Source organism: Drosophila ficusphila, unplaced genomic scaffold (assembly GCF_018152265.1).
Source record: "Drosophila ficusphila isolate 14025-0441.05 unplaced genomic scaffold, ASM1815226v1 contig_106, whole genome shotgun sequence".
In the NCBI taxonomy this organism is placed as follows: domain Eukaryota; kingdom Metazoa; phylum Arthropoda; class Insecta; order Diptera; family Drosophilidae; genus Drosophila; species Drosophila ficusphila.
The window spans coordinates 6057809-6195585 of record NW_025063993.1 but is presented as its reverse complement, the minus strand read 5'-3'; the positions used below and the strand labels follow the sequence as shown (position 1 = coordinate 6195585).

At 38.8% G+C, this 137777-nt stretch overlaps 21 protein-coding genes and 1 long non-coding RNA gene across 34 annotated transcripts; 7 read left to right on the top strand and 15 right to left on the bottom strand.

Annotated features, from left to right (window-relative positions):
- Window positions 1-3051: 3051 nt before the first annotated feature.
- On the bottom strand, window positions 3052-11181 carry LOC108099781 (fatty acyl-CoA reductase wat). The gene is made up of 11 exons (XM_017203410.2): window positions 11101-11181; window positions 10446-10789; window positions 10158-10286; window positions 8450-8569; window positions 7769-7867; window positions 7224-7380; window positions 5843-6032; window positions 5235-5378; window positions 4681-4800; window positions 3394-3657; window positions 3052-3230 (listed from the first exon to the last, which is right to left on the bottom strand). The coding sequence occupies exons 1-11, from the start codon at window positions 11123-11125 to the stop codon at window positions 3119-3121; spliced, it is 1704 nt and encodes a 567-aa protein (XP_017058899.1). The 5' UTR covers window positions 11126-11181; the 3' UTR covers window positions 3052-3118.
- Window positions 11182-12863: 1682 nt separating this feature from the next.
- Window positions 12864-24107, bottom strand: LOC108099977 (RYamide receptor). Its single transcript, XM_043209027.1, is given in 8 exon segments — window positions 12864-14352; window positions 16041-16232; window positions 16312-16541; window positions 16605-16726; window positions 16798-16946; window positions 18417-18619; window positions 19402-19604; window positions 24020-24107. Coding segments are annotated over 7 exon segments (1638 nt in total). The 5' UTR covers window positions 19475-19604; window positions 24020-24107; the 3' UTR covers window positions 12864-13683.
- An 11072-nt stretch (window positions 24108-35179) lies between these two features.
- LOC108099753 (prisilkin-39) lies at window positions 35180-37123 on the bottom strand. Of its 2 annotated transcripts, XM_017203382.2 has the most exons (4): window positions 37004-37123; window positions 36845-36947; window positions 36343-36612; window positions 35180-35768 (listed from the first exon to the last, which is right to left on the bottom strand). In XM_017203382.2, exons 1-4 carry the CDS (start codon window positions 37028-37030, stop codon window positions 35743-35745), a joined length of 426 nt encoding a protein of 141 aa, XP_017058871.1. In that variant the 5' UTR covers window positions 37031-37123; the 3' UTR covers window positions 35180-35742. The 2 variants fall into 2 exon arrangements, with proteins under 2 accessions (XP_017058871.1, XP_017058870.1); XM_017203381.1 differs by lacking the exon at window positions 35180-35768 and having other exon boundaries at window positions 35806-36612.
- A 3154-nt stretch (window positions 37124-40277) lies between these two features.
- Window positions 40278-40646, bottom strand: LOC108099701. The gene is made up of 2 exons (XM_017203323.1): window positions 40593-40646; window positions 40278-40531 (listed from the first exon to the last, which is right to left on the bottom strand). Exons 1-2 carry the CDS (start codon window positions 40624-40626, stop codon window positions 40278-40280), a joined length of 288 nt encoding a protein of 95 aa, XP_017058812.1. The 5' UTR covers window positions 40627-40646.
- A 954-nt stretch (window positions 40647-41600) lies between these two features.
- Window positions 41601-54501, bottom strand: LOC108099941 (collagen alpha-1(I) chain). 6 transcript variants are annotated; one of them, XM_017203617.2, is made up of 14 exons: window positions 54405-54450; window positions 54104-54225; window positions 48280-48409; window positions 46891-47219; window positions 46455-46683; window positions 45670-46389; window positions 44528-44566; window positions 44272-44460; window positions 44144-44206; window positions 44028-44087; window positions 43792-43964; window positions 43660-43728; window positions 43336-43408; window positions 42776-43031 (listed from the first exon to the last, which is right to left on the bottom strand). In XM_017203617.2, exons 2-14 carry the CDS (start codon window positions 54125-54127, stop codon window positions 42877-42879), a joined length of 2253 nt encoding a protein of 750 aa, XP_017059106.2. In that variant the 5' UTR covers window positions 54128-54225; window positions 54405-54450; the 3' UTR covers window positions 42776-42876. The 6 variants fall into 6 exon arrangements, with proteins under 6 accessions (XP_043064373.1, XP_043064368.1, XP_043064378.1 ...); XM_043208438.1 differs by having other exon boundaries at window positions 41601-43408; window positions 54433-54501; XM_043208433.1 differs by having other exon boundaries at window positions 41601-43408.
- An 8375-nt stretch (window positions 54502-62876) lies between these two features.
- On the bottom strand, window positions 62877-65065 carry LOC108099954. The gene is made up of 2 exons (XM_017203633.1): window positions 64223-65065; window positions 62877-64158 (listed from the first exon to the last, which is right to left on the bottom strand). The coding sequence occupies exon 1, from the start codon at window positions 64970-64972 to the stop codon at window positions 64229-64231; it is 744 nt and encodes a 247-aa protein (XP_017059122.1). The 5' UTR covers window positions 64973-65065; the 3' UTR covers window positions 62877-64158; window positions 64223-64228.
- A 422-nt stretch (window positions 65066-65487) lies between these two features.
- Window positions 65488-67440, bottom strand: LOC108099944 (succinate--CoA ligase [GDP-forming] subunit beta, mitochondrial). The gene is made up of 4 exons (XM_017203619.1): window positions 67237-67440; window positions 67021-67150; window positions 66848-66947; window positions 65488-66576 (listed from the first exon to the last, which is right to left on the bottom strand). The coding sequence occupies exons 1-4, from the start codon at window positions 67285-67287 to the stop codon at window positions 65607-65609; spliced, it is 1251 nt and encodes a 416-aa protein (XP_017059108.1). The 5' UTR covers window positions 67288-67440; the 3' UTR covers window positions 65488-65606.
- Window positions 67441-67801: 361 nt separating this feature from the next.
- LOC108099945 (CAAX prenyl protease 2) lies at window positions 67802-69044 on the top strand. The gene is made up of 2 exons (XM_017203621.1): window positions 67802-68291; window positions 68366-69044. The coding sequence occupies exons 1-2, from the start codon at window positions 67886-67888 to the stop codon at window positions 68869-68871; spliced, it is 912 nt and encodes a 303-aa protein (XP_017059110.1). The 5' UTR covers window positions 67802-67885; the 3' UTR covers window positions 68872-69044.
- A 177-nt stretch (window positions 69045-69221) lies between these two features.
- On the top strand, window positions 69222-70685 carry LOC108099873 (bladder cancer-associated protein). The gene is given in 3 exon segments (XM_017203522.2): window positions 69222-69352; window positions 69507-69781; window positions 69784-70685. Coding segments are annotated over 2 exon segments (237 nt in total). The 5' UTR covers window positions 69222-69352; window positions 69507-69588; the 3' UTR covers window positions 69828-70685.
- Window positions 70686-71024: 339 nt separating this feature from the next.
- On the bottom strand, window positions 71025-82027 carry LOC108099872 (putative uncharacterized protein DDB_G0271606). Of its 2 annotated transcripts, XM_017203520.2 has the most exons (7): window positions 81830-82027; window positions 81539-81642; window positions 79502-79528; window positions 78236-78433; window positions 73555-73802; window positions 72071-73344; window positions 71025-71676 (listed from the first exon to the last, which is right to left on the bottom strand). In XM_017203520.2, exons 2-7 carry the CDS (start codon window positions 81632-81634, stop codon window positions 71654-71656), a joined length of 1866 nt encoding a protein of 621 aa, XP_017059009.1. In that variant the 5' UTR covers window positions 81635-81642; window positions 81830-82027; the 3' UTR covers window positions 71025-71653. The 2 variants fall into 2 exon arrangements, with proteins under 2 accessions (XP_017059009.1, XP_017059010.1); XM_017203521.2 differs by lacking the exon at window positions 79502-79528.
- A 3480-nt stretch (window positions 82028-85507) lies between these two features.
- Window positions 85508-85911, bottom strand: LOC108099800. Its single transcript, XR_001771948.1, has 2 exons — window positions 85719-85911; window positions 85508-85645 (listed from the first exon to the last, which is right to left on the bottom strand). It is a non-coding gene; the product is annotated as an uncharacterized LOC108099800 (long non-coding RNA).
- Window positions 85912-88863: 2952 nt separating this feature from the next.
- LOC108099898 (biogenesis of lysosome-related organelles complex 1 subunit 4) lies at window positions 88864-89753 on the top strand. The gene is made up of 2 exons (XM_017203556.2): window positions 88864-89102; window positions 89166-89753. Exons 1-2 carry the CDS (start codon window positions 88959-88961, stop codon window positions 89559-89561), a joined length of 540 nt encoding a protein of 179 aa, XP_017059045.1. The 5' UTR covers window positions 88864-88958; the 3' UTR covers window positions 89562-89753.
- Window positions 89754-90381: 628 nt separating this feature from the next.
- Window positions 90382-91407, bottom strand: LOC108099897. The gene is made up of 2 exons (XM_017203555.1): window positions 91274-91407; window positions 90382-91115 (listed from the first exon to the last, which is right to left on the bottom strand). Exons 1-2 carry the CDS (start codon window positions 91340-91342, stop codon window positions 90480-90482), a joined length of 705 nt encoding a protein of 234 aa, XP_017059044.1. The 5' UTR covers window positions 91343-91407; the 3' UTR covers window positions 90382-90479.
- A 723-nt stretch (window positions 91408-92130) lies between these two features.
- Window positions 92131-92854, top strand: LOC108099899 (MIP18 family protein galla-2). The gene is made up of 2 exons (XM_017203557.2): window positions 92131-92353; window positions 92407-92854. The coding sequence occupies exons 1-2, from the start codon at window positions 92233-92235 to the stop codon at window positions 92754-92756; spliced, it is 471 nt and encodes a 156-aa protein (XP_017059046.1). The 5' UTR covers window positions 92131-92232; the 3' UTR covers window positions 92757-92854.
- A 356-nt stretch (window positions 92855-93210) lies between these two features.
- Window positions 93211-95276, bottom strand: LOC108099896 (mitochondrial inner membrane protein OXA1L). Its single transcript, XM_017203554.1, has 4 exons — window positions 95172-95276; window positions 94782-95064; window positions 93615-94671; window positions 93211-93556 (listed from the first exon to the last, which is right to left on the bottom strand). Exons 2-4 carry the CDS (start codon window positions 94863-94865, stop codon window positions 93375-93377), a joined length of 1323 nt encoding a protein of 440 aa, XP_017059043.1. The 5' UTR covers window positions 94866-95064; window positions 95172-95276; the 3' UTR covers window positions 93211-93374.
- A 3167-nt stretch (window positions 95277-98443) lies between these two features.
- On the top strand, window positions 98444-99167 carry LOC108099776 (pupal cuticle protein Edg-78E-like). The gene is made up of 2 exons (XM_017203405.2): window positions 98444-98502; window positions 98674-99167. Exons 1-2 carry the CDS (start codon window positions 98491-98493, stop codon window positions 99061-99063), a joined length of 402 nt encoding a protein of 133 aa, XP_017058894.1. The 5' UTR covers window positions 98444-98490; the 3' UTR covers window positions 99064-99167.
- An 872-nt stretch (window positions 99168-100039) lies between these two features.
- On the bottom strand, window positions 100040-100811 carry LOC108099792 (C-type lectin 37Db-like). The gene has a single exon (XM_017203421.1). The coding sequence runs from the start codon at window positions 100789-100791 to the stop codon at window positions 100144-100146; it is 648 nt and encodes a 215-aa protein (XP_017058910.1). The 5' UTR covers window positions 100792-100811; the 3' UTR covers window positions 100040-100143.
- A 1353-nt stretch (window positions 100812-102164) lies between these two features.
- LOC108099783 (pupal cuticle protein Edg-78E-like) lies at window positions 102165-103072 on the top strand. Its single transcript, XM_017203412.2, has 2 exons — window positions 102165-102229; window positions 102596-103072. The coding sequence occupies exons 1-2, from the start codon at window positions 102218-102220 to the stop codon at window positions 102983-102985; spliced, it is 402 nt and encodes a 133-aa protein (XP_017058901.1). The 5' UTR covers window positions 102165-102217; the 3' UTR covers window positions 102986-103072.
- A 1601-nt stretch (window positions 103073-104673) lies between these two features.
- Window positions 104674-105439, top strand: LOC108099782 (larval cuticle protein LCP-17). The gene is made up of 2 exons (XM_017203411.2): window positions 104674-104725; window positions 104790-105439. The coding sequence occupies exons 1-2, from the start codon at window positions 104714-104716 to the stop codon at window positions 105144-105146; spliced, it is 369 nt and encodes a 122-aa protein (XP_017058900.1). The 5' UTR covers window positions 104674-104713; the 3' UTR covers window positions 105147-105439.
- A 103-nt stretch (window positions 105440-105542) lies between these two features.
- LOC108099925 (diphosphoinositol polyphosphate phosphohydrolase 1) lies at window positions 105543-109600 on the bottom strand. The gene is given in 5 exon segments (XM_017203594.2): window positions 105543-107272; window positions 107274-107348; window positions 107406-107561; window positions 107625-107723; window positions 108525-109600. Coding segments are annotated over 4 exon segments (534 nt in total). The 5' UTR covers window positions 108525-109600; the 3' UTR covers window positions 105543-107068.
- Window positions 109601-127965: 18365 nt separating this feature from the next.
- LOC108099749 (glutamate transporter polyphemus-like) lies at window positions 127966-130586 on the bottom strand. Of its 5 annotated transcripts, XM_017203375.1 has the most exons (8): window positions 130528-130586; window positions 130431-130478; window positions 130228-130378; window positions 129697-130176; window positions 129453-129628; window positions 128832-129377; window positions 128701-128777; window positions 127967-128579 (listed from the first exon to the last, which is right to left on the bottom strand). In XM_017203375.1, exons 1-6 carry the CDS (start codon window positions 130539-130541, stop codon window positions 128882-128884), a joined length of 1365 nt encoding a protein of 454 aa, XP_017058864.1. In that variant the 5' UTR covers window positions 130542-130586; the 3' UTR covers window positions 127967-128579; window positions 128701-128777; window positions 128832-128881. The 5 variants fall into 5 exon arrangements, with proteins under 5 accessions (XP_017058865.1, XP_017058864.1, XP_017058863.1 ...); XM_017203376.1 differs by lacking the exon at window positions 128701-128777 and having other exon boundaries at window positions 127966-128579; XM_017203374.1 differs by lacking the exon at window positions 127967-128579 and having other exon boundaries at window positions 128624-128777.
- A 3052-nt stretch (window positions 130587-133638) lies between these two features.
- LOC108099778 (glutamate transporter polyphemus-like) lies at window positions 133639-136112 on the bottom strand. 2 transcript variants are annotated; one of them, XM_017203407.1, is made up of 7 exons: window positions 136052-136112; window positions 135957-136001; window positions 135754-135904; window positions 135224-135703; window positions 134987-135162; window positions 134046-134905; window positions 133639-133957 (listed from the first exon to the last, which is right to left on the bottom strand). In XM_017203407.1, the coding sequence occupies exons 1-6, from the start codon at window positions 136063-136065 to the stop codon at window positions 134248-134250; spliced, it is 1524 nt and encodes a 507-aa protein (XP_017058896.1). In that variant the 5' UTR covers window positions 136066-136112; the 3' UTR covers window positions 133639-133957; window positions 134046-134247. The 2 variants fall into 2 exon arrangements, with proteins under 2 accessions (XP_017058896.1, XP_043064049.1); XM_043208114.1 differs by lacking the exon at window positions 133639-133957 and having other exon boundaries at window positions 134611-134933.
- Between the last annotated feature and the right edge of the window lie 1665 nt (window positions 136113-137777).

The following is a 137777-nucleotide window of genomic DNA, read 5'->3' as shown; positions in this document are numbered from 1 at the left end:
AATATTTGTGAGATTGGGGCTTAAAAATATGAAAACATAGTTTAAATTAATACTATTTTGCCTAAATAAAGTGCCTATTCTGCCGACACTTAACGATTTAATAAAGCAAATTTAAACAACTTTTAATTGTTAAAAGAATTATATCTTTTGATTGTTTGATAATCGAATTTCGATCATTGTTTTGCCCGACCTTTTCATCTCCTGTGTTACAAGTTTAGAGACTTTCTCCTTGCCCTTTCTCTTTCACAATCCATTTCTGCCTTAGTTCCATATGCAGAAGCCCAATAAAGGCTGTTCTGTACCTGACCATTGGCCCAACGTGAGTGACTGCAACCAGCAGCCATTCTGTGGTCATTAGCCCAAACCAAACTTGACTTCTACTTTGTCCCTAGATTTTCTGCAGAATTTGCAAAAAAGATTGCACAAGGAGTGGGTGACGAGAGGAGAAAGTGAAGGGGGTAAGAATGTATCCACAAAATGCGACGGCGACACAAATCTTCTTTATTGCTTGCTACGTTTTGCATGCACAGCCAGTCCTGTCACACTAAAAGAAAAGTTTGGATATACTTATGTATTTAAATGTTTCATATTTCGAGCCCCATTTATTCTTTCTCTAAATTTTTTAAATAAAAAGCTTTTTATAAGTCGGATTTTATGATTTAAAAACAATAATGTTCTTTTATTAAAGCCATTCTGAATGTCATACAATTTGGATAAAAAGTATTCTTAGTGCCTTTATGTTACCATGTTAGTGTTTGTCCTCTACCGCTGTCTGAGTGTGGACTTTGACAAGAGGACATTAGGCCGGGCCCTGGACAAACAACTAATGGCCAGTCGAGGGCATTTTCCCTGGTCACAGGTGCTCGGGCTTACCTTCGGCCAGGTTGTTTTAAATTAAAAATCTGTATGAACACAGACACAGCGAGCGCACAACATGCTAAATATTCTTTACATGCTTGTGCTGAATTTTTGTGATTTATGCTTGGGTTCCATTCAATAATTTTATTGGTTTCGTACGAGTTTTGGAGCTGATGCTGCTGCTGTTGCTGCTGCTGCTGGAATATTGCTCATACGCCGCATTGCCCGCCCAGCGCAACTCAATGTCCACATGAGCGGATATTCTCTAATGTTGACTTGATTATCAACAGTCGTTGCACATCTTGCATGTTCGCTACTGATGCTGCATGTTGCAGCTGGCATTTGACAGCTGATGAGGTTGCACATTTCCCACTGGTCGACGAGTTTTCATCTAAACTCTGTCCAACTCGTCGGTTGCCATGAACAGACCAATTATGCAAAACTGACGGGAAAGCCCTGAAGCTAAAAGCAACTGATATTGTTGTTTTTTGTTACAGTATTCATTCAGGTTGAGAAAGAAACCAATATATTTATAAAACAACAGCTCAAGACTATTACATGTCACGCATTCTTTGTGCAATTTTTGAAATATAAAGCTTTAGATCTTACAAAAGTGGTTCAAATATTTGACATACATAGGAGCATGGCAACCTAAATACGAAATAATCGCAAATCAATATATAATATTATTTTATACTCTCTTTTGTTGTCAACCAACAATTCCTTTTCCTACTATATTTCCTCACACGTATTCTGGGGTTCCTGTGAAGCACTTATGATAATTTTTAAGTATTTTTCGGAGCCTCTCCTGCAGCACTTACCTTATCAGGAGGCACAGACTGCGAGCTGGAAGGTGGAAGCTGCACTATCAGGTAGCTGGGGCAACTCGGTGCAGCCAAGTGGTAAAAAGTATTCACATTAATTCAAGCAAAAATAAATTATAAAGGCAAAGGGTCTGCCAGCCCCCTCGTCGTTGTCGGCGACTTTTCGCTGCGTTGTGCATTTTATGACGTTTAATGTGTTTCTGCTGTCAGCAGCAGAAGTTGCAGTCGCTGCCGGCGTCGACGTAGATGCAACTTTTAACTTCTTTTTTTGTGCCGCCGCGTTGAGTGCATTTTGTTGATTTATAATAAAATAATGTAAAAATATTACACAATAATGAATGCGCCGCGCATCCTTCTCGCTCGCTCCCACTTACTTCTCGCATTCTTGTCTGTCTCTTTCTTTGGCCCTCTTTTTTGGGATGAAATATGAAACAAGGAAGTGCTCGAGGTGGAAAAAAGTTTCAGCCAAGAATATGAAATATGCGAGAAATAAAACTTTTAACTAAAATTATATATGTATATGGCCCCTGCATATATCCACTTACATATGTTGCCGATGGTAGGTGTGTGTTTGTATTTGTCATGTTGTTTACGTTCACTTCTTGGCCATATTTCTTTCGCGCGAAACTACACGAAATAATATTGCGGTTTGTTGAATTACAAATACCCTTTCAAAAAGAAAACGTTAAACTTGTTGATATATATCATGATAGTATTGACTTCATCAATTATAAGAGTTGTATAAAGAGGAACAAACAAAACCATTGCCATCGAATTATCAATAATTATTAATTTCTGAATAGTTTAATCTATGTAGGAAATTAATTTCATTATTTCATTCATTAAAAAAAAAGCAGTTTAAGAACAATATTTTAAAATATTATTTTTAATTCATACATATCCTTCCTGTTAGTTAGTACATTTCCCCTTCTTCACATAGTTCAGTTGCTTCATTGACAACTTATTTTTGGGTAAGGGCATCTGGGAACTTTACCCACAAGGACCTCGAACTTTCCCACACTCAAAGTCAACACATTCAGCTCACATTTTGATGCGCTTCGAGATCGTGGCGTCCTTGCAACTTTATCGCGCCAGAAATTGCATCATATTTCACGGACCACAGCGTGACAACAAAATACATATAGTATATATAAGTAATACTCGTACATACTTCATATTGCGGTGGAAAAACGCTCGCGCAAAGTTCGGGAATGGTAACTTTATTCACCTGGCACCGTGAGGGGCCAACTAAGATGTCTGTCAGCGCGAATAGAAGCGAGCGAGCTGGGTAAAAAAGTTGTCAAAAGTTTCACGCCACACGGCGTATGAGTAATGCCAGACAAAAGTCAAAGATACTTTAAGAATTGCACAATTTATTAAGAATACGCAAGAAGCGGCATCATCGTCGTTTCATTCAAATTTGTAATGACGCCCATTCAGAGCGCAATCTTTGGCATAATTTTGAAAATCCTGAGATAAACTTTGAGCATGCACATAATTAATGAAAGACCAAATGTCGTCTTCAGCAGCGTGTGCACAAGGAGCATCCTGAGCGAGTCCAGTTACAGATGCATCGCAGGAGCAGCAGGAGCACAAGGAGCCAGCATGCAAAAGGGAGTAAACAAAGTGTAATTAAAAACTACTTAGCGAAGGACCAGGACCAGGACCTCCTCTTCCTTCTTTCCCAGCCCACCTGGAGAGTCAGACCCACCTGCGATAAATAGTTTTGCGCTGCTGTAATTTATTATCGTTAGCGCTATCCTTGAAGAAGTATCGCCTGATGCCGCTGAGGTACGAGCAGAAATATTCGCTCCAATTAATCGTCGCAATGTTGAACTGCAGCACCGAACGCTCCTCGCGCGGCAGCAGCTCGTTCAATTCGTCAATGTTGCGATGGGCGAACTTCCACTCCTTCAATCCGAACCAAGCCATCATGTCGATTATGCGAGATATCTTCCTGTACGCTTTCACATAGCTACACAGAGAATAAAAACATATGGTGTTATGACAGGTTAGGAGAGAGAAAATATTCCTAAAACATATACTTTTATGTCTTAATAATATAAAGAGTTTAATACGAAAAACTAAAATGAATCAAAAATAAATATATTATATATAAATATATATATACATATATATATTGTAATTAACCTATTATTTTATTTAATCATATTAATTATTACTTTCTGTTAAGAGTTAATGTTTTATATTCAATTGCCTACTTATTTTTAAAAGAAAATGCTTGACTAAGATACACTTTTAGTGACACTTTCTTTACGTGCACAAATGCAAAAAGGGGAATATTTCGTATTTCGAGAATGCAGAGATACTTGTCAATATGTTTGCTAATTGGGAGAAGCTGGTGGAGTGTGATGCGGTCTGGTTGGGGTCCACCTACATAAATAAATGGCGAAATTTTGAGGCTAATGCGCTCTAATTGCAATTAGTTAAATATTACGTATACGCTCAGAACTTATAAGCTTGCCAAGAGGCTCCATGCAATAAAAAAACGAAGTGTGTTCACTCTTTTTTAATTGTTGCCGTTAAATTCATTTTTTTCTAATCCCAAAAAAACAAGCTCAAACTTTTTAATGTTTTTCCAGTAAAAAGATTTAAATTGCGCCAAATGCGTAATATTTCTATTGTTGTATTATTGAACAATAGACAAATGTTTATCTGTTTTATTTATAAAACAAACTGGTTTTTATTATCTATACAAAATGTTTTGCCTGATAATCTCTTTTGATCACCCCTTTATCTCAAACAAAGACGGTTAAAAAAAAAACGCCCCGATGAATACCCTGAACAGGTCATTCAATTGCCTTTCCATGTACCATTTAAAATCCATTCAATGTAGCCTTCTCCTCACAAACCCCACACTCCAACACTTTGCCACCTTGGCAAACATATTCTCAATGGGGGCAAGAGGGGGCGTGGCAGGACAACGAAGGTGTGTGTTTGTGGGAGAGCAGCTGAATCGATGTGTGAGTGTACTTACATGCGCTTTTGTCCGGTGACCATGGCAATTAAATCTAAAATATAAGCTGGGATATTGTGCAAGAAAAATGCAATTGCACAATGCAGAGGCTTCGATGGTATTATAACGTACGAGAAGCACCTGTGACAATAATGCGGTCGATCGAAGGATATATACATTCGTTGGTGCGGAGGGGGTCGTGGATATAGCGATTCCAGCGATTTCGTGTGGCATTTCGGTTCGATTTGGTTTAGTTGGCAATCCCCAGTTCGTTTTGTGTTTTCAGTTTGTATGCATTGGATTCGTTTTAACGTTGTTTGAGCCCAGTTTTTTTGTTGTTTTTTGTCCAGCATTTCGTTCAGGTTTCGTTGTTTTAGGGTATTAACAGAGCATAGATAAATTTTCCAATCGCAAAGGTTCGGCAATATTTAAGCATCGGATTAGACATGTATACAATATGGCAGCAGTTCGTGTTGATTTTTTTGCCGGCGAAAAAATTCAATAAAGAATATTTATTTTTATACCACATTGAAATGATTGCTCAATGTGGTTGTGTGTGCGTGGGTTAAACTCACCAAAGCGCCTTGTCGAAAGGTTCGTGAAATCCCTTGCGCGACAGATGCATATATTGGCCCCAGGTTATATTGTTCACGTCGGACACGTAGTTGTATACGGGCAGCTCCGATTTACCATCCGTTTTATTTTCCCGCAGCTTAAATCTGCAGGAAAAAAGTTGTGGATGTAGTGAATTTTTTTTTTTAGGTAAAAATGGTAAACAGTAAGACATCCTTCAAAGTAGTAGAAATAATATACTAAATAAAGAAAATTACATATGTGTTTTAAGAAGCCAAACTTAATAAAACCTCCAAATAGATAAAATAAATGAGGCAAATACCGAATAAAACAAAAATGAAACCCCCAAATTTTATCTTGAAACCCATGAATATTTTACACTTCTATTTAAATCCCTGGATGTAATCACCTGCGACCTTTGCATGTCTTAATTTCTTTTCTGCAGATATTTACAAATTTGCACCTTCTTCCTGCCGTTTGCAAACAACCGAATGCTATCAGCTTGTGGTGCAACTCTTTACAACTTTTACACATCCTCTGGCGCCGCTTCAGCTGGGTGTTTGTGTTGGTGTTTGTGTTGGTGTTAGTGTTCGTGAGTGTTTGGACTAACCTTCGAGCTATATCCCAAGCGGTTGCTATCATGGCATTCACCACATAATCGGCGGGCACCATATTCGCCTTGCAGCTGGCCGTGCCGTAAATGCAACGGACGAGTCCCCGGGCAGACCAAGTGCATAAGCCTGATGGCCCGTACAAATTATCAGTCCAGCCGGGAAATGGATCCTTGTACGTTGACATTACTGCGAATAAATAAGAATTAATGGCTGCCTTGTTCGCTCGACCAGCGAATCGCAGACGAAGGTGGTGGACTTTTACTGCGGCTACCGGGAGTTTCCTTGCTGATTTTAGCCAACGTCAAAGCGATAATGGTAGTAATGGCGACTGGTTCGCTAGTTCAACTTCCACCTCCGCCGACTCATTGCGAGCTTCCCCTCTCCATTTGCCATTTGGCTAACTGATATGCCTGACTCCCAATTGCAAGTTTTCGACTTGATTTTTTTCCAATATACTCTTAGGCAATGAAGTTAGTAAGTAAAGTTAGTAAGATGTTAACAAAATTTAAAAATGTCCAAAAATATCAATTACTCAAATTGTGAATAATTTGATTAGAAATTTAAATGTTCGCTTTATCGTTAAACATAAACAAGTATACAATTTATGTTGCGAGTTAATTTATTAGAATTTATTCTTAGACCAATACTTGAAGATAATCTTGTTTTTTAATCTTAAAAGATTAAATTTTTTTAGGGTATTTTATTATCCACCAGATTAGCAAAAAATTGTCTTTTGCCATTGCCATTCTCGTTTGCAGAGGCAGCTTAGGATGCAGCTGCATGAGGACGATACTTTGGCATTTTTGTGTTAAAATAAATGAAAATTTGTTTGTGCTTTGTTCCTCGAGAGCTCGGAAGCCAGAATCCCGTCGACCGTCGCGCGCCCACTGCCACGCCCCCGTCCCTTGGGCACTGAGACGATGGGAAAACCAAGTCAGGCATCCTCTGACTTTTTGTTACGTATCGTTCGTTACGTTACGCTGCGTTTTGTTGCACCAGCGGCACAGACAGAGAAGAGGCAAACAAAATTACAAAAAAGCAGGACCCCAAATATATAAAACTTTTTCCACATGCATTTATCTGGTAAACCCAAAGTCCTTCCTTCTTCCTGTTATCTCCTGCTACCGAATGTAGACAACTCTGTTGGCCATTTTTCACAAAATTTTAAATATTTCCTTTTTCCCAGTTTCTCCTTGGCCGAACAGATCCTCCGGGGGATCTCTCCATGGCTGAAAAGGATATGTTTCTTGTGTGTGTTTTTTGTTTTTGTTTACACAATGCCTGCCCCTGGGTATTTGTGCTAATTATCTGACAATTAGTTCGTTAAGTCAAGTCTGCAGCCGCAATAAATATTCCGCACACCACCCGTCCACTCACCTATGGGCGGTCGAAAGATACCCGCCGGCATGTGGAATGCCCGGTGATTCACCAGATTCTCGGCGCACTTCTTGGTCATCGTGTAGGTGTTGGGCATCTGGCCAATTAGACAGTGCCGCATCTTCTCCAGCGTTTCGTCGTCGAATGTGCGGTAGATCTGTAATGACAATACATATCTAAACGTGAAAACAATTTCCAATTCAAATAAACTGTCATGTCGCATATCAAATAACATATTCAGGATTTTTTTTAAATTATTTTGCACAGTATACGTTTTGATAAACAATGTGATGATTCAATCAAGAATATCAGTATCATATGAACCCTTTCATTTTTTTAAATACAAGTTCTGTTTCAATAACAATATTTAAGTTTTTTAAATGAAGAAATAATTCAATTTTACTGAATTCCACACAGTATAAAATATTACACTATACATAAGTAGCAGTTTAAACATCCCGTTTTTATACAGCATATTTTTGGTTGAACAAAGTTTTTCTGAAATCTCCTGTGATGCTTTATTTTTCATATGGGCATTTACCAACCTGCATGATTTTTTCGTAGCCAATTTCGTTCTCGTACACTTGTTCCTTGATGAATTTGCGATTGCAGTTGCAGTAGAGTGTTGAAATGTGCACGAAGGACTGTGTCCACGGGGAGGTTAAAATTGGGTGGAACACCGATATCGGAAGGAAAGCATCACGCATGTCGAATGTTGATTGAATTGTGTTGGAAATTGTTTGCCCACCAACGCCGTAAAATATGCAACAGCCAAATAAGTTGGGGAAATTCAGAGAAAAAGAGAAAACATTTCGTAAATATTACAATTCATACTCAAATATTTTTGCATGTACCCATGACACGGGAATTATGTATTTCGGTTACTTAAAAGCGCGATATGCGAATATTGTACTTTTATTTTACCGCTGTTTATTTTCACTAATGGAAAAGTGGCCGTGCAGTCGTAATACCTGGATAAAATATACTGTCTCTGTACATATTTAATCGGCTTTCAATTTATTTGCATGTTATCAGCATTTAAAACCATTGTATTGATAGGTTCATATATCCCTTATGTTATGTTTAGAAAGTGTTTTGTTTAGTTTTCTAAACCAAACAAAACAGAGAAATCGTTTGACCAATATTTTAAGGGTTCAATTTTTATTAGTATTTCCTTTAATTAACTGGGAATCAGTAAATTGGTTTACTTATCCTTTTTAACTCACCTTTAACTGCTTCATTTCCATAGCCAAGTCGAGTATCTTCTTCGTGCCCAGAACATTAATATCAATGGCATCGCTCAGTTTCTCATTGAATTTCACCGAGGCCACAACATTGAAGACAATCTACAGACGAAGAAAATAAACCAGACCCACGAATTGTAATGCATATTAAAAATGAAAAGAACAAAAAGACGAGTTCCATGCAGAAAAGAAGAGCTCATGCAAAATGCACAAGAGATGTGCATACAAATCAGGAACGGTCAGTGATGGAAAGTCGACAGATTTTTAAAGTAGGTACTTCTTTTAATTTCAGTTTAAAAAAGTGTAAGGAGTTGCATTTTAAATGAGCTCGTTAGAAATTCATAGTAAAAGAAATAAAAAATCATAAATAAGATATGAATTATATTCAAAACTTTAGAATCAGTTACAAGCCTTAGATCTGTATCAATTATCTTGTACCTTGCCTACTTAAAATTGAAGAGTACCTTGTCCACCACTGGCAACCGCCAAAACGATCTGCTGGGGAATGTTTCGCTGGCGTTCTATGCTAACCTCAAAGTCAGCACACAATATGCTGAAAAAGAAGCTTCGACAGATGCAGCAGGTCCTGAAACAGGACACTGGAGCGGGAATGGGATTGGGAATGGGAATCCTGCAGTGCGACGCGTGCATTGAACATCGACAACAAAGCAATTTCAGCTTAAAACAGTGCAAGCGGACTCTAAGCAGAGAGCCACCAGGCCTGAGTGACTTGTATGCAAAATGTTTTCGCAAACACGGCACGGGAAACTGAGGAAAAATAAAAAGCGACCAACGGATGCGAATGCGGATGCGGATGCGGATGCGGATGCGCCCGGATGGCAGGACAATGGCTCGCGCATGCCGAGCACTTGAAGCATGCACAGGAATTTTCATTTATTTATATATTGTGTTTTATAACCAACAGCAGGAAGAGCAAAAGCAACAACAACAACAGCACCAACAGCCACTGCAACTGCAACAGGAGCAAAGCTGAAGCAGACGCCCTGCCAGGATGCTCTACACATTTTCACAGTTTTACGTGGCGGCGGCGGGTTTTTCAATTTTTGTTGAAAAGTAGAATACACATATATATATATATATATATATATATATATGCATGCATATCGTGTGCCTCTTGTGATCAGCAAAACAAAGCAAAGCAAACGAAAAAAAAAAAACGCTGGCGAGAAACGAAAGAAATAAACTGACTGGCTGGCTGGTGTTGTCGTAAACATTTCGCCTGCCTTTGGCATGCAACGCTTTACGTATACGTAATGCACAAACCAGTGAAGCCGAGGGGAAGGTTACGATAACTGAAGATGCACTTATAAAAATAAACAATAAATTTATAACAATTTTTAATGTTATAATAAAGTACACCTATTTTATAAAACCGGTTTCCTCATGCTAATTGTATAAAAGTCAGAGAAACCATTCTATTATTGAAAAGGAAAAACAGATTTTAACTCAACACAAAACACAATTTCAGTGTAAAAAGATACGAAACAGACAGGAATTGAGGGAGCCATCCAGATAGGCAAACACAACAAAAGCCCATGAAAAGTTTCTCACACAAAAAGTCCATTGATTGAATTGCCAACAGAGGAGTGGTAAACAGATGAAGTGAAGGGCAAGGGGAAAGGGAAGGGCAAGGGGAAGAGTGGGAAAGGCATCCACAAAACTTACTCACCTGGACCTCAGACGAGAGCATTGCTCGGTCGGCGGAATCAATGTCCAGGTCGATGGCACTGTAATCAGCGCGTATCGGATGCACCTTCTCCAACAATTGCGGTGACTCCTCGCGCATCCTATTGAATATCTGTTGGAGGCAGTGGCTGTAGATTGGGTGTTGCATGGCTTGGGTTGAGTAAGGGGCTGGGTTTTTATCCGACATTGTCCTTGCCTGCAGAACTGGCAAGGGGGGAGGGGAGTGGGGTGCCGTTTGACAGGCTCCCGCATCCTGGGCTCTGACACTTACCGATTCATTGAAAAAGCCCTGCAAGCGCTCCTGCACGCTCATATTGTCCTTGCTGCGTATCAACATGTAAATTTTACGCAATCCAAACGAGCGAAGCAATTTCTCTGTTAACACTTTGCCCACGAAGCCCGTTCCGCCCGTAATGAGTACGGTGGCATCGCCATAGAAATCCGTAACCGGTGTCGCACTGACAGCCGTGCAGAGTGGGCTGTTCGCCCGCGGGCTGGAGGCCGCCTCCTGGAAGACCTGCTCCTCCTCGTCCTCCTCCGGCTCCTGGCCACTGCCACCGGTTACATTGCTACTGCGCCGCGAGGAACTGGTGGACGAAAAGGCCTTGCGATTGCCTAAAGAGGTTTAAAAGGACATTAAATATTATAAATTAATAAATATTCAAATACATCAATAAAGCTTAATTGTATGTGTATGCTTAGATCCTTTAAACCTTTAAAGAAATTGCTATTTAAAAATCAAAAACCAAAAATCTTAAAACTTGGCTTGAAAACAGTAAAAGAATATTGATTGAAATAAATATGGATCGCTAAATTTTCCACTTGTGCTTCAATTTTGAATTACAGATTGATTTTTGTCTTTAACTAAAGCGAAATATTTAATAGATAGTGTATTCTAGCTAATTAAGAACTCAGACTTCACTCACTTTTATCGGGATTATTCTCATGCATTTTTTTAAACCGTTTTTTGTTCTTCAAAAATCGAACCGTTCACTTCAAGGGTAAAAAGCAAATTGACAAGTTTTCAATTTCAATGCGACTGAAAACGAGGATTTTAATCAATAAACGGCAGACATATATCGAAAAGATTTTCCCACCGCAGGTCAATTATATTAATATGGAGTACACACGATATGTATATATCCGTTCTAACCCAATTATACTATATCTATTTGTGTGCACGACAACCCCTTGCACTTTTTACTGCACGTATGTGTGGATTGTTTGAAATGCGGACTGCCGGGCATGGCTGACATTGTGGTTGCATTTGACCTGATGACCTGGCCGCAGGATGTCTGGCGGAAGGGAGACGCAGGATCAACCTGCCCGTTCACCCTCATTCCAGCCGCTTGTTGAGCCATTTTAAACAATGTTAATTATTCAATTATCAACAGCCAATGCGGCTGCCATGTGACCATGTGTCCTTCTAACTTCTTTTCACCGTGTGCGTGTGTGTTTTCAGAGTGTGGGTAAAGGTGTGCGTGTGCAGCCATATCCTCCGTCACAGTTGGTCCTTGTCCATCGCGTGAGAGAGTGCACGGCATATGTTGTTTGATTGCCAGCGAAAAATGAGGCGCAAGTACAACATACAGAGGAACACTGCAAAAAAGTTGAACAGCAGTTTAAAGTCACATTTATTATTTTTAAAGGGATAAAGCGGAACAATTGACAGCCAAGAAATATATTTAAAATATAACAGAAATATATATTTTCATTTGGTGCTTAACTTATAAATAAAATTCCTCTTTTTTTCCAGTGCACACACACATGGTGGCATACATCATTGCGTGACATAGTTGTGGTCATCGTTGCAGCCGTCATATATTTGTTGGCTATTGTCATTGTCCATACAGTCTGGTATTGTTTGCATTGGCATTAGGGGAAAACGGTTGGTAATCGGTGGAGGGTTGATTATGGCACAGACATTTAAAAAGCTTAAAGTTAAATTATTAATGACCGTTTAAACAGTGGCTGTTAAAAACATGACAACATTGCTTAAACATTTTGGAAACATTTTTTTTAGTTGTGGCTAACTTTTTATATGCGAATTCCTAAATAAATGTTGAACTCGGGGAAGATGGAACTTAAAGTTGTAATGAGTCAGATCAGCGCCAATTATATGTTTTTTTTACGAAACTTTAATATTATAAGATGGTAATTTGAAGATATTTCACCTTAAAAATATAAAAGCTAAGTTTAAGATCGGGAGGTTTAACCAAAGACACCTTTCATCGGGTAAAGAAAGCTTGACTTAACGTAAAGAAAGTTATATTTCCATTTTACATCAAATATAGAACTCTCACCCAAATCGACACCACCTAAGGGTTAAAGCTTTCTCTATGTCTTCACTGTGCCCACAAGAAACTTTAAAGCTTTTCGACCATCTTGGGCTTTTGATTGGCCATTTCCGGTTGGAGTCCCTACTAGATGGAAATCTTTTATGTAAAAAACGCTTTTCTCAAGTCAAAACACTTTTGTAACAAAAATAATTATTTTCAATTTTAAAGTTTTATAGCAGAGGGATGTAATTGAAAGATGAGAAGCTTCCCCTGGCCGCTCATTTAAATCCAGCCCAATGGAGCGAAAATGGCAATCCTTTTTATTTATACAATTAATGGGCATTGTATAAACAATAATAACTGTCCTGCATTGTAATTAAGAAAAAAACTCGTATATTTTGTTGGTTTGCTTAATGACTCGAAATGTTTATTCGTTTTCGTTTGGTAATTTAATACAATAATAATTACATTAATTAGCCTTTTTTTTTTTTAATGACAAGTATTGTACATTTCATTTGCATGCATCCAGCTGTGTGCTTGTGTAGGTTTAAATACATAATCGGATTTTTTGTTAAATAACTATTCAAATAATTTAGTTAAATCTACTTAATTGATTTCAGGTGCTTATTTCAATTAGTTTTTCTTGCCTTACATTAAATAGATTTGGTGAATTACGGTTTCAAATAACTTTAAAGAATAGATTTTAAACAATGCTTGGACAAAGTTCTTTGTTTCGATTTACATATTTTGTGCTTTAAGGAACGCATTTTAAGTTTACAAATTGTATAATACTGTACAGGACTCACGACCAGCACTCACACTCAATCAATACACATCCTTCTGCTAACCAATTATCAGCAATGGGATTTGTAATCACAATTCATTAAGACGAAATCACAGAGGTTAATAGTTATGCTCCAATGACACATTTTGTCCATAAACTTTTAATATATACAATGGATGTTTTAGGAGGTTCTTTTCATACACACTCTTTCCTATCTCTACTTAAAATATCCTTAGCTTTTAAGGTTTTTTTCTTATACTTTATGGATATGAATGCAATGGATTGCTTCAGTGAATTTATTTATTATCCACTCAAACATTCCATCCATGGTCAACTGTTTTATTCCATGAACATAAATACTCAACGTAATATTCTTAGATGAACGCCTTGCAAGTTGCAACTGTGTCACTGGAGCACGGCTATAACTTAAATCACTCTAGCTTAAATTAAAGTGGCTGCCACAGGGACTTTCCCGGCTCTTTTTCCTTCGCCTGAGCGGTGGGCAGGTGGACTCTGGACACCTCGCTCAGGATGCAGGTGCCGTCGCACTCCGTCTGGCTGCCGAACTCCTGTTCGCAAATGCAGCTGGAGTTCTCGCGGCAGAGCAGGGCCAACTGAACGGCGGGGGTTCCGGGTGCCAGTTCCTCGCTCGGCGGCGTCGTCGATGGCAATTCCATGAGTGCCACGTCGTCCTCGCATTCGATTACGTTCGGATGCAGGGGCTTGAAATTGTTGCGACGCCACGGCGGCATTGAGACACCTGCACCGGAACCGGAAACACCTGGACCGGCGGCAAAGGTGACCACGCTTTGATGTGGATGATGGTGGCCGTGGCCGTTGTTGTTCTGCCCACTGCCTCCGTGGAAAATGCCGCTGTTGGCACCGCTCCCGTGCACCCGAGGCATATGCAAGCCCGGCTTGCCGTTGTTTACACCACTATTGCGTGCCGGACCAAACAGATTGCTGCGTATTCGCATCGAGGAGTTGGCGTACGTCGACCGTATGGAACTGGCGCGGGTGTGCATCGAGAAGGTCCTTTCGTGGGCGTCCAGGCTTGTTTGGAACTTGCAGAAGCAAGCCGCAAAGCGTTTATTAAATTCCCTCTTGAACTTCTCCTGCATAAAAAAAAGGAAAAATGCGTGGTCTAGATTTAGAATTTTATCTTAAATTTTCATAAAAATTAAACTGTTTGGCAAGCAGCAAAGTGTATAATTCAAATACATACTATTCTTCAAAGTCATCTATCCAATAAAACTTTAATTCCATTTACACATCATAAAGTTGGAAATAGTTTTATTCACTTTACTCCTGTTTACAACTTTAAATTTTATGTTATTTTTTTAAGCTGTATGGTAAACTAATCCATTAAAAATATTTTTATTTTTCACTGGAAAATACCCCAAGGGGCAATACATAATTCACAGTATGCCAAAAACACATTTGCGGCTTTTCCAACAAACTAATAAATGTCTCTCAAATAAAATTTATTTTTGTATCAACTGTCAAACATATTTTTTCGCTGCACAAGCAAAATCAAACTTTAAGTCTTCTTTCCAGCTAATTAAAATGTGGAGTGGCAGGAATAAAATTGTCCGAGAAAATCGAAAGTTGCCGACAGCTGCTAAGGCATCTTTGTGCCTAATGAACGTGGTCTTGAAAAATCTCCACCTCCGTTCGGCTGCCATTCGTCTTCGGTGACAGTAAAATAGAATATTTGTTGACAAACTTTTCACGCACAGCCAGCAGAAGAAAAAGTTTACGAGCATTTGCAGATCTCGCTCTCAATCTATCTTTTACAGACAATTTAAGTGTCAAAGCAAACAGCCGTGGGGTTTTTTCTCGCTTTTCTCGCTTTTCTCGGCTTGCCACTTTGCCATTCCGACGATTTTTGTGGATTCGGCTGCAAATTGCGGGTTCAAAATTCTTGTGGCTCAGACTGTAGGTGTTTGCTTATTGGCTCAGTGGAGAGCTACTTTAATTAACTTCGACAAAGTATTTTTTTTGTTTCAGCTATTTTTGGACTTTTGCCAAAAGAGATTGGAAATTGTTTCAAAGTAGGCGGCATTTTTTTTTTTCTTTTTTTTTGAAGACATCGTTGAGGTTAATAAATCAGTAAAAAGCAATACGGAAAGAAATCAAAGCAAAGTCATCGATTTGCTTGCAATGAAATTTATGTTCTTGGAACTGCGAGTCCTTGAAACTTAAACAAAAGTTGTGTTACTTTGATTTGATGAGATAATAGAAAATAAAAAGTAAGTAGTTTAGGCCAAGAACATAATTTACTACTGGAAATTAGAAATAACTTTTAGATTTATGTGGTCAGTGCCATAAAATTAAAGACACACTTTACTCGCTTCAAAGGCTTTTCTTCAAAGGTTTACCTATTTAAGCAGAAATATGCTTAGCATAGCCTTTAACCTGTTATTTACGGACTGGAATGCTCACAGTATTTTATTGCTTTTATATTGAGGAGGGAAAAGCATCCAAAGTGGGTCATACTTTGAGGGGCTTTGCACGTGTGAAAAGCAGTCCCTGCCAAATCCGTATGTCAATATTGGACTTCCCCCAAAAACTAACCGAAAATGGCCTTAAGTCCCTCGTCAATCCCTGACTATTCCCAGGCAAATTTAGTTTCCTTTTATAGACTTATATTCGTGTTCGTTTAGTACGTCCACAATAAACATGTCCCTGTGGAAGCACTTGGAACTAAAGGACGGCAATCAAAGCCCAGACAGGCAAATGCAAATTCAACGCTCTGCAAACAAATCGGGACAAGCAATCATCACCATTGAGGCGCACTCACGTTGTAGATGCCATAAATAAAGGGATTGTAGCAGCTATTGCTCATGGCCAGCCAATCGCAGCAGAACCAGACGATGCTAATGAAATGGTAGTCGTTGATTTCCGGGATCGTGACGTACAGAATATTATAGAGCTGCAGCGGCAGCCAGCACAATCCGAAGATAATGACGACGATAATCAGCATTTTTATGACCTGCAAGTGGCGGCAGCGGTGAAAAGGAAATTAAATCCCGGTCGGAATCGCAAACCCCTCGTGCCGCCTTTTTGCTCGCTCACCTTTTTTTGTTCTTCAACAGGGTGATGTCCCGAGAATCCTGTGCGTTGCCCGGGGCACGAGTGCCCCACAATCGCACCGCCATCTGGATGTAGACAAAGCTGATGACACAGAAGGGAACCAGATACTGCACAAAGACCAGCGAGTAGCGAAAGGACTGCAGTTGATCATCCGATAGGTTCTTGTTCATGCAAAACGGTCTCGTCACATTGAAGGTCTCATTGTTCTCTGCACCATCGGGGATAATAATTGAAATTGGCATTAAGTCCCAGGTAAATGGCGTGGACTTACCTCGAAACCTTTCGGTCAACTCCTCCACACGAAAGGCAATGGCGAAGGGCACCGCAAACAGCAAGGCCAGCATCCAAATTCCACCAATTATGAACTTGGATATGAACTTTGTGGGACGTGCCCTGCATGTGTAAGGCGATTTTTAATGATTGACTCCATGCCGAAACGAAAGTGGGCTCTGCCTCCAACTCACCTAAGTGGATTAATGATGGCTCGATGCCGATCGATTGCGATGGCGGTCAGTGTGAACACCGAGACATTGACGCTCAAAGCCTGAACGAAGGGACAGAAGCTGCACATGAACCACGGCAGGTTCCAACTCTGCAGCAGTGCAGCCTGGAACTAAAAGAGGAAACAGTAATTTAATTAACAGATATCAATTTCTTAATTTAAATTTAAACCTTAAATGCTCATAACATATTTAAGGGGTTTAAAACAATTGTTGTTCTCATACAAGTAAATGACTTTTTTATGGAAAGGAATAATTTCAAAACTGCATTTAAAATCAAAGAACAAATTTGCTCACATATATATTAAATATCTTTTTAATATTTTATAAACATGCTATTTTTTTTTATCCACATACTTTAAAGTTCGCCAAGCAGTTTCTCAGTGTACATATAAGAGCCAGGCACATGTTACTGTGCGTGCGATGCGATTAAATCAACGATACCTAAATTGCGCCACCATTCAAGTCACATGGCAAACATCATTAATGGACAGTGGACCGCAAACAACACGAGTCTGCGGGGGTGTTTCGTGTTGGCCGCTCTCCAACAATCCATGGGCAAATAAATGGCCGAAATCTGTGTCCAGTTGTTTTGCCCTGATTTACGTGGAGGGGCGTGCGAACGTGTGCGGTTGCTGCGGATATTTGAGGAACGCGCTTTCTCCACCCAAAGGACGCCGCAAATTGCAATTTTCTCGCCAGCTTATTGATGACACTCGCTGTCCGCTATGACAGCAGCGAATATATATGTTTGAATGCAGCATTAATATAAATTAACTGCGGAAAGTGAAGGCTGTCGGTGGCTCCAGCTCAAAGTGCCAGCGAATTCTTTAAATCACCTTAATTGGAAGTATTTGCTTTCATTTATTTTTAAAAACTTTTTAAGCGTGTGTGATTGTTTTTCAACTTCTTTATTAAATTTGATTTGCTAATTGTTCCCTGGCCATTCTAAACAAAGCTGCCTTTTCAAAGCGAAATTTGTTTGCCTTGAGCCCTCAATAGCTGAACCAAATCAATTGAATATAATGGCCATACAATTTCCCAGTATCGTGAAAAAAAACATTTTAATTCGCATTGACTTGATGCCGCCAGCAAAGAAGAGCAAACTGTAGAGATGGGGCGAGAAAATTGTTCACTTGGCTTTTAGCACTTTATTTTTCAGTGGCTTGTATGTAATACTAATCCCATTAACACGTAAACCGAAAATCGCATTAAAATTTAAAGTAGGTAATATTCCATCACCACAGATCTGCTGTTTGGCAGAGATGGAAGGACGGCTCTCGCCGGCCGGAAATTAAATTGACGCTGGATTATGCCAAAATGGATGTCTCTGTTTCATGTGCGGCTCTAAATCTGTGCGTGGGCCCATTAAGGACTACCTATCAATGGCGAAATTAAGTGAAAACTAATGCTAATGTTGGCTTATGTGATTTATGCATACAAAGTGACACCCCAGCCGCACGCGAAAACCATTTAAGTAGAAATCCATTTAGCAGCTCAACACTGCGTATACGCAATGTATTGTGCATGTAAAATAGGCCTAATTATGTGAAATGCAATTATGAATGGCTAGGGCGACTTACCTGAAATGGTATGCAAAAGAGGCCAATGATCACGTCGGCAAAGGCCAAATTAGCGATGTACATGTTGGTAACAGTTCGCATCTGCCTCGTGGTGGCCACAACCCAGATAACCAGGGTATTTCCGATGACAGCCACAATGCTGATGCCCCCATAGAAGATGGACAGCAGGGCCACAATCTCAGCGGGGGCCGCGTACAAGCGCTCTGCGAATGGATTGGAAATAGTTATTCCACCGAGCTATCTCCACTCCAAAAAAATGGACAAAGTGAACCTTTAACAAGTTTATTAAAGTTATTCTTATTTTTTGGTTATTTGTCTAGAAGTTTCCGTTTTATTAAATTTAACAAATTTATCAAAGCTTTCAAAGTAACTTAAAATTGTTAAATTCCTTAACTGTATTTTTAATATAAACTCCTTTTTAAACAAGTCTCTGCAGCTATATTTACAATTTAAAAATACTCATTAAAAAAATCCAAACCTCTATTACTAAACTGGTTTGTTTAAAATAAAATATTTTTTTTGCACTGCATCCTTAGCCATGCGTTTTAAACTTGTGAAAAATCCCGCCTTTCTGACAGTTGCAGATTAATTCGTAGTGTCAGTTGTCAGTCAGTTGGAGACAGGACAGGCGACATTGACATTCCTGCTGAGTGGTAAACGTCAAGGAAATTGAATCGGATTTATAATGGCAGACAGTAAAGTATACAGTCAATTTAGAGAAGCCAAATACTGATATTGATAGTTCAACTTCTAAGAGGGTTTTTATTAGCATTTCAAAGTCTAACAAATTCATTAAATTTAGGTGACCGAATATCTTCTTTGCAATACAACCGAAAAATCTCATGAATGTTTTAACATCAAAGAACTAACGTTCAAAACAAAAACAAACTTGTCAAAGTTTTGATTGATGATACGTCGAGTCAATTTAATCCCGTTGTATAAATCGAGTCCTCAAGTTGATCAAAGGGATTAGGAAAATGCTCACCAAATTCCGCTTCCTCTTCGGCTCCGGGCAAAAATTCCAATCGGGATTCCTGCTCGATTAAGTCCATAGCCATGACACTATGTTTTTGTTTTGGTTATCTATCCTAATGAGAATATAATATTCCCTTAAGCTTGTACTAAATTTCCCTTTATACTCTTATGTCGAGCTATACATTTTCAGCGGCTTCTTGGCATCTTTGCAATCTAAAATAGAAAGATATAAATTGCCGCATTAATAAAAGCTTGGAATAAATTGGTAAAAAAGTTATCAGCAACCATTCAGGTGGTCGGAGTAAATCACAAGTGCAGACAGCAAGAAAAACAAATGACCCAAAATAACATTGAAAAGCCAAACAAGCAATTTTACTTTCGCCTCAAGGAACTAACAAAATTTTGTGGGTGGACATGAGTAATGGCTCAGGTGGAATCATCTGTCAGCTTTCTCATGTGGAAAGTTTGCTTTGTATAATTAAAAGTGCACCACATTTGACCGAGTACAACTTTTTGACCGTGGGCAATGCAACAGATTTTTGCTTGGATTTCGTTCCTAAGGTAAACAATTTCACCTTCCCAATAGAATTTTCATGTTTTTATTGAGGAGTTACGCCAACGCTCGTATGTTGAACCACTCGAATTAAGGTGGTTCCTAAATAACAAACAAAAAACTGACAGAGTTTGTTGAATGATTGTGAATTAGATTCTCAGTGCGGTTGATTGGCCATTTATCGGATTGTTAACATTGGGCGACTTGTTAATTTATCTTCTATAGTGTAAACACTGTCAAGACTTGTTAATTTATTGGGCAGCTAAATATTTTATTTACTGCCGGACGGAAGCTTTATTAAAATATGTTAGATCAAATGCGGCTTTTTATTTTCTTATTTTAAGTTCACTTGTATATATGCAATTAGATATTAAAACTTCCAATAAATACAAAGCTATGATCCAGAAAAAACTTTACCTTAATTCGTTGGTACACTTTCTACTTACACACATAAAAAAAATGTTATAACATATTCGTAAAGCGAGATTTTTTTAAAGGAAGCCCTTTGCGCCACAATTTGAGCCTTTTGTTATTTGGCCACAAAGACCAGGTGGAACCACCCTATAGCATGGTCACAAAATTTCTAACACAACCACTCGTAAATTTTGTGCTTTTGTAGTTGCACCTAACATATGCGAACATATTTTGGACCACTTTATGGGCAGTACTCGATGAAAATACGAGCTTGAAGCTGCCTTTTACTTGATATTGTCATTTGCTCTCTAATCCTCTTTGACTGCCAGCCCAAAATCCGAAAAATGGACCCATTTTCCAAAGCTTAAACCGGGCTCCAGAAAATGCGTCAGCTTAGGTTCTTATACGATTTTTCAAGTGAAAGTCTGGAAGGGGACGTTTTTATTGAATGTGGATATGTGTGGAAAACCATCGCCACCGCCAACTCATTTAGTTAGCGCTTTATCAGCTCAAAAGGTTCAAAGCCATCAAGGCCAAGCCAGAAAGTGGTTTTTCTGCGGTTCTTATGCAAAGATTCGCTGCAAGCTGTTTGAGAAATTATATACAATTTTTCAAAAGCAAAAAGGGCGAAGGAGGGAAAAATGGGAGAGCTGTGTTATCCTGTTTATGTTGTGCAATTAGTTTGGCCATGCGAGACACCAAGATTTTCTAATTAACGTCAAAGAAAAGTCTCTCTTTGTTCGTGTCACTCTAGTTTTGCTTTGAATTTTGATGGTCAACTAATTGAGAACCAAAGATTTTCGGGCCATTAAGCTGACGTATAGGTTGGTGCGGGTTTTCTATTTACTTTGTTCACTGTAATTAATAAAAGGTTCTAAGCAAAACCAAAAGCATTGAAAGCATTAAAGTCACTTTTACTTTCAAATATAATTGCAAGTTTTTCAAACTATTTTTTTTTTTTTAATTTTGTATAACCCTTTCATTCTTAAGTATAAAGAGTTTTTGGAGGAACTGTTATCAATGAAGATAGTTCAATATTTGATTGGAATATAGAGGACTTAAATTAATTACAATATTTCTCCCGGTGTTCGATATCCCAGTCGGCTTGAAAAGTGCTGCTGGAGATTTCCCATGAAACTCACTTGAGCACACACTCAAGAACAAAGCAACTGGGATTCATGTCACCCGGGATCTAGCCATTAATTTGTGAAATTTACAGACTTTTGACTTCACACAAACAAGAAACACGGATGGCACGTGCGTCCGGGCGAATACCTTTCGGGATGAGTTCGGTAAATTAAATACAACATTTTTGGATCGAAATTGTTGTTCAAGCAGCGAATATTATTAAAAAAGTATCCCATTAAACCGTCATGGGAACATCAAAGAGGAAATTCATATTGGATGTCAACGTGTAACGCAGCATCGAAATTTGGGACCATCAGCGAGCCAGTTGGCAACAATATTGTATGATATTAAAGCACCCACGTCCTGCTCCTTTAAATAGCATCGAGCATTGCGCATACGACACATAAGCCGAGGAACAACAGTCGCATTATGGCCGGGCTTATACCATCGCAAAGCAAAGGCTAAGACCTAATGAAAAAAGAAAGGAAAGGGCAACATGTCCAATAAAAGGGCAACTCCAGGCCGTTCCACCATTATACCCTTTCGGGGTATGGTAATATTTCAATGAGTGTTTACCACGCAAAAAAAAAATTTATTTCACATGATGTATGGTGGTAATAAAGTGTGAATGCTGACACAAACTTTTGTACAAAATTATTATCATACATTTTTTGCTCTTGAATTTTAAAGCAAGACTTATTGCTCATACGAAACATTTGACAAATAATGATAATTTTCTACTAGAAATCACATTCCCTTCACATAAGTATGAAATTCTCACTAAGCTATGTATTCATATTGCAATTATATTCAAATTAAATTAGAAACATTTTATAATATCCATAAATTAGTTACTAACCCTCTATTAAAACTTTTTGGGATACTTGTGTCCTATTTATTTTAATGCAGGGATTTAAATTCAAGGGCATTGAGAAATTCGGTCCAGATACCTAATCCCTATTTTTTGGCTTTTATTCTATTCTATTTGTGTGAGGTGAGGAAAAGGGACCAGGCCAAAGCTTAAACATTGAGCGTGAAATTCTGGGGAGCTCGTGTGTGTCTCTTTGTTTACAATGCCAACGGACTTTCGACTTAAGCCTGAACTTAGACGGCGTGTGTTTACGGTTTCTGGTTTGATTGGTCTTTTGGGATAAATGTTTTCGGCTGTCTAGGCTTATTTTAATAAATAATCACTCGGTTGAGCGCAGATTGTAATTAAGATTGCTGCTATTTCAGCTAATGTGTCAAAGAGATGTTGATAAACCATGACCGCCACAGGAAATGCCACAAAAAGTCCAAATAACTGGCTAGAATTCAAATCCTTTGAGCTGGCCTTATCCTATTTGATTGTTTTGGAGGAAAAGTTTCCTTATCCTTTTCGTGCTTTATTACTTATCATTTTGGGACTTTTAATGTTGTTTTCATGGCGTTGACATTTTCGATTTGAGGAGGACCGGAAATTAGCTGACCCTCTTCTAAGCAAATGGCAAATGGCCACTTGAGACTCTGCTCAAAGGCGGCTCAATTAAAAATTCATTTAACTTGAGGCCCCAGGGGGGCAGGTAAATGATTCCAGGCGGCTAACTAATTGGCGTAAAGCAAGATAAAATGTTTTCTCACAATTGCTGACCAAAAAGGCTTAGGCAACATCAACAATTCCGTTCAAAGCTCCAGATAAAATGCTCTTAACTGCCGGGCGACAGAAACTTTCCCACAGTTCATTTAACTGGCTCCTGTTACAATTTTCTGGCTCCTCGGTTCAGCTATCTCACGCCGGGAATGTCCATCAAAGGACCTTGTTAAATGCCCCCATTATGGTCGCCGCTTCTTTGACGTTGTTTGCGTAATATCCTGTCAATTTTATGGCCCCCTTTGCTGCTGTTCTGCCACTTAAGAATGCCAAATGCTAAAATTAGTAGGCCCCAAATTCTTTTAAAATTAATAACAAAATTATGTGGAGCGCCGATCGCCTTTTCTGGCATGCCATTCAATTGCGAATTACAGCCATGGATGCTATAAAAGAAAATGCCCCAGGTGTCCGGCCCTTCGGACACGTGGCCCGTAAAATTCCAGAGATGGTAGCCAATTATTGAACAGGTCACGAGCCTTCCATTTAAATGAATGAAATTTTTTTAATAGGTAGCTTAGAAATATCAAGGTATTTATAAAACCATGGATACCCGTATTGTGTAAGATTCTTCTTAATGTACAAAGCTTGAATAATTATTTCCTTCTCACGGCAGATTGGCAAACAATAATATTGTTGCCTTGTAAGCCTCTAGCACACAAAACGAGCCAAACTTATTCCTTTCCAGAAAACAATATTATTACAATAGTAATTAGAAGCTTTCGTTATACGTTTTGCAAGATTTTGATTACCCTTTCGCACGTCACGCGATCGGAATATAAAACAAATAATAAAGAAATAAAAAGACCCCTTATCAAAACGTAACCAAGAAAATATAACCCCGAAAAAGGTGAGAACAGAAGGGGGGAAGGGGGGGAAACTAATTGTTATAAATGTGAGTGTTACCCGCAGGTGCTGTGGATCTGGTAATAACGAAACTTTCTTCCGACACTCACGCCCGAAATGCGTTTTCACCTTAATTGTTATTAATATAGTTTCACTTTATTTCACTGCGCCGCGGGCCACAATTAACTTTTCCATGTGAAAATTTAATTAAAAGTAAGAGTCCGTTTAAGAAGTTTTCATATTCGGCTTTCGTGGCTTTTCTTTTTCACTTTCGCTTAGTAATTCGGTTTTCGGTCTTTTCAGAGGAGGCAGCTAAGCATCCTGGCCGCACGAGTTCTCGTTATCAACTGTTGGCAGCAGGCGCATCTTCGGGTTGAACAACTGTTGAACTGTTGGCAACACGCTCACGAAGCCAAACTACGAACTTCAGCCGATGTTGGATTTTCCAAAGGACAAGAAAACGAGCCAGTCTAAGAGGAAATTCAAGTCGGGGATTTTGGCACTCAAAACACAACAAGTTGTACTTCAAACCTGTTGGCCATCAAACACGTTCCGCCGACCCTTAAAGTTAGCAATAAGTAGCAACAAAAGAAGAGTATTTCGCCCACTGAATATATATATAATATATATATAAAAGCATTAATTTATGTTGCTCATTTTCATTCCACTAGGAAGTTTATGCTGATGAAGCTAAGTGAAAAATTAGCAAGAGAAGTAATAAGCAATTAAAGAGTGTTCTCCGCTCTAACGGAAAAACGGGTCGAACAAATTTGGTAATAGCAGGATTCTTGGTATTTTTCTTTTTTTTTGCACTTATCACAGATTTCCATGTCATCAGCTTTAACGCTTCCCGACACCTTGACACCGAACACTAAACCCCAGCGGCTGAGCACATTCTGATTTGCATACAGACCAAGTATGGTATGTATATTACCTCTTGTGGCATGCTCGCGTTTTTTGAATGGGAATTAAATTACATATAATTCTGAGTAAGCGGAAGGAAAATGCCGAGATATTTACCATTCTTATGCTTTTTTGTGCACCGAGCACATGCAAATTTTAACGGAAAATGTGGCGGAAATTGAAAAGAGATAATCCCAAAGTGCTCTTTCCCACACAACAAAATAACGCCAATTGATTGATGTCAATTTGAAGGGCAGAAAGCCTGGCCAATAATTCGCGGAAATCTTTAGAAACATTTGATTGCAATTAATATTTCTTAGAACCGGAAATTCATTTCCCTAACGAGTTTTTTTTTTGTATTGTACATCTCCCAGAAGGTTTGAGCTTAAATATTTAATAGTTTGTGAAGCATGTGTGACTGTTGCGAACATGAGGCATCCCTTTTGGTCGAGATTGTGGAAAATATTTATTAGGCAAAGCACGTTCGCTCGCAACTCATTAAAATGTGAAAACCCTTTAAAAAAAGAGCACGTCCCTTTGATTAAATTGGAACAAGTTCGAGATTAAAGGCAGGGTTAACAAAATTAAAAAAGTTGGCCACATGTGCGCATCTCTACTTTAATCAAAAGAAATAAAAAACCATTTGATGAAGGCCTTCAAAATTGTGTCAGGTTTTCTTTTAAGGACACTTAAAAGATAACCGTAAACAGGTGAAAGGCAGACTACAATTACAGTCCTGGAACTGATTGTGACACGAATCCGCAATCAAATGTCGACCAGAAATGTTCGAGTACGGGAAAATCGTTTTCTACGGGTGGTGGCTGGCCTGTCATATTAAAATTCATCTGATTTTGTTGGGAGAGGTAAATGAAATTGTCGAACGACAGGTGCAAATAGGCCATAACAGTTGTCGCTGATGTATGCTTGTTAGACTGAAACATTTGCGTGTCGATAGAAATTGATTTCATTTCACGTTTCACGCCCACTCAGCATGAGATTTTCCTACTCCAGACTTTTCCCTTCATCCCGTTTCAAGTCGCATTCCGCACATTGCGATCAAAACAAATACCTTTCATGGCAAAATAATTTTAAAATTACAAATATGCAAATCAACCAGCCTTGCGGAATTTAATTAAAGTGTCGACATCCGAAGAACGAATTATCAAACTTACACACATGTTCATAACAGTTGCTCAATCAATTTAATGCTTACTTCATTGGTAGGGAAAATTGAAATGTTTGGTTTGGAAATGTTGACTCAAATCAAATTTACATATCGGGCACATTTTGCTTGCATCACTTGGCAGTCGACGAAGCAATTGAAGTGCATCTAATTTTGCCCGCTCACAGTTCACAGGACCTCGAGGGAGCAGTCGCCCAGACAAGGGATTGCAATGGCAATGACATACCTAAATCAAGTTAATCAACACATTTAAATACACATAAACGGCAGAGAGACGACAAGAGCCCATTTTGCACGTTTCTGCCCTGCCAAAAAAGCCAAAGAAATGCCCGGACAAAATCCCACATCTAATCGGACATCTCGAGTGGCAAAAAGAAACCCCAAACTTAATCCCACTAGGAATATACTTGTTTAGTGAAAGCCAGACAGGCAGAAAACAAATTTCACAGTCCATTGTCTGTTTCTTACTGCTGCAGGTACACCGACACACAAAATAAATATTTAATGCAACTAATTACTGCCCGAATGATATAAATATTAATAGAACTTGTGAGTGGAACGTCTAGACCTGATGTATGCTTTTTCCCCTGCAAATCAAGTCGTTAATGACAATGGTTGAAGATATCATCAATTGAATACGTGTGTCCTTGGGTCGAGAAAGTGACAAACGTGCCTCACCATTAATATTTAATCACGACAAGATAATCACTCAATGGAAATAATGGGGTTGATATATTTGGGGTTTGTTCTCTAAATAGCTGAAAATGTTGCAGCACTAAAGGAATGCTAATGGAATTTAATTGCATATTTAAAATGGATTTTCTTTATTTGATTTTATGAGCATACCTAACGCGGGTTAGGAATTTTACAGCGTGTGCTAATTATGGCTTCCTTTTTTCCCTCTTACCCTCCTCAACTAAATGAACCTTGCCTTTTAAGGTTATTTATATAGGCTTTATTATGCTGTCCATCAATGACATGGCAACTGACGTATTTATTGTCATTAATATTTAATATTATTCATCGAATATGATTGGCGTTAGTCAATTTGTCTTTCAACTATATTCGGGTGGAATAAACGTAATTGCTTTACTTGTTTTTATTTATTGAAAAGATTTTCCGCACAGGTCAACAAGCACAAAAGTCGTCACTTGAAGGTTTCGAGGCCAAGTTTATAAAAAGATACAGAAAATCATCTTCCCTAAACGATTTCCATTCGTCTAAAAATAGTTAAAATTTATTCACAAGTGACATTGAACTGCTGACAGTAAAAAAATGTAATTCCCGGAGAAAAATGTCAAAGATTTGCAAATAATTGCTATATTACAATCTGCAGACATTTTAAGTAGAGACTATGCCAACGGAGGGTGGAAAATTTGCATTGGCTAAGAGCTCCACTCAACAGAACATTGTTGCTTGGCAAAAGGGAGAACCCCTTTCTTTTCAAACGCGTTAAAGTAACACGAAAAACAAGCAAAAAATTACATGTTTTCAATAAAAGTCAACAAGCGAAGAAAAAAAGAAGAAATATTTAAGTGGCTGAGTGCGTGTCGGTATGAGCATACAGGACCTTGACAGATGGTAAACAGAAGCCTGTTGATAGACACAAACTCTTGAGAGAAAAATAAATTTCCCAGAGGATTGAAAATTTAATATAATTGGTTGGCAGTTGTATAAAACTCTACGCTTTCACCAATCGTGGCAAAATTTTAAGCATGTGCAGACTTGGGCAATAAAATAAAAAGATAAAAAAAGATAAAATTCTTGAAAATCATATGCTTTTCAATAATATTTAACTACCGCAAACTAAACATTCAATTCTTACCAAATCGTTGAATTGTCAATTTTCAAATTCAAGATATTAATAGATTGTACTTGAAGTTTAACAAATTAATTGAAAGACTTTTCACAGTTCTCAAGTTTAATTCAAGAATCTTCATATTGCAACCACTTAGAGTTCTCTGCACTTCTGATCAAACCCACACTTGAAAGTTCTTTAAACTTTCGATGGGGCGTCCTTCACAAATCCCAGAAAAACTCTTTAATTATCAAAAGCATCTGCTGTGCGTTCAGTGAACCTTGCAACAACCTTGAGTTGAGCTCGATTCAATTGAGTTTCCCTTGCACAAGTTCAGCTAATTTTTGAGCAAGCATTCGCATTCGCAGCTAATACAATTTGCCATTGCAAATTCCAACTGTTCCTTGACCTTTCTGCCAAACAATGGCACCCGAGAAGCGCTTCCACAGAAAAAGGTGAAACAACAAAGCCGGCCAAGAAGAGCCGAGTCCCAGTCCAATGATCCAATTAAACGATGCAAACCTGACAAAGCATCGCAAAAGCATTATCAAGCTATGAGCGGATATGTTGGGGTATTTTTAAGTGACAGAATGTCCTGGCGGAAAATATTGGTAATATTGGAACAAAAGCAAAAGGAATGAATAAAAAGGAGCATGTAATTCGGAGAAAAGCCCATCAGAGACAGGACCTAACAAATACGTTTTAAAAGTGTTTTCGTGTTACGCAAAATAAGATATTTTTGGAATTAATATCTGCGGTTTAAGGAGCCTTTGTAAACGAAGAAACCATTTTGCTGCTCTCGTAAGTATACTATGAAATTGCCTTTAAATTTATGGAAATTGGCAGCCTCAACCGCATGTAAAAAGCACGTTCTTTCACAACTTTGGCGGCTCAATCTGCAGCATAATAAATAAAATAAATACATTAATGAACCCAGTTAATTATGAAAAAGAAGTTGAAATTATTTATCCATTGTTACCGCAGAACTTTCAGACCTTTAAGCTCAAAGGATGATGTAATTAATTGTGTTATGCGATACCCAGACGAACTGCGTGGGCAACGATGACTGAAACCAACCTGAGATAAATACATTTAATCAAACACTTTGCCCAAAACATCATTACCCGCCTTTATAATCAACATCGTTAGTAATTAGTGGCTTAGCAATAAGAGGCAAAATTCCAGAGAGATAGAAACCAAAACAAGGGATGGGCTTTTGGTTAGGAAAGAAGAGTAAGCGCGTTGGCTATATGTCTTTATTTCATTAACTTTTACAAGACAAATGTAAACAGAACAGGAAAAGGCCATTTGTTCACTGTGTTTGCTATTTATAAAATTTCTTGTTTGTTGCGTTGCTCAAAATGTACGGTAAGTTCACCCTTTGAAAGACAAACGAAATGGCTTTAAAATTAAAGCGACCTCCGTTAAGAAGCATTCCACACTTTTGGTTATTGTTTTCTGTTTTTCCTCATTTTAACGGTCTAGGAAGCAGAGAAAGCGAGGCAGTCCTTCGGGAAAATTGTTTTTCTGTTTATTAGCCTTTTTTCCTTTGTCTTCTGCAAATGCCCCTTGCCTTGGTTGTAACACCTGTAATAACCTCCGTCACCTCTAATTGAAATTCTTTGGTCCTGGCAACAACGTACAATAAGTAATATGTTCTCAGAATAAAAGGGGTTGAAAAATGTATGGCAACGGATTATTACGCAAAAGCCTTCACATCTGCCGGACAATTGAAGGAAAATAACAGACAGCTCACCGGAGCTGACTACACATTTTATTATCTGACATTCGAAGCAAAAGCATTACGAGCAGAAAAAGGATTGAGTCTGCATTACCAATTGAAATATTTTATTTATTACCTCTTATTGCATATTGTGTATTCACAAAAATTGTCTTTTCTGTCTCTGGTTTATAAATATTTGAAGACACTGAACAATTGGTATTTAACAGTCATTTAATTTCTTTCTTTTGAATTTTTCCAGGTGAGCTAACCAGAACCAAAAATTTCCAGCCAAAATGTTTGACTATCGCGGGTAAACAAAACACTTTATATTCTACGCTCTTTTATTGTCCCACGTGATGCCAGTCTATTGGATGCTAAAATTTCATTGATAAATTTCGCAGACAACGAAAAAATTTACTAGGCGACTGCGAGAACGTTTAAATTGCTCAATTGCCAAACAAATCGACGAAGTGTATGCGCTTTTAATAGATTTTTTATTTGTTTATTGATGCGAGAACTTAGATCGAATGAGTTGATGTGTTGCACGACTATTTAATATGCCTCCAATGTGTGCATATAACGCTCTTAATTTTAATGATAATGAATTTTCAACCATTTTTGTATAAAGGAAGCCTTTTTGATGTGCGTGTCATTTGCAACTTACCCCACAAAAATTAATTACCTTTCCGAAGAATTGAAATGCGTTTTTTATTGAAATTCAATGATTAATTCTCATTTGCTGGATCCGACTGTATTCCACTGTTCAATGCAATTAGTTTTCTGGTTATTTTCCAATTGACTCCGCATTCATTTGTTTTATGGCCATAATCAGAAGGCAAACAAACAGAGAACTGTATCTATGTTTAAATATACTATTAGATAAACACACTTTCCAACGCGATTAAATTATGGTGTAAATGTTTAACCAAAATTTCTGCGTAAAATATGACTTGGTGATAGAATTTAGGAGCATATGGCTAACGAATTTTGCGCGAATTTTTGATTCGTGTATTTTTTTTTTTTTTTGATACAGTTTCGATCGCGAGCCACAACCGCACGATAAAAGCTCACAAAGTCAACTGATGGCTATGGAAACTCGGCAGCCTGTTAATTTTTTTCTTTGCGTGCCGGCTTCTATTGATTCTCACACAGATACAAAGAGGGGCAGGCGCACTCGAACATACACACACACAACACACAGCACACAGAGCACAGTTATTTCTTTTATCTCGAAGAATTACGCATACGTCAGAGTGGGCGGGACGGAGGTGCAGATGACACGGCCAAAAAATCCAGGTGCAGCCCCACAAGAAATCTTAATCAATTTACCTTGTTTTCGTGGTGTTGTTAATATAAATCAATAAAAAAATCCAACACCAATTCAACTGGGAGTCTGGGCGTGTCTCGCCTGTTTCGCATATTTGTTTACTGATTATAGCTGCCACCCACCCAAAAAAAAAAAAACAGAACAACAAATTTTATTGCCTCCCCCTCAGCAAAATTGATACAGATAAGTGAAAGTTTCAATGTCTGCGTTTTGTTGAATTAGTAATTACCAGTTAATACCTTATTAAGTGGTTTCTAGTTGAGATTTCCGCGCCCACAGATTTTACCAAATCCAGACAGGCACTCCTGGTTGCAAAAGTTAAACCAACTACTTGGCATTAAATGTTTAATATGTTTCGAGGTCGAGGGCAGACAAAGTTTATTACCCCTGCCGAAAAGTTCTTCATTAGAATTGGCACCCTGAGAAGCCTTGTTTTAGTAAATCGTAAATTTAACTTAGCGTTCATAAGTGCTTTGCCAAAAAATCTTCATTAATTTTTAACTGGCACCTAATTTGCAGGGATTTCTATGACGTCCCTAGAAATTCACGTAACACTCTGTACAGTTTTGGCTTCCATTGTCGGGTAGCTAAATTCCCTTAAAGCTAAACAAATTGAATTTGCGAACAAAAACTCATCATGGCAGACACATGCAAGACAATGTCCATTATTGACCCACCTTTTAGGGTCCCAAACGAGCAGTGATTGTCTCTTAGAAAGACTGAAAGGCCCGAAGCCAGTAAGTCTTGCATACAGAAAAGAGTGCTGGACAAAAACCCAAAAACCAAGGAGTGCCAGAGGTTAAAGGTTAATAGGATTTAAAGTCAAACGAATAAAGAAGACAACTCACATACATTGGAAGCTTATTTTAAGATGAACTTTAATAAAACATGAGATTTTAATTGAACACAATAAACTGTGCAATTGCTTTAAATTGAAATAAAGACATTTTGCACAGGAAGAACATAAATATAAATTTCAATTTCGCTTCTCGCTCAGTTGTAATCCATTTAATTGCCATTCAATTACTTAAAATGAATTTGCAATTCGACTCGAGTTTGGTCAAACAATGTATCAACCAATTTGTTTGCAAAAAGTTTCCTCGCCAATTAAATGGCTTACAGTTTGTAGTTCAGTGGAAGTGCTTACACCAAATTCGTATCGAGTTCCACACATACTTAAGATTGTTATTTCAACAGATTTCAAGACGCTGGCATCATGGCGTCCATTAGAGCTCGTGTGCGAATTAATTTAAATACAAACTAATTTACCTAAATTCGCGTTATCATCGAGACCAGAAAAGTTTGCCTCAACTCGCAACTGAGTTGATCCAACAGGTCTGGCTCAGCCTGAACTCTGTAAATTTATTGAATTAATTCAATTATTACCTTACTTTATTGAAGCTTACTTTACCGAATGGAGCCTTCGCGAAATGCCCACCGACGAAGTTTAAATGCTTTGGGCCTAAAGCAGTTTTCATTTGCCCACGTCAAGTATCATTGAAATCCAATATAAATAGGTATATATCGCATTTTTTTCCCTTTTTATGTATATACAACAAGTTGATTGATTTACCTGTCTGGCTTTGGCTGGCTCTTTGATTATTTGACTTGTGAAGTGTGCTTTTTATGGCCTCCTCTTCCTGAAATCGAGCGAATGAAAATGCCCAAATTGAGGTTTATCCATTTCGGATTCCCATTAAATTGCCGCTCAATCCAACAATCATTGACTTTTTGTTTGCCGCACGTTTTTTACGCATATAATTAAATGCATTTATGCATCAATTCTGCTTCGCTGCAAAACGGCAAATGTTAACAAGCGATTTGTTCTGATTTATGTGTAATAAATTACATGGCTTAATGCCAGCAGCGCTTTCGCTGCTCGCTCACACCGCACTTATCGATCTGACTCTTTCTATTCCTCTTGTTTTCTGTTAATGGGAAACTCAAACAAAACAAAGCGCGATATGATAATGATTTTGAATCATTTATAGTCTGGTTTCCTTCCGATGGCACGTGCTAAAGTCATCACTGGGTGGCGTTTGTGTTTGTCTGCTCTGCAGATACAATTTACGGCTGGGTATCGGAGTAATCAGTCAGCTAAATCAGGTTTTCCCATTTCACCCAAGTAGTATTTTATGATCTTTGGACTTGGGCAAGCCGTCTTACCCATTTTTCGGTAAAATATCTGAAGCACGTGGCGCCCGCTCAGGTGCTAATTGGTTAAGCATGCCAAATGAACTGGCTTTAAGAAAAAAAAAACTCACAAAAGGCACGGTCTATACAAAATTAGCCAAAGTCCACCAACCTAACAATATACAACGAAAGCGAGTTTTGAAATATACTATGTATTATTTGGCACAAAAGCTTTGAAACGCCCAGAAAAAAAGGATCTAATTGTTTTTTTGCACGAGTTTGTATAGTATAGAAAAGTGTCCATTTTGTTAGTGCACTTTTTCGCAAAGCTTTAAGAAGAAAGTAACAACAAGTTCGCTTTCAGTTGTTGACATTGAAATTCTGTTAATTTTCAAGGGCTTAAGGTCTTTGCTTTCTATTCTTACACCCTATAAAAATGTTAAACAATTTAGTTACACAAATTGATTCCAACCCTTTTCACAATGCAGATGTGAAACAAACCCTGACATACATAATAAATTTAATTCTGAACCTTTGACCCTTTTTCCTTGGAAAAGTTCGTTTAAAAGGGTAGATTTTCTTTGGCCCAAGCTACATCAATTTTTTTAGCAACTTAATTTCGAATATGCCTGTATATTTTATAGGAATGGGAAATGAAAGTCCAAAAAATCGCCCTAAGCTGATATGTATTTCCTGTTAAAGGCAATGAAAATCTTAAGAAAACTAATTTTTCCCCCTCCAAAGAAAAATTCTTCGAAAAGAGTGTAACTTTTATCCTTTAGCAACTATTTCTATTTCTCTGATTTTTTGTCACCTTCACACGCTATTTAAGCTACTGGGAAAGTTTGTCCAACCAATTACCACACTTGGTCTTTTAGTTTCGGTTTGAAGCAGCAGCTGTGGCAAATTATGAACTGCCATATAAAAGTTGCTTCATTTTCCGCAAAATACCCGAAGAGAAGACTGACTTTTCCGAACTGATAGGAACGAGGCGAAAACCAGCTCTTCGTGAAGGCTATTTGCTGCAGAACTCTGTCTTTAAATTGTACAACAATTTCTGAAAGTGGTTTTCAACTGAAGCCCTTTTCATTCCACTTGAAAGTTTCCTTTGGCTTCCTTTTGTGGCTGGCACCCTTTAATATCGAGCCACGTCAATAGTATACAGAAATTGCAATTTTGTTTTCGGTTTTATTGAATTTTATTGTTTTTCTTCTGTTTTCTTTTTTTTTTTTGCGCCGGAGGACAGGCCAACGAATTGTATATGTGCCAGGCAAATATTGACGCTAAACAAACTGACGCAGTGCTCATTTATCCAATATCCAGCAATTATGTGCAATAATTTTTGCATTATTTGTTGGCGTTGTTATTGTCTTTCCGAGCTGCTGGTTCTTTAATTAAAATGTTGTTAACATTAGATTTGAACGGCTGATGCGGCGTTTAATCCGCTAGGCAAATAAATATTTTCATTTCCCCCTCGGGTCAGATATTTTTATCGGGTTTCTTTATTTCCATTTATTGTAGTTTGCGCCGCTTAATTATTTCTATTTGCTTTTAATGTAGCCCAGCAATAATAAACAGTGCCAAGTAAATGAAGACGAACACAATAAACGTATTCTCCCCATTTCATTTAATCATAACTTCTGTTTTTTTATGACCTGAGAATTCTGTTTTGATGCCTGTACCTATTCTAAACAATTTAGCAAATAAATTTCAGAAAAATTCCATATGAAATGTTTGTACTCCTCATATTTACATACATCTCAAGTTATGTATCTCTGGTTCTTCGCTGCCGTTATTGTTTTTATTTTTATGACTGCACGGAAGCAAGCGGCGCATTCAATGGAACCAGCCAAAAGCGACAAATGAATGAACAAACAGATTAAAAATCACAGATTGCTTCGGTGGAAAATTCTGTATGCGGAATGTTTTTCCGATTTTTTGTCATTTGTATTTGCTTGTGTTTAAAAGAACAACAAAAATCAAGATCAACATTTTAATTGTTTTTTGTTGCCTATTAAAGACAGGAATTCCATTTGATCAGCCTTTTTACGATTGCAAAAATGTTCTTCTTTGAAAAAGAAATTTGTTGATTTTAATGGAATTCAGCAATATTTTTATTGAGTTGCATTCCCTAAATAATTACCTGAAAGGTAAAATCGTACAAACAACATTTAAATTTTAAAAATTTTCAGTGTTTTGTATTTCAACTTAGCTTCTTCGGTTTAATTAATTTTCTTATTACCTCAAATAAATTGTTGAAAAATATAGCTTTCTTTAACAAGGGAAATCTATTAGCTTATCAAAAATTGCTCTCAGCTCATGCTTTACTGCCAAAGGAAGAACTGGGGGCGTTTTTCCAGGGAAAATTCAAGCGAAAAGTTTGCTTCACTGCATTTACGAGCTTGCAGATGCCAAGGGGGAAATCATAAACATGACTTTACTTTACTTTACTTAAAATTTAAGACAAAGTAGTCAAGATGCAGAGACTTTGTTTGGCCGCAAAAACTTGAAGAGATTTGGTCTGCGTCGTTGCAGTTAAAGTGGCTCTCCAAATATTCCGGCTCTGAGGTTATTTCGTCTTTGGAGATATGTCTTCGCTAATAAATGGTTACATATAAGTTTTACGATCTTTTTGTGTTGGTTGTGTGTTGATTTTGATGCGTGCCGGAGCGTTACATTTGGTTAAGTTCTTGGCGGTCTTCGCACATGACTGTTTTTAGCCAAAAGTGGTGCGCACATAGCCTGCAAGTAAAGAGAGCGGGTAAAACACGTAAAAAAGTTGGCAACGCGAGGCGGCCAAACAAGTTTCATAGTCAACTTTTGGGTAGAAGCTGCAAAAATGCAATTAATTTAGGCAGCAGATCAGACAATAACACACATTTTTACCAGCATGCTGCAGCACTTAGAACCGAGAGCATGAATATGAATGACAAATGGGCAAATTTGAGTGTGCAATTGGGCGTGTCCGCAGGTAATTTGAATGTCTCATGGAATTGTAACCTAGAAGCAAATTAATTACGCGCCAAGCCAAAGCGACAACTTACTCGTGAAATTAGTAGCAGTCGAGATTAAATGTATGTTTTTTTATTAGTTAAGAGGGGACGGAGAGAAGCGTTAACAAAAATGCGATAACAAGGAGACACATAAAAAGCACAGCATTAGTTATAGCCACGATAGGAATTTGAGCCATAGGCACGATCCCTGGATAATGGCAGGCCATAGCGATCTGTATCATCGTAGTAGCCATAACCGCGATTCCGCTGGCCCTGATAATCCCGCTGCCAATAGCCCGAATATTGCCTTAAACCTCCATTACCTCCGTAACCGCCATAGCCGCCATATCCTCCTTGGGAGCCCAGGATGTTCGTGGTGGGATAGCTGCTGGTGGGATAGTTGTAGCCCTGGGTTGAATAGTACGTGTTGGTGCCATAGCTCGGATAGTAGGTCGAGCCATATCCCGAGCCTGGATAATATCCCGACGATCCATAGTAGTTCGTATTGTAGCCGGGATAATAGCCGGTGGTCGGGCGATTGTAGTTGTAGCCGTAGTTAGGATAACCAGTACCAGTTCCAAAAAGATTAAATACTGCAAAATGTACGGCGAAAAAGTAGAAACAATTATTTTAAGTAAGTTTGGTTTTGCACGCAGAAAAGAAAACAAGAAAATGTTTTTCAAGTGACAATCCTATTGACTTTAGATTGCTAAATTTACAATATGAACAGGAAGCTCATAAGAAACTATATTTGAACCCACAGAAAAAAAAAATCAATTTAAATGCATAACTGATACTATTCTCCCTCCCAATTTATTTACTCACACTTGGCTGAAGTCTCGGCGGTGGCCAAATCACCTGTCGTCCTGGCCGCCGTTTCGACCCGGTTTTCGGGAAGGACGGCACTCCAGACTCCGCTGACGGCCAACTGAAAAGTCTCTTTAGGGTAATCTACACAAATTGGATATCGCTCAAAGCACTCACCATTAGCGTAAATAGCTTGATGAACATGGCAACTATATTTGCAAATAAAACAATCAGAAAGAACACCGTCTGAAAAGTTACCGACAGGAGGGCTTTGGAAACCAAGACAACTGCTTGGCCCGGTTGTTGGACGTTAAATAATTCTGTTTCTCAGACGAGGGGCCAATTTATATTTTTCATTTTCCGGCTGAGTTGCTACGCTCAAGTTGAAGCCGCTGTCGACGTCGAGTTTGTAGAGACAAACACCCCGAAACCGAAACAAAACAAAGCCCCCAGCTCTCGCACTTGTCGCACTTTTGTATCTCACTTGGAAGCCAAGCTCGGTTTTATTACTCATACGACACGTTGCTGTGGCCAAAGCGAAACTCCGGCTCAACAAAAGGTGGGAATCCAGCCCTAAAGAGTTCTACCCATTCTGAGCAGCCAGACAGATACTATAGCTTTTCTGCCAGCGATTGTGATTACACATTATTATTATTAATTCGAGTAATATTCTCAATTACACGAGGCAGGTGACAAAATAAATGCCCCATCTTGCCAGTGCGTGAGTGGAGTTTAATTTTACTTATTTGCCTTTGCGAAACTTTGGCAAACACAAATAGCAAAGCTGAAATAGAAACAAAAAAAAATAAAACAGAGGAAAGCCCCGCCCCGGTAAACCATTGAATATTTACCCTCGGTTCACAGATCGCATTTCTTTCAAGTTTCACCGCCATCCCGCAATGAATGAGAATAGCCGAGTGCTGCGAGCCAGGTCTCGTTTGTTTAGTATATCTTTAATTCCAATTATCCACAGAGAGTTTGTTGTCCAAATATTTAACCTATATGACTTTTTGTTTTGTTTTGTTTTGCTTTGTGAACTTTTATGTGCTATTTTCTTGCATAATCGCCGGTAATCTTGCCGCCTACAGAACATACACTAAATATTTCGTAATATTGAAAGACCTTGAGTAGTTGTAAGCTCATTCATAAAACTCTGGTTCCAATACTGAGTAGAAAGCTTGGCAATTATCTGGAAGTGTATTTGTGTTCACCCGAATTTTGACCTCCAGATAAGCCCTCAACCAACCGAAGAGTTCACAGCTAGAGTTGAAGATACAATGTGTGAAAAGTATCGGCTATTTTGCGACATGCGGGTATTGCAACTCTTAAGTTATTTGCCTAGCGTAGTCGTAAAATGTATCCCAAAACTGGGTTACAAATTGGCCCAAGGTAAAATTGGCATAGGCTCAAAAAATAAATAATAAAGAACTCTCTGTGTTTTCATTTGATATCCATATTTTAACGAAGACAAAACAAGCAGGTGGTGATTTAATAAATTGTGGCAAGGATTCCAACCTTAAAGGTGTTTTATGAGCATAAATTCCGTTTCATACTTTCCTTTCAGAACAACAAAAAACGCAAAACAGCAGAATAACAAAAAATAAACAAAAGTCTCCATTTCACTCTGGCTTCATTCGATGTTTTTGTTATTGGTTTCAGGGCTTTTTGCACAGAGCTGGTTTGTTCATGCATTCAATCCACTCAAAATGGGAGAAAAAGGGGGCTTGTACATATTTAAGAAGGGGAAATTCTGTTAGGAGATATTTGATGCCCGACAGCCTTTTGGGTATCACGAGCGAATGATAAATATAATTAAAAGGAGTCGCCTACAAAGAACCCTCAAAATTGTGTATCTTTGCTTATGAAATACACATTTAACAGAATAACGCAAATATTGGTTTTGATTCATATTTGTTCAAGGTTTTTAACAGGCCTTTTATACCTTGAATACCTCTTAATTTGAGTCAAGCGTCGATGAGTGCGGCACCCACAAGTCATTATAAACATAATTTTCACTTATTTTTATAAAGATTTAATACACAAATTGGATTCTTGAACTCGGTTTGACTGAGGTTAAGTCTTGATATTAACAAGATTGGGTACTTGGGTTTGCTAAAGGGGCTTTCGTTTCAATAAATCTAAATTAGGTGGTGTTTCAACTTCAAAGAGGTTTGGCGGCTCCCACTCGGTCGATAAAAAAAAGCCGTCTCTGGGCTGCCACTCCGTCAATTTCATAATTTAAATAATTATTTTTTTATGGACATATTATTTACTTGAGCTATGAAATCGACGAAGTAGCAGCTTAGAGCGCCAGTGTACAAAAACTCTTGGAATCTTTTGGGAGTATAAACAATTCAGATAAGTTATACAGGCAGGCTCCGGTTTTCACTTTCACAAGATTCTCTCGTTTTCGTTTTCAAAAACGAAAATTGGTGCTCCCGTTTTCACTTTCACAAGATTTTTTCGTTTTCAAAAACGGGCAAGTTTTTTTTGTCGAAATGAAAAGTAAATGCCTTTTTCTACATTAAATCGGTTCTTAATTGCAAAAGGAAAAAAATAGTTGACTCCTTGGTCTATTGGTGTTCATTTCACATCATCAGTAGGTCAATCTAATTCGTATTTATTTTTTAAATAATTATTTTCTGACCCCACCTTGATTTCATACATAAAATATTTGCCGTCGGCAACAACAAATTTCGTTTTGCTAAAGGCTCGATAAATCTATTGCCAAAGTTATCGTTAATGCTGCCGTACTTGTAGTGGAACGAAACAACCACTTAAAAATACTTATAAATTGAAAACGAAGAAAAAAATATTTGTAAAGAATAGTTAAATAAGCTTCTTATAAATAAATATGATTAATTTAGTGGTTTAAATGGCAAAAGTGCCGTAAAAAAGTTGTTGAGAATAGTGGAATGAAAGCTGCAAAAAAGGTGGCAGCCCCTTATTGTGGGAAACAGCTGATTTCTGATGGAGGCTAATTTGAACTTTTGAAATTGTAAGTAAGATATCTTAATTTACCGATCGTCAGACATATTAAAAACACATGTGTTGCATCTAAGATGTCTCGATTTTCTTAAATCAATCAATTTCTGCCTTCTTCTGGCTTCAAAACAGGCAATAGAAAATATAAAAGGCATTTTTTCGCATTGTTTACTTTTGACTAAAAAAAGTCAGCTGTTTGAACCATTCCGATAACGAAACGATGACAAAAAGTTTGTGAAAACCGGAGCACCTAAAACGAAAACGTACGTTTTCGCCCAAAAACGAAAACGAAAAAAAAAGTGAAAACCGGAGCCTGCCTGATAAATATTTTTTATTGCTGACACTGTTTGCCATAAAAACAAATACAATAATTTTTTTGGAAGCATACTTTTTGGGTTTTCTCTTTACCTTTCCATAAAAACAATTACTATTTATAAAAACAAATATTAAAAAATATAAATGTTGTTTAAGATTCATTTGATGCGCTTTCTTTAGATTTCTTAGGATCGCTCTCCCAGGACTCCTCGTCGATAATTTCTATAGTATCTTGTCCGCTTGGCTTGCCACCATTATTAGATTGATCGGCATCATCCTCTTGTAAATCATGGGCAGACTCGTCAGAATCGTGCGAGAATTCCCAACGAAAACGACGGTCACTAATCACGTCGTTGTCCTGAGCTTCCGCGGACATGGAAACAGCGATCACAATGGCAAGGACACCTAAAAATGGTTAAATTATATAACTTATTTATCCTTATCCTGGCTTTGTCAGCCAACTTACCAAAGAACAGAAGGGAAATCTTGTTGGACTGCATATTTGCTAATTGATTGTAGTTTGATATGCTTTTGATGCTGAGTGAGTTCTCAGCTCCGGCTTTTATACCCATTTTGGCAATTGAATCGCGAATTGTCTGACCCGACAGAAAGTATTTGACTACCCCAAGATGAACGAATTGCCCTAAAAATCTAAATAGAAACAGCTATCAAAATATTAGCATAGCTCTTGAATTTGAGGCTTTTTGAGAACGCTCAAGGTCAGCATATATTTTTTTTGGGCCGAGCTTGGGAATTTCGACAGCAAAATTCATGTTTGGAATTGTGACTTGTCTAATTGATTAATAACATATATGTACTAAATATAAAAGTTTTCTCAAAAATGTTATTGAAGCTCTCATTTCACGTAACAAAATCACCAAAATTTATGGAAAAAGATTTTTGTTAGAAATAGAGATAGTTATAGCTAATAAATGTCGGTTATTATTCAACGGTTGTCAAAACAATTGAAGCCCCGAAGAAAAATATTCCCCCGTTGAGAGTATACTTTTGGGCATAGAGGCTAAGATACGCAAAATAAGCTGGAGGCGACAATTTACATATTCAATCTTGACAAAATGTCGACAAGCAATGTAGCTGAAAAGTAGTTAAATTGCTTTTAATCAAACAATTGAATACCAGCAGGTATTTTAAAGTCTTCACCCCTTTTACTAATTTCCTTTTCCAGTTAAATAAAAATGTTTAAATTTGTTACGAAAACAAACTGCAAATTGGCAATAAATCTGCACAAACATTCAATTAAAATTGTTTTCTTCTTGTTCGTGTGTTTCTTTTCACGTATTGTAAACAATTGGATTGGCTTCGCCAGTCTGGACCACAAAAAAATTCAAGCTAAGAGGAAGCCAAAAATGTATACAAATGAGTCCGAATGTTGCACCTTTACAGTGCTTTTGGAACCCGCAGCATAACCCATTTCCATAGGACTTCTTAATTAAATAATAAAGACCAGTTTGGATTTGTTTCTTAATTTTTTATTCAATAATTCTCTTTTGACATAACAATTCATTATTCCGTCTCAATCATTATTAGGGTAGACATTAAATAAACTAAGAACTAAAGTTGATAAAAAATCATAAAGAAATAAAACTGAACAAAATCATAAGAAAATAAAAAGCATACATAAATGCATAATAAACAACATGTCACAAAACAATTTTCTCTCTTTTTTGCCAATTCTCAGGGCTCTCTTAAAGGAAACTTTTAGATTACAAATAGTGTTTTAAAGAGATATTAGAGAGCTCCGAAACTCGTGGTGGACAGGCGGTCTGGAGTGCATTTACCAAAACTGCTGAATGAATATACAAAAATCGTCGAATTCGAGAATAACACACAAGATAGCGAACACATTAACTGGGCTCTCCCCGTTCGATTTAACCTTCTTAAATGCTGGTTGGCCCTGCCTGGCAGACACTAAAAACACTTAGACTAGGTTTAGTTTTTTTTTTTTGCTGGGAGGTAGGATCGAGGTTGGGATGGGAATTAAGCGGGATCTGGGAAGGGAATTGGGTTCGTGGTTCTCATGTCCTGGTCTTAGTTCGTCTCGCTAGTCGCCTTGGGTTCAGCCGGAGCTTTTACTTCTTCGGGTTCAACCTTCACTTTGACTTCTTCGGAGGCAGCTGCTTTTGGTTCAGCCTGTACTTTGACCTCTTCGGATGCCGCGGGCTTGGGCTCAACCTGGGCTTTAACCTCTTCGGAGGCGGCTGGCTTGGGCTCAACCTCGGCCTTAACCTCTTTGGGCTCAACCTTGACCTTAGACTCTTCAGAGGCAGCTGGAATGGGATCGACCAGGACCTTAGCCACCTCAGCGGGAGAAGCTACTGGTTCAACCTGAACTTTCACCTCCTCGGAGGCGGCGGCCTTGGGCTCTTCCTTTTCAGCCTTGACCTCCTTGGGAGCCTCGGCTTCGGTGGCCTCGCGTTTCTTGTGCAGTCGTCCAGGCAGGTTTTGGGTGCAGGAGCAGGGGCACATGCACTGGTCCTTGGGCGCTGAGCCCGTCAGCACCGAGTGAAGGCTAAAGGACGAGCCGGGCTGAACGCCCAGCGGGAAGGGATCGATGTTCGAGTGTTGGTTAATGGAATTCTCGTCGCAGTTGGCATAGTACTCCTGCGGCAGGATCACCACGGGCATCAGCGCGATGACGGCGCCCTTGGGGATCTTGTCCGGCGGGTAGAAGGCCGGCTGTCCGGGTGCTTGGGGAATCACCGGCAATTGGGTGAGTGACATGGCGTTTATTATGCTGCCGAAGTTTGCTTGTCCATTGAAGCCGGAAAATTGTTTGTTAAAGTCAACGGAGGCGGGATTGGGATAGGAGTTCGTGGTTGTGGTGGTTGTGGTTGTGCTTTTCGATGAGTGCGTCTTATCGGCGTTACAAACACAGGACTGTTCGCTGATCGATGGCACATGCAATGGGGGAGAGGGACGTGGCGTTACTTTCGGTTCAACGTAAACTGGTGGCGGTCGGGTCACGGGCTTGTACGGAACGGTCACGGGTTCTTTCGGCACCACCACTTTCGGAACCTGTGGTGTGTGGTATTGGATTTGCGGCGGTGAGGTCACCACCTTCTGGAAGGGTCTCGGAGTCGAGGGTTCGTAATAGGTCGGAATCGGAGTGGGAGTCGGAGTCGGGGTCTTGGTCACGTATTTCGGTGTCGGTGGTGGTGGTGGTAGGTAGGTGTGCTTTTCAATATTACCCGTTGTCACTGGCGGTGAAGTAACGCTCTTATTTGGCTTATCCTTCTCAATAATGATAGCCGGGACCTTTGGCTGTACGATCGTCGTCGTCGTCGTGGTTATTTTTTGGGATGGCGGTTGAGGTGGAACGGGAACGGGAACATAGGGTTTTGGAGTGTTTGGGAAAGAAGGAGGAACATAGGTTAGTGGCGGCTTGGTCGTTGTGGGCGTTTTCTTAATAACAAAATCATTGTTGTGTTCGTAATTGGGCGTAAAAAGAGGTTTGCTTGGTGGTTCAATTTTGATGACTTGTGAGTAGGATGGAGGTGGTGTCGAGATTTTACCCGGTTGGTTTGGTGGCAGATAGCCGGGTGTCTCCTTGTCCGAGTAACGGGGATCGTTGGGACCAGGAGCTGCAATTCACGATGCATTTAGTTTTGTGTTAGAAGGTTTAATTTTTTAATAAGATGTCTTACCTGGTGGGCCGGGACGGGTGGGTCCAGGTGGTCCAGGACGAGTGGGTCCGGGTGGGCCCGGAGGTCCGGGACGAGTGGGTCCAGGTGGGCCGGGAGGTCCGGGACGAGTGGGTCCGGGTGGGCCGGGGGTCCGGGAGGTCCATAAGGTCCGGGACGGTCAGGTCCAGGTGGGCCTAAATAAATGTAAATAATATTGTAAGGAAAGCTTCATCTAGTGGGGGTAGTTGAAAACTTACCGGGTGGTCCCGGAGGTCCGAATGGTCCAGGCTTAGTGGGTCCCTTAGGTCCGGGAGGTCCTAGTTGATAAGATTGTTAGACCGGACGTATTATAGGGCACTTCCTTAGCACTTACCAGGTGGTCCGGGTGGGCCGGGAGGTCCCTTGGGTCCGGGAGGTCCATTGGGTCCCTTGGGGCCTAGAAAACGGTTAAGACATTGTCATACATATTCTTTAAGGATAAGGATCAATGAAGTATTCTACCGCCAGGTCCTTTAGGTCCGCCTGGGCCGCCGGGGCCTACGCCGCCGCCGTCTCCCTCGCCGCCGTTTCCACCGTATCCGCCTTCGGGTCCAACAACGTGGACATATGGGGGTGCCGGTGGTCCAGTTGGGCCTTCAACGTGAACATATTTGCCCGAATCATCGTGATAATACCGACCATCGTTAATACCTATTCACAAAAGTCAAATGAACATGAGTAATTGCTCGTAAAGTTTTTTTTAAATCTCTTTACTCACCATTATAGCGACCGCCGTTACCGTTATATTTACCGATATCTATATAGTGGATTTGAAGATTGCAAAAATCATTCGATTAGAGTCTGTGCAGTAAAATGTGGTCTCTCTACATGCTCACGATTTAACTACATTTACAGATACTAGCTGCTAATAACTAATTTTACAAAATACATTAACTACAAACATTTAGGTAAATAATTAAAACTGGTCTACGTAATTACATAGAGTTACATGCTAGAAGGTCTAGGCCAACACCAAAAAAACAAAAATCATAACAACAAAGCAAACAAGTAGAATGGAATTAGTATTAAACTATGGGTTTTTAGTCGGGGGATCAGGAATATAGTACCAAAAACCAAACTAAAATAAATCATAGGTATTGTTAGTTGCAGTTAAAGAGTTGATTTATAGTCATTGCTCAAGCGTTTTCAACTTTTTCATGTGCCGTGTAATTATTTTACAATAAATGTGTGTTTTCTCTGTGTGTGGGTGTCATTGTGTGGGTGTATCTGTGTGTGGGTGGGTGTGTAAGTGAGGAATCGGTGCAAGCATGAGTGATAACAATTGTGAACAGATCTCAGCCAATTGAACATGCTGAGGAAAAGGATTCGTGATCTTTTCTTTTCTTTTAAATAACTTTTGGTGCAGAAGGGATAGAAAGTGAGATATAGAGGTATATATTTATATAGATCGGGATTGTGCGCTCTTGGGAAAGGTGCTCTGATAAAGGATAACTAAAAATCAAAAACGTGCCCTAGCATTGCCTGGCTTAAATGTGTGTGTATGTTCTTTTTGTTTTTGGGAATTTGAAAAATAAAATTATAGAGAATATTGAAATTAGGTGCGAGATCATTGCTTTTTGGCTGAAAGTAAACGAGAAGTTCTTAAAATATTTTAAAGTTTAAGTAAATTATTTTAAAATAGACGTAAGGATAAATTTCCTATCTTACGAGCTAAAAGAATTGAGAAGAAAAATTTGAACGAACTGACCGCGCTTCAAAATGCTTTTTAATTCACTGTAAAAACCTTTTCTATTGGCGTAATTAGTTAATTCGTATGAGGGTACATTTAAAAATCGGCTCCATCCACAGCTCGTTCAAATTTTTGCTCTCCAAGCGTAGATAAATCGTTGGAGGGCTAACCTGGATGATACTGAATGGCCCCAGGAAAACCGGTCTCTGTGTGCGTGTAGGTGCTCGTGTAGGTTCCCGTGTTGTCCGGGCGGAACTGGCCACTGGCATCGATTCCGTAACCGCTTCCGATTCCGGTTCCGGTGCCATCGGCACCACCGTTTCCGGGCTTGTAGCGACCACCGTTTCCGGTGGTAATGCGATCGCCGGAGCCGTACGCACCACCGTTTCCGGTGGAGATGCGATCGCCGGAACCGTAGGCACCGCCGTTTCCGGTGCCAATGCGATCGCCGGAACCGACTCCGCCACCGTTTCCGGTGGAAATGCGATCACCGGATCCGTAAGCACCACCATTTCCGGTGGTGATGCGATCACCGGAACCGATTCCGGAACCGCTGCCCAGGCCAGTTCGATCGCCATCCCTGTAGACCGGTTTTCCTGAGGCTCCTCCTCCCGCGCCGACCGGACCCAGACCGCCAGGTGGTCCCGGTGGTCCCGGAGGTCCCTTGGGACCCTTCGGCCCATTGGGACCACCCGGTCCGTTGGGTCCATTGGGTCCATTGGGTCCGAAGCCACCGGCTCCTCCAAAGCCGCCGTTTCCGCCAAAGCCTCCGTTTCCACCGAATCCGCCGCCCGAGCCGCTGCCTCCGCTGCCTCCATTGCCTCCACTGCCGCCATTCGCTCCAATCACATGTACATAGGGATTATTGTCCGGCACGTACTGGCCATCATCTACAAAGAGGACACAAACGTTGCAGTCTCCGATCCGCAGATCCCTCGATCAGCTCATTGCTCACTATTGCTGCCCGGTAGCAGGGTGTTCACCGAATGGAAGGACGGCGCCTGATCGCCGGGATGGCTGAGATCCGAATGACCCTTGTCCGTGCCGAAGATTCCCGTGCCCTGCGGCACCAACGGACCCGTCGGCTTGTGGATGGGCAGACTCTTCTGGTCGGAGCCCTTGATCACCAGACTGTTCGCGGAGAACGCTGGGATGGCATTGGTGCTAGGGCCCTTTGTCTTGAACTGGAAAATACATTTGGCGGGTTAACAGGCGTTCCCTTCCAGGCGATTTTGGTCCTTCTTTTGGAATGGTATTACCAGAAAGGCAAAGCTTATAACCTAATATAGGTTAATAACCTAATATAGGTTAAGTACTGTGCCTTTCAGAGTTTCTCAATCCCTAGAAACGACCAAAAACCGGAGAAAGGGAAAATCCCCTGCAACCCTTACATCTTCGAGGAAGAATGGAATGCCGTGTTGGGCGCCATTCGCGAACTTTCCACATCCGATGGGGAAGTAGAGTTCGTCCCACTGCAGCAGGATGCCCGGCTCCGAGGGACCGCCGTCGGTCTCGTTGTACAGATGAGGCGGGAAGGTCTCCACGGGCTTTTCCGGCTCCACGGTGCGGTAACCGTGGGCATCGGCCACGTAGTGTGTTGCGCGGAGCAGATGATAGGGATCGATGAGGCCGTAGCAACCGTAGGTGACTCCATCGGGACCGCGGGTCTCGTGATGGAAGTTGCCGGTCTTGCCGACATCGTAGCCATATCGATAGGCATCTTTTGGTTGGTGATCATGTTCGTGTCGTTTTGGATTGGTTTTTGGTTTGGGGTTTTCGGGGTTCGGGTTGGTTTGAAAGAGTAATGTTTAGAGTATAACGTTTTTGTTGGTGTGATTTTGTGTGCTTTGCTTGGATTGGATTTTGTTTTTTTTTGTTTGGAGTGCTGTGAAAACCTGTAAATGGTGTGTTTATATAAAACCCTAAAACTCTCGACTAAACTGCCTGTGATCTAACATCTCTTAAAGGGCGCTGTAACTGAAAGTTTCACAAATAACCTAATCAGATGATATTTTTGTAAAGAAAATGTTGGTGTTTGTTGTGTGCTGTTGTTGGTTGGGTTTTTATTTTATCTTTTTATCTGTTTTTTTTTTTTTTTTGGTTGGAGTATTCAATTTTGAGATGGTGAGGTAGAGTTATGAGTATGCGAAGCATTTTAAAGAGGTTTCATGTAGAACCTTTGGCCACTGAAGAACCAATGCTTACATAAAACTGTAGAAAGAAGTGTAAATTTATATGTAAGAGAAAGAGAAAGTAGCATAGAATAAGAGAGAGAGAGGGAGAGATATAGGTAAATGGTTGATTGATTGTTGAGCGTGTATATATTTACAATTTGAGTATAGCTACGACGCATACTACGATTTCTACTGGGTGAGTTTAGTAAAGCTGCTACGGAGATATATATAAATGTATATATATGTATAGAAGGGTACTACAATTGGTTGTTGTTTCGATTTGGGGTATAGATTAATTAATGTAAGTTTGTTGAACTATCAGGGAGGTGGAGGGGATACAAATACTTACGACTAAGGTACTACTAACAACTACGATAACAATTGTTTGGTCAATTTAACTACTTATTCGCTAAATAAATAACAAAAACAAGAACTAACTAACTGCATGGATGGGGCATTTCAAAAATGGATGAACAGTACAAAATTCAATTGGTTTTTACATAATTAATGGATTTGGGGTTTTTTACTAGTTTTACTATTTGGATGTTTGGGATGGGTTCAAGCGGCTTAGACACGTAGATAAAATTGCAAAACGGGTTCACTTACTTGTGTCAACGTTTGACGAATAGTACTGACGGTTCGTTGTCTTTTGGTCGTCGATATCGAGAATCAGACGACGGTTTTGTTCATCGAACTTTGCAGAGTAGGCGCATTGCATCAAGATGCAAGCGACGGCCTGGAAAAAGCGCAAGAAAAAACAGAATGATTAATGAAACTGTCTAACGAACAACGCACACTACAGCTGTCGAAAGATTTGTCACATTCAAGGCACGCCCCCACACCGAGCTAGTAATATCTTGGAGATTTTAGAGTCTTTGCTTGGACGGTCTCAATTTGCATACTGCGGCCAGAGATGAGTCAAAAACACGAGCTCGTTTTCGGTTATGTGTATCTCCATCTCCGACAGGCCCAAGCGAATCAGCAGCCATTTAGATCCGGTTCAATTCGAAACCAAAGCGAAAAGTAAAAAACCGTTCACAAATTTTTGCTGGCAAAATGTCAAAGGCATAATAATCGAACAGCGCATTCTTGTCTCACACGTCAAATGTTGACGGACTTTTTAGCAAACTGGAACTGGATTTGAACTTCGGTTTGGCAGAACATGCTAATTTCCCAAGATTTGTCACAGTCGAAGAAAAACTAGTTGGCTGCCACTGACAGTAATGGACAATTAGCTTAGTTTTAAAAGCATTCGTTGGCATTCTGACTGGCAGCAGCAAATCGATTACCGATGGCATCAGGTTTTTTTTTTCAGCTCTTCACTGTCCCACATAATCGTTGGATCATCTTTTTGGCCGAAGATCTCTGCCTGAATATCAGAGATTACGAAATTGTTTCGTTTATTAATTTGCATAAATTGCCCATAGAATTAATATAATCAAGCCAAGTTCCGGCATCGTCAATACTTCCTTATGAAAACGAGTTCTTTTACGAAGTATTTATTTTAACCACATCCTAATATAGAATTCATAAATCAAGTCACACTTCTTAAATGTGTCGCTTGGTTCGTAAACTAAGAAAAAGGCAGGTGCGGGAAATGACCTTCGCATTATGCTAAATAATCAATTCGTTTGTGATATGATAGATTTGTTCATAGCCCAAATTGAGCCGCCATATCTTCGACGAGGGTGTGTTTGTCTTAAGGTTAAGGAGGGATTGAAGTAATTAAATGGGCAACAATGGCATTTAATGGTTAACACCCGCCATAGATTCCATATTTCAATAGCTGCGATAAGGTCAATAATTTTGCGTCTTTGGCTCTTTGTGGGTGCAAACAAAGTGGAAACCAAACCATGTGAAGGAAACCGAAAATGGCAGCGGCAAAACAAATGTATTTCTCATAAAACAAATTTATTTGCCTATCGCGGCCATCGAACGGATCGGATCGGAGTAGAGATTCCAAAGACAGAAATATTAAATCTCATTAATGCAAATCGGTGGCTCTTTGGATAACTGTCTTTTGATTGGCATATCTTCAAGTTTAAATTGTTGCCAAATCGCCTGCTCCAAAATCTCCACCACTAATCAATAACACAGAAATTATGGATACGAATTTCGGAGTCCATAAAAAATACATTTCTGTTTTTAATTTATTATGCCGTGATATCTAGCAGCTGCTGACAACGGAGGTCGCTTCCATCTCACCCACATTGCCAAGCCTTAGGCCAAGTTTTTCATAAATAAAATCATTTTTTATTCCCTTTTCTCTCTTTTTCAATTTTACATTGCGTGCTCGCCATTAAAGTCAAAGTAAACCAGCTGGTTAATAATGTTATACAAAAGTTTTCATTATTTTGATCTTTCCTTATTGATTTTTAACTTCTTTTGGAAATTGATTACGTTTGGAATCCAAAAAACTTTGTCTTTCACTTATGGGAACTAACATATTGAGGAAGTTTTTCCTTTAGTTAAAGTCAAGAAAAACTGTGTTCGTTGACAACGCGGAAAGAGTGATGGATTGATTGATTGCGTTTACTTTTGTTGCAAAAGTGGGGAAAGAGCTAATAAACTGTCAACGAAGTGCATAAAATAATTTTATGGGACCATATAATCCGCAAAGTAATTAGAAATTGTGAGTGCATGATTCACTGAAAATCGTTTCTCAAAGCAATAAATCTTTTTCTTTAACAATTTTCTTTTTGTTAATTTTTTTCTTACAAAACTTTGCCCTGATCCCCAAACTGGGTTGGCCCAAAAATCTGACAAATTCATTTGTTATGGGTAATTAAGCTCTCAAATTGAGTGAAGGGGCAGCCAAGCCCGCTTTCGAGCTGCTGATCGCTGCACAAAGCCGCACATCAATTGCCAATCAATTAAATGCGAAAAAGCCAACTAACGAATGTGGGCCAAAATTGATGTATGCAGACGTGGGTCATAAAAGAAGTGCGAAGACGCGAATTTCGAGCTGCGAATGCAGTAAATCAACTCCAAGTCGCATAGATCATGCAAACCAAGTGCAGACTGACGTTGTGACCCAAAAAACGCACAGTTACGCCTTGAGAACCAAAGCGTTCTATGGGTACTACCAGTATGGGTGCTACCACTATGCACAATAAGCCAATGAATCTTGAAATCTTTTGCATAACTCACAGCCAGCCATTTATTAATCGAGTTATTCGCACGCACAAGACGCTTGTTTCTGATGTTGCTTACATGATTTCGTGTACGCCGTCATCTTCATCTTCATCATAATCTTCATAATCATCATGATCATTATAGTCATCCGAAAAGTAACCGGTTTAGTCATCCCCACACTTTTCGCTCAAGTTTCTTGACTGCTTTTGCCCTTTGGCGGTTGGAGCGAAACTTTTTTTGTGTAAGTATTTATACTTTTCAAGGTCGATCTTTTGCCGGCGGCCAATAAATTAAACAAGAAAATGTGTATGTTGTTTTTATTATGAGACGAATCGAAATGCAACTGACTGTAAGGCGGCGACGACCTTAATCGATGACAACTTTTTTCGGGATGCAGTTTCGGTCTGCAGGGAATTGTGAAATTTCTTTTCAACGAAACATTTTTGGGGAATTGTGAAATGCTTGTTTCACCATGCCCACAAACCTTCCCACAAACATTTACATAAAGTAAGAGATAAAGAGATGACAATCGAAATGCCTAGCAAACATTTATAATAAGCCTACCCGGCAACAAAAATCCCCCCAGTAACAAAGGGTGTGACTAGAACCTGGCAAACTTCGTGGCCAAAAAATCATTTTTGATTCGAACGATAAAATCGGGGAAACAAGTCTAACCAGCTGTGGGCGATGGCCTTTTCGGTTTGGATTTTCCAGTTAATCCAGACTCGAATTTAATTAGCGCCGCATCTAAAATTCTTTGAGAGCGGAACAGTGCTAATGATTTCGGTCATCATCGATAGACAAAGAAATTAGCCCGGTTGATCTCAGACAAAGCTGAGAATTTGTCCACTGAATGTAGCTCATTAACTTTTGGGCTGTCAGTGAACTTCCAGGCGACTTGTTCTGATTTATTAAAGCAATTAAAAAATAAACCGTTGGGCTTGGCACGCTCGCACATCGCGAGTGACATCATTTTATTGTTAAAAACTTTTACTTTCAACTTTTGGCATTTTGCTGAGGCTTAATAAATACTTTTGGTATAACGTTTTCGTTTTTACTTAAACCAGACTTCCTCTATTATCGCCTCCATATATCTCCATAGCTGCCGCCTTTGGCGATTGTCTAATCGCTGACAAGCTATCGCGACTTAATTTGCATTTCTTGATTTTGTATTATAGATACACCGATCTCTTTCCCTCCGACCAGATTCCATATTAAAATTTGCCATAGACGTAAGCCAACAAAGGCGAATCATAAATTAATGCGACACAATACCTTCTGGGCCTCAAATATCGAAAGTCAGGCGGCGAGTAGAAGGAATAGCAAAGCCGATGAGCTATAAAAGTGAATGGGAGTCAATAAAGTTCCCTGAACTCTTATGTAAGGTTGTTCTGGGCAGAATCTCTGCCTAGTTCAGAAAAAAGTTCATTAGGGTTATTTTCTTAGAGCCAACAAACTTTGGCACACATATTAGCTTTTTCCCGAAAAAATAAGTTATATTGGTTCAGGTAGCTTTTAATCACAATGTTGCGGATTAATTGCGGATTTATTTACCCTACTTCTATTCTATTTTCATTTCCCCTTCGCTTCCGTTAACTGTAAATTGTTAACTATTCATTGAACACACTTAACGCTCTATTTTACAACCGAATAAATGCCGCAATTTATTTCAATTGCCTATAAGCCAGAAGCCAACTGCTTGTCATGCCACACTCGACTTTTGCTACTCCATTTTATGACTCAACTTGCCTACTGAGAGATTAAATCTCTTCAAACTGCACTACCCGAAAGCGTGAAAAAAATTCCGCACACTCTTTAAAATTCCGCACAACCAAAGTTGAGAACAAATTTATAATAAAAAGAATTGTGGGCCAAGATGAGATGCCCTGTCAACGTTCGCCGCTGGGCATTAACAATATTTTTCTCCCCCGACTGCTACTTTTTTTTTGTTTGAGTACGTGTCTGGCAGAATATCTTGGCCGAAACAGAGACTTAAGCCGCTGGCTGTGGTGATAAATTCCGAAACCCAAAGCTTAACCCCAAAAGACCAAGAAGGAACGGGTCAAAGTAATGGAGGCATTTTGGCAGGTGACAGCGCCCGAGACTGAAATCATTTTTCTATCCCAAGCCGAGATAATATCGCAGCTCACTTAAAGCATCATTTTGGCACCTTAGGGGAATTTGTGCGCTCGTAAAACCGCAAAAAGAGCAGTCACAAGCAAAAAAACAATTAACGGCTTTGGATGAGTATTATCTAAGAAATTATCTAAGAATATTTTGGCCATAATCAAATTAGCGCCTTCTTGTGATAGTATCTCCTAATGAAGCAAGTCCTTGACTCATGAATAAGTATGAATTTAACTTTCGCACGTATAATATAATGCTCCCTTCAACAAAAAAAGAGTGACAAATGATACAAAAATCGAATTTGCATGTGTGCAGAAAATAACAAAATCCGCAAAAATTTAAATTTAACTCTCACTCTACCAGCAAGTTAAATACCCAGAAATTCGTTGTTTTTGGTAAACAACAAAATTGCTAGCGTTTTTCCCTGCTACCACATTTTTGTCAGTTGACGCGTCTTCTTCTCCGACTAAAAACAACAAAGTTCACGAATATCGATTCGATACCAAATGACAACAATAAAATCCAGTAGAGTGAGCAGCAAAAAACAAATTCCAGTCAAATAAAAACTGGGCAATACTTTTGCTTTTGCGTTGTGCGGTAAAACAAACAGAAGTACCTGCGTTTGCATCGGAACGTTACGAAATTGCCGGTATTTGTTTGCCCAGAAAAATGCCGGTTGGCTACTATTATTGTTTTTCCGGCACTAAGTTGCGTTCGAGCCCCAACTTTGGCAAATAAATAAAACAACAAATTAAACGAAATTGTGATGATTCGACCCAGACTTGTTAACGGTCGTTAAAAGAGGAATTCCGTATTAATTACTGGGTCTAAGCTCATAAAATATTCTATATGCAGTTAGTGACTCAAAGCCTTCAAATCGGTTGCCTTGCATTATTCGTTTGTAATCAAACAACCATAGCAGACATATTCAACACATTTGCATTTGTGTTCCATGTTTGACATAATTTTTAGCTAAGTGCTAAGTGATATTGCCGTCCTCAAATATTACAAAATATAAAAATGAAGTAACAATTAACTTGTGGCTGCTTGCCCGCTGAAGAAATCAATTTATTTTAAATGTCTCAAATTAAAGCAAATTGCTTTAAAAAAAACTTTAAATCTCCTCTTATTTTTAAAAACAATGTTTTTTATTTATTAATAAACTTACCATGCAAAGAGCTGCACGCGCCATTTTGCAACGAATTTTTAGGTTTTTTGACACAAACGCCAGTAAATATTTAGGTATTTCTAATTTTCCAATGGAATAAACTCAGTTATCCCTTTTCCAATCTTGAAAAGAAGAAAATGTTTATTTTAGTTGGATTAGATCGCAGTCGGGCACAGTTTCACACTATATAGTCGGGGATATTTCGAAAAGAATTCCGTCTTGTTTATCCTTGCAATTAGTACAGTTCGCTTGAGGCTGGGATTGTCATTGATCACAAGTGAGGGTGTTTTTTAGTATTTACTTTTAGGAGCCTAAACTAGAGCTCATACCGTGGTGACCGATGTGGACGAACTGAAGATGAACGCATCGGGTCTTAGCCATATAAACAGAGGCAGACGCGAAACAAAAAGGCGAAATAAAAAAACTCGACACAAAAAGACTAAAAATCGTACTTGAGAGCAGCTCCTAACCAACACAGAGACCTGGCTTAAAGTGCGTGAGTGTGTGAGTGGAACGAGTTTGCTTTTTTTCGCCGGATTCGTTAATTTATTTGGCCAAGCGCCGGAGAGATGAGCTTGAACTAAGCCAATATCGGATACCCAGGTCGTATACTTGATATATTAAACACTCTCTTCGATTTTGTCGGCCTCTCTCTCTCTCTCTCTCGATCGGAAATCTCTAGGATCTGCTTGCGTGTCTCAAGAATTTAAGTTCACTTTCAGGTTCTCTGGGTTCATTAATATTTAAAGATTGATTTTTTTCTTATCTTATTTATTCTCTTTTATGTTTTATTGTCCTCAGTTTTTGTTTGTTCAAAGAACGTTTTTTGTCTTTAATTGAAAATTCGAGTTTTTCGTGTTTATTTTGATTTAATTTTATCGTTAATCGAAGAGCTATATTTTAGCTATACATAGATAGATAGAATGTTGTTTTTTCTGGCTCCCGCCGTTGAGGTTTTATATTTTGTTCAAAATTATTTAGATGGTTTATTGATTTAATTAAAGCTCTGCAAAAAAACCTGGCGAGTTTGGTTTTATGATGCTTGCGCATGGTTTCCGTATATACTAATTTTTCTTCCTGTGTATGCAAGGGGCATAATTAAAATAGCTTTTCAGCTATTGATCACAAATGAGCCAAAATAAAGTTATTTCTAAATCTTGAAATGAACTCACACAGTAGCCAAGAAATTAATCTCTGAGATCACGAATCCAATGTCAGATAGGATTGTTAATCCATTTGCCGCATAGCAAACACCTTTTCATTTAGTTGCGAAACACTTCCGTTTGATGATCCGCTTAGCCAAGACTTAGAATGTTTCTCAACTTGAATTTTTCTGAATTTGTTTCTTAAAGCGTTGCTGACATTTAAGCGAATTTTGCAGATTAAATGGCTTGACTGCAAGAAAAGGGGAAACAATTTCAGCTTAATGCAAAAACTTGGCTTGCTCTTGAATGCAGCAATTGACACAGAAAATAATCAGCTTCTTCAGCTCTTGAACATTAAACAGGATGAATTTAATGACAACGCTTAAGTCAAGGGCGTAATCCACTGAATGAAGACAATGCACAAGTATTTTCGACTATAAAAACAAAAATAAATGAATGGGTAGAAATCGAAAATTGAATACCCTTAACTATTTATTGAAAACCAATTTCTTAATTTAGAAGCTTTAAGAATAAATAAAAGAACAATTTATAATTTTGAATATATTTTGCAGACAAAAGTGTTTTTACAATAGTGACTTAAAGTTTAGTTATTAATGTAATATACCCAATTTTAATAAGGGACATTCCAATGAAATCGAATGTGATCTCAGCATGCAACCGTCCAACGCAGCTGGGGCTCCTTTTGTAAAATATGTTCACGTGGGCTTAGTTAAAAATTAAGAAATATAAATTTAAAATTGTGCCAACGGCAATATTGAGCAAGGGTGCATAATAAAACTGAATTTAGTTGACTCACGGGTAAACCAAAAATCCGACAAACACTCCATTGCATTCTTAGCATTCTTTTTATATCTCCAGCAACAAGTGATGACCTTGACATCGCTTAGTAATCAGGGTACATCCTCTAAAGCCTTCAACATTCTCAAGCATTATTAAATTTTTTGCTCAGTTTTTGCATCTTCAAGCTGACCGCAAAAAGAAAAATCGAAATGAAACATTTAAAAGTCGTCGCTTTTGTTTTGCTTTAATTTTATTTCATATGTAAATGCATTTTTGACAGAGTTTCATTTTCAGTAAATTATTAAACATAATTTTGAGATAAGCCTTAAAACAGCAAGTGGGCCCAGTAAAAGTCTGACAAAGCACAAAGAAATTTTACATATTTAAATTGTGTTTTATCCAAATTCGAGCTCTGTGGAATTTAAATAAATATATACATATATTTTTTTCGTTTTGCAAACTTTTAGCCCACACAAAATATAATTTTTATGACCACAACGAGTCACACAATACATGAGTCTTTTTTAACGACCTTTAAGAGAACAAAACCCCAAAACGAAAAACTTTTAGCTATCATCAGTCGCAAAACAAGTTAAGTTTTAGTTAATCAAATTCATAAGCTAGCGAAACTATCAAGAAATCAAGTATATAAATAGAAATATCGCATTTGAGATACACTTTTAACAAGCCCAATTCAAGTTCGATATGAGAAAAGCAACAAGAAGTGAGCAACTTTAACCTAAGATCAATATTTCATCCGAAACAAAGAATCCGAGGCGAGTGAGCTACGCAATGGCCAACATTTTTGTGGTACACTGAATACGTTAAGCACCAAATTGGGAAAGCCTACCAAAATCAAATTTGTTTCAGCCTCTCTGACAAAATGCCAAAAGTCAACGGGCCTGTGAGTCAACTCGATGAGATGACGATGCGCCGAGATGGAGGAAGTCCCTTGATCCCTGGCCATGCATGTTGCATGTTGCATTCGACGACCTTCACATATCTGATACTAAAGTGCATACATATATCTCTAGCCGGCAGCTGTTTCCGTCTTCGGAGGCACGCATCGATGCTTATGTAACCGGAGTTGAATGACTCTGCCACGTTGCCCTTGTGCAATCTGGATCCCAAATATAAATCAACCATGGAATCCTGATCATCCGCCCCTCTCGATGTTCTCCCGCCATTTCCGGCCATATCGTATGACTTTAATTTTTTGATTAAAAAAAAGAACGCCCCTGTAATCCTTTAATGTCAGGCTCTTGTTGAAAGGATAGGTTTCTCGAAGCGTACAAAAGTGAAAGGCATGGCGTACTTTTTGGATGCGTCACAGATGCAGACGCAAAGATACATTTACATCCGTTCGCAATTTGCGCAGAGTTAATGGCAGCTGAGAGACTTGGGAATAATTTCGTAATTATTTCATTAAATTCTTTTGGCATTTCTTGAAAGCGAATACATCTTTATATTTAGGCACTGACGGGTTCTTGAACTTTTGTATTTCTAGACGAACCAATTTCGAATGATGTCACTTGAGACGTTTCATTAAAAATGCATTAGTCAAATTTGTAATAATCAAAAGAATAACAGGCCTATGCATAGGCTATACACCATAGCTATGGTGTGATTTTTGGCCAAAACAGGAGCGGATTCACTTAAATGCGGGAACATAAACGTTTTTTTTTTTTGTAATTTAAATTTTATTATACAGCTTTAAATAATACATTAAGACTATATTTTATAAGTTATTGATCTTAAGGTATTTCAATGTACATATTTCAATATAAATAATCAATATGCCCTAACCCCGTTATCTTAAATCCGCTTCTGTTCAAAGCCCTGGTCGTCGCACAATACGTGAGAAATTCACGAGACTTGAAAAGAATTCGCGGCCAATTAAAAGTTGAAATAATGCCAAGACAAATGACGACCGGGTCTGGCAAAGTGACAGCTCGCAATTGTCTTAGGCATTTGGCCAGAAACATAATCCGCTTGGCCATCTTATCAATGATATCAGACCCCAAGAACTTGTTTGGCCAAGGTAGAGGTTGTAGTAGCATCTGGTAACAGCTAAACAAATCATTTGCATACGAATTGTGGCCGAACACTGAGAGAACATTAAACTCCATGTATTGGCGTTAATTTCGTGGAAGAGGGGGCCTCTTGAGCGGGTGGAGCAAGAGCCAAGGTCTAACATGGTCAGACAAAACTGCAAACAAATTTCCTTCACCTTGTTGCAATCAATCAATACACTTTTGTTTCGTTGACTGTCAACACCAAGCGAAATTTATATGCATCCACAAAGTGAATTTGAATTCATACTTCCGTTTTGGGTGCTTAGTAAACTAGAGATACACTTTGTCCAATGTTGTCTTATACAGTGATCTAATATTTGCCTAAGCCTTCTGAAAAATCACCGGGCATTAAAATTATAAATATTTATTAATTTATAAGCGCGACATTTGTTTGAATTATGACACCAAATTAAGCTCATATGAAAATAAGCCGCCACTTTAAGTGGTCAAGTTAAAAAAAAGAAACCCAGCTCAAGTTTAAACTATTAGGCCATATAAAGTTTAATGGTTGTTTACGAAAACATAGCGTGAGGATTCCGACACTTAGATCCCACCAATTTGAATGTTTAAACCTCATAAGACACCCCTCACACGCCTCACCTGCTAATTTAGATTCTTTATCTCTTGTGATTTATCGATATATAATGCGTTCGCTCAAATATTTTCTGGCCAGGAAATACAAGCCCAAACTCAACCGAAATGGAATTAAAGATAAAACAAAAAACCTACGAAAGAAACTAAAATCGGTGGCATTGAAGCTTCGCACAAATAAAAGCAAAGATTTATTTAAACTAAAGTAAAGGAGGAATTTAAATTAAACAACATTTAAGAGGCGGTTGTGGGCTCGAAAGCTCATGTGTCACATTTTGATATTAATGGGGAGCAAAAATCCACATATACATAAAACAAGACAACACACTTTATTATCTTTTTGGAAAAGGAAAAACGCAAATTAGCATAGAAATAATTCAATTAGGTAACTTTGTTCCATTCTCAAGTTTGTCATTAGCACACAAAGCTCACTTTAAATCAGATCATAAAAAAATCGTTCAAAATATACAAATTCAAAAACCAATCGAGAACGGGCGCAAACAACTGAACTTTTACGATGGGCGGACGAGAAAACCACATTCTCTATTGTTGTTGATTTTAATCGGAGTTCGTTTGGTAGCTTGTTTTATTTGCCAAAATTCGGCTGATTTCAGTTAGCCAAAATGTGTGTGCATAAATTAGAATTTAAATTTCAGTTAATTTAAGAGCCTGGACTTGTTCTAGGTAGGCATTGAGTGTTGAGCGGACTTTTCTTTCATATTTCGGACAAGTTTCTTATCTGAAAGTGTTATGAAGTGTCTTTTACATAAAAGTTATGGCATTGTCTCCGGTTCTGTGGTCATCCGAAACCACCTAGTGTCATCTCCTCCAGAAGCATATCTAATGATCTGATGGCTCAGCACTATTTTGGTGACGCAAACGTTGCTAGTCCGGATTGGCCACTAGTGAACTCCCAGGCCGGGCCATTTGAATGATAATATCTTGGGCCGCGCGAATATGGACAGCCGGAGGATACTGGTTATGCTGTGATATAATATTCTATAATAACTAAGCATCGCGTTAAACTAAAAGCCACCAAACTGTCTCAGCCGCCTGCCACGTTCCTCTATTTTAGGTAACTGTGTGAAGTTCAAGGAACTTGCTGACGCACGTCTCGTATACTTATTCTTTAGGTGGTGTCAAATAAGAGGTGAAACTTTGAATGGTTGGCTTTGCGGGTGGTCTATAAGTCGGTGATAATTTATTTTTGGAACTGACTTTTCACCTGACAAGCCGGGCATTTTTTTGACATATGATACGGGCTAATGTGAAAACAGAATACCATTTGCTTGCCAAAAGACATTTTTCAGAAATGCTAATCTGCTTAAAATGCTTTTACTTTCAACAAAAGTCTGCGACAGCAAAGACAAAAGAGACGAAAAAACTCAGAATTTTGAGAGAAAGTCTTTTACTTTCATTTCGGGGAGAACTTTTTAAATAAATTTGCACATATACGGTATCAATCTTAAAGTTTGTTGATTTTTCAAACCCAGAATTAAATACCTTGCCAAACATTCGTTTCGCTTCAGAGAACCCCATTTTAAATAAACCAGACAATGAAATTCATTCAACTCCATAAAGAAATGTTCCAGCCCGATTGCATATTCATGATGAAATCTGGCTTTGTGCAAGTCTTATGAAACTTTTATACGCATGCTAATCTTGTTTAGGACACACACTGAAATACCCAAAACAAGAATTCAAATAAATTCCCCATTAATTAACCACGTCAGTAGAAGCCACAAACCAACAAACAAACCTATAGATTCTACGTACAGTTCTTCCTTTAGCTTTAAAATTATAAACACCTAAGATCAGAATTCCATAAAGGAAAGCTCTTAAAATTGATGAATCCAATTAACTGGACAAGTTAATCCAGCAGAAGTCATTCAAAATGCTTCAGCCCAATTTGTGTAAAATGCCATAAAAGTTGTTCTATTTTGAAAATAAAATAAAATCGACATGCCCATAAAGTTTTAATGAGCCCAGACTATACCCGACCTTCACGGACCCAATCAATATTTATAGATGACCAGCAGCACTAACAAAACTTCAAAAAAAAGAGCGGTTTTGAGGAAAGTTTGCGTGTGGCAAATAGTAATCAATCTAATGGCTTTGCTTATTTCTTATAAACAGTTTATTTTTGAGACCTTTGCGTAATCGCAGGCCCGAACTCTCGGTTTCAATGTGAGGTTTTCTTATCCCCCAAAAAAATAAATACCTCCGACAACTTTTAATTTCAATGTGTATAAGCGTTCATTGACGCTCAGTTTGATTGAAATTATTATGCAAAATGTTTCTTTGTGACCAAAGCGTTGGCAATTAATCTCTGGCCACCACCAAAGAACAGGTATATTGCCTTTTGTTAATGAAGCCTCGACGCGAGCACGCTATCAACTTCAGACTCTGGTTCTTCTCATCATGTTCTACTGTATGTTGTGATGGCAACATTTTATGCAAATGGAAAATCTTGAAACCTCTTTAAACAAATTAAGCAAAAATGTATTCTCCTTCGTTTTGATTATTCTTTTAATAAAATGTATTAAATTAATATATTGTTTTAAAGTCATTTGTGATGAATTCATGTATAAATTAAGTAAGACATATACTTAAGCCACATTATATATAATTATTACTTTTTGTCCACGTTAATTTCCCATGAATATTTTATAATTACCCTGTCTCTTAAATCACTTGCAATCAACGAACTGCTCCCAAAGGGGATTTTAAAGCTGTCCGTCAATCAAACTCGAATGCAAAGCAGAAGAACCCTGAGCCCGAGCAAGAAATCCGAGCAGCGAAAACTCGACAATTTTCGCACACAGTCAGTTAGCTAAAGCCGCGTTATTTCAAAATTCTTAATCCGTTCCGTGTAATAAGTGAAATAAGCCGATTTGTTTGGCAGCCTAACGGCAAGTGAGGTCACCGAAACTGGAGACATCGAGGTTCCTCACTCTCGATATGGTGGGCATAATAAAATCCGTAAATAAATTTGCGTTTAGCACATATTTTTGTGCAGTTTTCAGCCAAGGCCGTTCGATTCAAGTCAGTCATAAGGCTTGGGGCATCCGGTTTGAATCGAGTTCGTTTTTCGCTAATCAGATCTGTGGCGAATGTGCACGCTAATCCATCCATCAATCCGAACTATCTTCGTTCAGATTTCACGCTTCAGCAAGTCCTCACAATCGCTTTAAAGATCCATTTTTCTTTCTGTCTTTTCTCCGAATGTCATTGCCAAGTCGGGTCTCAAAATCGTGGGTGGGGTTTTTTTTACCGATCAATATATCTTACCACCTGTTCCACTAATTATGCCTTTATAAGCCAGATAAATTAGTATATTTCTCTTGGTTATGGTTACCATTTAAAAGACTTTTTAAGTGCCCCACTGAGTCAAGCCAGATATTGTTGACAAAATGATCTAATAGCTTTGTGGGTTTTCGGAACGATGGAAAGGTCGTAAAGCCTTCGCAGATCAAATATTTTATCCATAGCGTCTAAATGCACCATTAATCAAGTGTATCCATTTCTTATACCATAGACATACTAAAGGTAGCCTCTTAATAATATTATTTAAATTAATTTACTTTTTTATTTTAATAATATTATTTAAATTAATTTACTTTTTTATTTTTAACCTATACCTTTTATAAGCTTAAATTTTCTTAATAAAATTATATCAATGAACTTATTTGTTTTAAGTTTGAAGCTTTATAAAAGATTTTAAACAATGTTTACTCGTATTAAAATGTAGTTAAGCTGTGTCGTTTTGAGCAAACAATATAACAATAAGAACTGCCAGTTCAATGCCATTCGTACCCTTTTTTCTGATACCATTATTTCATCAATCATTAACGATTATTATTCAACCCAAAAAATGTTAACACAAAAAGATAACTTCGAAATCGTTGGGTTGACACATGGTGCAGCCCACAATCCGCTGGTATATCAATTGTTACTCCAGTAAACTGATGCATATCCGACTCGTTGCCTCAGCTGCTACAAAAGCTTACAACAAAAAGTTTGTTTGGTTTTCCCAAAATGCAAACACCATGGGAAAACTAACTCGAATGCACGCCAAAGTTACTTGGGAGGAGATTCATTGTTTTGGTTTTTAGTTTGGACCCCAATCCGCCTTGAACCCGCTTAAAACTTGCTTTCAGCTGTTGTATACAATAAAAACTTTATTATTCTTCGCTTTAGCTAAAAGTCGTTTGTACATAAAAATGTTACAAATGTTCTTGTATATTGGGGGTAAAAGACGTTCGTATTGCTTTTTAATACATTGCTAAATTCTTGGTTTAGAACATGTTACAAATACAAGTTTTGTGCAAAAGGACGGATAAATGACAAATACTATTAAAGACCTAATTATTACCTTTAAAAGAAGGTATTTATGTGCGCAATATTCGAGTACAAAAGGGAATGTTAATGTCTTATAGATAAAGGACGGAATTCGCTTAACCTTCTCTGGGTCTCTTAACTAAGGCACTAGCTTAGCAGAAGTTTATGCAATCCAATTGGTTCTTTTGGGGTTAATCGCAGGTCGGTCAATCAGGTATTTAACAATAAGTTGTTTTAGGCACTATGAACTACACCAAAATAGTTCTCTCTAATTAAGGCACGAGTGTAATATTTCGTTGCTAGTTACAACTAGCCTGCGACTTTGCAAACAAAAATAAAAGACACAATTGTTGAGGGGGACGGCGGTTGTCTATGGGCGTTAATTGAGCGAAAATTGGTATGCAAATTCAGTAGAATACTTTACATGAACATGAGTCATTTGGTTGAGCGTCTTCGTTTGATGAAAGCTGTGATAATATGTGGGTTTCATTCGGTAAATCACTCAGTCTTCGTTTGGAACTGATCTGCTCGATTGGATGGATGATTAATAAGTACCAAGAACTGTAAGCGTGTGATGCAGTGCGTTGCGGTTGTCAATTGCATAAACTTTTTTAACTAAAAACTATTTCTACAGTCGAACTTCTCTACCTTGAACTGCTGTGAGAATTACGACTTAATATTTTGTCACACCTATTGTCATTTAGTTGGTTAACCACTTCCTGCTCAAATTGTTGTTATTTTTTGTAAAAGAACCCTTGGTTTGATTTTATAATATAATCCTAGATAAAATTTGTTGTTTAATATTTTACCTCATGGGAGTTTCTTTAAAAATCTTTTGAGACATTTTAAAAGTTGTCCAAAAGTATGCTATGAAACCTTTGAAGATTAGGTTAACTGCTTTTTAAATTATTCGCTAAAAAAAAATAATTTACCTATGAAAATTTCGATTTGAAAAGTTTGGTTTTAGAGAAGTTCGACTGTAACGTTAAGGGTGAGAATTTTTCGTGGGGACGGAATGCTTTTGCGTTGTTCTCCTCTTAATTTGCTTGTTGTTTTTGTTGTTTCTTCGATTCCCTTGGTGCACGTGTGCTAGTAACCTCGTCTGAAAGAGACAATGCAAGAAGGTAAAACCACTGACCCTGACTTGAATATGTCCAAGTACTCACCGGCGACTATCCGCGCACGAGTTCAAATCGCGTTTGCGACTCTTTGAACTGGATTCGCTTCCTGTGCTGAACGTGGGCCTCGCTGAGGAACAGTGTAGCTGCCACCAGGGTGAACACTGTACCCACACAGGCCAGGACAAAGGACCAGCCAAACCAATTGTTCGCGTGCTCCGGCATCCAGCCATTGCGATTGCCGAATCCGGCGAAAACTATCACCGCAATGGCCGCGCTTACTCCGGCGCCCAAGAGCACATAACCCACTGACCGAATAAGGGTTATAAAGTGCTTTTGATCCGGTCCAGCGCAGAGGAAGAACACTAGGACTCCAATGGCAGCCAATAACATTCCGATAAAAGCCAGGGTGTAGAAGAACTGAGTGGCTATCATGAAGCCGGGCAGCAGGAATCCCCGGATCTCGTCGTAGCCCGTGGTAAATGGATCGTAAACCCAGCGGCAGCCCACGAAGAACCTCCTTTGGCTGTCGTCATTCACATCCGGTAAGGATCGGAAGCAGTGTACCCACAATCCCAGGCGGTCCAGCTTGGCGCCCGTGATGCGGTAATCGCTGACCAACCAACTAGGCGTTGCAAATGCAATCACAATGAAGGCAAATGCAAACACGAAGACTCCAACGCCACAGCTTCCCGATAATGTGCGCCTCTTCATGTTCACGGTGTGGATATTTTGGGTATGAGATGTGGGCAGGTGCTCCTGGGAATCTTCGCGTGCAAAATGGGATGATTTTTGCATCCTTTGGTCTGGAAATTCTGTGTGAATTTCGTTGGATTCCTGGAGAATTGTTTGTTTGGTTTGCTGGCTGTTTGGGTGTGGACTGACTATCGAAGTTACTCAAGCTGGCTATCGATAGCAAGCAGGGTTACACGGGCAACATTACAGAGCCGAGCTCTGTTATTGGGTAGATAGTAGACGCATGTGGGCGACGCTAATTAGGTATTATAATAAATAAATGTCACTTAAATTAACATTTACTGTATTGTATTGTAGTCTTATTTTAATGTCCTGTAATAGTTTAAAAAAGGTAAATTAATTAATTAATATTATTTTAGAGGGGACTCACGAAAAATATCGCAGTCCAGCTTCAATACTCAACGCCAGGTGGCTCTTCAACTGGGGCGCCACAGATTTAAATTAAAACTTTTATTTTTTAAAACTTGGATTTTCTCCACTTTTTAAGATGTACTAGCATATTGTGTGGGTGGTTATCAAAATCCAAGTTAAAAAAAAAAACCCAATAAAACACTGACTTTAAAATATAACAAGTTCTAGTTATATTGTCCATAAAAACTTATATTTAAAAGGCCTAAACATCGTAAATGCTAATGTGCGTCGTGATAATCTGGAAGACATTTTCTCTTTTCTCCCTCTAATTAAGGGCAGCTACAGCCTTGTGGGCGGCATCATCCAAGTCGCTTGCTGTTTGAATAGGTAGACCGGAATTCTTCAGGATTTCGCGGGCCTGATTTACGTTGGTGCCCTCCAATCGCACGACCAACGGAACGTTCAGTTGCAATTTCTTGGAGGCAGCCACAATTCCATTAGCAATGGTAGCGCAATTCACAATGCCGCCAAACACATTAACCAATATACCCTTGACTTTCGGGTCGGCGGTGAGGATCTCAAAGGCCTTGGCCACCTGATCTTCCTTTACGCCACCTCCGACATCTAGGAAATTGGCTGGCTCACCGCCATTTAGCTTGATGATGTCCATGGTGGCCATGGCCAAACCAGCGCCATTAACCAGACACCCGATGTTGCCATCCATGGCGACGTAATTCAGATTATATTTGGAGGCCTCCACTTCACGAGGATCAGATTCCTCCTCGGTGACATCCATGGAGAAGATATCTTTCTGACGGAACTGGGCATTATCATCAAAGTTGAGCTTGGCATCAACCGAGATGACTTCGCCTTTATCAGTCTCCGCCAGAGGATTGATCTCGATCTGAACGGCATCCACGGCCTTGAAGAGAGTGTAGAGTTTCTGAATTTCCTCGGCACAACGCTTCACGGAATCTCCCTTGAACTCCAGAAACTTGGCCACTTTCAAGAGAGTTGCCTCCGGAATGGGCTCGTCAATGTTCAGAGGAACAGTCTTAATTTTCTCAGGGGTTTCCTCGGCCACCGCCTCGATATCCATGCCTCCAGCCGGGGAGGCAATCAACACAGGTCCATTGTGCTCGCGATCCAGCAAGATGCACAGATAGGTCTCCCGCGTGATGTTGATACTACGTGCCACCATAACTTTGTTGACCAGAATCCCCGATTTGGGCGTTTGCTTTGTTATCAGCCGGTTTCCTATCATCTGCTTGGTAAGCGTAAGCACCTCGCTCTTGCTGCCGAAAGTACAATAACATTAGCTCGCCTTATCAATTGTGTTTTAAAGGTCTGCTTCGGGTTCCACAAACATAACTCAAATGGAAAATTAAATTAAAGTTAATAGATTTATATTATGATAGTTAGTTAGTCTTCAATTAAAATGTTTCAAAGTTTAAGGGTATCTATTTTATAATATTTTGTGTTATTAAATAAAATTTTATTAATGCAGCAATATCGACTGAAAAAAATTTTAATTTGAGTACCAAAACAGACAATTTTATAGCTTACTTTGAAGTGATATGCACACCGCCCTTGAATCCGTTGTCAAAAGTTCCCTTACCACGTCCACCGGCAAGAATCTGCGCCTTCACCACATATTCCGGACACTCTGAAAAACATCAATTTAACATCAATTAGCCCAGAGATTACATAAACACCGGCTACCATGCCGGTCTGCTTACCAAAAGTCTTTACCACTTCTGCATCGGCCTTGGAGTTATCCAAAACCTTGAATTGCTGGATAGCGACTCCATATTTCTGCAGGAGATCCTTGCTCTGGAATTCCAAGAGATTCAGCTGGCGTACGGGAACCTGTTATTGAAAGATAAACAAAGAAAGACAAAGGTCAACCCACAACTTCTCTTTTCTGAAGTGTTCGGAACATATGTTTGGGAAACCTTATGAACGATTTGACGGGCTGTGGCGGCTGCTTTTAGTAGAAACGACATTTTGGCTGTTCTGAGGTGTTAACAAACAATACTGACTAAATTTTGTATTATTTAATTTTTGTAACCGTCTCTTTATATGCGCAATAATTGTTTAAAAACACAACCAAAATTCGCCGCCGCTGCACGATGCTTATCACAAAACAAAGTGACCAAGTGAGCAGTGAGTGAATAATGAATTGTTTAAAATATAGCGCGTTTATACAAAAGTAAGCGAAGTGAACAGGAAACTTAAGGTAAATAAACTATCTTATTACTTTCGGTAATGTTTTAAGTTAAAATAAGTTTAGTAACTTAAAATGTTTAACGAGTTCGAAATAGTTGTAAGTCTTGAACATTTAAATAGCTTACATTTACTTAAAACATATTTTCTTATTTTTACTAAATATTTGTATTGTATTTTTGTATCATTATTTATTGTATTTTTATAGCCCCGATTTGCTGTTTTTTGTTTAAAGTAAAATTAATATAATATTATTAAATATATATTGACGATAAGAACGGTCACATTCTGCAGACAGCTGTTTATCTCAGCCGGCACTGTGTACATTTTTTTGGACTAATCCGTGGTCACCGAAGAATGACGAATAGCCTACATTAAATGAACAACAGGAGTGAGATGGAAGTTGAAGTTACCATGAAGGAAGATTTAGAGCACGAATCACTGCCACAAATACCGGTAGTTACCTCGGTGACTTGCTGCTTCGTTCTGGCGGTTCTCTACGTTGGAAGTCTCTATATTTGGAGCACCAAACACAATCGGGACCACCCAACGACGATCAAAAGAAGATTTGCCAGTGTTTCCATGGTTATGCTGGTGGCACCCTTCTTTGTATATTTCTTTTCGTCACCTGAACTCCTCAGCCGGGAACCATTTCCCAAGTTACTAGGATTTCGCTTGGAAGGATTATGGCAAGCTGTGGTGATACCCTACGCCTTGACAGTACTACTCTTCCTCGGACCTATCTTCGTTAACATGCAGAACGAGTCCATAAAGTCCTACTTTGGTATGTTATGAATCTTTTTCTCTAAATTTTGAATCTGTGAGAAGATAAACCTTATTCCATAATTATTATTTTAGACCTGGACTATTGGCGAGGATCTTTTAGTAGCATTATCTGGGTACGCAACCATGTGATGGCTCCATTGAGCGAGGAGTTTGTCTTCCGGGCCTGCATGATGCCCCTGATCCTTCAAAGCTTTTCACCCTTGGTCGCCGTCTTTATCACGCCGCTTTTCTTCGGAGTGGCCCATTTGCATCACATAGCCGAGCGATTAAGTTTGGGAGTTGAGCTAAGCACTGCATTACTGATTGGACTCTTTCAGTTCATCTACACCACACTGTTTGGATTTTATTCTGCCTTTCTATTTGCCCGCACCGGTCATGTGGTGGCTCCGATTTTGGTGCACGCATTTTGCAATCACATGGGCTTACCCGATATACAGGACTTGTGGCAGCAGGATCTTTGGCGGCGAGTGGTGGCAATTGTCCTTTATATAGCAGGGTTTGCTGGATGGATTTTCCTACTTCCAATCGCTACGGTTCCTTCGATATACGAAAACAATCTTTACTGGAATGTAAAGTAAAAACAAGAGGGAAATTGTTGAATTTTTGTATGTTTATAAACCGCTGCCATATGACAGGATACAGCTATTTGTAAATAAATATTCATTTATCATGTTTAGGCATTAATTGCATATCCAGATAAGCCGACTGCACGCACAATAAAATTATAATTTGTTGTTAAAAAAACAGTAAATCCTATATTTATCTACATTTTTAAAGCGTACAAAAACCATTATTTCTCAAAAATCTATATATAAAAATTTTATTACAAGTTTAAATTTTAAATCAATGGCGGCTTGCAATGGTTCCGGTCATAACTCTGGTTCCAATGGTTCCGCGGAACCAGATGTAACAACGCAGCACAATCGGGCGTTCAACAACACTACCCCTCAATGTTTAGAGAATTTTGGTAGCATTTGGTAAATATGTGATAATATTAAACGACGCACAAATCAACAGAGCCGAAAACCGAAAGGCCAGCGCCAGGAGGCCCAAGAAGAGGTAATCCCAAGGATAAACACCGCAAAGACCAGTAACAACAGATCGATCGGCTGCTGACGTTTTTTGGTCTTTGCCCAGGACTACGATTGATAGTAATTATAGAACAATTAAGACTAACCTCGACCCCCCCGGCTCTTCCTGGGGTCTTTTGCAGGCCTTTGCGCTGAAGACCACGTCAACAGTCTCGATAAAGCCCAAAAGAAAAAACAAAACACACCCACCCGAACTCACACAGAATGTATTGCCTACAATGCCTGCTACCCGTATTGCTGATACCGAAGCCCACGAATCCGGCCCTTATGGAAACGCACGTGATGTTCATAGTGCTGTACCTGGTCGGGTTCTTCCTGGAGCGAAAGCCCTGCACCATCTGCAGTTTGGTCTTCCTCACAGCCGTATCACTTATCTGCTACAGCGGCGTCGGGAATTGTATTTTTGGGGCAACTGCGAGGGCCACCAATGTGAGAACGGCTAGAGGATCACCTCCCTGCATCCCAAATACAGTACCCCCTAGTAGTCATAGTCAACGAAGAAATTAAGTGCTAATAATAATAACTACCTTATTATGGAATTACGTTCGCGTTGTTACAGCTTTACATCCTAGAAAAAGAATTCGCAAAAATAGGAGAGAACAGGCGGAGGAAGAGGATAAGGGAACTTGACTAAATCGGTGAAATCAGTGATACAAGTGATGAGTGAGTCCGACCAGGAACAAAGATTGTGTGTTTAGATCCATTTATTATTTCCAGCTCCGTATATGTTTCCTTCATAATTCTTTTTGTTATGAACTGTAATGGTATTTAAGCGTGTCTTTTGTTTTTAAGGCTTAGACGAATTTTGTTTTAATCGAGAAAACGCTACAAAAACGTATTGTACATCACCCCACCCAATAAATCCCTTAAAATAAAAAGCCCCTATCGACCCCACTTGTCAATGCAACTTACGATTAGTCATATATGTTATATATATATATATATTATACAAGAAGTAATTGTAAATTAAGGATAACAAACAAGTTCACTGCACATCCTTGCTGAGCCAATGGAAGCTGCTGACATCGGTTGTTATTACCCTGTCTTGTGCACGTTCAAAACTGTATATACGAGCATACAACTTACATACACTGATCTAAAAATATATTATATACATAAACTGTAAACAAAAAACAAGCACAAATATGTAAAAATGTGGGAAATGCGGGAGATTAAAGTATATAAAAAAAATTTGTTTGATTTTTGCGAATTTGTATGATTTGAGCGATATCTAAAAACGCAATTGTGTCAAGAGATGTAAGCAAATAAAATAAAAACAATGATAATAGGCTTCTACCATATACTGACCGCAAGGCTGAAACGCCCCATGGGATGTTGGGTGTTTTTAAAGAAATCGTGGAAAATCAGTTTGGCAGCGACGGAAAGTGGGGTTTATACATATGTACAAACATAGTAATTCATGTTAGAGAAGGATCCGAATAAAAGAACTCAGAAACTGAGGGCTGTATGTTAAATAAAATTCCATGATCCTGTATCAATTTTGTTAGGGAAATTTCCAGTTTGTAAATGCAGGTCCAAAGATGAAAATCCTTCTAGCATCTCAAAAAACTGTGTTGGGTCTAAGTTACTTAATCATACTTTAAATTGATTTCCCCCGAAGAAAAGAAAATTCACCTCAGTTTTATTTCCAATTATCCACAATTTTATTCGCTTCAAAATGTGTGTATATAGTAAGTATTTTTATATAAAATGTACAAATTTCTCATTGCTGTCGTTGGTTTTGGAATTTGATTATATCAAGATCATATCAGCTTCAGCATCGTTCTTAATTTACTAACAACTACACAAGACAATTAATTAATTAAAAATACGATAATAATTTATGTACAAAAATTTCCATCGGATTTATTTGTGTGTATGTGAAAACAAAATTCTTGACAATTCAAAAAACTGAAAAAAAATACTTGGTAACCTTTCACAATTTTCTTTTTCACAGGAGATTGCTGTTTTTGTTTTGTGTTGTTGTTTATAAAATATACAAATATGATATACATATAGAGAATACATTTTTAGAAGGAGGCCAAAATTGGTGAAAATAATAGTTACAACTTTTTGATTTAGTTTTGGCTTTACTTTTTTTAAAGCTGCTTTAATAACAAAACAAATCGAGACGACTCGGTTACAATTCAATAGATTCTTCAGGTTTAGTTGGGGACATGATGACTCCTTCTCCTAGTTCTTCTCCTTCTTCCCTCTCGTCGAGATTCGATTCGCACAGCAGCAATCACAGGCGTGGTCTTCTTGTTACTTAAACGGAACGAGGCTGGACGACTGTAAAGATGCATATTTTTATTTTAAAACTGGGAATAATAAATTATCACATAACTAATAACTTAAGGGTAAGTCTAAATGATTGTTTCCCTATCTTATATATTGCGCAGTATTTAATTACTCTAATTAATTATCCATAAACTAATAAATCTGGTTTCAAAGTCAAATTAAAAACATATTTTCGTTAAACTTCACTTCAAGGCTCTGAATCGTAAACGTTTTTTGTGGGATACTAATTGGTAATAAATAATAATTTGATTAATTACATTTGTCAATATCTATTAATGGCTTTAGGTAATTTTCAGTTTCTATTAATCACGTTCTCCTAAAATCTCCTAAATTATGGAAAACTTTTTAAAGGAGTTCTTATAACTTTCGACTTAAGTTTACTCACAGTGAGGTCGCTGGGACTCCTCGGGAATAGCGGCTCCTCCCTCCATGGCCTGCATCATGGGCACCGGGATGCGCACGGGCTGGGCCAGACTGCGGCCGTACATCATGCGGCCGAAGGGCAGCTGCTGTGGCTGGTCGGGCATGGGCGGGGTCATGGTGTCGCGTGGCTGCTCGGGCAGCGGCTGCAGGATCAGTCGCTGGATGCGCATCTGGGGCACCTGCGGCTCCTGTTCCTGCTGCTGCTGCTGCTGCTGATGCTGCTGCTGCTGCTCCTGTCGTTCCTGGCTGACTTCCTGCTGCTGTTCCTCCGGCTGTTGCTCGGGATGAGCGGTCTGCTGCTGCTGCTGCACGGTGGTCTGCGCCTCGGTTGTGGCCTGTTCGCCGGAGGCGGACACATCCTCCTCGCTGCCCTCGCTGGCGTCGGCTCCCTCCTCGGCGGCCAGGCGACGCAGCTCGTCGGTGATGCGATCCTCGGCCATGCGCTGGATGTTCCTCAGATCCTCGGCGGTGATGCCCACGCGCTGCAGGGCCATGCCGAAGGGCATGGGTTGGATCTGGATCTGGGGGATCTCACGCTGCTCCTGGCGCTGCTGCATCTCCTGACGCTGCTGCATCTCGTGGCGCTGCTGCATCTCCTGGCGCTGCTGCATCTCCTGGCGCTGCTGCATCTCCTGACGCTGCTGCTGGGCGGGAATCTGGACGGGCACATCGTCGGCCACATGGATCTCGCGGAAGGGAATCTGCTGCATGTGGATGCGCAGGGTCTGGACCTTGGGCAGCTGCATCTCCTCGGAGGACTCCATGCGCGGGGCCTGCATCACCTGCGGCGGCATCGGAGGACGCATGGGCAGGTGCTGGAACGGAGGCGGCAGCTGGCGAATGATGATGGGTCCCTGCTGCTGCTGCTGCGGCAGCTGCTGGTGCATCTGCATGGCTGGCGGCATCATGCGCTGGGGCATGTGGGTCAGGGGCATCTGGTCGGGAATGCGTCCGAAGGGAATCGGCACTCGCTGGAAGGGAATGAACATCGGACGCAGCGGCTCGGCATCCTCATCGGAGTCCTCCTCCTCCTGCTCCCGCTGGCGCTTGGCCTCCTTCTCCTCCCGCTCCTTGTCGTCGCCGCCGTCGCAGAAGATCGAGATCCGCTCACCGGTGATGCGCGCCTTCTTGGGATCAGTGGTCAGGTTGACTCCGAACGGCAGGGCCACTGTCTTCGAGGGCGAGTCGACGATCTCCTCGGCGTGCTTGCGCTCCACCACACAGTTCATGCGAGATCTACAGAATAAAAATAAAATAAAATACTCAATAAGGATTCGAAAGGAAACTAGAATATAGCATACAAAAATATATTTTTAATCCATTTTGAAAACTAACTTAAGAAACTAGCATTACTGACTTGTGTTCTCTATAGAGTATTGAATTGTTTTGTATGGGGACTATTTTTAGGTTTACTAAATATTCCAAATCTAAAATCCAGGCACTCACTTCTTGTTGTTGCGCAGAATGGCGGCAGCCAGATCGCTCAAGTCCAGCTCGAGCGGCATTTTGCCGGGATACTTCTGCAGCTCGTCGGTCTCGTCGCTGTCGGAGTAGGAGTTATCCTTGTCGGAGGAGTGCTCCTCGGCATCTTGGCTGGCTTCAGCCTTGCGGCTCTCCGGTTCCAGGTTCTGCAATTCGGAGTCGTCGGTCGACGAGGCAGCTGATCCCAAAAGGGGTTCAGCACGGGGTAATTCCTGAAAACAAATATGAAGGCATTTGTTAGTATTATTCCCATAATTTATTTTATTTTTAATTTTCTAAGTTTGTACAATCCTCTGATAAAATCTAGGAATGTTTGCGGACTTTGAGCTTAAGTTCGTAAAATTATAACAAAAACATCTCGCGAATGCTGTCATAAAACCAAAATGTTTCTCATAAAATTATAGGTTTACGTCATCCAAATCCAATGTAATCTCAAATTCTTACCGAAGCCTATTTTCGTAAACAAACTTATATCATTCCCCAATTATCCAGCGTTTTGTTGAAAATTGACAAATTTATTTGCGCCCTCAACTGAGACCTGAGATCTTTTTGAATCTGTATTCGCTGTATTCGTTTCTTGACTCTTTATGCTGGCTTCCTATGCAAGCTCTTCGTGCTCGAAACAATGAGGGGCACAGACCCGGTGGCAGTCATCGCAGTCAATTGCCCGGCGGAGATGTGACCCCAACCTACATACGGCCGAAACCAAAAGTAAAATGCCATCGGAATAAACTTGTTGTTGCTGCGGCTCGAGAAGTCTAAACAAAACAACAGAAAACAGCGAACAGCAAGCGACCAGCAACGAAATTACATAATCGCACACTCAAACAAATGGCCATATCTGAGCTGGCTGTATGCGAGTGGATCGTGGCTAAGCAAAACTCAAGCCCGGCCACAATGGCCGCAGAAATAAACAAACGGAAAATAAATTTAAATTATATGAACCTCATTAAGCCGAGCCACGAACGAGGGGGAGTTAGGTGGAGCTGGATTCGGAGCCGGAGAGCGGTGATTTTGGATAATGTTTTATATATCCGGTTTGTGGATGGCTTATTTTGCAGGTCACCGTGTACTTGACAAAAGAGGTTGACATTGGATTGAGACGAGCTCTCTTCGGATTTCCTCTAGATGCTTGAATTATTTTCATACTTTTAAGTTCCATCATGGAAACAGGAAGTCTAAGTAAGAACTGTATTTGTCTTTCAGACATTTAATTGTGTCACCATATTTAAACATTTTTATTTAATCATATAGTTTTGTATAATATATATATATTTATTTTTTTCTTTTAGAGCAGATGTTTTGAAGTTATCTTCCACCCATTAACTCGTTCTCCCCTTTATATTATTCAAGTTAATCGTTAACTTTCAACAAAACTGCGCAGTGTGACAAATTTTCACAGCTTCTCAGAAAAACCGCACAAAACCCGTCTATATGCAAAATGGACCCACAACTGAGTCAATCTTTGAGTCATGTGCTCCCAGGTGACACACAATCCCAAAATTTCACTTTAAAATCATGTGTAAGTGAAAAACAGCTTTAAAAAAAAAAAAAAAAAAAAAAAAAAAAAACAGAAATCGAAACCGAAACCGAACCCAACCAGTTCAGCAAACAAGTTCGCTCGATTTGATTGTTTATTTTCGCATTCGTAGTTGAATTTCAAGGCCAGGCTCGTCTGGAGATAAGATCTATTATAATACAAAGAGAACATTTGTCTGCCCCTAATTTGTTTACTGTGAGGTACATGTGGGGAATCGACTCGGGTCGCATTAAGATGACAATTAAATGATTACAAATTGAACGCTCTGTGCAATTAAAATGACAGACAGCCGTCCGAAGTCAGACGGTAGGCATTTAATTTGCGAAACTTTTATTTATAGCCCCGGCTGACTGACGCACGTCAAGAATTGCAATTGTAATTCTAGAGGCGGCTCACGGCAATTTCTTTAGGGAAATCATCCATAAAAAATATCCATTTGCTTAGCCAGCATAATAAGTTTTTCCCCCTTCTTTTTTTTCTCCTCCTGTCGAAGTGCCAAACGATTTTGCACAACAGCAGATAAATTATATTTTACCTACTATATGTGCTGGCTGCCTGTATGTCGGTACATTACATAATCGTCAGGCCAAAAAGCATTTGCTTTGTCCCAAAAAACAAAGTACGACAAACAAACCGACAAAAAAAAAAAAATAAATAAAAAAAGAAACGAAAGACTCAGGCGCGCAACTCGCCTTAAATGGCAAACAGTCAACGGCAATGGCCAAAACCACAATGGAACTCCGGTCTTTGGTCTTCGGTTTTCGGTCTTTCGTCTCTCAGTCGCTGACGGCTTTTTGTTGGATGCTTGGGATATGTGCCTGAAAGGTTGTTTGGTTGCTCACTTTTGGCTGGTACCAAGCGGCGCCAGCCGGCAAATGAAAAACAACGTACAAAAAAAATGACAGCAAAATTGCATTATGGCCCGGCTGTTGCAAGCGATGGCCACGTGAGAAGATCTTCATCAGCAGGAGATACCAACGCAATCGGAGCTGCATAAGTCTGGATTCCAGAGGTGGAGGATTTATTAACTCCGCTTGGGTTCTGGGAAAAACCCATAAGGCGAAGAGATCTTCAAATTCAAGTGTTTTGTTGGTGACTCAAATATTGCAGCGCTAAAATTTGATATCGTCTTTTAATTTAAATTCCACTGGAAGCTGTCAATTCAATTTATATTTTTACAATTGTATTTTTTAGAAACTAACTTAGGGTCTATTAAGTTTAAATTGCAACTAATAAAATAAAATTTAATTAAAGAGCATTTCTCTTCTTTTATATAAGAAAATACTGCAATTGGTAGTGATACAAACTTTAGCGTTACAATGGTTCATTAAGGTGGCTTAACAATTATTGGTAACTTTCACTCTTATCCATTAAATCGCAGCGTAATCGAAATAATTGGGATCATATATTCAATAATGAGGCTTTATAAAAAGGTGTATTTGTAGAGGGTTTGGCTTTTTTGTTGATCACATAACGATTGCATTCATATAAACTAGCAAAGCTGCAATGGGAAAAAACACTTTCACGATTTTCCGACCATCTCTAGTTGGTGTTGCTCTTTCGGCTGACGATCTCTGGCATTTTGGATGCCCCAGCAGCAACATCAACCCCAGCAACAGCATCAACACAGCAGCAACATCAACAGCAGCAGCAGCAGCAGCAGCAGCAACAATTGCTGCGCCCACGCCCGCTTGAGTGGATTTTTTGTTGTATTTTGTAGTTTTGTATGTGGCTTGCAACATGTTTTGTTACTACCGACTGCTGCTTTCACTTTGTCTGGCATTTGATTCGCAATTGTTTGCTCTCTGGTTATTATGTCGCAAGCTCCGAATGCGAACTCCACCATTTTGGTGTCCACTTAAGCGTCAAATTATGGGAATTTCGCTTGATTGAATTTATCGTTGCATTCGCTGAGTTTGTTCGTTCATTCGTTTACATAAGCCATCTGCGCATTGGGTTGAATAACCTGATCACAGCATTATAAACAGTACATATAATCCCCCTTCTCCGGCATAACTATAATTTGTTTCATTTTGCACTTTCCATATCGGCTAATTGAATATTGATGACACCAATGCAAATGATTGAACCGAAAGTCATTAAATTTGAATTATGCTCTTTGCCCAGTCATCAAATCATCAATCAGACTTTTTATATCCATATTTTTATGGTGTGTATAAAGTTGTTATTTCTTTTTTTATAATGGCTATTTGGTTACGGTTACATGCGTGAAATTTCTCAAGGAAGTCCACAATCGAACATTTGTTTTTTTGTTATTGCATGTGAATATGCGAAACTGCTTTAAAGGTGCTTATCCAATCACTCCTTATCGAATTGCCAATTATGTGGCAAAGTGTTTGGCATATGAAAGATTTGTTTATAAAGAAATGTCTAGGAAATGTTTAATTTTTTCGCCCATTTTCTGGTTTACGTCAATAGTTGTTTGTCAATAATTGTCTCAGTAATTTACAGCCAGTTAAAAATTTATTGCAACAACTAACTTTCCACTCAAGCCTGTCAATTTCTAATTGCTTGTAAACTACAGATTTAGTTTTCCGAGTAAAACCATAAACATTTTGAAATAATATATATTTATCTGATTGATTCCGGTAAACTTTCCATTAAACTGTTTACAGTTTCTGTTCAGGCGAAATTCGCACTAAATAAGCAGCTGTTGTTAGGCCTTTAGTTAATTTACATATATGTATATATATCAAATATCAAATTTCGAGTAAAAACACACCTTTTACAGTGCCTGTCACTAGTTTGCGATCTTTTGGAGCTAATAGCGCGTGCAGTCAACAACATTTCAGTGAAATTACACCGATTCCACACGAACAGTGAATATTTTTCGGCTACCGCAGATTATACATACACTTTCCGGTAATTATATTTAATTTTGCTTAATATTCGAATTTTTTTGGGAGTTGACTTCAGTCTGTGGCGTGTGCAGCCAAACGATGCGAGCCATTATTACCCAACTATGTAATTTTGAAGCCCAGAGTCCGAACACGATACTAATCTCTCATAGCAGCGGCTCATTGAGGCACGACGGATTGTACAGATTGGTATATAGTTTTTTTTTTTTTGGGTTATTGGACTTACCTTGCCCACCTGCTGCAGAGTCTCGAGCATTAGCTCCTTTTCCAGCACCGAGTCGAGGGCCTGAACCTGATCGCACGAGGCCTTGGCCTGCAGATACGAAGAGGCCAGGATAAAGGATCCCAAGACAAAGGACGAAACGATGATGGTGAAGGCGGTGATCTTGGCGATTTTCACCGAATTCGCCTGACGCTTGTAGGCCTGTAAAACATAGAAAAACATATTAGCCATGAGGTTTTGTGAATGCACATTTAAATGAGTTTTTTTTGTTATATGCAATTTAATATTTCTACGTGCTCTATTGTCAATGACCTCTCTGTGTGTCAGTGATTTTTTTTTTAGGGGGTCAGGTAAAAGCGACGACCTTACTCTACAAAATAGTCTTTAATACGGCTAAGCACGTTTTCCCCTTCAAAATATTAAAGTCTTAAAGAGTTCAGTGTAAATGTGCAGGGTGCAAAAAGAGATTGTGATTGGATTACATTTGTTTACAAGAAATATAATTAGCATGCATTTTAATGGCTTATAAAGTAGAAACTGAACAGTAATTAAGAAATTTTCTATGTAAATGGTATTTTGTTAAATTTTCAAGAGTCAGCAAAAAGAGATGAGACATGATTAAGTGAATGTTAAACGCATTTGGCTTTTGGCAAGTGTTTTTAAAATGCTTTAATCGACCAAACTGCGTCTTAGATCATCGCAAATATTTGCTCTGCAAGCTGAGTTCAGCCGTGACTAATATTTGGCTTTCCGCGTAAGGTGCAAAAATTTACAAGTGGATGCAAAAAGCCGCCGCATAGGAATATTCACGAAAGTGCTTAGCTATTCACGAATTCCGCATTGGGGTCTTCGATTGCATAACAGGAAACCCACCGCAAAATTGAGGAAATGGCAAGCCCAAGAGAAAACTGAAGACGAAGACTTCAAAGTGTGGGTGCAGTCAGGTGAGGCAGCTTTTTCTCGGTTATATCTATATTTTTTTTTCGAAATGTGCAATGTTTTTTGTGTGTGTGTTTTTTAACACCTTTACGTGCGTGGCTGGCGTGGCCCCAAAATGCAGTTGCGAAAGTGAATTGTGAGTGAGCTACGATCGGAGTGAGTGATCATCATCATCAACGCCAGGCGAAGTGAAGTGGAAGTGAACGGATCGCCTGGCACTCTATTTTACTCTACTCTACTTGATGAGGTTTTAATTTTTTTTCTTTGTTTTTTTTTTTTTTGTTGGTTTTGTGAAGATTTTTGTGCAGACAAAAGACTTGAGCGACAAACCTGATGATTAAAGTTAAAAAATCCCATCTGTGGTTGGTTTTTGAGTGTTGTTTTGTTTTGTGGCGAGTGCGAGGGAATAGAAAATTTCATATTGTCAATCACGGTTTTGGGTTCGGTTTCGGTTTGGTTTGGTTTTTTGCATCCACATTTTTCAACAAACGAAGGAAAAACGATTTTTGTGGTTTTTGTTTGACGTATTGTGAGCAAACACATATTTAAGGAAAAGTACATAAAAACAAGAGAAGACAAAAAGTTAATGAGATTTTACTGCATTTGTGTGGGGTCGCTTAGTAATACCTAAGGTAAAAAACTAACACACATGACTTAAAGGTAAATAATGCACAAAAGGGAAAGCTTTTGGCCAAGGGTCGATTTGTGAAGGCTAAGGCAGAGCTACTGAAGTATTGAGTAAATTATTGATTGATGGACTTTCAAGTTATTAGAAAGGTCAGGTCATCGGCTCTAAAACCCATTGATTCGCAACAAAGCCCTTGGTTATTGGTTGCAGAGTAAATATAATAATAAATATATTACAATATCATATCAATATATATATTCAGTTAAAAAAAAATAATATTTAATTACTTGATTGATATAAAGATTTTTTAAGCGATGAATTTTATACTTAATGGTTATCTTATCGTTTTTACATGCAGTCATTGGCTTGGTTTATGGCCATAAAGATCAATTAAATGACAGAAAAACTGGTATTGTAGAAATAAATTATTTTTTATAGGCAGTATGTAAAACTTTATTCAGCTTTCCGTTTATTTTATAGCATGTTTAATATTTTCTTTTATCAAAAGAGGAGTTACTTTTAATGCTCTGACAAGACCTTAATAAAGTTTTTTTCTTCGGGCTTAGGGAAGATTGTACTTCAATCGATTTTGTTAGATAACTATTTGCTTTCACTGTAGTGATGGTAAGGCGATTATAATGGGAGGGGAAAACCCTACCGTGAATGGAACCGCACAAGTAATTTTTTATGGCTGATGCGGATGCTGACTGTTGAATGCCAAATGCAAAATGTACAGTGCAATTTATGCAAATTTTTTTTTCATTTTTATTTAACCCACACATACAAAATCCCACCCAGAAATCTAATAATTTTGTATATACGAGTATATTTATGGCGTGACAGGGAAAACTAGTTAAACAAGTCAAAGTACTCGGTGGCGCAGTCTATAGTATATAGATACTGTGTTTGTTTAGGTTTTGCGTTATTAGCGTGTCGTGACTGGAACATTAGAGCTATCCGAGATTCGAATTAAGGCGGATTTCTATTTGTCCAACCATATCGGATACACAGATCCATTCACACCTTGCCAAGAAGTGAAGCAAAGTGTGCGAGTGTATCTTGTATCTTGCAGATACATAAGACTGTGAACTATCCCAGGGAAATGTCAGGCCGCAAAAAATTGTCAAAGCCGCTCACGTTGCATGCGATTCCCTCTCGGCTGTCAGACAATAATAATTTTTGAAATTGCACATTAATGGGGGGTTGGCGAATTGCTTATGCATGCGATGCAGACTGATTTGGTGAAAATGCAGCTCACGTTTGCAGCTGCGTGCAGAAAAAAGTCCGCATTGCGCATACGCTCTGTGGTACGACAGCGGATGCAATAAGTCAAAGGGTGACCCTGGCATTTTCTAACCCACTTGAACAGGTCAGTTAAACATTAGCAAAATAACAATAGCACAGGCACAAAATGTAAATCGCTTTTTAACGATCATTAGGGCAGTTTTAGTTTGAATAGCATCTGTTTGTTAAGAGGTAGCCCTACCATTTGCAATTTAAGTATCAAAATTAAAGGGAAAAATTAGTTTCACAATCTAAAAATCAATAATTTACTTTGAAAATACCCTAAGGAAAAATGGTCAATAGATTGCGTAAAAAATCTCAAATCTTGTCTCTTTCGTTTAATGGGCGCAAATAATTTCCACATAAAATTGGGAATTCGCATGTAATAAGTTTTGCCATTTGTCACACACATGGGGTAAGGGTTTTCTGGCAATTTAAGGCTTCACTGTACTCACCGGTGGCGGTTCGCTGGCGGTGCTGTAGACCTCGCTAGCCGCATAGTCGGGCTTCATTTGCACGGTAGCCATCGAGACGGTATCCTTCTCGGTCATCTATAGCACTACAAAATATTGGGGGAACAATCAGTTAGTCCTCTGAGTTGCAAACTTAGGATCCAAGCAAGGATAACTGAAGGCGAACAGTTCGTATTTAAATTTCTGGCACAGTTCTTCTTTAAGTTGAACACTTTCTTTCACCACTTTTCACTTGCTTTAATTTTTCAGCGTATTTTGTATTCCTTCACTTACATAGAGGATTTTCCAAAAATTGGACGAAAAGTAAAAGGAATTTTTCGAGCGTGTTTTTTTTATTGTTGGTTGAAAAAGTTGCCTGACCAACTTTTCAGTAGGGGGACTTTTTTGGCCTCTGGAAACTTTGGGTTACTACGTCTTTGTTGTACGACTGCCACTCGCCGTCTGAAGCCACAAACGCGTTTCGTTTCAGATTTGTCTGCCAGATTTAAAACTTTTTTCAAGCCCGTCGACAGAGGCAGCGACCGCGGCAGAGGCAGCGACTGCGGCAGAGCGGTCTCTCGCCGACATATACTTAAACTAAAACAGAAAGAGACAGCTGCACGATCAACACGAAGCCGAGGAACGAACAAACGAACGAAAAACAAAAGTTTTACTACAACAAAATGTAAAAAAGATCAACAATAATAACACACTCAAGCTGGCTGGCTGGCTTACAAACACAGTTGTGCTATATTCATGCAAGTACGGGTACAGTCTTAACTCAATTAGTAAACTCCCTGTGATGCATTTTTTTAAAGCATTTAAAAAAAAATGAGGTGTGACTTTTCCTTCACCAAAATATTTTATTTATATTTTTTTACGTTAATAAATAATAGTTCTTGGGTCTTTGTACAAATACAAAATTACCAGCCTTAACATACTTATAATTATTATAAAACTTATGCATATGTTCAATGTTTTATATTTAAAATAGTTTGAATGCCAGCTTAACGAGTAAGTACTGTCCCTATGGACTCATGCCTAGGTATAAAAAAGCTTTCGGATAAGTTGGACTTTATCGCTCATCTATAGTACACACGTGATTGTGCGTTGACGCTTACCAATTAGCCGACTGTGAATTAAATTGAATTTAAAAATAAAATTATATTAAATGATTTAATGGCTTGAGTACACAGAACTATTTTTAGAGCTTTTGTTGTTCGAGAATAAACGCATTTTTTGTAGTGAATCGATTCGACAGGCCTTGCGGCATTTAGAAGCCGACAAGGTGGTTTGAAGCCAGAAAAATATACGCTATGCAAATCACATAACGATATGCCCGATAAATGGTGTAGGGTATACGAGAGTGCGGTAAAAAAGCTCTAGCGACACACTAAAATTTAAAGGTACCCGCACAACTCCGCCAACACAATCACACACATAAATTAACAACCAGAGTAGACCTCGTATAACTTGCTCCCCGACTTAAAAGTTGTCGGCAGCGCTGCTGCAGCTGAGTTGTTCAGTTGTTGTTGCACCACTTCAGGTTGCTTACGAAAAAAAACATTAAGTTTTTGTAGTATTTTTTTGTAATTTTTCCATTGTGATTGTAGCTGGCCAAAAGCATTGGCCATACAGACACAGAATAGCAGGTAGTCCTATATAGTATTTACAATTCATCTTGATTGCTGGAACAGCTGCCGCTGCCTGCTGTTTGCTTAGATTGTGCATTATTAAAACAAATTCTTTAAATTGCTTTTTTTGCAAGTATGAAGGCTGGCCATGATTGATAAGACTATCGACGATCTGTGTTGGAAATTATTCTGATCGTGGAAGATTACTAATACGCCATGTTGTCCAACAACCAGTTTTCTTCCTCTTTCGAATTGGCTCTTTCCGATTTTGTTTTGATTTTTTTGCTTCGCGGCGGCTTTGTATCATGCTAGACGCTCGTTTATTATCTATTTGGTGACCCAACATTGGACCCGCCTCAGGTATTATGTAACCCGAAGATCAGTTTTTCGACTCTCTTCGTTAATTGCATAATTCCTAGGGTTTATGATTAAAATGTCACAAGCCAACGAACCAACGGGCAACCCACGAAATAAAACCGCTCTTGAAGTTGGTCAAACTCAAGTGATTAGTCAATAAAAAAAGTGGCTTTCTTTGTTTGTGTTTATGCAACCTGAAAGTGGAGATGGGGTACAGCATCCCTCTAATTGTGATCATCCCACAGCTAATCCCATGGCTTTAATTTACATTTTCTTTCTCTTGTTGCTACCAAATTTTTAATTACTGTCTTTTTTGTGGGTCCCCTAATGCATGGCACAATGAGCAACCAAATTCATTTCTCATTGCATCACTGATTGTGCGATCCAATAGAAATTGTGGTCTGTGGTTGGTTTTGTATTTTACAGATAACTTTACAGTATTTCGTGGAGAATGGTTTGCGTTGTTGAAAGCCTAACAAAAGAATATTCTAGTAAGCTGGAAACCCCCAGCCAGCAGCTTCAGGTTCCTCAAATGACAATCTCAATCTTTCAAAGATAAGCTTACTCTAGCTTCATCCAATATTGTTTTTGAAAGCAGTAATTAATAATGTCATAAAGCATCAAGTTTGTTAATTTTATTAGGAGATAAGAACAAAATAATGTTCCTTCATTTGATTAGTGTTAAATAAGTACAATATTTTAATTTCATTTATTTAAAGCAGTAAAAAAAAACAAGCTTTATATACAATTGTGTTATTGGAATATAAAGCGGATTGTTTTTTCTAAGAAATCTATAATTGCAAAATACACAGTATTATATTTGTTTGTATGTTGTATACACAACTTCGACGTATGTTTATTATTATGTTTTATATTTTTTGTATAAAGGGACCGGGACTTTCAAATTTTACGATCGGGGTTTTGCCTAGTATAAACACCTCCACTGAAGCTAAACTAGCCGGGGAGAAAAGAGAGAAAGATGCGCTTAGCTTGACTCGCAAATTGGCACCGGGCTTTGGATTTTGGCTCCGTCTCCGGCTGGAACTACTGCGACTTTACTGGGGAGCCGGACGGGTTTGCCGGGGGATGCCGGGTGCTACGAGGTACCAAGCGGCGAACTGGCACCGTCTTGGGCCTGGGAATTGTGTAAAATGAATACAGAAAAATAAAGAAAAAAACACATTAAACACTAACTAAAAACGAGAAAAATGAATGAAAAAAGGCAAATTCAATGCAGGTATCGGACGGATACATGCGAGTATCTGAGAAATACAATGCGCCAGAGCCTAATAACTGAACACAAGTTGATTTTGAGTGTCTCTGTGCAAAATAAAATCAAAACAAATCACAAAAAGCTCATAAATAATAGCAGCAAAAACTTAACAACAGCGGCGACAACAACAAAGTTTTTCGGTCGTTAGCGCAGTTCGCCATTTTGGCTTGGCTAAAATTAGCTAATAACGATAAAAAAAAAGGTAAACAAGAAAACCAAAATAAACTGAAAAAGTTACGAACATATGAAAAGTAAAGGAAAAGAAAATATCGAGTTGGTAGCTAAAGACATTGGTCTCGATCGCTCTTAAAAACTTGTATATTGAATTTTTAAAAATTGAGATGTTTTTAAATTGGTTTTTAACATTTCTTTTAAACAAATATAAAAATGGGACAAGGAAACCAATTTACAAATACATAGTTTTCTTTTGCAAACCCTTATTACAATTTTGTTAAATTTAAATGAGCCATTTGATATTCTCAAATTAAATATTCTTGGTTTAATGACTCTTTTTTACCCCGCCCCTTTTGAAAAGGTTCTCTTTTAAAAGTGTTCTCAATATACTTCACATTCCACTTCATTTGTTTGCAACTTTTCCCCACTCAATTAGTGCTCCCAACTTCCTAGACCCGCAGCAAATACGAATTTTGATCGGATTTGATGTGAGTCGGTCACGGGAGAGTGAACGAAGCAGTAATTACAATTGGATTTCAAATGCTTCAGCGAGTGCCGAGGGGATTTTATTTAATTTTTCATACGTGTACTTCCAGATATACTGTGTACTGTCTATGTCTCTCGGAGAAACTGCGTTCTAAGAATCGGGCATCTTTGCCCCGCATTTTGTACCTGGCATATTGGAACGAACGTGCGACCGGCGATTAACACCTCATCGTTAAAAACTAAGCTCATCCGGAGTTACCTGCGGTAAAAAACTGCCCCGCAACCTCTTCACCATCCTTGTGGGGATGTGCATGTGATGAAAGCATGCCCAAATAAATTAAGCCAATTTGGGCAGGAACAATAGAAGTTTTTTGTATGCCTAGCAGTCCGTAAATTGACAGAGATCTTCATTTGTGTTGTTTGTGTTTTTCTCTCGTTCCTCCAAATCTGCCAATTAGCAACGCTTACAGGTGTGTGTACCAGAATACAAATATATGGGTGTTTATAAATTAACATTAATATAAAGTGTTATTGTTGGGGATTCTGGAACACTCTCAGATTTTGGTTAGAGTTTAACTCCTTTCATCAGACAACCGAACATAATTCTATTAAGTCTTTATAAATTAAGTTAGATACTTTTTTGTTGGGTGAAGAAGAGGCGTGTCTTTCTTTCTTTTCTTTTGTTGTTGATTCTTATTCAGCTAAAAGTATTATAATAATTTAAGGGTATATCCGGCATCGACTTGCTTCCCCAAATATCATTTTCCGTTTACATTGTATTCCACTGCAATTATCACATTTTTCGAGGGCGGACTTGTAAGTTTTCTAGTTCAGGCTGCGAATGTCAATGACTCCTCATTGCTCTAAGCTTTTTGGATTGGAACTGCCGCTGGCCGGAGCGTTTACCGCTCTCATTTGTCAACGCCGGCAAACAGGCACAACAAAGTACATACAAAGTGCCGCCCTCGATGCCCATGGAGCGTTGCGCTTTTAACGCTTCTCCGGTATTAATTGCCTGCCAGATCACGAAAATATATATGTTTGCAGAAGAAAAAATTACCTACATTTGTAGCTGTGCATATTTCGCTTAATGCGGTATTTAAAAATGTTAATTGAAAAGAGTTACGCTAATGGAGGAAGCAAATTTGTGGGCGTTAGTTAGGAAAGTGATTTATGAAAGTTTTAAAAGAGGCGAACAAAAATTTCATCTGCATTTTCTTTATTTTGTTCTTACTTTTTATATATATAGTACCTATATAGTATAGTACTAGTATTGCAATAAAAGTTTACAAATCTAAGAGATACGGGAAGTTGATGCCTCTTAATAGTGATTAATGATGCCTCTTTAATAGTCTTTTTTTTAATGCATTTATAAGAACATTTGCTACACCCTTTTGTGTGAAGGTGATTTTTCAACATATACTAAATACCATTAAACCTTTTGTCTCGCCTTTTCTTGGTTATCCCCTTCTGATCTTCAGGACAAAGCAACCCCAAAAGTACTTTACCGCCCAAGGCTTTCGCACCCAAGTGCCAAATTCGAGAAGTCTCGTGGTCGCCACATAAAACCCCAAAGTCAAAGCCCTGTTCGAAGATACGCAGTGATGAGATACAATGGGAGTTTTACGTAGGTTCAAGTCAAGCGTTGCTCGGGGACATCCAAGTTGCTTTTTCGACAATCGCAAACAATGGTGGCAGTTTTTTCGCCTTGTTTTTCATTGCGCATCCACTTAGCAGCTCGAGATTTTCAAAATGAGATAACACGTTACATTTTGGGGATGGGTTGGGTTTTTTGGGCGAGCTTTTGCCGTCCAACATGACAAAGCTGAGAAGAAAACTATGGTAAAATCGTTTGAAATGCAAGAGATTATGTCGGTCGTAATAACAGGGGACAAAAGTGAGGAAGGTTATTGGGGGGCGCCACAAATTAATTTGCACCTTTCGCCTATGCTGCAGCGCTGCAGCAGCGATGCCGACGTCAGCAGATGTCGTGGCAGCAGCCGGTGAAAGTTGCACATGCAAATCTAAAAAAAAAAAACAGAGAAAAACTTCGAGCGCTGTCGGCAATTAAAGGCAACTTTGTTGCACTGAGAGGAAAATAAAACATGACTACTGTTTTGCAGCTTTTTGAAATTATGAACTGCAGTCTCGTTTAATTTTAAACTTATAAATTCTTATTTTAATTTATCTAAAGCTATTCAGGCTTCAGGTATAGCTAAGGAAAATGTTAAAAATATCAAAAATTAATCTAAAGATTCCTTAACCTATTTAATATAAAACGCCATCCTAGTTTCATATATGTATTATAAAATCCATAACAGAAATTATACTGTCATAATTAATGGAAAATTTCTTATCTCTATATATGCATTTAAGCTTAATTTGAGTTGAGTTAAGCCGAGTAAGCAGTAATGATATAAAGCTAATAAATATACAGAGTAAGTAGTAATAAGATAACGATTAAGACGTAATACGCTAAAGTAACCTTTGATGTTTTAATCGCGTTTCCAAGCATTTAAAGTACTTGGGGCAATTTAATTTTTTTAATCGAAACTACAAATTTCTTTCAGTGCTAGATAACAGCATAACGTGACTGGAAAAGTGCAGCATCCAGAGCAGGATCTTTTCATGTTTGGATGCATCAAAAAATGCTAGAGGAAAACATTTTTTCTTTCTTCAAGTCTCCCTTAACCGACGGGCAATGTCATAATATCTGTGGATTGACGGGTTTTCCACGATTCGCTTGACTTATGTGCGGGTTATTTGTATATTTATAGTGACTATGTATATATGTCTTTATATTTGTTTAGCGGGCACAACGGTAATCGTAATTTGTCATTTATTTGCACTTCGCATTTGAGTGATCGCAGCAGGAAGCGGAAAAAAGTGCAGTCTGCAGCGGTAAAGCGCATTGGGGTGTTTAGTTGCGTTTCACATAGTTACTACAGCTCCGAGCATGTAAAAGTCAGTTGTTAGGTAAACATGCGTTGATTGAATTTAAAATGCAATTCAAACTGCTGTTACGTTTTCCGCAGTATGGCAACGCTGAAATTGTCGAAAGTTATCGATAGCTTATGTTAACATATCAATATAATTCTTTTACTGTATACGTTTTTGAAAGACTTTTAATTATTTCGATTTTTTTAAATTTTTTAAAACTGAAAATATATTTTAATATATATTCTGGACATCCCTCGCTTTTTGCTTCAAAAAATATGTGTTATATATCGATCGGCATACAAAAAGTAAAAAAGAATTGACAAATAATCTTAGTTTTAAATGTTTATTTCTAACTTATTAGGCTGGCTTTCTAATATTCTTTGTGTTTTCTTTTGAGTCTAAATAATATTAGCGCTATCAATTTATCGATACCTACAAGTACTTCTATTACCACCTAACGCCTTAAATATTTCTTCCCCTTTGTATGCACACACTTTTTTGGCAAAATAGAAAACAATTGTTGCTTTTATTTACAAAATATTCAGTAGAAACTTAAAATATGCAAGCGGATATCAATAATGTTTCCAGAGATTATGCCAAGATCCTACAAAGTGCTGATCTAGATAAGGAAATAAATCCACTCTGCACGAATATAGATGATATGCTGGCCAGATTGGATGAGTTCGAGACTTTGCTGGCTTCGGTAAATTGTGTTCAACAAAATTTAATAAATTTTATTGTTGTTTTATTGTTGATAAAATTTTAGGTGCGTGCTGAATCCAATGGTATGATGGCCAATAATGTCTGCAGTATCCTGGGTTTTAGTGAAAGTTTCGATCAGTTACGAACGAGAATCGATAGTTTGGAGCAATTTGTGGGTGTAGTTAGTGCAAATTTAAATGAAGTCGAGAGATCCGTTGATATCGCAGAGGAGGAACTTCATGTCACGGATTATAGTATCAAAGGGCTTCTTCTAAAGCCCCTGAAAGCCAAACTGAGTGCCAGCGACCCCACAACATCCACCTCGCAGCCGCGATCCAATTTAGTTAAGGAGGAATACCAACCTGTAGAAATCTACAAATCCGATGATTTCTTCGGAAAATCGCACGAGGAAACGGAAAAGGAAGAGCCAAAAAATGGAACAGAAGAACTAACTAGCTAACCTCGTACTAAGTATTTGGTTAGTGATTAGTGAAAGCTCATAAATTCTGGAAGTATTTTTACATTTTTTAATATTAATATCGTATTTGTAATTAATTTGTTAAAAAGTTCCGTCTGTTTTGCAAAACGATAATAATTAGAAAGGAAAAGTTTCAGTTGAATGGAAATCAACTCGCGAAACAATCCCCTAAAATGCGTTTTTTATTGCTGATATTGAAATGCATTTTAATTTTACATTTCTCTGAGACGTTATTAACAGCAAGGTGGGAAGTATAAATATTTATTTACTTATTAGCGCAATTTCGTTTACATAAGCAATCAGTGTCGTTTTGAGTGAATTCTAATAATTAGAGTCTAATTTGCAGTAGAAATGGGTTCCTATTTTTTTTATAAGTGATTCATGCATTCAATTTGCCATTTTAAAGGCGAATATATTTAAAATATGAATTTTCGAAAGAGTAATTACTGATTAACTAGTTAGTTAGTTTGCTAATCTCGTACGATTTCCCATTAACGATATGTTGTATTTTTTTTAATTTTTTTTTCAATATTAGACAAGACAGCAAAAAAATTTGTAATGTTTGGTTTGGGTTTATCAGAGAATCGTTTTTCATCCATAATAACAATGCTAAGTTAAAAAAACTTACAAGGTCTGAACACTTTTTTAATTACTCGACTTTAGTTAACACATATAGTACCTAAGGAAGTAAACAAAAACAGAAAGCTATTCAATTTGTTAAACCTCCTAAAAACTAATATATCTTTAAAAATAGATAACTAACTTTTTCCCAAAATATTTGACCATTAATTATCACAAAATCTTTTTATGTAAGCATGTAAATATTTTTGTTTATTTTAATACAATTTCGTTGAGTAAAAGCTCGTGATGGTCGAATTAGCAACTTTTGGTTGTCGAAGTTTAGGCCTTGGCTTTCTCCTTGCTCTCCTTGCTTTCTTCGGAACTGGAGGAGGCCTTCTGCTTGTTCTTCTCGAAGAGTTCGGCCACGGGAATGGGATGGGGAATATTCAGATGGGAGGCTGGCGTAGTGCTTCCGGTTTCCGGTTTAGTGGGTGCTGCAGGCTCTGCGGTGGCTTTAGTTTGAGTGGGCACGGGGATGTCTCTCTGGTGGCGATGTTTGGTGTCCTTGTCCTTTTCGGCCAGAGTTGCAATTTGCTTATGGAGTTCCTCGTGGCGAGCGGGATTATGCTGGAGGGTCTCATGGGCCTTCACACTGTCAGGTTTCTGTACGGTTTCGCGCTTCTCCTTCTTTTTGGGCAACTCAGCTGTATGGGCGTCCACGGGCTTAGCGTGCGGCAACGAAAGATCCTCCACCTGAGGTTTGTCGTCCACCTTGTGACCCTCCTCGTGATGAGCCTCCCGCTTCTCGCGATCCACAACTGGAGTGTCCTTCAGCAGGACTACCTTCTCCGCCGGCTTGGGATCACTGATCACATCGGGACTAATGGGACTGGGTCTGGAAAGAGCCTCTGTCGACGCATCCTTGACCTCCAAAGGAGCCGAATGGCATAAAGCCACAAAAGCCAAAAGAATAATCTAAAATGAAAAGGAGTGTTCAATTTAATTGGTTTCACTACTTCAGTTTGCTAATAAAGCGTGTTAATTCCCTACAATTTTAGGTTTTCAAAGATTGCTATAGGTTTTTCTTTTTAGAATTATACTTTACTTATTGATAAAATCACGTTTCTACTTACAACCGACTTCATGTTGTTCGCTTGGATACTTCGACCAAACTGCTGCTCTGAGCATCGAGTCCAACCCATTTTATGAGCCCAACGGATCGGAGGCTTCTCCACTGCCGAGTTTGTTAACCAGTTTGTAATTCGGTGCTAATTGCGTTCGCTATGTAAATCTCCTCGGCGACGACTGCTTTTCCACGTTGATATTGATTAGTCTGACTAATTATAACCCGAGGAAATCGACGTCAAGTGCGCCTGCTTCTCCATAAAGCTGTATGTGGAATAAAAATATGGAAAATTAAAGCGAGTTTAGTCGGCGAAATGGGCTCAAGGCTTAGTCACGGTTCCACATCTGCCGGCTATTTAGCACCGGATCGCAAAAAAATTAAGCTTGGTTAACTTAAGTTTGGAATACTTAACCTAGCTAATTCGAAAAGCACATAAATATGGATCGCGAAGCGTCTGTAATTACGCCCTTTACGTAAGTTGACAGGTAAACATATCAATTGGCCGGTGTTTTCCGGCAACTGTACTTCCCGAGAAATCGCGACGATTTGATTGATATAGTAATTGCTCTGAATTAATATCCAATTTAAAATCAAACACATCACTCGGGCAGCTTTTGTGCTAAATATATTGCCTTGATTAACTTCAAATTGCTTAAAATAAGTCTATTCCAATTAAAGTTAAGTGTGACATAAAGGCTGTGCATTAAGTTTCGTTTAATTGTGTGCATATACTTATTTATAATTTACTGCAATTAGCTTAATAACTTCTAAGGGATTAGGTTCATCTGATTTTAATTTCAAATATCTTGGCGCTAAAAGTGTCTACACACCTAAAGGAATGATGGCGTAATTTAGTACTTTTTGCAATGCCATAGTAAGCACCACTGGTTTTTATTTTGGTTTATTATTCTGACTTCTTCCTAAATAAAACGTGTAAATAAGGGTAATAGTCGTAAATAAATCAGAATGCCCACTGAAATCGAGAATATAAACCCTAATGTCTATGACAAGATTAAGGAAAGAGTGTTGACGGCCAATGAAGAAGATGAAAATGTGCCTGATCCCTTTGACAAGCGAGAGATTTTTGGTGAGATCGAACGAAGCCGTTTGTAAAAAGCCTTCTAAAATAAATATTTCTAGATCTCATAAGAAATATCAACGATCCGGAGCATCCGTTGACCCTGGAGGAACTGCACGTGGTACAGGAGGATCTTATCCAGATCAGCGATGGCCAGAATTCCGTGCACATCAGTTTCACCCCTACTATTCCTCATTGTTCTATGGCCACTTTGATTGGCCTTTCCATTCGGGTGAAGTTGCTCCGATCGCTGCCTCCCCGTTTCAAGGTCACCGTGGAGATAACACCTGGAACTCATGCCTCCGAATTTGCTGTAAATAAGCAACTGGCGGATAAGGAACGTGTGGCCGCCGCACTGGAGAACAAACACCTCGCCGAAGTGATCAACCAATGCATCTCCGCCAGGGGTTGAATAATTTTCTATATCCCTCCTCATAATATATATCAATATATATATGCTGTTGATTTAGTAATTATAGTAATGATTTAATACACATAGTTTTCTGCTCACATCAAATGGTATTTCGTTTTACAGAAGGAAATTTTAATATTAAACCTCTTACAATGACAAAGAAAACAGGTAAAAATAATAATACTGTTTGATCACAGTATATCGCTTCCGTTTTATTTTTGTTTTAAAATATTACTACTGCATGCTCTATTATTTTTTTTGCCGATTTTTAACTGACGGATAATATCGAGGTCAGCAAATAGAGAATCTTAACCTGATTGTCGTTTGATCGATTGTTTCTTACTTGATGATCATGTAATGACTAAATATCCTTAGTTTTTGAAGTATTTCAAATTGATTGATTGATTCAGTTAAAATTACTCCTTCGCCCAAGTTATGTGACATTAATGTAAAATACTTTCCCAATTCAATTTTATCAGCGAAATCTTCATCTGTACATTTAGAAATTATATTTAAGCAGCAAAACGATCCGGGTTTGGTTGTGAAAAACTATTGACTAAAGGGTTAAGTTAACGTAACAAGACACGACGCTCGGCGGCGGCCACAGGATGACGGGGACTATCGCTTGTTTGGCGGCTCCTTTAACCGCATGTGCGGTTCCACGGAAATGGGTTTTGTGGTCTTCGTCGGATCGAACTTGTACGTCTTGACCAGCGGTCCCTTTCCGGCCTTGGCAAACCTAATCTCGTCCAGGCGCTGTCGCTCCTCGATTTCTTTCGAGATTTTCATGTTGTCCCAGGCTGAATAAGACCAAAATAGATAAATATCAAACAATCAAACAATACTACTGATACTTACACTCCTTCATTCCGCCAACAAATCCCTTTTTGGGTGGCAGTGCACTCGGGGCATGGGTCAGCATTTTCTCGATCTTAAAGTATTCCCTCACGGAGGGAATCCTGAGGATGGCCACCTGACCCAACGAGATGAAGTTGCTGCAGGCCCAGTAGGTCAAAATAGCGGCGGGAAAGTTCATCGTAAAGGGGAAGATTACGATTGGCAGTGCCCTTAGTACGTATTTCATGGTGTTCATGTTGGCAGCAGACAGTCGAGCCGAATCCGTGCCGATTTCAATGGTCAGGTACAATGTGGCACTGGTGATCATGGGTAGCAGGTAGAAGGGATCCGCCATGGTGAGATCTGTGAACCAGAAGAGACCGCCATCCCGCATCGATTCCACCGGCGTATTTGCCATCTGCCTTAGTCCCATGAAGAAACTAATGAAGAGAGGAGCCTGCGCCAATGGAACCACCATGTTCTTCAGAGGATTAACGCCTTTCTCCCTCATGAACAGCATCATCTCCTGGGCATATCGAGCGGATTCTATAGCATTTCCCGACTGTCTGGCCTCGGTCATCTTCAGCTGAAGCATCTGCATCTGCGGCATGTTATTGTTCATCTTCGCCGAGTTCCTTTGGGCAATTATGACCAAGGGGAAGATGATTGTGCGGACGGCGATGGTGCCAATGGCGATGGCTCCCCACCAGGGGATCTCCCAAGTGCAGTGCAGGAACTCCATGCAGTTCTGGACCATGCCCACTGGCGACCAGCCGCCCAATCCAATCGAGGCGAAGGAGGGTTCTCCGGACAGATTGACCACATCCATTACGTTCAAACCATCGGTGGGTGGTGGCACTGGAGCAGCTGGTATGTCGGGCAAATCCACCAATTCCGTTGTGGAAACCGCCTGCATAAATTCCCCGCTTTTTGTGGCGGAAACTCCGGCTGCAGCTGCTCCACTGCTTGCAAATCGAAGCTGGTAGGGATTCGACCATTTCTCGGAGGCCATTAGGGGTAAACTGCTGGCGTTGGTAATACCTTGTAGATGAAGATCCCTTCTGCTTTCAAAGACACCCTAAAATACAACATTTTCATTGAATTTCTGCTTAATTTCAGACCACAAACATAAGCAACTTGCAGGTTATGTCACAGGTCGCCGGCTGTATTCATGCGATTTCTACTCACCTGAGGGGAAAACCGGGTGACTGCGGAACTCAAGGCCATTGCCGCGTTCGTCGTCCTCCAAAGCTGCATCCTGTGGGCCAGCATTTCGTGTCTGTTTTCGCAACCTGGTCAAAATAAAATTGTTAAGTTTATTTCGCCTCGTTTTGACTGTGCTACTGGGCTGTGCAAGTGAGAACGAGATGGCAAATGTAAAGCGGGCGGGTGAATGGCATAAAAGAAGCAGAGGCACAGCTGTTCCTGCACAGCGCCCTCTGGCGGAAAGTCGTCGGACTATTGTTAGCCGCTGAAATTTGAAAAGAATATTAAATTGCATAATATCAAAAATGTTTTTAATTTTATTCACATTTTCAATAATTTTCTACTTTAAGACAATATAGATATTATGCTCACTTGGAATCATCCAACCCTTTCTGGCTTTTGTGAAATTAAACTTCGCTAAAATTTTGCGTCCACTGAAAATTTGAATTGAAAAACCTCGTCAATGACAGGAAATAAAAAGCCCACTTTAAAAAATGTAATAAAGTGATTCTTAAAATAATAATAAATTCAAAAAACAAATAAAATTTTGCCTTTACGAGGTTTAGGTTCATTGAATATCCTTCCTAGCACAGTCCTCAATAAAAGCCTATTACCTTTTTCATTGACCAAAATATTGTTTATAAATGTAAATGTAGTTGGAATTTTTACCCGCAGTTTTTGTTTGTAGTTGTCATCCAACGAATCGAATTAAATTAGGCACACTTTCAAACTGTCATTTTTTAGATTAAAAGTCCTATAAATTTAAGCCCACTTAATTTTTGGGAAACTACATTAATAATCTGGCAGTTTGCTGTTAGGTCAATAAAAAGTTTTATAGCAGACATCCCGGAAGGCCAACAGGTTAGACACGGGGTAATGTTAAAAGTCAATATGGCATATTTAGCAATATTTGTATCAGTTTCAGCCAAATTGATATGCACACGAGTTCAGTCCAATTAATTTGCATTTAATATAATACACTCACGGATACAGTCATTGCGTTTGGACATACTTTAATATTTTAAAGCAGTTCGATTGCTATATGAAAACTTAATTTTATAAAGCTTTAAAACTCCATTCACACATCAATTAAAAGGACTTCTGACATGCCTTTAAAAAAAAAAGTTTATGAATAAATCAAATTTTTAAAAAAAACGTAAATGTTATTTATTTTGTTGTATATTATTCAAAAGGTTCACTGTTTTACATTATTTAAAAAAGAGTGTATTATATTTCAGTAAACAATCTTTCGTACCCGATTCCCATTAGCAATGCGATACACTTTTGTGAAGATTGGCATGGGAAAAATACGTTTTAAGCTCGTCTTGATTTGGTTGACAAAACTTGCACCAATATTGACGCCTCATCTGCATAAAACTGAATCAAAACCAGTGAGATTATATTCAGACATATACATACCCCAAAATCGGCGTGAATTATTGAAGCCACAAAAGCCATTGACGTGCTTTGCTAAGCAAAACCAATTTGTTTATTAATGAAAAGAGGAAACATGAAAACCGAATAATACGGCTAAATATAACATCATATTTGGAACTAGTTTATGGCTAAATTGTGTCTGACCGATCGAAAGGTGAATGCCGAACTGCATACAAAAGCTAATCGCTTTTAACTAGTTATTCATATTTATAAAATACTATTTCTTGGGAACTCTTCTGTGATAATAATTTTAGGGACTTCATTCTTTCTTTAACATTTAGTCATGTCAAGACTACTTCGGTTTCGTGTCTATATAAAGACTGACAACTTTCAGTGGCTGTAAACGATAAAAATTCGTTTTAGACTGATTTATTTAAAATTATTCCAGGTTTCGTCAATGCTGGAAGGTGGAGTTTGAGTGCCAATAGACACTAAGCGTCATATGATTCATATTATTATAGGCCACGTTTTGTAAGCCAGCAGCCCTTATAGCAATCAAACACATAATGGGAAAATAAAATATAATTTTTACTATTAAATTAAAATGATATACGCAATATATATTATATTAGTCCGTTCATATGGAGATATTAATTAAATTATACAAAAATGTTTTTCCTCGTATTGAACGTGAATCCCCTCAACACGAGACACTTAATTAATCTCTGAACCGCCTTTATCATATTACCATGTTGTTGAAACCCACAAATCTTTTTTCGAATTAAACGCAACATTAGCATTTTCTAGCAGACTGACTGATGATTTCACTTTCTGTGATTGTCATAAAGTTTAGTTTTACGACCGTCGTGTTCTTGTCCGATGGATATCTTCTCAAGGCCATGCCCCCCAAGTTGTTTAATTAATTGGCACATCGCAAAAACTATCAACACCGTGGTCAAAAATTCAATTACTAATGGATCCAAAAATGTGGGTTTTTTAAGACGAATAACCACTGCATTCATTATTTAGGATAGATTTAAACCATTCAAATTTTAGTTTGTTAAATATAAGGTCTGCTTAGCAATAAAAAAACATACATTAATTTTCACGTTACTCTGAAAAATGTGAAGCTTGCATATTAAATATTTGATAACAGGTCGCAAGTTAGTAGACTTTCGTTTGAACTTTAAAATCTATAAAAATATATGTGAATAATCAAGTTTATATTATGACACTTATTAAAATACTGTATCAAATGACCTAATAAAAATCAAACTGTTCATTCTAATCCGATCTTTAAGGTATGACAATAACGCCGGCCATTATAGAATTATATTGCTAATTTTAAAGCTTCCTATTGCCTCTAGAACTGGTTGAACTCCACCGTGCTAGAATTTTGAATTTAAAAAACCGCATTAAAGGTGCCGCTGGAGACACGAGACGTTTTGTAGTGTTTGGATAAGGCGGATCAGGCGTGGCCGTCAACGGGTTAGTCCAGTTTGATATCTCACTCTGCGTATCAATTAAGCATTAACTCAGTTTTATGGCCCAATTTGTTAAACGCATACATTTCAGCGCCTCGCGGTCAGGCGATGATAAGAAATGGCCAAAGTAAAGGGACCATCGGATCGAACTCGAAAAGCAAAGACTGCCTTTTTGGGTGTGCCGGCTGAAACTGAATTTTAAACCATAAACTTAAGAGCTAGGCTAAACTGCGACATTGACATTGCCGCATGGGGCGATAATATTAACTTTTACTCTTTGCAATGCCCACACACTCACAGCAGAGGTCAAGATATTAGGGGAGATAGCAATCTTGGAAGTCCTGAATATAAAATGTCAGCTGCGAATATTACAATAATTTGTAAACATAAAAAACTAAAACAAGTAAAGACCTTGTTAAATTTGAAAACATTAAGTGAAACACTAGTTGCATTAAATGCACTAAACAATTAGGTGCATAAAATGTCCATATTAAATATCGCAAATTAATTGTTTAATTGATTTTATTTTTAAACAGAAAAGTATTTGATTTTTGGTTTTACCCTCAGTTGTAAGCGTGTGTCTCGCAGCTTGAAATGACTGGAAATTCGAAGAGCCAATTTGTGAGCCGGTGCGTGGCTATTTAGCCGCTCTTGGCGCTCCAGTTTGGCTAAATTCGACTAGTTTTATTGTTATTCAGATGAGTTTCCTGCAGCGGGCGCATTAGTTGTTTGAGGCATCTGGTTTCGTCTCGAGAATTCATATAAAAACTTCGCCAATTTGCCACAGAGTCACATTCAGAGTCGTCTCTCAGTTTTAGACACACGCAAAGATGTTCCGCTACGTAAGTCTAAAGGATATCCAGTGACTTGGTTTTAATTCCAAAAGATTGAAAGAAAAAATGTTTTTGAATTATAAAAACATGTTTCTAAAAATACAATATTTTTCATCAAAGCAATTAAAGTTTTTTAAGCAAAAGATTCGTAATTAATTGGTGATCCTTTCTGTTCAACAGCTGCTCATCGCCTCCGCCGTTCTGGCCTGCGCCTTCGCCGCGAACCCCTACAACCAGGACGCTGGTGCCTACATCACCAAGAGCGGTGCTGACATCTCTCCCGAGGGCAACTACAACTACCAGTACGAGACCAGCAACGGAATCGCCGCCCAGGAGTCCGGAATCGGAGGAAACCACGCCCAGGGAGGCTTCTCGTGGTACTCGCCCGAGGGAGAGCTCGTCCAGATCTCGTACCTGGCCGACGAGAACGGCTACCAGCCCCAGGGCAACCTCCTGCCCACTCCTCCTCCAATCCCCGCTGCCATCCTGAAGTCCCTGGAGTACATCCGCACCCATCCCCAGTACGTGGAGCCAGCCCAGCGCGGTCCTTCCAGGAAAATCTTCGGTTAAACTGTATCGAATGTCTGATGTGACAACCTTTTGAAAGCTTTATTACGACTTGTAAAAATGTTATGGAGGAGTTAAAATAAACGAAGATGTTTTAAAGAAAATAAGTTCGGTTTGAAATTATCATTTAGGGCTCTTGTTCCTTTAATACCAAAAAAAAAAAAAAAAAAAAAAAACAGAAATAAATATGCTATAATGCTTGGGGACAGGAAATGGAAATAAGGAGATCACTTGTTAGTTGAAAGTTTGCAGAATCAGATCCCTTAGACTATTTTTGGTTTAGACATCTTTGGGTCTATGTAAACTGTCAAATTATTATTGGTTTGTTCAGTATATTCGTACAGAGGGTATTATAATATCACTAAGATAGAGGCAAGGCACAGAAGTCCTTCAAAAGCCCATAAGGAATATACATATATTCTGTTTAGGATCACCTTAGACTTATACGACTGTCCAGTCACTCAGCTTAATAGATATCTTTCTAAAGTCTTACCAAAAGATGTGTAGTTATCGGAACGGCCCGACTTAAAGTTATTTCTATAAAGATAAATACCATAGACTTGAGACAATTGATAAAATTATTATCATATTACATTGTAAGGATCAAACAAACAGTTAGAAACAAAAAGAAAAAAATTAGTTATTACAGTTTATTTTATTGTTTACAGAATAACTTCTCTAAGCTCTCTATGAAATAAAAAAAATAATTTATAATAGTCGATGAGTTTTATGGATTGTAAGTGAATTCAGTTAAAAATTAAGCTCCCATAAACCGGACAGACGAATGGACGTACAAACGTACTTCGGTTCAGATCGTGCTGCTGATCACGAATATATTTACTTTATGGGATCTGAGGTGTATTCTTTACTGTGGGGGGGTTATGGGGCTATCAACTAGACACAGGAATTGTAGAAAGTATGTGCAATTGTCTATTTTCACATTAATTGAAGAAATAACAGATAATTACTATTTGTTGTTTTTTTTTTTTAATTTAAGAGATTTTATTATTTCGTATAAATTCTTAATAAGCTTCTAGTGTTTTTTCTTGGATAATCTTTTTATTATTATACACAAAACTTTTTCTAATCAAAAGTCGCCTCGCAAATGAAAAGATGAACAAAGCTACATTCGGTGTCGTACATTTCGCCGTTGTAGATATCCACGCAGTTCTCTTTTCCGTTCCAGTTATCGGGTTCGGTGTCTTCCCACTTGAGAAAGGGAGCTGGCTTGCCGGAAGCCACGGACACAAACTCGTCCTTCTTGGCCATGTCATTGATCCCCAGCCAGTAAGAAGTGTCTCTGTCCAGCTTTTTATCCAGAACTCTTAGCCCGATGTCGTTCTGGATTGTGAGCAGGTGACCTTCTATCTCCCTGCAGAACGCTTCAGCTTGCTCCCAATTTCGAGGATTTTCGCGTTCGACGTATATCCATTTCGAGCCAATTCGATCGTAAAAATCCAGATTTAAGGATTTTTTGTCCCGTTTGCATTGTAATTTCTGTATCGCTGACAGTTGCCGTTCGATTATCGCCTCCAATTTTGTCTCCAGATTTTCCAGCTTCTGCTTATTAAAAGTTGTATGATCGATCAACGGCCTTAGCGCCTGCAGGCAGAATGCTCCACATTGGTTTGGCTGGTCGTGCAAAAGGCACACAGAAGTGTCCTTGGCCAAGGATTCGTAAGAATACCACGTAAGGAACAAGACTAAGCAGTATGTGATCGACTTCAACATATTTATTCCGGATAACTAGAGAACCACGCGAATGTTTGAACAGAACTGATTCTAGATTGGTTTTCCTAAGTCCGATGAGCATTTGGAATAAGACTGATAGGTGTTATCAACAAAAGCTCATCAAAAAACGCACCATCAGTTTTAAAAATAAAACAATGAGAGCTTAAAGCCTGAAAACACTCCTAGTATTCATTCTTCATTTTCTTTTCATTTTCTTTAAAATATTTATATATCTTGTTATATTTAAGCAATTACAAAACAAGAAACAAAGCTAGCATAGGCAAGCCGAAGCTTATATACCCTTGCAGTCATCAAATATTTCAAAAATTTGGCTTTTCTGATGAAGAACAACGATGTTATCATTTATCTCCGTAAATTTACGTTAATTCTATAAAGATTGTTCGGTCTTTCCTGTGGCAGCTATATGATAAAGTTGTCAAATTTTTCTGAAATTTTTTTCTCAATTCAAGGGTATTTAAAAAAAACGATCTTCTAAAAATCATAGTCGTGGGATACAAAACAAAGATTTCTCAAGAAAGAAAATTCGATAAAAGTTAAAATACACCATCTGGAAGAAATCCAGTCGATCTGATCAAAAACAACGGCGTGATAATTTCTTATTTCATTCTCTCGTATGTGAGCTATCCTATATAATCGGCCGATCCAGCCCTTTCCGACTTATATACTGCGTGTAATAACTACTCAACTTTTGGGAAAGTTTCAGCAAGATAGCTTTAAAACTGAGAGACTATTTTACATAGAAACAGACAGACGTTTTGACGTACAGACGTATTTCGATTCAGATCGTGATGCTGATCAGGAATATACATATATGCTTTATGGGGTCTGAGGTGTATCCTTCAATGCGTTATAAACTTCTGAGTGAAATTAAAATACCCTCTGCAAGGGTATTATTAATCTCCCTTTGAAGACCTATAAATCTATTAAAAATTATAAATTAGAATTCTGCCACGGTTAATATGCGGCAACTCTCGTAGTTTTAAGGATAAGTTACAATTTGTTTGACATTTCCAATAAGCTTTTTTCGAAAATTTAAATATTCTTTCGGAATAAAATGGAGGCTGTGAACAGTTGAATGATTTAAAAGGGTTTAAAGTCAATTTAAGCCCGATTAACTATAATATTTATTGGCCAAGATTGAAGTGACGTAAAATTAAAGAGCTGAAGCTTGATTCCGTGCATGGCTTTTTACCTTTTTTAAGCCGCTCACGGCGCTCTAGTTTGGCCAAATTCGTTCGGCCCATTGTTATTCAGATGAGTTTCCTGCAGTCGGCCGTAAAAGTTGTTTGGGTGGATCAGGTTTCAACTCGAGAATAGCTATAAATACATTGGTCATCTGCAACAGATTTATCATTCAGGGTTGTCTCTTAGCTTCAGACACACGCACTCCTAAAAATCCGACAAGATGTTCCGCTTCGTAAGTAAACCAAAAGGATATCCCGAATATTAAGAGATAATACAAGTTTTAAATGAAAAGGTCCTTGTCAAAATAATATTCAATTAGACTTGCTTAAAAACGTTTTTTACAAAAGTGTCCTTAATTCTTGATCAATAATTATTGATCATTGTTCATACAAAAGTTATAGAAATATTGTTATAAAATTGCATTAAAAATTCATACATTTTAGGTTAAGAACCGTTTTAAGTGAAATGAGATTTTAATAACTAGCTTGGAAATAAATGTTTAAATTGGAATATCTTATGTAATTATTTTCATAAGAAACCAAAAATTTATACGACCAAAACCTTTTTTGTATGTAAAACTTTATTCACTTTTTTTTAGGTCCTCATCGCCTCCGCCGTTCTGGCCTGCGCCTTCGCCGCAAACCCCTACAACCAGGACGCTGGTGCCTACATCACCAAGAGCGGTGCTGACATCTCTCCCGAGGGCAACTACAACTACCAGTACGAGACCAGCAACGGAATCGCCGCCCAGGAGTCCGGAATCGGAGGAAACCACGCCCAGGGAGGCTTCTCGTGGTACTCGCCCGAGGGAGAGCTCGTCCAGATCTCGTACCTGGCCGACGAGAACGGCTACCAGCCCCAGGGCAACCTCCTGCCCACTCCTCCTCCAATCCCCGCTGCCATCCTGAAGTCCCTGGAGTACATCCGCACCCATCCCCAGTACGTGGAGCCAGCCCAGCGCGGTCCTTCCAGGAAAATCTTCGGTTAAACTGTATCGAAAGTCTGATATGATAATAACTTAAAGCTTTATTACAATTCATAAAAAAGAAAAAGTAAAGAAATGTTAGAAAAATAATTTTACAAATGCATTTTTTATTTAAGTCGGAGTTTCAACATGTGTATGTGGCATATATGAGACCATATTTAAGCTTGATGTGTTTTCAAGAAAAAAAATTAAAACAAATTACCTTTAAATCGTTTTAAAAGGTCTCGAAAATTGTATGTTGGTTTGGATTTCTAGTTTTGTGGTAAAAATGTCTGTTACATTTTTATTGTTTCCAATAAACATGGCAAGGTGTTATATTACATTTTAGGATTTATTAGGGAACGTTGTTATTTTTATCAGATATCAAATTATAGATTATTTAAGAAAATACAACTTTTCAATATTCTTTTGAAACCCGTATTACTGAATATTTTGAAAAGGTATTTAAATAAAATGTATTATTTTTTTCAGTCCGTCTGATATTTTAAAATTTTATATGATCGTTTTTTAAGAATAGGAATTTGTAAACAGTTTGTATTCCTTGAGTTAATTAATTTAAGGCCCAACACAAAAAATCTGCAACAAAATAGATTTCATAAAAAAATCAAGAGTATACTTTTTGGATAAAATGAAAACCAATTAATATTACTCATTTATTAAAATTCGAGCTATCTAAAATTAGTAGCAGTTGGTAGAAATTTACGATGACAATCGGCGCATTGTTAAATTTTCAAGTTCGGTTCAGATTTGAACGCCGACTGCGCTGCCGACTTTTGCCCGCATTCATACTCGCATTTGCATCTCATTAACAACAAAAGCCGCTAATCGAATGACAACCCGAATCGACTCTTGGCGCCTCCAACGTAGATACTCTTTAATGAAGAGGTAAGATCAGATCAGATAACGGGCTCGTGATTTTTTCCAAGTTCCTGTGTTTACATGACTTCCTGTATTTCAATTAGCCCTTGTTATTAAATAATATATGTTATAAATACATTTAATTCATTTCCTAACTTCTTACTTAGTTGCAGAGGGTTTAATATATCAAGTCAAAAGTTTGCTGTACAGTGAATTAGATAAAGTACTAAAAGTAGATATTCGCTACTAAAACTGAAACTATCTTACTGAGGCTTTTTAAAAAGTATATAGCTATATAATTTGGTTCGGATGGGATCGGCTTACTAGATCTTATAGGTATAATTTATAAAGACAAAGTATAGAAATAAAAATATTTTTAAAAGTTTGAAAGGCTTACGCCCTTTACTTTAGTGTCTATTATTATAAATTATAAAGGGTAAACAATATTCGCTTCAATATTTTTATCATCTCCCAATTTGGAGTAGGTACTCTTCATATATTTATTATGAATTTAAGTCAAGATTAGATAAGAAAGAGCCATTGTGGGCCAGCATCTGTAAACCGCGATCGTTGATCTGCTGCCCATACAGGTGGATATGGTTATAGGTGTTATAGAGCACCTGGGCAGTAAAGTCGTAGTAAAATCAAACAACAGACGTTAACAAATGGAACTATTAAGCGAGAAGCGTTCGTTAAACTCGGTCAAATTCATATTTTCAGATGAGCGAATAAAATTAATATTCGGACTGGCAGAAGAGTCATTTGTTTTGCGGTGTTGTAGGTGTAGGTCAGTGATCGGTGCGAGTATAAAACGATCTGTCGTCGAGTTTGGAGATCAGTAATCAATAGCAACTGTAGCAAAGCAGCACCAAAATGTTCAAGAGCGTAAGTCCCATGCGATAATTGTGATAATAGAACAGCTTATTGAGATCTACCTTCCGCACCCAAGGCGCTAATCATTTCCCTGTTCCTGGTGGCCGTCATCCGAGCTGCAGATGAATCCCAAGCCGAGATCACCAAGTACCATAACGATCTGCAGCAGGACGGCTCCTACAGCTGGGACTTTGGAACCTCCAATGGAATCGACGCCCAGGAAAGTGGAGTTGGTGGTGTTCAGGCCGCAGGATCGGTGAAATATTCGGCTCCCGACGGAACGCCAATCCAGTTGGAATACACCGCCGATGAAAACGGATATCGCCCATCTGGTGCCCATCTGCCCACTCCCCCACCCATTCCAGACTACATCCTTAGGGCTCTGGCTTACATCGAGGCTCATCCTTTCCAGAGGATCCAGCTGAAGAAGTAATCTTTACAAATAAGAACTAGATTTAAGATAGCCAAATTTTGTATACAAAATAAACTATGTTTAAGTAATGAAATAACATGAAAAATGTATGTTTAACTTACAATTGGGATAACACTTACAGGACAATTTTAAGTATTTAGTTAAGCTGAGAATACTGTTGAATATTTCAAAAAAGTTTAAGGATGTAGAAAAATTCACCTTAGTGTATCTTACTTAAAAGGTTTAGGATTGTAAATATTTTTAAAAGCGTCAAAAGAAACACTTATTTAAAAGTTAATGGGAATCAATCCTTAAACTACTAAAAATAGAATTTAAACAAATTTCAATAAAACAAAAAATAATAATAACGATAGCAAAATAAAATTTTATACGCAATAATTCCAGTAAAACAACTAATTTTGTGTTTGTTTTCTTCTTTATTGGTTGTAAATCATCATTTAATTGCAACAATTTGTGATATAATTTAGCGTTCCGATAAAATTTGGTTTCACGGCTTTAGTTTGCAACTAAAGTTCAATTGATAGATTGCAAAAATCATAGATTCAACTGCCAGACTTTGCTTCCATTGAGCTTGAATAAAAATTTCGTTGGTTACGCGCTTTTGAAGTGCCAAAAAATTATCGAAAAAATGTCACATAAAATTGTTCAACTCGTATGTATCTTAAATCACATTGAAAACATGCTCCTCCCTAGCTGTGTTAATATTATAATCATAATTATTATTTTTTTGTTTGCTTCTGAAAAGTACACCGTGCACATATCTTAGTAGTTGAATTAGTTCTTAATATGTTTGCTGGCTTCTCTAATTTCTCGCATTTTATTTTTTACAATAAGTTAACGTTTATCATTATATACCCCCTGCAGTGGGCTCTATCTTCTTGCATAGGCAACTGTTGTTAATTATTTTAAGGTTCTCTATGATTCCTTTCTGTCCGCTGTTCGTCCGTCAAAAGTCGAGAGTAAAGTTTTTGTTTTTGAAAAATGATCCTCGACTGTGGTAGATTTAAAACGAAATCTTTTCGTTAGTCGTCGCTTAAATAGGTGTAGTTTTATTGTTTAGGCCGCTTAGCATAGTTAGGGTCGGTTTCTTGAGTTCCTGGTAAGATCCGAATTAGTTATCTGTATGATAAAGCTAACGAGCAGATACGTTTGGGCTTCTCTCGCCTCTATTTTGTCTCAAGAGAAACTTCTGCTATGAACCGAATATGTGCTGCAAAGCGCAAAAACAGAGTATTTATAATTTAATTAGCAGTTTGTTCTTATCTGTCTGAAAAATGTTAACAGTCACTCGAGAAACCGGCCCTTTATCAAGATCTCCTTTTGCGCTTGTTAAAGCCGATTCCAATTGGTTTGCTTGTTACAATAATCAATTAAGATGCTTTTTGAGTAAATTATAAAAAAGAGTAGAAAAATCTAATAGATATCGTTACTTCTGGATTTTGTTGTTTAGTTCATCTAGTTTAAGTTTTAGTTTCTTTTTTTTGTGTTTGCAAAAAGTGCTATTCGCTCAAAAATTATTATATTTTTTTTTCGGTTTTCGTGTGTGTTGTGTTTTAGATCTCGAATTATATAAGTTATCGCTAAGCATTGATCGAGTAGCGTTTTTGTTTTCTTTTTTTCCTCTTCACTCGCTTTGGAGTTCACACCAATTTAGTTCTCATAAAATTACTGAAGACATACATGAACGCATTGACTCAAACTTAAACGCAAATGGGGCTATGTGGGGGATGCGGGGTAACATAGGTATGGCTTAATCAACATAATCTAGAAGACTGCCTGTCTATTTGTAAATTTCCAAAATGTCAAAATGTGTATGGTGGTTGGTATGGGGTTTAAGTTAGTGTGGGGTTAGTCTCGGGATTAAGTGTGGTGTGCATGTGCTTTCCTCAATCCTGCAGCCTGCATCCTGCCTTCTGATGTCTTTATGCAGTGGTGGGCGATGCGGCTGGGGTGGCGGCGTTGGTCAACTTGGGCGGATGCGTGGCGTTCACCACGCGATTCGTGTTGTCCAGTGTCTTCGAGTGCTGCAACTGCATCAGATAGTGCTGCTGCGTCGGCTTGTGCAGCGCCAGCTGCGACAGCGCATCATCAATGGTGAACCACTGGCGCTTGCGGCCGATGCTCCGGGGAATCCTCCCACTCGTCCAGCTCCTGGGTTACGTTCATTACAAACACCTCGGTGCGATGCATGTGATCGTTGTTCTGGAATTTTCCCCCAAAATTAGAATCACCTTGACAAGGTATTCATTCAAAACTGACCTCAAATACACCTAGGCAGCGACCCAGATCACCAACGACACCAGCCTCCTCGAGAACTTCTCGTACAGCGGTCACCGAGGGTTCTTCTTCGGGCTCTACACCACCACCTGGAACGATCCACAGCTCCGGACGACGAGAGGAGGTCACCAAGAGTACCTGAAGTCCAACAGGAGGTATCGAATAATGGCAGGAAATATCCACCTCTAAAATTCAACTCACCTCCGCCTCATTCTCCGATTTCACACAAATACAGGCAGCTCGTCGCCTGAATCCATCCTTGTCGTAAATACGAGTCGAGTTGGGCTTCTCCTTTACCATCTGAAAGACGGAAAACAAAGTCAAAATCGCCGCATACACTTACGTGGGTCTTAGTGCCTGATCCCCTCTATATTTTACCCCCTTTTGAGCATTCAAAAATAGCAATCGCTGATAAGTGACAAAGCTCTTCATATATCATTTTATAGCTTGACGCCTTTAATTTGAATGTGCGGCACATGGGAATCGTGATTCCGGTCTTATCAGATGCGAGATTGTCGAGCCATCGGCAAATTGCACCGCTGTCCGTCTGGCTTATCACTTATCAGCCGGATAGCGTGCCCTGCTCGCAAGGCGAGTGTGTTTTCCGTGAATGGTATATGGACTTTTTATGACGTTACTTTTTACAACCCATGTGGGGGAGTGCAAAAGGAACAGTATCTGCAGGCGGTTAGTATTAATGGCCCACCGTAATTCGTATAAACAAAATCGATTTGAAAACGTTTCAAACGGAGCCGACTTTAAAGTATTACAGGTGAAAAGTTTTGAGAAAGAAGTCAAAATCTAGTAATTCAAAAAAAAAAAAAAAAAAAAAAAAAAAAAAAATACAATAGTCATGGAGCAAGCGGTGAGTTAATATTTTATAAACACATTCAAATCTACATCAGAATGATTTTCAATAGAAAGACTTGCAGTTTATAACAATTATTTTAGTTATTTACAAGGTACATCTCTTCTCAATGGGGTGTAAAGCGGGTTAATTAGCTTGACTCTCTGTTTCTAGTTATTTCGGTTGATTTTCTACCGTCATTGTTAGGGTATCATCTAGTTCTATTTCGCCATATTCTTTATCCGTATGCTTACGTTTGCAGTGGTATTCGCTGATAGCAGATGCGCGTTGTTGTCTTCTTAGGCACTTGTTCTCCTCCTCCTTCTCCTTTTTATTTCCCTCTTATCGCTCTCTTGCCCCTTCTCCTCTTCCGCTGCAACAAGTGATGGGTGTGAGTGTGCGTGTGTGGGGCTGCTTGTTTGTGAGTGGGGAGCCGGTCGCTTATGCTTCTTGCGATTTTCTGCTTTTCTGGCGATCTCGTGCCGCTTTTTTCGCAGGTGCTTCTCGGCCGCTATGTCTCCCTCCTTCTCTCTACCCCTTCCGATCAAAACGGAACACAAAGGGAAATGGCGAAAAGTGCACAAACAAAATCTAAAGACGACAATTTCTGCGCTCGCACGTCACACGAGACAGAGTTTTGGTATTGGTGTTTAGTGGCGTTCGTGTGCCGTGTTTTTGTTGTTTTGAAAGAGTAACGAAAAAAGAACTGTTTGTTTGTGCCTGTGTGTGTATGTGGGTAAGGGAAAAGCGAGAAACAGAAACTTGTTGAAATTAACAAATAAAACGAGAAGAACCGAAATGAAGAAGGAAATAAAGCGCAGACAGGGCAGAATTATTTAACTACTTTGCAAAGATTGCATGTTGTTGTTTTGTGTTGTATTGGTTTTACACGGGAGAGTGTGAGGCGTATGGGTGTGTGTGTGAGTAGCTTTTTCCTCTTTCTCTTTTTTTCTCTCTTTGTCCTCAAACTAAAGATCCGATTTTTCGATCTTAGCTGAAGTTATTCGCTTTTTCAGAGCTCCTCTTTCTCCTTGTTCGCCGTTATCCCAGCGACACACATGCGTTTTCAATTTCGCTTTCCATTGCCTCCACAATATGCGCGTGTGTTTTTCCGGCTGGTCAAAAGTGTGTGAATTGGCACACGGCTGCTGGAAAAGCAAATAAAGCGTGCTTTTCCCCGTTACGTCGCGAACGAAGCCGCGCGGCGTTTTTGGTGGGTGGGTGGTTAACCGCTTTATTATATTTTTTGCCGACCCGTCCAAATAAATTGGCGATTTTTGTTTCAGTGTTGCCGGATGGTGAAATGGCTTTCCCGAAATGCTTTCGACCAACTATGAATTGCCCTAAAAAATCCCTCCAAGCTAATTGGTCATTCTCGATAGGCAATGGTTGGAAACGTGGACTGAGTCATGACAGCCTATTCATACTACCGCGTGTTTCCTAAAAATAATAAACAAACGGTGATAAAAGACAGTTTATAATACCATAAGAACGAAATTCGAATATGCAAAAATTTTTAAATTAATTATCAAAATAAAGGAACGATCAACTGGAGTTTACGCATCGATGTGGTGGTGATTGTCATCGCTACCCGTTAGTTAGACTATGCACGCGTTAAGAACTGGATATTTCTGGCAACACCGGAGCTTAAAATTGTTTTGGCTTGGTATTTTTATTGTGGCGAAAAGCTTTGTGCCTAGTTCATTAAATGGGCGCTGGGTGGCGCTATAAAAAAACGTTAAGCTAAAAAGTTTTTGAAAAATATATACAGAAAGTTAATATGCACAGTCAATATAAGAATCATTGCCACAGTTTTAAATAATTTTCAATGTAACTATTAATATTTCGGCTCGTTAGATAGTTATATAATTTTAAAGGAAGAAATTCATTAATGAGAAAGTTTTGCTCGCTTTAAAAAAAGAATTAAGAAAAGAAAGAATTAATCAAGATGAGTATCGTGTATGTCGTAGTCAAAGTCTTAACTATTCAGCTTTTATATCTGGGTTTTTAATAGTTTTTGTTAGGGCCCAGAATTAACCTTAGATTTTCTTTAAGCATTTGAACTCTGCACACAAATCCGTATGATTTACTAGCTCGAAACCCCAACGCCGCCCAAAGAGTCGCACATTTTTGAGTCGCTGCCAGGAAACTCGGTGCAGGATACACTGAAAAGAAGGGGGAGTGCGAAGGGGGGTTTCGGGCAGGTCGAGGGGGCCGACTTTATGGCCAAGGCAGTGCGAGTTACCCAAAATTTGTTTCTTGTCCTGTTGTCCGTTGCTGTCGCAGGCTTTGTTGTATGTTGTAAGCTCTTAATGCAACTACTTAGCATGGAGGATTTGGGAAGGGGCAAGTCCTCGGTGTCCTTGGCTTGTCTTAACCATTTTCGGGGGCAACTCCTCCCCCGATTTGGCTCCCAGTCCGATCTACTGATTTTTTGCTGGCCGCAGCAGAAGCAAATTGCTTATTTCTTAATGCATTTGCCATTTCCTTTTTGGCTTTTCTTAGACAATTTCCCCCGGTCTCTAGTCGCATGAGTTATGGCCAATGCTTCCATTTTCATTTCCATTTTCTTTTGGGTGACCATGCAGAAGTGTTAAGCAGTTTAACGCGCTTTTTCCATGGGCTTCTCGGGCGCCTTTTTCCTCATCTCCACCATGCGGCACTTGTTTAGATGTTAATTCTGCCAAATCGATCGGTGGCCCGGCTTCCGCTTCCTGCCCCGCCCACTTTTGCGATGGAGAGGCGGCATGCCTCGGTGCACATAAATTCAATGTCATAAATTTGGCAAGAGGCGTCGCTCTGGCTACCAAAAAACTTTGCCTATTTGATGCGTTCGTGTGACCTCAGCCAGATAGAGAGCAATGAAATCAAATGTGGTCAGGGGAAAATGGCAATGGAGCAGGGATCCTTAAACTGAGATGCTTTTAATATGGAGCCATTCCACTTTAAGATATCACGTATACGTATATTGCTGAGCTTGCACAGAGGTAATAAGCAATAAACTTAAACCGAATTAAGGAATTCGTCAATATAATTTAACAATAAAAATATTTGGTTTTTGTTATGTGGATACTGCAAAGTGCTTTTTGAAATATATTCTATCAGAACCTTGATCGCAATTTTAAAATGGGGTTTGTTTTAACTTATAACAGCGATAGAAAAAATAAGGTATAATAATTCCACTGCTCAAGGGAATAACGAACTTGTATCATGACTGATAAAAATAAATTTATTTAAAATACATTTCAATCAACTAAGTTTGATTCTTTTTTTTTTTTTTAATTTTAAATGTGATGTTTACAAATATTTTTGTCAAAAGTATTCTTTTTCAAAAACTATCTGTGAAATCCATAGACCAAATCAAATTGCACTTATTTTCATCCTGCCTTCATTTATTTTTTGTTTTGCAATTTCACTATTTTTTCGTGCTTTTCCCCCATAAAATTGTTTTCCTTTTCCTTTCCCTGTTTCTGTTTTTTTTCCAACCTTTTCCTGCGGCTGTTGTGGTCAACGCTCGTTCGTCCTGTCTACTGTCATTGTCGTTTCTGCCCTTTTTCCTTTTCCATTTTTTCCCCTTTTCCAGGGAAAACTCCTGACCACGTGGCAGGGAAACTTCATGAATTTAAATGAACCCGATTCCCTTAAGTTACTGTTAATTGAGCCGGCAAATGGGATTCAATCCGAAGGGACTTTCCAAAGTTGCTGACTCCTGGCGCAGGTGTCGCAATCTGTCGTTAATTCACTAATCCCACTAAGGCCACGCCCCTGTCATCGGGCAGGGCCAACTTGGCCGCCCCCTTTTCCTTGGCAGCATATTGTTTCATTTGAACTCCCAAGGAGATGGGCGGAGATAAAGGACATGGAGTCACCTACAAACGCAATTTGGCAACAAAATGCAGCAAACAGCCAACAAAACAAAGCAACAAACATGCAACAGAAACAACAGCAATGTACTACCCAGAATTATACAATTTATGCGATTTACGAGCTGGCTCCTTCGGCTTCTTACCTCCAGTGATGCTTAGATGGCCTTCTTAATAATACTTCAGTTGCCAAAAAGTTAAATAATACAAAAAAATAAGTATTTAATGTAATAATTTTATAAAAAAGTAATTTTTACAATGAGGAAATGGTTCAAAAAATATATTATTAAGAACATTAAGGCTTTGATTTTATCTTGTATTCTTTTTTTAAGCAAAGAATTTAAAGAGGAATTTTGGAAGGCAAAAATGTAAAGTACTATTTTTTTTAAATAACAATTTTGAACTCATATTTGATTCAGTATAAATGTCTGTTTGCTAATTTAATCTTTATTAATCTTTATAATTATTTGGGAAGTTTTTTGAATAGTTTAAATTTAAATTTTTTTATAAAATAACCCAATGGCATCACTGGCTATGAGTCGGGAGTCTTTGTCCTGCTTTTTTTGCCAGCGGGCTGGAAACTATTTCTATTGCTGCGGCGCCGACATCGCCTGGGCAAGGATATGCCGTATTTCCGTTTACATAATAAATTTGCTAACCACGTTCTGTCCTCGTTGTGTCCTCCCCTGTTCCTCTCCGGCTCGCCACCCGCTCTTCCTGCAGCCTTTCCTCCTCCGAGAGAAATGCGGCATCGCCACCAGCGCCGCCATCGCTTGGCATCAAGTGCCTCGTGGTTTTCTGCATCTGGGGACGAGGTTAAAGTTGAGGTCGGAGCAAAAAGAATTTGGACAGCTACCGCAAAAGGCGAAGACCTCTGCGATTTCTACTCTTTACGAACTTTAACTGACTGAAATTGCCGCTGGCTGCTGTGACAATTGTTTGCCACTTTTTTTGACGGAAGTCCGACGGCGACAACTACTTTTGCTTGATCACTGGGCGGCTGCTGGTCCGGTGTGGCCTCTAATTAATCTATTAAATCGAAACCACAAACGAGAGTCCAACGCGCCTACAAAAAACCAGAAAAAGGCTCTCTAGAGACAACGAAGTTTTATGTACCCTTTTCATTTATTATTGGTGAAACTGCTATTAAATTCAACACTTAAGATAGTTTATTTTACTTGCTATTAAAGCAAAATATTTTTTCTGTAACTATTATTGTCATTCTAATTGTGATTTTTTTTGTTAGGCAGGATATTCCTGATTTGCACAGCTCAAATTTGTATAATTACAAATGGAGTAAGCTTCTCAGCTTTATTTTACGAGAGTTATAAAAATAGTTTTAATATCAATATGGTATCAATTATTATATAAGTTAAAAAAAGTTTACAGTAAACAATTTTGTAGTATAGGTTATTTTATATATTTCCATGGAAAATTGTATTGTTTTTGAATACAAAAGTAAAAATCTTAAAAATTGTGTAAAGCTCTAAAATTGCTATGCAGTTCAATACCTGCCTTTGAGTTCACAACACTCCTTCCCAGGGTATGAATAACCATATAGCCATCATTGAGGAAGTTGTCTCCGCTGGGGAGTTGATTTGAATTGGCCCCAACCCGATCCGTCGAGTGCAGCCCAACTGGCCGCTTCCGTTTTCCGCTGGAAGTGAAATCTGTTCGCGGCGGATGCCATAAAAATGCCAACTTAGTGGGCAGGTACATATAGCCAGTCGTTTCTGGGCGTGGCGAACGCTGCCACCACCCAGCTCCCAGACCTCTCCCCTTCTTCCCACACAGGTAGCTCCAGAATCGAAACCCGTCAGCTGTCCCGGGGGTTCAACAACCCGATCCTGACTGAGCTGCCGTTCGTTCTACTAATGGCTTGCCACACTTTACATTAGCGTCACAATTTATTGGCCGACTGCTGCGCCGGCGCAGACGCATCTCAGACCGCTGCACTCGGAGAAAAATAGCGCACTAAATATAGAACAAATTCAGATTTTAAATGCAATTACTACTATTTTTGTTGCACAGGACCAAGAGTTTGTAACGTCATTGAAACTCTGTTCACTTATTTTTAAACAAAAATGTTAATTATCGTACATTGATAACATAACATAACATAACATAACATAATAGTTAACATAACTGAAAATGTATATTCTTTTAAATTTGAAAGTAATCGTTAATATATGTAAACTAATTGTTTTCAAACTGCTTCTTTGACTGCTGTATCTTTTTTGAAGAAAAGGTTAAGCATTTAAAAAAATTAATTATTTTCATAATAACTCATCAGTTGCATGCATATATTGTAAAAAATTTTATTTAAAGATTTAAAAACGAAATCTACACTAAACCACTTAACCATATAATATAGACAAAAGCAAACAATTTAAAAAAGTCTTTTATGGAAAATGTTTTTTAAGCTTTGTCAATATTTATGTTATATATAAATGATATATATTATATAATTATTTTTAAACTGTTGATTTTTGTAAATCTTTTATAACTTTCTTTTGTGATTTATAAGAACTTTTCTCAGTGCAAAGCTCGGCCCACTTGGCCGCCTGCTCCACGCATTGCTTGGTAGCTAAAATGGTCATAATAATAATAAAAATTTTCTGCCGTCGCCAACGCGGCGCAGTTGCAGTTGCTGCTGCATCGGCCTGCTGCAGTAGCCCGCTGCAGTTGCAGTTGCAGTCGCTGTCGCTATCGAGGCGTTTGAGCGCATGTTTGACGCATCAAATGATGACGACCACAACTGCTGCGGTGATGATGATGATGATGATGGCAACAGGTCCGCCAGGCATTCCCCATCCCATTCCGAATCCCATTCCCGATCGAATCCCATTCCAGCTGCCCAGTTAAGCCCCCCAGCTCCCAGCTCCCAACTCCCAGCTTCCAGCTCCCGGATCGAAACTCCCAACTCGAAACTCCCAGCAGTGCGTAAGCTCAGAGGCGACCGGTTTATGTCAAATGTATTGACAGGTGCATGGAGCCGGGCGACGGCTGCTCCAGATCACTGGAACAGGCTCAAATCGGTTCGGCTTACTCCGCCGTTGGTGATGGCGATGGCGATCGTGATGGGATGAAGGTGGCTGCAAGGCGGCTACACGCCGATGCGGGGGCACTGGCTGGCCGTCAGTGCATCCATCACTGTCATCGAGGGCTCACTGTGATCGCTGACTTGGCAATTTGTGGCCTGAAGGGATGTTTTGGTTAAATATTTATGCTTACAACATTTATACATATTTCGTTAGGTTATAATAACTGAGAGCTTTTAATTGATATTTATGCAATTAAAGCTTTAAAACGTTTTTACAGAAATAAATGTGTTCATGCACAACATTATCAAGTATACGCACTGTTGGTCCTAATGTATCCTCAAACATATTTATATTTAACAAGAAAAGAAGCTAGCTTCGGCAATCCGAAGCTTATATACCCTTGCAGTCATCAAACAAATCGAACAAAATACATAAAGGCTAACAACCTCGAAGCCAGGGCCGGAGAAACAGTTTTGAGTGGGGTGATGACCTCACAAATTTTCAATATCCAGAATATATTTTTTAAAAGCTATTTTAATAAAACAACAACACCAATCAATCAAAATGCAACAGGTAAAAAAAAAACTATTTTAAATGTAAAATGTTAATTAAAATCCATTTAATATTAATATAATGTTAATTTAATGTTAAAATAATGTTAATTTAATATAATGTAAATGTAATGTTAACTAAATGTTAATTAAATTAATATGGCCACGTCAGCGAAAATGATAATTAATTATTTTTTTCGTTTTCTTGCACCTATAATTCCCAAGTGGTTCTGGCTGATTCGTAGTGGGATACCCCTTGATTTTGGCCAATTTCTCAGTTCTCCGGGATGACCGGCAGTTTCTCTAAGAAACTTTTTCCGGTCTCTGGAAAAGTGTGTGTGTGCGTGTGTGTTAGTGACGTGGTTCCAAAGTGGGAGAGAGTATCTGGCCAACTCCTCCTACTGGAGTCCACTCCCGGATGCAGTGCATCATGGGTCGACTCCTCCTACTGGAGTCCACTCCCGGATGCGGTGCACCATGGGTCGACTTGAACTTCACAATGCAGTGAATAAAAAACCCAAAGAGGTAAATACCTTTTTTACTAACAAAATAATTCTAACTAATTATTTGTAACAAATTATTTATTATTATTTTTTTTTCTTATTTAATTTCAGGGTAAAGTGTTAAGTGTTAATGTTGCGAATAAAGTGGTTGCGGTAATTATCTTACTTCAAGAAGACGAAAGATTGCAGTGCAGATCAAGGAGCTAACTGAGTAAGTACCAATCTGAAAAGATTTATTTATGATAATCTCATAATTATTTAAGTAGTTGTTACATTAAGTTGGAAAATGCTTAACTTGGGAAATATTTGGGAGAGTTACTATCTACCTATTTAAATAGAAACTGATTTAATTGGGCCGTGGTAAAGGCGGGATTTCTCTTCGTTTTTCTTCGATATACTCTATATGCAGGGCCGGAGAAACAGTTTTGAATCATACATTCAACTGATAATAATGGATGTAAATAAATTTTTTTCTACAAGTCAAGCATTTTGGGGTGTTGAATTCCACACCCGCTAAGATTTGGCGTGTGGAGTGCTCAACACCCGGTATACACCTTCCGCCGGCCCTGCTCGAAGCTATGACGACTTTTCTATTAATTTTCCATATTTTCGACTGTTGTTCATATGGCAGCTATATGATATAGTTGTCCGATTTTTATGAAATTTTTTTCTCGGTTCAAGGGTAGTTCATAAAGTCGATGTTGTAAAAATCATGCTCGTGGAATAAAAAACAACAACGTTGTGATTATTTTGCCATTATTTCTATATATATTTTTTGATCTTTCCTATGGCAGCTGTATGATAGGGTTATCCGATTTTGATAAAATTTAATCCGAAATTCAATAACCGTTAGAAAACGCCATCTTGAAGAATTCAAGTCGATCTGATCAAAAACAACGGCGTAATAATATTTTTTATCCTTTATTTTTTTGACCTCTTGTATGGGAGCTATCCGATATAGTCGGCCGATCCGGCTCGTTCCGACTTATATACTGCGTGCAATAACTACACAACTTTTGGAAAAGTTTCAACACGATAGCTTTAAAACTGAGAGACTAGTTTACATAGAAACCGACAGGAGGACAGACGGACAGACAGACAGACGGACAGACGGACAGACGTTCATACATATTTCGATTCAGATGGTGATGCTGATCAAGAAAATATATACTTTATGGGGCCTGAGGTGTCTCCTTCACTGCGTTGCAAACTTCTGACTGAAATTATATGTTAATACCCTTTGCTCTGCAAGGGTATACAAATGAATGCTGATAGTTTATTAAGTTTAGAATTTATGATTTATCGTATTCAGAGTACATAGTATATTTCACCTATCACTAAACTATTTTTCTGCTTATGTTACATAATTAACATATTTTATATTGAATTTGTTCTTTATTTTATAACCTGTTAAATGGCCAACTTGGCTTTAATTTACTTCGCAGCTTTCAACAAAGGTATTCATGTCTCTTAGCATTAGCATTGCAATTTATTAGCTTTGCTCATCAGCCTAGCAGTATTTTTATATAACTTAGAGTTTAACTTGATTTCTGATGCGAAATAGGGGAGATCTAACCATGAATTTATGTTTAATAAATGCTCTTCTCTCGCAGTTTCATGCTATGTTTATGTTTGTGTGTATTATGCATTCCGATCGGTAGCCTTCACCACCCATTTCCTCTTACAGAACTTCATTCGGAAGGGGGAAATAACACCCACAAGAGCCGACGAGTTTTCATTGTAAGGCCGCAAATAGCTTCGCTTGGTCTTCTCAACTCAAGTTTGATTTTGATGGTCTCACTGGGAGAAAAATCAGTGCAAAGAAAATTATAAGATAACAACACAGATAACGCAAAATAAATGTAAAATTGTTTAACCAATTCGCAAAAGAAAAACAATGGTTGGACCAATTACCAATACATTTTTTTTCGATCTTAAAAAACAACTATACTTTTTATTTACTTATATAAATAAGAAGAACATTTCAAATCCTGAGCTTTGAATTTTAAGCTATAAATAATACTGTTTTTAATTCATTGATTTAAATTCATTGGTACAAATTAAATGGCATGCAACACAACTTGTTTGTTGAATTTATTTTGCAGTTGAGTAACTTTAATCTGACATGTTTATTTTTCGAGTGTTGCTGGGTCTATGTTTGGGTTGGGTTTTGGCTTTGAGCTTGACTTTGGGCCGTGGTCCATCGTTGGCGGCTTCTTTTGTGGCTTTTGGTCAGTGCGGTGCAGTTTTTAGATTATTTGTTGCTGACAGCTTCATGAAATATTTATTATTATGGTCGCTCGCTCCGGCTGAGATCTCCGTTTCAGGTCGCCGTTCTCGAAAGGCAGGTGTTGGTGGGTGCGGGTGCTGGTTACCGATTTCCGATGCCCCAATGCCCAGTGCCTCAGTCCTCGATACTCGCGATCCCCAATCCTCGAGGAGGAAACCCCCACATAGGCAAAGCAGTTTCTTAGGGGGCTTCGGCTACCAAAATTGAGGTGTTTGCCTCCTTTCGCAACTTGAAAGCCAGAATGCCGAACGAATGCCGATGGATCAAAGAGTCCCGGGGAACAATGCTGCGTTAAAGGTAATTGTTTGTCAATTACTCGACTCCCGAGACGCAGCCAAAAGCCAAAGCCCCAAGGACTGGGTTGAATCCAAAGCGCGTGGCCACGTTTCTCACTCCTCCTCCTCCTTCTTCTGCTCCTCCTCCTCCTTCTCCTCCTCCTTGGCCAACTCCGCTCCTTTGGGCCAATTATAGGCAGCCAGCTCGTTAGCATATACCAAATCGTATCCGTATGGCAATCGGCATCGCAATCGCTGCCGATAATCGCGAGGAGTGTAAAATTATTTAATTCCCGCTTATCGCAGCTGCCGATGCCGCCTCGCCTCGACCTCTCCTTTCATTCCCCAAATCTCCGTGGAGTGTGTGAAAATGTGTAGCAGTTGGTAAGACAATGATATCTGAACTGGCATTTGGCATGGGCATAGTTTTGATATTTGCCAGCCGTTTGGCTTGGATGCACTTCGGAAGAGTATTCAGTGGGGATACGGGGATTAATAGGGGATGCTGCCAACCAAAATAAATTATATGAAACTAATAAAAAATAAAAGGAAAAGATAAACACATTTTGAATAAAAAATATATTGTTTCTAATATAGAGAAGTTCAGTTAACAGTGGAAATTAGTTTTATTTTGGAATGATTATTTTATTCCATATTGGTAATAATTTTAAAATTGAAATTTTAGGTTAACATCTTTAAGGCTCTTCTTACTCCGTAAATGTATGTCAATTTATTAATTGTTCTGGTCCGTTGGTTACAAACTTTTAAGAGTATTTCTTCGCCATCTTGAGTAGAAAATCTCCCACATTCAAAGGTGAGCTGAGCCTTTTTGCTTTGCAGGTTGGTTCCCCTGTGTGTGCCAGTTTGTACACAGAAAAGTAATTTCGAGCATGTCGCTGCAATCAGAGGACGCCGCCGCCGAAGTGAGAGATGCCAGCTGATATGGCCCACAGTGCACAGTGGCCACAGCCAGTCGGAGGTGTTTGCCCAGTTGCCCAGTTGAACAGACAGCTGCGAGTGTGGTTCCTGCTCCTTAATTGCTTGCGATTTTCAAACGCTGGACGCACTCGATTTATCACTCATTCGGGAAGCCAGGGACCGAAGTTGGAGGTGCTGCATCGCCAGTGACATTTTATTGGGCGATAACGATAAATTTACTAAGATTTATGATCTGCAGCCTGGGAATTGCCGCCTCCGTCTCGCTAATTCAAACAAATTAAATGAAAATCCCAACAATTATTGATCACTTCGACTGGCTTTGCGAGTAATGAGCTTGTTCCACTTAATGAGTTCGGATCGCATTGATATCAATTTGTTGTCATTGTTGGCGCAACAAAAAGACATGCGGGTGTCGCAAGGGGTTAGATATAGGTCAGTTGGTTGAATTTTCCAACCCTTTAATGTGCAAAATGTAAGTTGTTACATTAGAATAGCTATAATTAATAATGATTATAGGCAGAGAAGGGAAATGTGTTTTTAATTGACTTTAATAATGAACTACAAAATCAGAACAAAGACTTATAATTTAAGAACCAAAGTTGAAATACTTAAAAAACTGGGGTGCATGAAAAATGTTAACAAAATCTTTCCTAATAAAATTTGTATGCATCTCCTCATTTAAATTTTTAATAGTTTGTATACATTTTTTATATATTCACTATGATAAAAAAAAGCAAAAAATATATAAAGGTTTTGCCAAATTTAAAATAATCTTTTCTTAGGCAAAAATTGTGTTAATTAAAAAAACAATGTTATTCTGTTGAAATCAAATTAGTTGAAGTTATAATAAACTATGTGATGGAACAGCTTTGATTTGACAAATTTAATAATAACAAAAGAAGTATCAGGTTACCCCGAATCCGCTTTTACTAATAAAAAGATGAAAACGTTCGGCTTGATAGGAAATTGGAGAAAATGGGGGCGTTATTTGGGAGTCGCCCCGCGGAGGAGGCGTTGGTGTGGGTGTGCTGTTCCCCAGACGCGATTCCGAACGAATTATGCAAATTTCCCGGGCCCCTCCTCTCCTCCTCCCCGCTCCCCAGATCCGGATTTCCAGTCTGGCCTGTCGTCTGCTCTTGTGGGTGGACAATGTGACACGCGTCGTCGTGAAAAACAACAGTTTACTCGCCTGCCAGACTCCCATTCCCATTCCCATTCCAAACACCAGCTCCAAAGTCAAGCTGCGACTCCTATGTTATCCGCAGCACTCTGAGCTGCTCTTTGGGACCCAAAAGCCAAAAGCCCAGACCGACAGACGGACAGCCGTGCAGACAGTTTTTACTGTCTTGGCTGCAAAATTTATATTATTTTGAGCAATTTGTCATCGTTTTGCCAGCGTCGCGAAGAAAGATGACTCCGCTGGCCGAATCATTCACTTTGGCGGACCACGCGGGCTTTATTTATTTAGTTGCGATTCCATGAATTATCTTTCAGGATGCCCAGGTCTTACTCTTCGTGGGAAGATACTTCTCTGCGGTAAATGATTTCTTGGCTGTTGTGTGGCTGAGTCTTCGATTTGAACTATTTTCTCTACCAATTTTCCACTTAATATCTTGTACGCTCTATAAAGAGTCGGAGAATTTCGTAAAGAAAGTTTCTTAGCTAAGATGTGCAGCTTGGTTATTTTAAATACCTTAAAGCTACTGGTATACGCAGTTATTATTTATTTAATGTCTTTGACATATTTGTGTTTAATTTAAATTGAAAGCACATTTGAAATATGATGTATTCAATTGTAGGTTTTTAATATTCACATGTAAACAAATCAAAGTTATAAATAATACTGCTGTATTTCTGAAATGAATAGTCTTTGATTATTAATAGTATATTAGAGAGTTTTTGCATCTACTTAAATTTATTTGTGGACCCTTCTCATGTGTGGCAGATGCAGACTCCTCCTGATTTTTTGGCGTGAGCTCTTTATGCGACATTCAAAATATGTGGCACATTATACGAGCATTGTTGTTGCTCGTCGTTTGTTGCATTTACATGTATTTATGAGTTATTAAATCTTTCGGATTTATGAACTGTTTGTGGGCGTTGAGCGACGACACGCGAGCTGGGAAACTTTGGGGCGTGGGTGCTCCGAGTGACAGGCGTTTAAATCAAATTTAATGAGCAATTGAGTTCGGCTAGGGAACTCACACTCCCTTTGCCCCTTAATCTTAATGCCCCCTTAATTTCCTCTCAAAGTTTCTGCTCCTCGGAGAGTTCTATCAAAAGTTTTGCTTGGCAGAGGCGGCGGCGGCAAAAATTGAAATTACACTAATTAAAATGCAATAAAATGTCGCTGAAATTGCGGCCAATAAATCATTACGATGCGAGGGATGGGCGAGGGGGTTTTGGAGGTGGAGGGCGGTGAAATCCACGAACAATGGTCAGGTTAACCCTCTAATAAATTTAAATAAAACACAATGATTTATATTTTTGCCATTTTATATTTAGTTTGGCAATCAAAATAAGGAGAATGTTGAGCGAAATGAGTTATATTTATTATATTTTTTTCTAAAGAGGAAATATTTTTTTCTATTTTTTTAGACAGGCAAAAACAGAAAAACTAATAAAGAACTTAGATAATATTTTTTAAATATGTATTGTTATGTTTTTGGGATTGATAATTCTAAAAATTGATTTTCCCATTTATCAGTATAAAAATAAAAAATAGATAAAGAATGGCAATTGGCCAGTTTATTCACACTTAATTGGAGCTTAATGCCAAATCAATTGCAATAAGCGGAATCCGCAGGTGATGGCCAAGTATTCCCCATAATCCCCTGGCATGTTACACATGTGTCACTGGGGTATGCCGAGGGTTAAGACCCCGATGCGGACCAGGAACTGAGATATCGAGGTGCGAGAGCCGACAAAGGAAATGTGGCTGCAATTTGCTTGAAAAAGCGATGCGCTCATCATCATTAGAGTGTTCCGACCGCAGCTCACCCCCTCGATTGTCCCGATATGGTCCGACTATTTGCTTTATGATTTTGTTAATTCAGCCATTCGGCCTTAGATCGCCATGGCGAATGGCTATTGGGGTCCGGAGTCTGTCTGTGGGAAAGAAGAGACTCACTCCTCCTTGGGACGCGAAGCTGATTAAAATTGCACAGAGCCTTGGCCAAATATTTCAGGTCGCACTGCTCCTGCTTTTGCAGCTTTTGCTAGCTGAAATTATGCGCAATTTGGCAAACAATGGCGTCTCCATTGGATCGTTTCGGTTAATCGCCAATCAATATATCCCAGTGGCGGGGTGGCCAGAGGGGGTGGGGCGACCGCAGGGGGACAGCTGACAGAGGCGCGCCCATTAAACATAAACAAAATTAAGTGACCATTAAAATGCCATAAACTGGCGGCGTTCATGGCCATGTCGCTGGATTAACTTCAGTTCGTGGCAGCGAGCGCCGAACTCCAAACTCTCAGCAAACGAGTGGATCCTCTGCACTGAAAAAAACAACCTTAACAATTTTAGAACTTAGGAAAATGGTATGCAAATTATATTCAATACAAGTAAAGCTAAATTTACTTTTACTAATTAAATTTGATATAGGAAGTCTTCCGTTTTGTGGCATTGACATTGCCTGATGGGGCTAAAGATTATTTTTATACAATTTTATACGTCTTTTTTTGCCAATAGTTAATATTTTAAAAAGCGATTTGAGCAGTAAAGTTAAAGCTACTTGAAGATATTCGAAATATAATACTTATTTTGAAATGATATTAATTGTACAATATATTTTACAGAACACTTTCAAAAATTGTAAAACCCAAATTTGAATGTAAACTTGTTTGTTTCCTTGGGTCACTTCAATAGGAAACGCATTAAAGTTGGGTAGCGTAATTACCTATATTTTTTTTCAGTGCACCTATTCCAGCTACACACCCCCTGCAGCACCCCACTCAATTCCCTCCGCCCATTCGGCCCACATAAATCGTGTACTTGCCGCTTGTAGCTTTCAATTTGTGACAAGCCGTGGCAGAGTTGCAGGACAGGAGTCTCCTCTACAAAATGGTGCGTGGGCGAGGTGCCATGTCCCCTCTCCTGGCAGCCGTCCCCCTCTGCCGACGCCCCTGCTCCCCTTTGCAGTTGTCTGACCGCTTACGCAAAAATGTTTCAATTAAGTTGGGATCGGGAGTGGGAGTTTTGGCAGGACCGGATGTTAAATGCGATCCTGAGAAATGGCAGCGCGGCACGCAAATCATCAGTGGATTCGGTGGAGGAATCGCAGCCAGGTGACAAACCGCGGGGAATCTTCCAATTGCCCTCCCCTGTTGACCCACTCTGGTTATCGGCCTGATTGATTTATCGGCCCAGACTCCCAGCTAATTGAGTTATATTAACCCCGGTCGATCGCATTGGCAAAATCTCTCACACTGTCGTCATCGTCGTCATCATCATCGTTGTCGGCCTCCGTTTGACGTTCGACGTCAAGATTGGGGCTTAAACAGGGGCTGGAACTTAGGCTCAGACCTGGCTTTATAAGGCTTTATATGGCTAAAACGCGCCATTAATTGCCGAGCCGAGCGGTAGCTGCATATGCGGCCCATGGCGCTCCGGCACTGCCTTTAATATTTATTGTCAATTATTGCTACTTTAATTGTCAATTATTAAAAATCGCTGGCACACTGCGAGAAAGTAAGGGTACTCGGTAGGGTGATGATTAAAACGATCTGCTAAAGAATTTTTTAATGCATATCAATTTTTATAAAATCTTGTTTCCATTCGCGTGTCTTAAACCCATTTGCGGTTTAACTTAACGATTGCCGGCACACCTTAACCCTTAATTTATAATAGGATAATTTTGTGTTCTTTTAACCTATAAATAAAAATGTAAACGTTTTTACCACCTGCTTGTTAATCAATATGCTTAGATGTGGCATTTATTTTTTAATTTTGAACGCACAGATATACAATTTAAAAAAAACTTTAAATACCAAGCACTATTTTACAAATATTGCATTAAATGTGTTTAAATAAATTAAGGAATAATGTTGTACAATATTATAAAGGTTCTTGAGCTAAGAATACTTTAATTAAAAAAAATATTAAATTAAATTTTAGTATCAAATAAAGTTTACCTTTTGTATCCTTAATACATTTTTAAATTACTTTTACTTTTAGTTTTATTTATTTTATTTTTTTATTTACTTTTTACTATAGTTTTTCAATTATTAAAGAAATCCACTTTTAAAGAAGGAATAAAATCTAATGACTTTTAAAAAGTCATTACATGGTCTTGATGTTTCCCTTTTCATCGGTTTCTTTGAGTGCCCGTTTAGCATTGTGGGAAATTCAGCGCGTTGCACGCTGCGTATGCGCAATCAGTGCGTAACCACAGGTGCGAGCTGTCAAGGCTGCGCCCATTCCATCACTTCAAGCTCGCTTTCGTTGGGAATCGGCAGGAATGGGGTCTGCTCCCCTTTCGCAGGTAATCAATTACCCGAAAATAAGATCGGCCGCTGGCGAATTCCCTACCTTGGGAACAACGAGGCGCACTTGAAACGGGCAGCCATTTGGGTTATTTCCTCCCATTAGACTGCTCCAATTTCGGCCAGCTTCTCCCCTTTCACTCGCTTTATTGAGTTGTAAAATACAGTCGGGTTCGCAGTTGGAGGCTGCCGGTTGCAGGTGGCATGGCAATTCGAGTAGCCTGGCCGACACAGTTTGATACTGATATATTCGCTATATATAAGTAATGTACACACGATCCGGCGATTGGACCATCTGCAATCAGCACCTCCCGATTGCCATCGCTCATCACTCACTCTGGAGGAGAAAAAAGGAGCGGCTCGATTCAAGGTGAGTTTTGCGGCTCAGCCTTCTCATTATTTACTGCATTTTTTTTGGGTGAAGAAAGGGGAGGGCGAACTAAATAAAGGAAAGGAAATTTAAGTCCAGTTTAAATTGCGAAATTTGAATATTTTTTGGTCAGCAGTCTGCTGATTAAAATCAACAACACCATTAATTAAAAACAATTGCGAAATAATATAACTTTTAAATATTACTGCTACATTGTGACACGATTAATTCAAATACCAAAATCATATTTTATTATTCATAATTTTCTCAGTGCATTGCTTTTTAGATCGATGTACCATAGCGAAATGCTGATTTACTGTTTGCTGGCAGTATCTAATGTCGGATTTATCTCACAATTAAACTACTTCCAAACATTTTGGCAATTGTAAAAAATGCCAACCCATTTGTCAACCCATTCTCCTGCTTTTAATCTCACTTTTTTCGCTGTGGGTGTCTGGGCCAGGTCAAAAAGCAATAAGCCAAGGCGTAAATCAACAGGACGAGGTGCGGGTTTTCCATTCCTGAAAGAGGAAATAAAAAAGGACTAGGACAAGCGGCAGGACATGCCGCAGCAAGACATGGCTAAGCAGGCTCCAAAGGCACCTGGCCTTCTAATCAACTCGGAAACTCGAGAACAGGACGACCTGCAGCTCCTGCTGCCACATTCATCGCCGCTTGCCGCCTCGGCTCATAAAAACCAAATGAATAGCCATCCTGCCAGAAGCCGAAAGGCAAGTGGCGAAAAAAAATGCGAAACAGAAACAACACAAACACTTTACGACAAGCCGCACAAATTGGAAGCTCTTTTTTGGACCAGCACTCTTGGCTTTTTGATACCCTTTTGGGGGAAAGGGTATGACAGCTAGGTGAGGCGTAAAACATAAGGGCTAGAAAAAGTATAGTAGATAAACAAGTCAGGCACTTTTAAAATATTGGGAGAGGTGGTAAATTCTTGATTACCAATAAGTTTGAATCATTTACAAACTGTCTGCGTTAAAAATAAATTTTTTGTGAGCTTTCTAATTCAATAAAGTTAAAATGTGTATTTTTCTCCAACGTTTTTACAATTTATTATCTTTTTTAACAACAACAGATTGAATGTGCACAAATTTAAAAATTAGTTACATTTTTTTTTGTAGTTAGTTAATTGCTAATTTAATTGCTTGCTTATGCTTACCATTTTACCCATTGTTCTTGAATTTAGGCTTCATTTTTATTTACCCAGTTTCTTTACTTTTATATTCCTTAAAACCTTGTTGGATTATTAGTTATAGATACTTGATACCTACGTATTTTTATAATACGTTGTTATTAATTTTAAACATTTTTTCCTAGTTCTTCAAGGGCATCTCACCTTCGATGCCTATTTCGCCTGGGCATTTTATGACCCGCATCATGTTGATGCTGATGACAAAGGCCGAAGCGGAATAGAACCGAGCTAAACTGAGCTGAGCAGCTGAGGAAACATGGCATTCTAGACCCGGCATTTGCGTGAGTCCCCTCCTTCTTGACGATCTGTCTTCTGGGCGGATTTGGGGCCCACATCAATTTGCAGTTGTTGCTCGACTCTCTCGACTGCAAGTGCAAATGAAATGCAATTTTTGGGATGCGCTTATCGCGCGTGTTCCATCTGTTTGGCGGCTGCGGCGGCGGCAGAAATTAAATAACGCAAAAATTCGCTTGTCAAAGCGCCAGACGAGAAATTGAAAACTTGTAGGAGGCGGTGGTGCTGCAATTGCCCCGCTGACGCTTTTCCTGCTGCTGCTGCGGTTGCATCGACTGCCGATTCCAATCGGTCTGCGGCGGGTGCCGCGCTCCGTTTGGCAGCGCCAAAAGAGCCAAGAAACGCGATTGGAATCGCTCATTTCACCCGCTTGCACTTACAAAAAATATTACATTTACTTTTGGCAAAAATATCACCTCCCATAAAGAATGCCTACACGGATTATTGATATATAAGCTTGCAAGCAATTTAAGCCTTTTTTTGTTTTTTAATAGAGTTGTTTAATAATATGTTATCACCTTTCTTTTCTTATTGACCCATCATTTTAAAAAAATGCATAGTTCCGAATACATAAGTATTAGCATTATAAAAAAATTTATACCTATATATTTTACAATTTATATATACAATTTAAGAAAGGAGGAAGGTGTTATAAATTTTTTTAAAATAACAAATTTAATTTAACAAAATAAAAATCACCTTCTTCCTTCTTTAGTTCAGTTCATTTAGGCCTTTTCCACTTTTGTTTTCTGTGTAGGACATTGGGACCCCGGTGGGGCACCGGTGGTGCATTTGGTGGTGCCCTCGGTGGGGCACTGGGGCCATGATTCCCACACTCACGCACAAACGGATCGCGGGGCAGGCGAGCGTTTCTAAATCGATGCCAAATGCATGCCAAAATGACTCAAAGACAAACCGCAAAAGACTATAAAAGATTTCTTTTCTTGTTCGATATGCCAGCCAGAGATAAGCGGCCGTCGGTCAGGGGGCAGTGGGGTGTTGGGGGGGTTAAGGGACGGTGGTGCAGAAGGCAAAGCGCAGCTGCTGCTGCATTAATTACACCACGTTGCAGCCTCGTAGATGCGGAGTAAAAAGCAACGAGGGGAAGGTGGTGCGACTGGGGCAGGTGAAACCGGCTGGTTTACCGGGGTCTTTCAGGGGTTTTCCTCCTTTCGGTTTCTTGGTCGCAGCACCCGCATAACCCGCTCACCACAGCCACACTGCACCACAGCACCGCCGAAGACTTCGTTCTTCATTCCATCAGACTCCAATCCACTTCAATCCACTTAAGCTGCGCTAGTCTGCCCATAAAATTCAGAGCTCTCCGAATGTCATTTGTCGTTAACAGCCGCAAAATTGTCTGCAATAATGTGGCAAGTTGGGGAAACCACCCGACGAACAAATCATAAGAACTGCCGCCACAAAACTGCTAAGCGATTGTGCATTTCCTCCGATGGTAAACCAATTTCCAGGAGGTTACTTAGGTCTTTAAAGGTAACGAAATAATATAAGAAAATTATTAAAATAATATAGTTAAAAAAGGTGAGTAGATTTTAATCACCAATAAAAACAAATACAAAGGATTTAATTTTAATTGAAAAACATACTCCTTGGACCCTCCTAAACATTATTTTGATATGCTTTCACTATGGTCATCGTAATTATTGAGTTGGTGATATAATTTCTATAGAATAACGGCTTTGAAATAATATCTTGAAGATCTCAGGCTGAGGCTCACCTAAACTAAACAGCATACTCTTCGGATGGTTCAGTGGCTCTGAAGGTTATTTAGGGCATTAAGAAGCTTTCATTCGCGCCAGTGGACCCCATTCTAGGGCCTATTTTTAAACTTCCTCTAGTAGTCCGAGGTAAGCCACCATAAAACCTGACTATCCTGAAGCAGGCGACAGTTAAGCCTTGTATTAAAACGTAAACCCCGAAAATAATCATGAGAATGTTCTTGACCAGTTTCCATTTCAGTTTGCCATAGGTGTACTCCTCTGGATAATACAAACAGATCTCGAGGAAAGCCGGGAATATGAGGTTTAGCAGCGAAATGGTGAAGGCGCCTGCGAAGGCACTCAAATCAGGAAGGGCAATTGCATTCAGGGTTGCGAGTATCATAAAGCAAATTCGCAATATGAGCTCCTTTAGCAGGGGATGCTTCAGGTTGCCACTTTTGTTCCAGAAGTGCGACATTATGATATCGATCACCACGTATCCGCAGAGGGGAATCGACAGAAAGACGTCGATGGTGAAGGCTGCTAGAACGGCCATAGCCAGTCTGAGATGAGGTGGTTATTATCGAGAAACTATTACTAATTAATTTTCTGCAAATAATATATCTTATAAAACTCACGGTTCGTGGGGCAGGTTTCGCGTGATATGGCCTTTAACGTCATTTCCGTAGCGCCAGTAGCCAAAAAATCCAAAAATGATGTAGGTGATAATCACTAGTAGGAAGGCCGAATTGACTATGCCGAACCAACCCAGAAAGTTTTGAGGCTTGGCCATCCTCTTCTCGATTGCCAGCATCTGTAAAAAATGTAGTAATTTTAACATTCAATGTACTGATCAGTGTGCTTGTGAATCTCAGAACTTACCACTCCCACCGAGGTGACGGAAAAGATAACCCTTACTAAGAACTTCGGAATCTCCGCGATGTCGCCGAAAGAATTACGATCCCTGAACGGCGGCAGATCGTGAAAGATGTAGCCGGACATCATGGCGAATGCACTGTAGATCAGTATATTGGCCACAAAGTTGAACGGTATCAGGTATTTGAGGTACATAATGCAGAAGGGTGGAATGGCTACTAGTCCGATTATAAAAATATAGAATCGAATATCTATTGCTGGAAAATAGAGTTCTACTAAAACTTTTGTGCTAGAGGACGCAAATACCAAGTAAACCACGCAGACTAAATAGGCGGAAAGACACAAAACCACATCCCCCAGAAGGCCTGCTCCCTTGGAAATATATTTAAAACACTTGGGACCCTGGGAAAAGGCGTAGACCATCGAGTCTGGTAAGTTGGTGTAACCAACTCGAGTTCGGCGCGAACACTCCACCATTGAATAGATCTATAAGAAAATGTTAATTATGGATTTATTTAATAAAGAAACAGTATTTACCAGTAGGTGTATTCCATGGATAAATATACATGATGTTAAGATAAGGAGAAAAATTCCTAAAATTGCGCCGGAATAACTAAATGCCAACGGCAGAGCCAGAACTCCAATCCCTATTATACATTTTACTAGCAAAATAAACGCTCCAATGTCTCTAAAAGTTGTAAATAAATATAAGCTTGGAAATAGAAGTCACCGTCTCTTACGAAATTGGTTTTTCCACATCGCGATTCGTGTAGGGATCATAGGGATCACTAAAAATTTAAATTATTTAAGAAATTGTTCTTTTAAACAATAACTTACCTATCATCCGTCATTTGGTGTCTCAAACACAAACTAGAAAACAAAAATTTAAATGATAATGACACTAAAATCAAAGAAGTGTTTGATGCTACCATTGTGGGTTGTGGTTTTAAGAAGTTAACATATTTAATTTAACGCTACTTGAGAAGTAAAAAGAATTTCTTATTTCTGAACAAGCAACCGAAGCTCAATCAAGCTAACTCCCCATAACAATTTACCATTAATAATCAAGTAAACTCTTCCTATTCGATGGGGCCATCAGTACTGCATGACAAACGATTGCCCCCTGGCTATCTTGCCCCATGTCTTTAGGACAACTAATCTTTAGTGGGTGTCGTACTATACGATTTACACTGAAAGAAACCGACATTAATTTTATAAGAAATAAAAATAAATGTAGGTTTTCCGTTTAAGAAAAGGTTTTACCTTAAAATGGTGAACTGGCTTTCAAATCGTAAATATATTTATAAATTGTTTTTGCATCTTGCAATGATTGTTGTGGAAAAGCCAACATAAAACATTTTCCTTTTAAATGGATTTATAGAAAACTTAAATTTAATATATTCAATGAGCATCCCAGAAAACAAGATTGAAAAAAAGGGTTTAAGGTCCGGAGAATTTGTATAATTTTTAATGCTTGATTTTCTGAATATGTTAAAACGGTTTAAACTTCAAAGTTTTATTTGGGAAACCGACTTTATTTATTTACAGGAATGGTGAAAGCTATTTGCAGATTATTATTCTTTATGATGCATACTTATACTTTATATTCTTGATCAGCATCACGATCAAAATCCAAATAAGTATGTACGTCTGTCCGTCTGTCCGTCTGTTCGTCTGTCTGTCTGTCCGTCTGTCCGTCTGTCCGCTTCTCTTCAAACTAGTCTCTTAGTTTTAAAGCTATCTTGCTGAAACTTTACCAAAAGGTGTGTAGTTATTGCACGCAGTATATAAGTCGAAACGAGCCGGATCGGCCGACTATATCGGATAGCTCCTAAACAAGAGGTCAAAAAAATTAAGGGGAGGGTAAGGGTTTAAAAAAAATTTTTTTACATTTTTTTTAATATTTTTTTTTCTGAATGATTAATATGTCGAGAACATTGTGTACAAATTTTGAGTCAATTAAAGTCAAACTAACGGAGTTACAGCGTTTTAAACAACCGTATTTGGACGTATTTTCACGTATAAAAATACTTTGAATCGATTTTGCCGAAGACGTTATTTTGAAAGTCGGTGAACATCAGAATTCAAAATCTACTGAACCGATCCTTTTCAAATTTTTAACACAAATTCTCAACATAAATACGCAGGTAATCAGGAAGAGATTTTTTTAATTTTTAGTTTTTTTCTATTTTTAAAAAATAAATTAACAGCGATTTTTTAAGCTAAAATCGCACTTTTTACTTTCAAATGCTCCCAAAAATAGACAAAAAATAAATTAAAACAAGAAAGGAAGCTAGCTTCGGCAGGCCGAAGCTTATATACCCTTGCAGTCATTAAATATGTCTAACAAAATACAAAAAGGCTAAACATAATCTAATCTATGACGATTTTTCTATTAATTTTCCATATTGTTCATATGACAGCTATATGATATAGTCGTCCGATTTTGATAAAATTTAATTCGTAACTCAAGACTCATAAGAAAACTCTATATTCCAAAAATCATGATTGTCTGATGAAAAACATCGAGGTAATAATTTTATTTCCGTTATTTCTATATAGATTTTTCGATCTTTCCTATGGCAGCTATATGATATATTACTCCGATTTTTATGAAATTTTTTTCTCGATTTAAGAGTATTAGAAAAGCCTGATGTTCCAAAAATCATGCTCGCGGGATTAAAAACAACGACGTTATAATTTTTTTTCCATTATTTATATATATATTTTCTGATCTCTCCTATGGCAGCTATATGATAGAGTTATCCGATTTTGATAAAATTTAATCCGAAATTCAATAGTGGTTAGAAAACGCCATCTGGAAGGAATCAAGTCGATCTGATCAAAAACAACGGAGTAAGAATTTTTAATTTCATTCTCTCGTATGGTAGCTATCCGATATAGTCGGCCGATCCGGCTTTAAAACTGAGAGACTAGTTTACATAGAAACGGACAGGAGGACAGACGGACAGACAGACAGACGGACAGACGGACAGACGGACAGACCTACAGACGGATTTGGATTCAGATGGTGATGCTGATCAAGAATATATATACTTTATGGGGTCTGAGGTGTCTCCTTCACTGCGTTGCAAACTTCTGACTGAAATTATAATACCCTTTTGCTCTGCAAGGGTATAAAAAAATTCATTATCTTTACAACGCATATCACGTTTTTTTTTTAAGATGATCCGTTAACGCCCTATGATGTTCACCGCAAAACAACTTTTTCTTTGGGCGCTTCGGAAGAATAACCACCACAGGCTTTTTTCTAAATATTTTTTAATAATTTTTTTTTCTAATACTCTTCAAAAGTTGAACAGTTAAATGTAATTAAGCTCAAAAAAATTAACTTACTCATTTCGCCGCAAAAAAAAAAAATCAAACATGGCCCTTTTTTTGGCCTTTAAAACCTTATCCCCCCTTAAGGGAAAAAAATTATTACGCCGGTGTTTTTCATCGAATTGACTTGATTTCTTCCAGATGGCGTTTTCTAATTACTTTTGAATTTTGGATTAAATTTTATCAAAATCGGATAACTCTGTCATATAGCTGCCATAGAAAAGATCAAAAAATATGTATAGAAATAATGGCAAAATAATCATAACGTTTTTGTTTTTTATTCCACGAGCATGATTTTTACAACATCGACTTAATGAAATAGTCGAAAATATGGCAAATTAATAGAAAAGTCGTCATAGCTTCGATGTTGTTAGCCTTTATGTATTTTGTTCGACATGTTTGATGATAGCAAGGGTATATAAGCCGAAGCTAGCCTCCTTTCTTGTTTTTTTAGAAGTCTGTTTTATTTATACCAAGTTAATATCTTTCCATATATTTTTTAAAGGGACAGCTTGGAAATTAATTGCAATTGTATAATTGTATTACATTAATTCCAATTGAATTGAGATGCAAAATACTTTCCTTTTATTAAAATTTGCATAATGATTTGATTTCCAATTTGCAGCTTTTATTAATTGTAATTGATGTTTTTAACAAATCCACTTTCTAGAAGTAAATCTAGCCTTCACTATTTGCTTGAACATTTTTCTCACTATATGTTAGGCAGCAATCAACACATACTGATCATATCATAGCTCTCCGAATGTCATTTTCATTGTCATTGTCATTTCCCCACTTTGCCACATTGGCAATAATGTGGCAAAGTGGGGAAACCACCTGACGAACAAATCATAAGAACTGCCGCCACAAAACTGCTAAGCGATTGTGCATTTCCTCCGAAGGTAAACCAATTTCCAGGAGGTTCCTTAGGTGTTTAAAGGTAACGTAATTATATAAGAAAATTATTCAAGTAATATAGCTTAAAAACAGTTGGGTAAATCTTAATCACTTACCACTAAAGACAAATACTAGGGATTTGATCTTGATTCAAAAACATACTCCTTGGACCCTAAACATTATTTTGTTATGCTTTCACTGTGGTCATCATGATTGTTAAATTGCTGATCTATTTTCTATTTCATCGGAATAGTAGCTTTGAAATAATCTTATGACGATCTTCTAGATGTTCCAGATCTTTCGTAAAAACGGGCTCACTTATAGAAACTCAATAGCATAATCTTCGGATGGTTCAGTGGTTTTGAAGGTTATTAAGGCGCTTTCATTAGCGGCAGTGGACTCCATTTCAGGGGCTGGTTTTAAACTTTCTGTAGTGATCTGAGGCATGGTACCCAAAATCTTGATTAAGTAGAAGCCGGGGATTGTTATTAGGGCGCTTTCATTAGCGGCAGTGGACTCCATTTCAGGGGCTGGTTTTGAACTTTCTGTAGTGGTCTGAGGTTTGCCACCATAAAACCTGACGATGTTGGAGCTGGCGATTGTTATGCCTTGTATTAAAACGTAAAGCCCGAAAATAATCATGAGAATGTTCTTGACCAGTTTCCATTTCAGTTTACCATAGGTGTACTCCCGCGGATAATACAAACAGATCTCGAGGAAAGCCGGGAATATGAGGTTCAGCAGCGAAATGGTGAAGGCGCCAACGAAGGGTTTCAAATCAGGAAGGACAACTGCGTTCAGGGTTGCGAGCATCATAAAGCAAATTCGCAATACGAGCTCCTTTAGCAGGGGATGCTTCAGGTTGCCATTTTTGTTCCAGAAGTGCGTCATTATGATATCGATCACCACGAATCCGCAGAGGGGTATCGACAGGAAGACGTCGACGGTGAAGGCTATTAGAATGGCCATAGCCAGTCTGAGATGAGGTGGTTTTTATCGAGAAACTATTACTAATTGCATTTATGCCAACAGATAAAATATATTTTTTAGAACTCACGGTTCGTGGGGCAGGTTAAGTGTTATGGGGGCTTCCACGAATTCTCCGTAGCGCCAGTAGCCAAAAAATCCAAAAAGGACATAAGAGATGATCACTAATAGGAAGGCCGAATTGACTACGCCGTACCAAACAAGGAAGTTTTTAGGCTTGGACATCTTCTTCTCGATTGCCAGCAACTTGAATAATAAAATAACATTCGATATACTGATCAGAGGGCTTGTGAATCTCAGAACTTACCACGCCCACCGAGGTAACGGAAAAGAAAACCCTTATGAAAAAAAACGGAAGCTCCGCGATGTCGCCGAAAGTATTACGATCCGATAACGGCGGCAGATCCTGAGCGATGTAGACGGACATCATGGCGAAGGCACTGTAGATCAGTATATTGGCCACAAAGTTGAACGGTATCAGGTATTTGAGGTGCATAATGCAGAATGGTGGAATGGATACTAGTCCGATTATAAGAATATAGAGCCGTCTATCTATTGCTGGAAAATAACGTTCTACCAGCATTTTTGTGTTGACGGCCACAAATACCAAGTATACCACGCAGACTAAATAGGCGGAAAGACACAAAACCACATTCCCCACAAGGCCTGCTCCCTTGGAAATATATTTAAAAAACTTGGGACCCTGGGAAAAGGAGTAGACCATTGCCTCTGGTAAGCTGGTGTAGCCAACTTTAGCTCGGCGCGAACACTCCACCATTGAATAGATCTAAAAAAAATGTTAATTATAGATTCATTTAATTAAGGAACAGTATTTACCAGCATGTGTATTCCATGGATAAACACAATTGAAGTTAAGGTAAGGAGAACAATTCCTAGAACTGTGCCGGAATAACTAAATGCCAACGGCATTGCCAGAACACCAGTCCCTATTATACATTTTACTAGCAAAATAAACGCTCCAATTTCTCTAAAAGTAGTTAATAAATGTAAGCTCGGAAATAGAAGTCACCGTCTCTTACGAAATTGGTTTTGCCACATTGCGATTCGTGTAGGGATCATAGGTCCTAAAAAATATAAATTATTTAAGAAATTGTTCTTTGAAACAATAACTTACCTATCATGCGGCATTTGGTGTCTCAAAAAAAGAAAAAGGAAAAATGTAAGTGATAATGACACTTAAACCAAAGAAGTGTTTGATGCTACCATTGTGGGTTGTGGTTTTAGGAAGGTAACATATTTATTTTAACGCTACTTGAGCAGTAAAAAGTATTTATTATTTTTTGAACAAGCAACCGAAGCTCAATCAAGCTAACTCCCCATAAAAATTTACTATTAATAATCAAGTAAACTCTTCCTATTCGTTGGGACCATCAGTACTGCATGACAAACGATTGCCCCCTGGCTTTCTTGCCCCTTGTCCTCAGGACAACTAATCTTTAGCCACGACACCCACTATACGATTTACACTGAAAGAAACTTAATTAATTTTAGTAAAAATAAACATACATTTAGATTTTCTGCTGAAGAAATGGTTTTACCTTGAAATGGCAAACTGGCTTCGAAGATTCTTCAAATGATTGTTATAGGAAAGCCTTTTTGTTTCTCATAAAATATTTTCTTAAGGATTTGTAGAAAAATTGAATTTAGTATTTTGACTATTACCGTCATTTTCTTCCATTTTTATAGTGTATAAAAAACACTCGAGGAGACTTAACCCCAGACTTGTGGAGTTGAGCGACTGATGATGCTGCCGGCTGACCTTAATCACAAATTTGCATGTTGCAGCTGCAGCAGGTGCAGTTGCAGCTTGGAGTCTGGAGTTTCGGAGTTGCCCCTCCGATTTGAGGTGCTCGTGTCTGCCAACTACACCCACATACGACATACGACCTCAGGAAAACCAGGGGGTGGTGGTGGGGGTCTGTGCTTTCGGGGGAGTGGCAGCTCATTGACTTCCATTGATGGCTGGGCAATAAATTGCTGTCGCCGTTGCCGTTGCATATTTTCTAAGGTCGCCTGAGCGGAAAACCCGTTGTGGCAGGCTGGGAAACCAGCAACACCCGCAATTCCGATTCAATTCGATTGCCTTTTTTTTGTTGTTATTCTCTGTTTTGGTTTTTGTTGTTTTTTTTTTGCAGCCCGGGCTTTGTTTTTCTCCCGCGCCGGTGACTTGCAGCTGCAACTGCAACTGCGACTGCAGCTTGATTTATGCGACAAGAACGGCCGCGAAGGCCGTTGCACATATGGCAAAAATTGTCAACACACTGCGGCCCATAAAAGCAGCGGCGACGAGAGATTCGAGCACGATACGCGGCCACCAGACAGATACGGATTCGCAACTGGGAGGCACTGGGGAAAATGGCCAACCAGGGGATAAAATAGGATTTTTTAAAATATAGAGCATACCTAGAAAACAGAAGTGAATAAAGAGCTTAAAGTCCGGAAAAAATCAATAATTTTAAATGCCATAAAACTTGATTTCCTGAAAATGTTAAAACAGTTTAAACTTAAAATTTTTATCTAGAGAACCGACTTAATTTATTTACAGAAATTGTGAATGCTATTTGCAGATTACTATTTTTTATGATACATCGTAATCTGTATACAAAGACATTTCGAATTGATGCACAAAATGGTCGACATCAAAACGCCAAACTACCTGAAAATTTTATTATATGTGTTTTCTTTAAGAGGTTTGTTTTATTTATACCAAATCAATATCGTTCCGTATATTTTTTAAGTGACAGATTTCCATTGCAATTTAATTGCAATTGTGTAATTGCATTACATTGATGCGATCTGTATGCAAATATTATAGGTTTATAGGCGTAATAAAAGTGTTA

Bases quoted from the DNA above. Each gene is read 5' to 3' on its own strand.
- LOC108099781 (XM_017203410.2), bottom strand. From the start codon at position 11,125: ATGCATGAGAATAATCCCGATAAAA. The intron at 5,379-5,842 runs GTTAGTCCAAAC...TTTTTCCTGCAG, and splicing joins GCTTGGGATATAGCTCGAAG to ATTTAAGCTGCGGGAAAATA. The intron at 3,231-3,393 runs GTGGGTCTGACT...GGACTCGCTCAG, and splicing joins CGCAAAACTATTTATCGCAG to GATGCTCCTTGTGCACACGC.
- LOC108099753 (XM_017203381.1), bottom strand. From the start codon at position 37,030: ATGTTCATCAAGCTATTTACGCTAATG. The intron at 36,948-37,003 runs GTGAGTGCTTTG...GAGACTTTTCAG, and splicing joins TCAAGCTATTTACGCTAATG to TTGGCCGTCAGCGGAGTCTG. The intron at 36,613-36,844 runs GTGAGTAAATAA...TACATTTTGCAG, and splicing joins CGCCGAGACTTCAGCCAAGT to TATTTAATCTTTTTGGAACT.
- LOC108099701 (XM_017203323.1), bottom strand. From the start codon at position 40,626: ATGCAGTCCAACAAGATTTCCCTTCTGTTCTTTG. The intron at 40,532-40,592 runs GTAAGTTGGCTG...AACCATTTTTAG, and splicing joins GATTTCCCTTCTGTTCTTTG to GTGTCCTTGCCATTGTGATC.
- LOC108099941 (XM_043208438.1), bottom strand. From the start codon at position 54,127: ATGGCGCGTGCAGCTCTTTGCATG. The intron at 48,410-54,103 runs GTAAGTTTATTA...CGCTTTTTCCAG, and splicing joins CGCGTGCAGCTCTTTGCATG to GCCGTCGCTTGCATCTTGAT. The intron at 46,390-46,454 runs GTGAGCAATGAG...TCCTCTTTGTAG, and splicing joins CCTGCTACCGGGCAGCAATA to ATGATGGCCAGTACGTGCCG.
- LOC108099954 (XM_017203633.1), bottom strand. From the start codon at position 64,972: ATGCAAAAATCATCCCATTTTGCACGCGAAGATTCCCAGGAGCACCTG.
- LOC108099944 (XM_017203619.1), bottom strand. From the start codon at position 67,287: ATGTCGTTTCTACTAAAAGCAGCCGCCACAGCCCGTCAAATCGTTCAT. The intron at 67,151-67,236 runs GTTTCCCAAACA...TTTCAATAACAG, and splicing joins CCCGTCAAATCGTTCATAAG to GTTCCCGTACGCCAGCTGAA. The intron at 66,948-67,020 runs GTAAGCAGACCG...GATGTTTTTCAG, and splicing joins AGAAGTGGTAAAGACTTTTG to AGTGTCCGGAATATGTGGTG.
- LOC108099945 (XM_017203621.1), top strand. From the start codon at position 67,886: ATGAACAACAGGAGTGAGATGGAAGTTGAAGTTACCATGAAGGAAGAT. The intron at 68,292-68,365 runs GTATGTTATGAA...TTATTATTTTAG, and splicing joins GTCCATAAAGTCCTACTTTG to ACCTGGACTATTGGCGAGGA.
- LOC108099872 (XM_017203520.2), bottom strand. From the start codon at position 81,634: ATGACCGAGAAGGATACCGTCTCGATGGCTACCGTGCAAATGAAGCCC. The intron at 78,434-79,501 runs GTTTGTCGCTCA...TATGTTTTACAG, and splicing joins TTTTTAACTTTAATCATCAG to GCCTACAAGCGTCAGGCGAA. The intron at 73,345-73,554 runs GTGAGTGCCTGG...TTTATTCTGTAG, and splicing joins ATTCTGCGCAACAACAAGAA to ATCTCGCATGAACTGTGTGG.
- LOC108099898 (XM_017203556.2), top strand. From the start codon at position 88,959: ATGCAAGCGGATATCAATAATGTTTCCAGAGATTATGCCAAGATCCTA. The intron at 89,103-89,165 runs GTAAATTGTGTT...ATAAAATTTTAG, and splicing joins TCGAGACTTTGCTGGCTTCG to GTGCGTGCTGAATCCAATGG.
- LOC108099897 (XM_017203555.1), bottom strand. From the start codon at position 91,342: ATGGGTTGGACTCGATGCTCAGAGCAGCAGTTTGGTCGAAGTATCCAA. The intron at 91,116-91,273 runs GTAAGTAGAAAC...TTTTCATTTTAG, and splicing joins CGAACAACATGAAGTCGGTT to ATTATTCTTTTGGCTTTTGT.
- LOC108099899 (XM_017203557.2), top strand. From the start codon at position 92,233: ATGCCCACTGAAATCGAGAATATAAACCCTAATGTCTATGACAAGATT. The intron at 92,354-92,406 runs GTGAGATCGAAC...AAATATTTCTAG, and splicing joins TGACAAGCGAGAGATTTTTG to ATCTCATAAGAAATATCAAC.
- LOC108099896 (XM_017203554.1), bottom strand. From the start codon at position 94,865: ATGCTGGCCCACAGGATGCAGCTTTGGAGGACGACGAACGCGGCAATG. The intron at 94,672-94,781 runs GTGAGTAGAAAT...GTTGTATTTTAG, and splicing joins TCACCCGGTTTTCCCCTCAG to GGTGTCTTTGAAAGCAGAAG. The intron at 93,557-93,614 runs GTAAGTATCAGT...GGTCTTATTCAG, and splicing joins TGTTGGCGGAATGAAGGAGT to CCTGGGACAACATGAAAATC.
- LOC108099792 (XM_017203421.1), bottom strand. From the start codon at position 100,791: ATGTTGAAGTCGATCACATACTGCTTAGTCTTGTTCCTTACGTGGTAT.
- LOC108099749 (XM_017203376.1), bottom strand. The intron at 130,379-130,430 runs GTAAGAGACGGT...TACAACTTTTAG, and splicing joins GATGTGGAAAAACCAATTTC to AGACATTGGAGCGTTTATTT. The intron at 129,378-129,452 runs GTGAGTTTTATA...ACCTCATCTCAG, and splicing joins CGAAACCTGCCCCACGAACC to ACTGGCTATGGCCGTTCTAG.
- LOC108099778 (XM_017203407.1), bottom strand. The intron at 135,905-135,956 runs GTAAGAGACGGT...AACTACTTTTAG, and splicing joins AATGTGGCAAAACCAATTTC to AGAAATTGGAGCGTTTATTT. The intron at 134,906-134,986 runs GTGAGTTCTAAA...ACCTCATCTCAG, and splicing joins CTTAACCTGCCCCACGAACC to ACTGGCTATGGCCATTCTAA.